At 39.2% G+C, this 101,767-nt stretch overlaps 1 protein-coding gene and 2 long non-coding RNA genes across 3 annotated transcripts; 1 reads left to right on the forward strand and 2 right to left on the reverse strand.

The window, feature by feature from the left end:
- Nucleotides 1–23,214: 23,214 nt before the first annotated feature.
- Nucleotides 23,215–33,535, forward strand: LOC137189870 (uncharacterized). The gene is made up of 3 exons (XR_010929754.1): nt 23,215–23,365; nt 31,794–31,833; nt 31,970–33,535. It is a non-coding gene; the product is annotated as an uncharacterized lncRNA (long non-coding RNA).
- Nucleotides 23,864–61,496, reverse strand: ankrd50 (ankyrin repeat domain 50). Its single transcript, XM_067599978.1, has 4 exons — nt 61,182–61,496; nt 58,606–59,736; nt 45,286–45,518; nt 23,864–29,481 (listed from the first exon to the last, which is right to left on the reverse strand). The coding sequence occupies exons 2-4, from the start codon at nt 59,109–59,111 to the stop codon at nt 25,940–25,942; spliced, it is 4,281 nt and encodes a 1,426-aa protein (XP_067456079.1). The 5' UTR covers nt 59,112–59,736; nt 61,182–61,496; the 3' UTR covers nt 23,864–25,939.
- A 35,224-nt stretch (nt 61,497–96,720) lies between these two features.
- LOC137188803 (uncharacterized) lies at nt 96,721–100,018 on the reverse strand. The gene is made up of 2 exons (XR_010929527.1): nt 99,572–100,018; nt 96,721–98,221 (listed from the first exon to the last, which is right to left on the reverse strand). It is a non-coding gene; the product is annotated as an uncharacterized lncRNA (long non-coding RNA).
- Between the last annotated feature and the right edge of the window lie 1,749 nt (nt 100,019–101,767).

A 101,767-nucleotide genomic window follows, 5' to 3' on the forward strand; every position in this document is an offset into this window, starting at 1 on the left:
ATGATGGCTGGTTGGCTATCGAAAACTTTTGTCCAAAACAACACCATGGAAAATCTACACCCTTTTTTCAGATCCAGGAAAACAAAACTATTGCAGTCAAATGAGACTCCCCTTTTAGACATAACTAAGAGCAGAACCAGCATAGGTCTAGTCATCAGTCTGTCCTCTCTACCCTCAAAGGATGACATTTCAAGTTAAAGAATTAATGAATTCATGCATCAAATTTTCTTATCGAGAACAGAGAGAGGATTTAGGGGGGCTTTAAACAGTCTCCTCGCAGGTTGAGAAGAGACTTTGATCTGTTTGATCAGGACACACTCTGAGCTTAGCATTTTAAGGCTAGAGATTTTTTTTTTGTAGGTGCACCAAATTAAAATGTGCTACAAGATAAAGAGCAGAGCAGTGCTGCAAGTGCATGCCTCAAGTCTCTTCAAATAACATCAGCACTACTCTTTTCTACAATAATGACATACCCAGTGGGTCCCATTGTCTGGCTCTGCTGTATTTGAATTAATTCTTCAAAATCTGACAAGCATCTGGCCATTAGCTTTGATAATTGAAATGCATCTCACTCTGTTTCATCAATCTCTATTTATAAAGTGACAGTTTCATGAATGGTGCAGATTATTGTTGTTGCCTCGAGTACAAGAAATTTCTCAAAACAACTTAAACTGCATTGGAAACAAATCAAAATTTGTTTTAGAGATGCATTGTTATATCACTGAGCACAACTAAAAATGGTTCATTTACATGAAATATTTTCTGCTTTGTCTGTCCTTTACTTCAGTAAATGGAGCCACATCTTGTCTTTGGAACAGTGGGTGGCTGGGTGGAAACAGACTACAAAGCATTACCAACCGGCTCCTGGCCAACAGCCTCCAGCACCCACTTCTCTCTCCCAACCCCCCGCCATAATTGCAGGGCCCTCGCACCCTTTAACCAAAATGGCTTCCATCCACAGTGATACTGTTCTATTACATATGAGGGTTCAGTTGTATATTTGTGGAAGTAATCTGGAGCAAGAGAAAGAAAAAGGGGAAAAAAGAACAGGGCAACAGTCATCTCCCCGACTGAGATGGATTGGAATACATGAGGAATCTGAAATCTAAAAGATGAATGGATGGATGGAAAAAAGAGGGAAAAATGGAGTCTGAACAGTTATTAGACAAAACAAAAAACAAAAAAAACCCACTATTCTAAGCAAAAATTAATCCAGAACATTTAACTAGAAGCATGCACTCTGGTAGAGTGCAGATCTCTGCTGGGGGGGCTGGGAGCATATATAGTCTCAGTTTGCTTTAAGATGCATAGAATAGTATAATGGTATAGTAACTAAGCATCCTGGGTTCACCGAACTGTATAAAATAATAAGGTAACAATAAACGGGATGATAAGTCCAACTTCTCAGTTTAAACATTGTTATTTATTTAGAACATTTTATTAATTATGTAGAAAAGCTTTAGTGGGTCATTAAAAATGCGGTATGGAATTAATCTGTAGATGTTCCGGTTCAAGATGAGACCAAACTTTTCTATGGATGTCGTTTCTGAGCCACGGCAAAGGCCAAAATGTGGCCTGCAACAGACTTGTTTTTAGCCTAGCCCATTGCCGGAAATGCCTTTTGCTGCAGTTGTTGATCACTTGAGACCCTGCAGCCTGTTAAGAGGAGTGAGGAGTCAGCAGTCAACGGCGGTATAAAACACATTATAAAATAGATTTTTCAAGAATTGTGTATCACTGCAACCATGAGAGGTCCTTCAGCATACAGTCATTAATGAGCACAAAAAACCTAAAAAATATTAGGCTGATGGATCCAGGAGTATGCGAGATTAGCTGCAGGCAGATACACATACACACACACACACACAACCAAACACATGATCTCCTTCCAAGCTTACGCCTGGCAGAGATAATAACATCCAATCTCAACATTGCCTTGTGCCTATATCATCCTAACATATACACACCCACTGCAGACAGAGCACGTGCTGGCAGACAATGACAAATAGGACTCAGTAGCTTCCCACAGCTCGGGGTGAGGCTGGCCAGCACCCCCCCCTGCTGTGACACCCCACCTCCCTGTCCGGAGAAAACTGTAGCGGGGCGCTAACAAGTCAAGCCTCCCTTTCATCTGAGGCTTGAGTGGGGGCTGAGTGCTTGTGGGTTGATTGGGGGAGATGGGCGTGTGCATGGGAGGAGGGTGAGCTAGGCACGCATCCGCTGGTAGTCATGAAATATGTATAGACACCATGCCTCAGCCGGGCCATAATTGATCAGAAGACACCATTAACCACGGCACTGGCTGCACCTGGGAACCCCACCCCCACCCTGATTCCCACCCCCACCCTCGTCTTTAACAAGCTATGACGATCAGACAGACAGACAGAGGGAGAAGAGAGGGAGATGAATGAACGAGACACGCCCAGAAGCTCAGCCACAGCCAAAGTAATCATTTTCCTGTAATGTTAGCATTCTGTCATTAGCATATTGTGGGGATGCTTTCATGTAGTCAAGCTGGACTTACAGCAAATATTTGCAAGGAAGTAGATATTAAGTGTGCTACTGTATCATGTACATGACAACACGATCAATGTTACAAAAATGAAACTGTCAGTCTACCTCTGCAGCCACATTTTTTTTCTGGATGGATTGCCGTTTAAGCACCTTTTCAGCTAACCTGTGATAAGTAACTTCATTCATACTCTGTGAGGAAATGACACTGGAAGAGAGCTATGCGGAACAGTTTCATTTCATTGACGTCTCAGGAATTAGCTGACATTTTTCTCTCCAGAGTGACTTACTGTATAAACACTGAGATGGTGGCGCTTCAGTGTTTTTGCTCACAGCCACTTCATTAGGCCATGTCGATACTGATGGACATGTTGGCTGTTAGAGGCATATATAAAAAAGAAAATTGAGACCTTAACTGTGATTAATAGATAAAAACAGGGAGTCTTTGAAGCAGCATAAAAATATGATATGAAGCTATAAACACCAATAAAATCATTCAAAATGTGCCTCTTGTAGTGACTGATCCATACGTTTGCGATAATGTCACACATTATTGACATTTCAATGTTAAGGTATAGATGTGTGGTCAGCTAAATGATGGAGATAATGTGCCTCCACAAAACAGAGGAGTCCTGCGCCTCTCAGGAAAGACTCAGCAAAATAGAAATCAATGATCAGTGGAGCGCACAGATCAGTTCTTCCTCTCAGAGTCAGTCTGCATGCTCATCAGATACAAGATGCAATACCAGTTATTGTCCTGAGGGAAATTCAATTTGCAAGGGCAGTAGAGGAAATGGTGCCCATCAAACAAAACAGGGGACTACTGCGGGCAGCAGACAACACGCTGCCCTATTAACATTGTTCAAAGTTGAATTATTACTGTCAGCATTCTACTATAGTGACGTAGTGTTTATAATAGGGCAAAATACAGTATCCTTATCTCTAATCGTGTACTCTAATGCAACTGTACTAACTACACATTTTGTAAAACTGTTGTTGCTCCTTATTTCAAAAATACAGATCATACCACACGCAGGTGCTTTAGTTTATACTACATTCACGGTTGTGTTCGCACATGTTGACTCTTCCCACGTACAGTTTGCGTGGTCATAAATTTTGGGCTGTGCAGAGGCAGATGATGAAATTTAGATTGCGCTGACCCTTGTGGACCCTCACAGCCACACAGATCCAAAAACTATAATTTAAGCTTTACTGATATAGATAGCTGATAACTTCAATAATTGTCTATTAAGTGTTTAGAGGCCTTGTGTTCACCTGTATGAAGACCTCCCAATATGATTTAATGAATAAATTACATAGATAAATTACAAAAAACAATGCAGGTCCATCCCATTTGACCAAATAAATTACACAAGAAATTTTTTTGATTAAATTGTTTGACCACTCCAGAGAAAGGTGGACTTTCCAGCTTCTCATGTTTTGATTCTATCACACCTTTAATATCAGTTGGAAAACACAGTTGTGTGTGTAGTCTTTGAATACTGACAGGTTATTTTAAGTATTGACCTTACAAATAGCAATGAACAAATGAGCTAAAATTCCAATCCCATTGAAAATGTCCTTGAGGAGTGGGTTTGGTAAATCATCAGTAGAGTCAGCTTGAAATAAATCCCAAACCTTCCTTTCATGAAGACTGGTTGATGGTCTGTAGTGGACATTGGGCACAAAGGATAAATTATACTCCTTGTGCCTGTCCAGTGCAGATCATCTGTCTACAGCCTGTCAAATCAGCTGCTACCTTGAATGTGTGTGTCTGTGCAGACACAGTGGGGGTGGTAACTAAGGAAACCTGTGCAACACATTTGGACAGCCGCTGAAAGGATATTGATTGGCTTAGAAATGATTAAACCCCAAGGAGTCAAAAGAGGCTTTTGCTGTGCTCCAAGACTCAATTTGAAAGCTCTATTCATTATTAATGATAAATGCAAATAACAAATATCAGTGTGTTATAATTACTAAAAATTTGATGTACTGTAGAAAAGAATGGTACACAGCCCATTCTTTCTATTCTTTCTATATTTAACCTTGATGGTTGAATGGCAAGTGGCCCTTCAACACAATACAATAGACTTTCAGTTTATCAGTCCTTGACCACTATGCAGTGAACAGCATACAACTCAGACATCTCAAAAGAAGCTAGTTAGCTTATCAGGTACAATCACTGACTTGTTAATTTTCTTTCTTCTTTTGTTTCTTCAAAGCAGCTAGCTGTACGCTAACAGTAACAAGGCTAACTTGTTCAAGTTAGCTAATGTGACTCTTCTCGAGGTAGGCTTATATGGTAGTGCCAGGTTTTGCCTTTGTAGTCTAACTTAAAGCAACTATAATCTATATTTTTTGTAATAAAAATGTACTAAATGACAAAGTAGTGATGAACCAACAGAGAATTATCAGCGACTCTGCAGTTCCCCTCAGCTTCATGGAGCTTTATAGCGAGTTTCAGCTCATTGTTCAGCTGTCCAGCTGCAACTATACTGTTTTGCACTCTCAGCGCTCTCATAGCATTGTTTTTGGCTACAGCAGGCAGCTGTTTTCAGCAAAAAAGCTCTGAAAACCTACTGTACACTACCTGCTCAGAACCAAACAGCAAAGAGACAGCTGTAGACTAGCTGGTGAACATAGTGGAGCATTTAGCAGCTTAAGACCCAGATATTTCCCTCAGGAGTTGGTAGAGAGTAAAAACAGAGCTGAAAGAGAGCAAATATTTGAGTTACATTCATCAGGTGGACAGAAACATGAGTCCAAATCAATGATAATGTTACTGTTGGATATGAAAAAGGCAACTGTCCGCTAACAAGTTCAACATTTCAACATAAATGGTTATTGTATGTTTCTGCTGTCAAAAAATGAGTTAATGCAGGTTTAATAAAACAAATCTACTTTATTTGTATGTTTACTTGCTTAATGCTGTTACTGGATGGACCTTTATCTTTCATCAGGACTTTTTTCCCTCAAATATCTGTCTTTGTGTAATCCACTTCTTTTAGTGAATGACCACTGCAAACAATTTGATCATTTGTTCACATTTATTAATACTTTTTACTTTGCAGTTCTTATTCACATGAAAGAATAGTGTGAAGTTATTATAGCAGTATAAAGTTCTGTATTGGTTTAAGGAATACAGCAGCAGGCCAGCAGCTTAGTTTCTAGTTACAGAGAAAGTGATTGTGTCAGCGCTCTTTTTTTTACTTTGGCTCCTTGGTAAACACATGCCAATTGGTACCAGAGTGCAAAATAAACAGTAAAAGTTGGCCATGGACATTTTTTTCAAATTGCATTTCGTGTGTGTGTGTGTGTGTGTTTGGTTCCAGACACAAAAACACACAAAAAAGAGCTGCTGCTTCTTCGCATCGAAAGTAGCCAGCTGAGGTGGTCTGGGCACCTGCTTAGGATGCCTCCTGGATGCCTCCCTCTTCAGGTGTTCCAGGCACGTCCAACTGGTAGGATCCCAGGGCAGACCCAGAACACACTGAAGGGACTATATATCCCTTCTGGCCTGGGAATGCCTTGGGATCCCCCAGGAGGAGCTGGAGGGCATTGCTGGGGTGAAGGATGTCTGAGATTCCTGGTTTTCCTGGCGAAAAATGGATGGATAGATGGAATTTTTTCCTGTATTTTAGATTTTTTTTTAGGTGTGGAGATGGGTATGCATATGAATGTCAGGGTGTAGGGTCTTGTTATGTTTTAATGCTTGTTTTTGGTCAAAAGTTGATCATGGACAATCTAAAAGAGCCTGTGTTTAATAGTTTTGTTTTGATTTCGGACTGAAATATATGATAATCAACACATTGTGGTGAAGTGGCCTGTTGTAATTAGTCATTTGTCTTTAGTGGGTACAAATTAGCCTACTACTTAATGCATATCAGTCATTAATTTGAGGGCCCACATTATTACTTTCTGAGCACAAGGGCTTGTGCGCATGAGTTATCAAAACTTTTCGCCCTTATACCTTCTTGGCACCATAATGCTCTCAGATGATAGTGCCAGCTGTGGTTGTTAGAAAAATTTGTGACTTCGCTGCACAGACCTTTACAGAAATATATCTTCGACCCATTCAATTTCCTACCTGATGAATCAATTACGGCATCAATCAATGTATTAGTCTCAGTTCTAACTCAAGTTCCACACTGACACATCTGTTCGGTGACTTTGTAGCAGCAGGGTGTGTGGTCAGTAAAAGTGATCGTCTGATTCTCTGAGCGATGCTTTCAGATGTTGCTGCACACTTCATAGTGCCGTCTGATTGCAAACTGATTACAGGCTTCAGATTGCTCTCTTTTTGTTTATTAGTATTCTGGAGATTAAAGGCCATCACCAAGTGCATCCGTTCCTTTCATTTCACTCCCTCAGCCATGAAATAAAACCCATTAAAAGTTTGATGCCTGCATACAAACTGTGACTGTTTGATGACAAATGTTGTGAAGTCGTTTAGGATCACTTCACTTCAAGAAAGTTTCAGTTTTACATATGTGTATTTGTATTATCACTATAGTAATTCACCAAAACCTTTATTTAAACCATTATTATTATTATTATTAAAGATATTGTTTAAGATATGGTATATTTGGTATGCGCAGCTATGAAGCAAGCTAAACACACTTCCAATAAAGGTTTCAGACTGGAGCTGACCTTTGTGTTATGAATGTGAAACTGTAAAAACAAGTTTGAATAAACCATAGTAGATTCAATAGTATAATCGGATAGAGACGAAATACAAATAGTTATAGACCAAATGTACTTTAACAATGAATTACTGGGAGACTAACAAATACTTGAAGAAGAAGATGAAGAAGTATAGGTTAACTGTCAAGTGAATTAATTACATTGCCCTTCTGTAATAGTACATAGCAGAAATGAACACCAACTGCCTGATTGTAACACAAAAAAATTGTTATAAACTGTGTAGAGTACAGGAAAGAAATAACTGAAAAGGTCAACAGTGGCTTAGCAGTGTAAAGTTACCTTGAGTGCATTAGCCTTAAAAAGCTAATGGCCTGCTTGGATATACATCTAAGGTGATCCCAACATAAAAAGAAGAGAAAATGTCTCAGTGAGTGTGGATCTTAGTTTTGAGTCCTATCCAGGTTTCAGTCTTATTCAGGATATGGTGTTTACATGGAACATGAGAAACCTGGTTATTCATATCCATGTTTACATGATTCTAACAGTATCCAAATTTTTGATCACTGTGTCCAGTTGTGTCTTGATCCCTTAACATCTAAGCCACTCATTTCTCTACCAATAGAGAATGCTCATAAACCTGGATAAGGTGTTTAGATGGCACAATATCCTGGCTTCTATTGAAGTACTCCAGGTAGAATATGCAGGTTTCTCAAAACCTAACCCTAACCCTAACACATAATAAAGATACTCCAAATACCTAACCGTAACCAGGATATGTGTCAAAAATACGTATCAAAACCTCATACACATGATATGTACATACTGCAGCTACAGTAGATGGAGTACCAACTGTTAATGCTCCAATAACGGCATTTTGAAAGTGGATGAAAGATGTGTGTCTGTATTTGCTTAGTCACAGGCTATGTCTATATTATATACACACAAAACACTCCTTCTGATGATGGGTACTGTATTGTAATGTACTGTACTGTAACAATGTCAGTTCAACATCTATGCAATTGTGTCAGTAGGGATTTCTACTAGCAACAGAACTTGAAAATTAAATTAACTGCTGGTGGCTGAATGTGATACATAAAGTGACGGAATAGATTTTATTTTTGTGTTATTAAGTGACAGAGCTGTCTGTTGGGGCAAGCCAAGTCAAGTAAGAAAAAGTTGTTTAAATTTTAAACTTAATAACTTAAAAGTTAAAGTTACAGTGGTTACAAATCAGACAGATGCTGTTCAAAACGCAAGAAGTAGCCTAGACCAAATACTCTGCAACAGTGAACTATGAGTATGTAGCTGGATACTTAGAAGTGTAGGCTAACACAGTTACACAATAGCAACAGTATGAAGTAACCAATAATTATACATTAGCCTTAAACAGCTGGTAAATGGCTCGCTTGGTTGCCACGAATATGATCCCAAAAAGGCTTAACAGCTCCCCCATTATATACACAAAAAACAACAATATGGTGGATGTAACAATGTCATTTAACACTGACATGGTTCCAAATTGTAACAGTCATAGAACTGTGTTAGTAGGGGTTGCTGATATAAACAGAACTTGAAACTGAAACTGAACTGCTTTTGACAGAATGTGGTCTAGTTTTTGTCTTTATACTATGTATGGGTAAAACTCCTTATTTATCTTGTACTGGCCCTTTATGCAGCCCCTCAGTTCAGCCTGTGTCTGAAACAGGCCGTTTTAGCTCCTGTTTCTTTAAGACACCACTCTGTTGTGATTGGCCAGCTTCCGGAAGCAGGGTCTTGGCAGAGAGAGGATACAGAGACGTAAACAACGTCCGCCTGGAAGTAGAACTAACTTTGTAAACGAAACATTGAGAGCAGGCTGAAGCTCTGGCTTTTGTCTTGCAGGGGAGCATTTTTACATGTGTTCACCTCAAGTTTTGGGCCTTTGACCGTGTTTAACATGGGAATCCAACACCATAACAATAAATAAATAACAGGAAATCACAAAAAGCATGATATATCCCCTTTGAGTCAAGTCATAATTAAGTTACAAGTCTTGATAAGCAAACTGCTGTTATTATACAACACAGCATTTGAATATTTATTAATAGTCCCTTCAGTGCATAGACCTAATAATTCAATATTCAATGTATGTGTCTATGCAAGGCCTACCTGGAGGTGTCTTTTTAAATATGTATTCAGGGATTTTACCAGGTCCAAACTTGAGACTTTTGAAACAGCAGTCAAATAACTACAAAATGCATAAATGGAGGTAAACTATATTCAGCAGTATCAGTAATAAAACTTCTCAGTACAGCATTGTCGTTGGACAGTTATGCATACAGACGGGGGTTGATGTGTGCTGTGATGACCTCCTATAGCCGTACAAGGCCAGCCGAATGTCGTTGTCGTCTCAAAGGAAGTGCCAAAACCCACTCATCTTGTTGTTATGTGTGACCTACATTCACCCACTGCTGCCAAACTACTTCATGCCGGGAAACACAGCGGTAAAGGTGCAATGAATCAAACAAGGACACACTGTGTGACAGACATGAAGCTTCTACACAGGTCATTGAGTAGAATAAATGAGGTGAGTAAGTGATCCAGGTCCAGTGGGTTTTCTTTGGACAATGCAGTGACTATTAACAGATACTAAAAGCCTGGAAAGGCTACGAATGAATCTCTACCCATGAGTTACTACACATGAGCTCAGTGATTTATATATTTAAAAAAAAAACAATGAAGTGGATGCTTTTTATTTTGTTTCAGCAGAAAAAACAGACAACACAAATGATGTATGAATATGAATAAACAGAACAGAAATATGTACAGTAGATAATATTCATTTAGTTCATATTTTCCATTAAAATGTGCAAAGAGTAGAATTGCAATTGAAATTTAGGGCTTTTATCATCTCTTTTCTTTGTCCACTTTTGACATTTCATTGACCCATGTCTCATTAAAAATTCTCTGTCTTTCACCATTCATTCGCCCTCCATGCAGGCTAAGCAGTAAATTGCTGCAGGGGCGTTGATGTGCAAGAAGAGCCGGCCGTCTTAATGGTGGACATGAGTGGGTGGTCTGCTCTCTGAGGGCCTTCTGCAGCCCCTTACCTTGCTATTATGACTCATTCAGTTCAGCTCAGTCACCCTGTTCTCTGCTGTTTTTTTGCATGGCATTGAAACATGTTGAAGAATTGCCTTAATGGGCTTTTAGCCTCTTTTCAATGCCTTTTATCATGAACTAAAAAGTCGTTATTAACTATCAGCCTGTGAGATGACCGTTGAGATGTTCTTGTAGCTTTTTGGTGCAATTACTCCAGACTTTTGAGGATAAAGGATGTGTTTTTGATTATGGTCAATGGCCCTTAATCTGTGCACAGGGGTCCTATGCAATGAAGCAGCCAAGGAGTAACATTTTCTTCTGGTCTTGCCATGTTTTAGTAATTTCCTCCTATTTCCAACCTGTTCCTTGACTTCTGTTGTTGCCAGTCCTGCTCACATGCTGTTAGGATGTTCGGCTTTCAGCCCACGAACCTAGGAAGGTTTAAATATAATTTTAAAAAAATCTAACTTGCAAACAGTTAATATTTTAAAACATTTAAACCTGCATACAGTGTCTGCACCTGCAGTTTTCAGCATAAGCGAGCATGCTTCTCTGTTGCCTTTTCTAGTTCCATAATACTTGCTCTCTGTCATATTTGTTTCACTGTCCTATTTTTTGTGAGGTCACGCTGTCCTTCAACTTTGTAAAGAACTATTGTGTTTCTATGTCACATGCTGCTGGTCTGTGTGTGCACCAAGTAAACCAAGACAGACAGATATTACATTTGGCAAATAAACTCTTTCTGGTTTTGAATTAGATTATGAACAAACAAATACCCCCCTATTTTACAACACATAACATGACACTGTGCAGATCTTCTAAACATTGTTTACGTACACAAGTGCAATGATGAAAATAGCAACAGCTCAGTTAGTATAACATGCAATTATACAGTGATTTTGTTGGATATGCTGATTATTTACTGCACTCACTGCATGTTTGAAGGCTACAACAAACACAGGACTTAACCAGGCTTTACAGAGCACCAGTCGATGAATCGTCCTTAGTTGAGGAACAAGAGTTTGCGAGTTTAAAAACTGCTGTTGTGGCAAACAAATTACAGTTGATTTGCACTGTAAAGCATGGCCATCTCATCCATTTATTTCACTGAGCATGTAAACAGTTTTTTACAATAAGTGTTATAATAATACACTATTACAGTGACATGTACCCGTAAGGAGAAGTCATTTCTCTTTGACCAAAGAAAATCCATTAAGAAGACTGTGTTTCCCAGAGATATAGATTTTAATATTTCATAACTGAGGTAAATCACTCCTACATTGGAGACTCTTTTGGAGAGAGTGTGCATTCATCTCCCTCAGTTACATAATATCCTGTATGCCAAACCTCAGTTTAATGAAATGAACATCGACCACAACTTCAGCTTGTAGAGTTTATTGAAGAATGAATCCTCAAGCTATTTGATAAAACCATGCAGTGTATTAATTATGGGTTTGTTTTTCTCCAAAGTGGAGCGCAGAGATATTTTTAGCAACTGGGTAAAAATCAACTAAATATACTCTTCTTGACTAGGGAAACGAGACACAATATGCACAATTAAATGTGTTAGGGAACTAAAAATGTTTTCAGGCTTTTCATTTGGAGCATCCTTCAATTTTGGGACAATGTTCTCCTGATACTGATGCTTGACATCCATTCCATGAGACACCTGGATGTCTCCTCCTCCAAACCTCTCTGACTGCACATCATTGGCGTAAACAGATAGGAAATGAAGGGCAGGATCTTGCCTGTAGTTTCATTTATATGTTAATCTATCTGTGGACCTTGGTTGGAATTTGAGTGATTCCAGCATTTGGTAATGCATTCAGCTGGATATATTCTGATGACAGTGGAAAGCCTATACATCCTTGTAGTGTAGAAGCAATCTATCATTTGCAAGGTTTGGCAGCATGTCGGTCCTTCCAGACTCCATAACTGTTCCATTTATTTAGAAGACTACCTGTAACATATCTGTTGAATATAGAACAGCCATGTATCTGAGGTTAACTTTCGTCATAAATCCAGAAGACAAAATAGGAATTTCCCCGCATATGATTTACTATACTTTCTTTCCATTCAATTGCATACTGTAAACTCTAAATGGCAAATATGGGGAGGAAAGGAAGAAGAGATTTTTCACCAGCCACTAATTCAAACGCAAGCCTGTTGAAAGCCACTGAAGGAGTAGCATGATGGATGGAAGCTGTTGCCTGACAGAGGAGGGGAAAAAAAAAAAGCTTTGGACTGCTTTGAAAATGTAGCTTATTTTAAAAATGGTTCAGTGCTAAACAAGAAGTGGGGCTTGAATGTTGTATATCTATTTATTCATCTATGAAATACAATATAACAATGTAGCATCGAACACTAAAATGTCAATGCATGTCATTATGACATGCCATGTGACATCATGGTGTGTGTGAGCCATTTCAGAGTTACATTTTGCATGTATCTATCTATTAAAAACAGTTTGCTCACACTAACAATGCTAATGTTTAGCAGGTATAACGTCTACTATATTAAATATCTATGTTTAGCATGTTAGTATACTAACATTTACTAATTAGCACTAAACATAAAGTATAGCTGAGGTTGATGACGATGTCATTACTTTTTCAATTATTCAGTAACAAACCAAAGTACTGGACAAAAAGAAATTCTGATCTGATGGTGGCGCTAGAGGAAAAGTTTAGGGATCACCAAGGTTACTGCAATTTATCCAGAGGGGGACATGGATCTCTGAACCGAATTTCATGGCAATCCATACAACATTTGTTGAGACATTTAACTCAAAACCATAACTGTCAACCTCATGGTGGCACTAGAGGAAAAATTTTGTCATTAGTTCAGTTTCATTTTCTGGGGATCATGTTGCATTGCATTAGCACAACAAAAATGCATCTAGTGGATGTTGTGATAGCTATTTCAAAGGATAAGTGAAAACTTGGACCTGCTGGTGGCACTAGATTAAAAATTAGGGGATCATCAAAGTCATTAGGATTTATCATCTGGGGACCTTAAATGTCTGTACCAAATTTTGTTGAAATCCATCCAGTAGTTGTTGAGATATTTCAATCGGGACTAAAGTGCTGGAAATAAATAGAGAAAAACAGACATAAAAAGACAAAAGTTCCATTTGTCTTCTACTGTTGATGCAGTCCTCTGCATCAATCTTCTGGACCAGTTTCAAACAAATAACTTGGAATGTTTTGACCTGTAATTTGCATCTCATCACTGTGTTGAAATGTGTCACCTTTTGTCAAAATCTCACATATATACCTGAAATATCTTGTGTGATGAATAAACACAATTAAAAAAAAACACCGTCATATTTTCAAGGGCAGTTGAATTTTTAAAAAGTTGAGTGTATGAAATCTTTATAGCTTTTTTACCACAACAGGGAGGACAGATCTGCTGCTCTGCAGATAGTCCATCCTGCTCCCTCACTGGCTCCTCTTGGTCATTCATCGACAGACTCTCCCCTGGCTGGCTGCCATGTTTCCTAATGAGGTCAGACTCCTGCTTGCTCTGCTGCTCTGATCAGCAATATGTGTGTCATTGTGTGTGTGTGTGTGTGTGTGTGTGTGTGTGGAGGGGAGAGACAGGAATAAAGCAAGCAAGACAAAGAGAGACTCACAGAAAGACAGAGTGAGTGTGTGTGACTTATGAGGAAGAGAAACTAGGGGATAAAGAAAGTGTGTGGCATACTGTGTGTGTGTGTGTGTGTGTGTGTGTGTGTGTGTGTGTGTGTGTGTGTGTGTGTGTGTGTTTGTGTGTAGGGGGTGTTCTCTCTGTGCTGTAGGTATTGACCTGGAATAGGGTTCGTGCTAATGAGGAGGGAGCGAGGGTGACAGAGAGATGTGAGAAAAAGTTCAGGGTTGCCAGGTCAGGCCTAATTCACATTTAGGGGAGTCCTGATTTGAAAAGTCATGCACTGGTTGTGCTGAATAGGAGCTACTTTCAGGGTTTGGTGTCACACACAATAGCTTGGCCAGTGATTTGAATGGTGGTAAGTGAATGTCTACAGCATGAATAGACACCCCAGCCAGCAACCATGACTAACTAATACTGTAGCAACTGTGTAGCAGTGTGGAGTTTCAGCTATTCTAATGTGATTCAGAGGTATGAGCAAGTGTAAAGGTTTATCGTAGTGCTGTAATTATGTTTAGACACCTGAAAAGAAAATTATTGGATGGATGAAAAATGGTGACAAAACATAGCTATACCACATGTGGCCTGTGAGTGGCACAAGAGAAAAGGCAAAAAAGGAAAACTTGCTAACATAAATGCCACTTTAGGACTTCTCTGGCTCAGTTTGTCAGGCTTTGCTCTACAACCTTTTTCAGTCTACGCTTGTAAGCCACAGCTGCTATTCTGGGCTTTGAACTGAATGTTAGTACGGAGAATGTAAAAACGTGAGCATGTAAACATGCCTGTAAACAAGCAGGCTATTACTTTTAGCATGTAACATTTTTTAGCATTTTAGCACTTAAACATGTACCAAGCTATTAATGTATAAAGGTGTTACAGTATGTCAACGTGTCGGCTAATAATTGCCTATTTACACATTCAGCAGACACGGAGCAGCATTAGCATTAATTTGCTGGCCTCTCAAAACTTATCATGAATATTTAAGTCCAATATTCATTTTCCCTTCAGCTCTGTTTTGGTCTCCATCAACTCCAGAGAGAATTTTGCTCTTTAATAGCTAAATGCTTCACTATGTTCACCAGCTAGTTGCTAACTTTTTCTGTCTGTTGTTTGGTGGTGGGCAGGTAGCTTACAGTAAGTTTATTAGAGCTTTTTTGCTGAGTCAAAACAGTAAAGTAGCACCTAGTCATTTGATCCACTGTTAATATAAAATTATTATTAGAGAAGTTTTAATAATACCATTTTAAAATGGTCACAGTTGGAATGCTAACATGCTAACATTTAGCGTGTAACATTTAGCGTGTTAGCATGCAGTTAGCTGTTGATGTATCCTGTCATGAAGTGTTGGACAAGTTGACATTTTGCGTCGATAAAATGTTAGGGGATAACCAAAGTCTTAGCATTCATCCGTTGAGGACCATTAATATATCTATAAATAACCATATCTCATGGGAATTAATCCAATAGTTGTGCAGATATTCCACTTTAGACTAAAGTGTTTGACCAGTAATGGACAGGCCAGTTTTACTATCCCTAGAGACATGATAATGTGGATAATGCAACTGGAGTTAAATCATTTATGTGCAATTTTCCTTTTATCCTATTGCATCTTTGTTGTTTTAAATGAACAAAACTGATATATTTGTCCCAAAGTTATATCTCAATTTTCCATTTTGTTTTGCTGTATGCAACATGAAAACTGAGATTCGGTGAAGTCTTGAGACTGCTGATTAACATCTGCTGCAAAAGTCAAATCAGGTCAAATCTGTTAAGCACTCTTTTCAAAACTAATTTAAATACTGGCAGAAAGCAAGACAGAGCAAACAGATCACAAAATTGAATCCAAGAGGGCAAAGTCTGTGCCAGCTTTTGTGTGTGTGTGTGTGTTCATGTTCAAAGCAGCATCCATTTGTGACATGTGACATCCTAGTCTTAGCCTGCTTTGTCGTTTCAACATTTCTACCCCTGCTCTGTGCGCCAGTGAAACCCGGAGAACGTTTTTTATTTCGTCTTCACTGTTCTCCATCTGTCCCCGGGCCCCGTTACACCCAAGACTTTGATTCAGTCGACAAACGGTGTGTGTGCAACAGCAGCAGTGGCAGCAGCAGCCGAGCAGGGTTTTGTCCTCAGATGAACTCTGCAGCAGCCGTGGTGAGGGCTGTTCGCTGCTGACGGAGGGAAGAAACAAGCGGGAGGGAGAGCACAGGGCAGGGGAGGGCAAAAAACAGACAAAGAGGGAAAGAAAGACAGAGAAGAGGGACATGACAAATAAGAGGAGGAAAAAAGAAAGACGGAAAAATGAAAGGAAGAGGAGAAAAAATTTCACAACAGAATAAACAGCATACGAGTGAGTGACATGGAGAGCCACAGTGAGCCACAAGGAAGCAGAGCAACAGGAAAGCAGCATGAAAGACAAAGAGAAAGACAGGAAAAAGAGTGAAAAGTCGACTAAAGGGGTCAAAGAGAGAATGACAAAGCCAAGAAAACAGACGGTGACAGGAAAAGCAAGAGAGGGGGGAGAGGCAAATGGGCATAACATGGGTGGACCGGGGAGGGGGGAAGGACAGAGACCAGGAAAGAGAGATATATACAAATCAATTGATAGAGGGTAAGAGGATAAACAAGATGGAGAGTGAAAAACAAAGACAAAGATATTGAGCGGGAGAAATAGAGCGGCATGAGGAAACACAAAGAGGAGGCTGAAAGCGAGTAAGAAAGACATGAAAAGAAGAAAACGAAACAGAGCCAGAAGGAGAGAGACAGAGCCAGGTAGTGAGAGGCTGTGAGAGAGAGTGAACCTTTGCCAACACTCTGAAATTTCCTCAACTCCTGGCGATAATAGCTCTGCATAATAAGCCGATTTAGCAGCTCAGTACCAATAAAACACCCAGGTGGTGCTCACTTTTCTCTGCTTGATGGGCAAATGCTGTGTTTCAAGCGAATCTGCTTCTCATTGTTTTGTTTGTGCTGTACTCATAATGTTCACCTACAGTAAAACTAGGAAGAAAGGGGGCTATGGGAGAGTTCACAGTGTGTCTGTGATAAGTCCTGCTTAGATGAAAAATTAACAGTGTGTTGCTGTTTTTATTGATCGGTCTGAAGCCTTTGATAGGGCACAGTGTTGTTGAAGTACTTCACAGAAACTGGCTTTGATAACACTGACTCTGGCTGGTTGAGAAATTGGTTGTAAAACAGATTTTGTGGCTGATGTTGTGCTCTTAAGTTTCTTAATATCAACAGAGGAGTTCCTCAAGGTTTAATCTGAGGCCCTGTTCTTTTAAAAGAGTAATCAATATAGCATTGAACTCCTATAATATTGCCAAACTCACAATGCACAGTTTTTTTTTTTAAAAAAGGAAAAAAATCAGTAAGAAAGATGTTTTTCTTCCACACCTTCTTTGTCTTTCTTGTCAAAACATGGTGCCTACATTACCCACGATGCAGCTCAACCGCCAAAACCTTAGTCGGAGATTTGGGTGTAGGGCTAACGATTATTTTCATCATCGATAAATCTGTTGATTGTTTTCTCGATTAACTGATTAGTTGTTTGGTCTATCAAATGTCAGAAAATGGTGAAAAATGTCGATCGTTGTTTCCCAAAGCCCGAGATGACGTCCTCAAATGTCTTGTTTAGTCCCGATCAAAAGAAAACTACAACCAAAAGATTCAGTTTACTGTCATAGAAGACTAAAGAAACCAGAAAGTATTCGTAATTCTTAAAAAAATGATTCAGTAGTTGGCAGCTAATCGATTAATCGACCAGTTTTTCATTTTCAAATTTGTAGTTTTCAGCCCTGACCGCCTTAAGTGATGTCACTTGAGGCAGTTTATGAATTTGCGCGGCTCCATCTGGAGCCACAGGGCTTCATACAATGCCTTTCACATGTGCAGTAGTGCTTCCCAAGACTTGTAAATAGACTTTGATGTTTAAAATCAGTGGAGTTCCCCTTTTTTACAATGGCTGTTATTGATTAAACTTGCACGCACAAGTGAATGAACACACACTTAAAACACTGCATTGTGGTTTTTAATTAAAGGTTTTGCTGAAAGATCTCTTAATCTAAAACTTATTTTATGTTAAAAAAAACAAGTTTTTCACTGTACTACAGTGCTTTTTGTTTCATTACTGGTGACAGCTGTGGTACTCATCACTGTACACAAACAAAAGTATAAAATATATGCTATGTCATTGGTGCAAGTAACACTGCTAGTGTCTCATTTATAGAATAAAAGACTAGCAGAAAAAACTATAACCACTGTACATATTTTACCAGACTTACCAGTTCCAAAATTCTTTGACTCACCACTCGCATCGCAGTCGTCTTTTGGACATTTCTAGGATTAAGACAAACCTTGGAAAATCAGCTGTTAGTGACATTGTACTTTAGCAGTGGAATAACAATCAGAATACTATTGAACTTGGCACACTTGGTTACTCACAATTTGCCTCAGTCATTGAAACATTTCCACAAGCTGAATGTCTAATGTTTTAATTTTCAGTTCTCTGCCTCACTTGTTAACTTTACATCATCAACTTTTAATTTTGTATATTGTGAACAATATTTGTAATTGCATCTTGTTTTACCTATTATTATTGTTATTATTATTATTATGTAATCCTTTAAACAGGACACTCCTGAAAAAGAGAGCTTGCTTTCTGTTAGTTTCCCCTGTATATAAATAAAGCTTTCAATTCCCAGCTGCTTCTCACAGATTCCACATAACATCGCTGTCAGGTGGAAACCTTGTAACTCCAGTGGCGGTGAATTGGAGGATTATATGCTCCATGGGTTGGGAAAATTCTCTGACCGCTTGGGTTTACGAAACCTTTACAAAAACACTGAGCGGTGTGAAAACTGGATTGTCTTCATGTTGTAAACAAAGCCGTTTTTCTTGGTTCCCCAAAAGCGGACATTTTGGAGATACAAGGTTTGCATCTGAAAGGGACTGTGATGGAAAGAAAGCAAGCAGCTATGAAATACTGAGCTCTGGTTTACAGGCAGCTGCTTTTGTCTCACACCAGAATATCTCAGTCTGTGGAGCTACAGGCCTTTCATTGTGTAGAGCTCTAGTCCATTTATTGTCCTTGGCTTCAGCCATAATGATTAACGATGCATAGTGTGACGGTGCACTAAAGCCAACTAACCCATGCTCAAAAGACCGGTGTGTTCAGTGTTTTGTCTCCCCACAGACAGACATTTTGACTTTACATTTTACTGTCAGGTGGGTTACTTACCTTGCACAGTGTTTAGTGAAAGTGGAACACCTGTGTGCATGTTGGACCACTGTGTTGATCTTCAAAAGAAAAAAAAAAATTGGTTTTCCACAGAGAGTTGATGAAAGCTTTTCATCCATGTTCCTTGATGAGAGACTGTAGGGATTATGTAAACAGGCCACAAAGAGCAATACAGTATGTATAATCTCACATTCTCCAGCTTTGTTGGCCATGAGTTGCTGCATTGTTGTTGAGCGGAGACAGTTTTCAAAGCTGTCTGTTTTTAAAGCACAGGCTCCAAATTTTACATTCAACTTTTGAGTTGATGCTGCGCTGCAACAGATTGGAGGGTCCCATTAAAGTCTTTGAAATGCTTCCTTTTGTAAAAATTTGCATTCATAAAAGTGCATTCAGTCCTTTTGATAGATCTGAGAGCTGTTTATGAAAACACATGAGCAAAAGCAGATCTGTTAAGCCCTGTTTTAAATGCTCAGTTCCTGAAAGGCTCATGAATACCCCCCGTCCCCACCTGCTGTACGACACTGACACAAATCTAGACTAGAATGGCCTTGTTCAACTCAAACGCTCCATGTTTGAACTGTTGCCAGTAAAGAGTATAAAATTCAGTGAGCTGGCTGTCACAACAGCATCTGAAACCAACTTTGTGATTACTGCTTGTTGGCATTGTGGGAATCCAAAAGTTTATAGGAGCAATAACGAAGATTTATACGGCCCCATAGCACAAAGTGATCATAATGTATCTGCAGGAGGATGATGGGGTTTTTTGATCAATACCAATGACTCACTGAGTACTTCAGGAGGTTTAGAGATTTCTGGCTTTCAAACACACTTTGGAGGTTGTTGGGACTAAATCAAAAGTTACAAATGTAACTGTGGTTCTATGAATTATGGCTGATGTTGAGATCAATCAGTGGTTGTTTGTAGGAAAGAGGGGTGGAAAACAGGCCCACATAGTCTCTCATGGATGCGAATCGAGCCTCCAAGCATTACAAAGCTACCAGCAATTAGTTGTTACAGGATATGTTTGGACTTTTTTCAGGTCTATCTTAAGACAGTACACATGCCATATACAGTACGTTGAGAGACTTATTTCTTCTTTCCATACTGGCTGAGGTGATATTTGGAGAGCAACTACCTCCCTCCCTTCATTTCCTGTCAGTCCCTATACTGTCAGCTGGCGGATAAAGGTACAAATACCGGGAAAAAAGTGTTAAAAAAAGAAGAAAGACATGGGGTTTAAAATTTATAGCCCTCATCAGATGCAAACATGCATTCAGGAGTCTGAGTTACCAAAATTACGGTATTTTTAGTAGAAAGTCCCCCCCTTTCATTAGAGCCACAGTGGATACATTGTGGTAGTGACATGCCGGTTCATTGCCGGGACAGAATGCACACAATAAACCAGCATGCAACTGCCATTACAAAGCTACCCATTCAATTTGGCTAACTCAGACAAAGTGGAGGCTACAACGAGTTGAGGTTGAAGCTACTGTGGAAGTACCTTAATGTGCAGTCCCACTGACAGCCGCTAGATGCTGGCTCCATAACATCCCTCTCCAACTCCAACTGACTCCCATTCAAATAGTGTCAACTTCTCTCCAGAAATACAAAATCAATAAGGCTCAAAATAAAAGATTAATGACCAGCATTTTGCTGTTAATTACTCCTCACTGTTGCAAAAGCTTTATTTTCTGTCCACTACAGGTCAGAGAAAACATGTCAGAGAGCTGCTGATGTTTTAATCCCTGGGCCCTTAAAAGAGGTTAGCAACAATGTGAAATATTTTGAAAAATTTGTATTGGTAATCTCAAGATACACTGCTGATGTGCTTTTGGGGAAACACCCTCTCTGAAAGGGATGTGATGTAACAATTGCTGAGCGGCAGCCAAGTAAGTAAGGCAAACAAGTCAGACTGTAGCAGCACAGTGAATTAAGGAGGGTGTGTTTTATTCCTTTTTTTGTGAGAGAACCACTATGGTACTTCTTCCTTTAAATTTGATATAATCTCACTTTAAGTGCAGTTGCTAGGTACAGATTGTGTCATTTTATTAATTAGAACGAGTATATCATTAATGAAGGAACTAAAATATGGACAAAACTGTAATTGACCCTGACTTGTTAATCATGTGAAAACAACATAACACTTAGTAAATGTAGCAGTGAATATATTTAATTCCCCTCTCTCAAGGTCATTGGACCTCCAACAACAGCAAGAATTTCCATTTAAAATACTTAAATTGCAGCAATTTCCTCTTCTTGATTGCCATGTAATTGATGTGAGTTTGGAAAAAATGTACCTTTTTCAGTTCACTGTTTGAACACTGTTGCTATACCGGCAACTCCAGTCAATCTAATTTGAAACCTGGTATGATGAAGGGCTCTGCATGGCTGCACTTCTGTCATTATAAAAATGGTTGGACAGATTTAAATACCCCTTTGTAAAATTTCTCCATGACTCTGCCACTTGGCTGCCTCCACACCAAATCACCGCTGGCATTGATCCACAGAAGTTGACTATTTATGCTTGTACAGATGCCAGTTTCCCAGAACAGCAATTAACATTTGGAGAATAAAAATGGTCTGACAAGATGTACTCTTAAACTGTCACACTCATGCACTTTTACTGTGGGAGTTGAAGAATGGGTCCATTAAGCAAATGTATATATTGTGTCTGTATATGTATATATTTTAATATCTTATATACAGTTGAAAGTTCTATCACAAAAACAGATGTGTTAAAAAACCCTGCCAGATGTGTTCGGCTTAGTTAATTGATTACAACATTACAGGAAATTGAGTCTGTGGTGGTGTTTCCACTCTGAAATTACAGTGTATAATCAGGAATGTGATCAAAAAAACAAAAATGAACATAAAAACTACCCCCGTTGAATCAAAATTTATTGAGGACATATGCTCTTTTGCAGCAATGCTTTATGCTCATTCAGACTATGATCACAGAACTGTGCCTACATTTGGTAATGCATTTATATTTGTTTATTTTGTCCCATTGATCTGAAATTTTCAATGGCTGAAAACCACTTTTTGAAAACCCTCTCTAAAGTGGATTACCTAGAAAATCAAGGTCTGACACTGTAGTTTGTATTATACACACACGCTTTTTAGAAAAGGTTGATATATAACTGTCTTGTGACAACATCTGTACTGTAATAAGCTATACTGAAGCACATGTGATCACAGAGGGAGTTGGAAGCGAGGCACCAGGCACACATCCCTGCCAAACAGCAAAGAAATCTTTTCAGTGTTTGCATTCTTGTGAAGTTCCTTCTTCCCAAGACGAGCTGGGAAAATGTTCCACACAAGGTCACAAGAATCAACAGCATTTTTTGATTTGATAATTACCTTGAGTCTGCTTCGAGCCATGTGTATGCAGGTTTTCAGTAAAACAAAATTGCTCAGTAGTTCCTGCCAGTTTACATTAAAAAGTGCTAATCAAAGAAATCATCTGCTAAAGTGTTTTTCTGGAATGAAAACTTGCACGCACATTGTTCTGGATGCCACATAGATGAAGGCCATCGGGTTTAAAGTTGCTTCTGGAACGAGTTGGCCACAACTGTCGCCATGTTGTGTATATTGCATGGGATCGTGTTAGCACTGTATCCAAAACAAGGGCATGGGTGGAGAAGAACCAGATGTGGTTATTGGCAGATGGTTCGCGAGGAGATCCTCCAAGCTTGGACAGTGAATACTACATGACATCAGTAACAGATGGTTTACTCATTAACACCCACCCTCTCAAAACATACAGAAAAGGCTGAAAGTCAAAAAGCCTACATACTGACTTAGCTGCTCTATGGCACAGTTTTTATTAAGTGTTGGGTGACAGCAATTAAAGTTAATTAGTCAGTTTAACAACTTCATCCAATTCTCGCTGTTTGGGCCGAAAGCAAGATGTACATTTCTAAAATACTGTGTATTTATTTTGAATTTAAATGGCTTGAGAGGATGATTCATAATGACAAACCAAGGAATCCAGTTACAGTATCTGAAGTATCTAATTTTCACAATATGTGTATTAAAAATTGAAAATAATCCTCACTTCATTGCCATCTCTGTTTGATCTCTCTTGCAGCTCGCATTTGACTGACATGAACTGAGTGAACTGGAGGGAAGGGGGGCAGTGATAGCACTTGGCACACTTGTCTGTTCCACTTCAGTTTGATCCATGTGTTGTGATGCCTGCAGTGTCCTGGTTTGGCCCTCCACCATCAAGTGACCAACAGTGAAGTAGGTATTAACAGCATAGCCTGTGGTTTTTTGCAGTCAGGGGGAAAAACACTTGAGTGAAAAAAAAGGCCTCTGGATTCAAAGAAAACACGAGGTAACTGAGACAGGAATGCACAGATGTGAGCATAAATAATCACTGTCAATGCAGATTTGTCAATATCTGGTAGCTGCCATCCCCCTCTCCATCACTAATCTTGCTTTTTGCTGGCTATTTCATTATTCATCCTCAAAAAATGCAAACTTTGTCAGAGTTAATGGAGCATCAGTGCTTACACAAGCTTTTCTGTAGCCTCCTAGATATATCAATCAGTCGGCCTTTGTTTTGATTTAGGAATATTTTCGCACTTCAGCTAAAAGTAGAAGTGAAGAATAATGTTCAGCATGACTTCAGATACCAGACATATTCATTTAAACGTCTTCATACCGCCATAATATGTTATTATTAATATCCGGTCATATTTATGAGTAAATAAAGTTGCAAAAGATTTCTTTTCCAGCAGTAAAGCAAATATGTTTATTAAGCACTTTAATATACATCAGAAAATTCCACTTCATATAATACAGGAATTCTTTTTAAATGAAAGTTGAATGTACATTGTAAGCTATTTACAATCCAATCACTGACAGTCAAATCAAAGATGACAGACAAAACACAGTCAAGACAAACAAGATAACTGCTTAATAAGACTATACATTATGTTTTCCAACACTGTTTGTAGACCAGATCCTGCCTTGAATCCTTCTATTGACCCTTCATGGCATACTTTTGAGCTAATGTTGTACTGAAGAGCTGAGAGCTTTCACTAGGGCTTATAAGTGTTTGTGCATGCGATAGGTTTCTACTCCCCCCGATCCCGGTTCTTGGCAAAAAATAGCTCACTGTTAACATTATGAAAAGCCTGCAAAAATATGACACAGCCTGTAAACGCTAACGCAGCTCCACACAGTTCATGAGAAACAGATGTTTCAGTTCCCTCAGAGTCACAGTCAAGCACCTCCTCCACTCCATCTCCCGCGGGTATAAGTCCTGTTGAACTGATATTCAGCTCATCACAGGGAGGAGGTGGGACAGGGTATGTTGTTTCAACTTTGGCTTTACAACTCTGCATTTCAAACAATATCACTGACAGCTACGAGTTGTCTTAATGGCTGAACCCTTTTTGAGCTGTTTTGTGTCATGCCCCTGAAAAATCCAGCAGGAATTACTGAAAATTAACCACATGACAATAAGGAGACAAAGCTTGGATTTTGTTTCTTGCATTGCAGTAGGTTATACATGTAACTCTGCAGACAAATGCATTTTTTTTAAATCACTGCTTTTACTTGAAATCGCTGCGCTTAGCACCAAACTTTTGCTGACGGTACACAATGGGTTATTTAAATATTTTTATGCACACACACAAAAACATAACACACGAACAACTGAAAAAATCCCATAGGGACAAAATGAACTCTTTTTTTTTTTTTTTTTTTTTTTTACATTTTCAGTGAACCTCCCTCTTTCTTAGATATTTGTAATAATACACAATGCACAAAGCCAACAAAATCGGGAGTCAAAAATAACTGCAGGCAACTTCTGAACACAGCACCATGGTAGAGCGTAATGCAACACAAAATACAGCAAAAGTGGCTTTTTTCCAAAAATAAATATGCTTGTATATACTTGTGAAGTAAATTGCCATAGCTATTAACATATTACACACAACATAGGTTTAGCACACTGGTCAAGGTTAACACAGATTATTTGGGGTCTCTAGGAAGGCAGACTATCAATGAGTTTAAATTCATACCATGGCATCAGTTAATTACTGTTATGTCCTCTGGTTTGTGACAATGTACTCAGTGGTACATTGCTGTCAGTGTGAAAAAGTAGACAGAACAAACATAATACAAAATAATAAAAAAGCATTGGTATGTTTCTCTCAAACAATTACTTTGATAAAACATGGATGGGATACAAAGTAAATAGAACAAATGCATGTCTGTCATTTTACTCTTTTAAAAGTGCATACACTGTTTATTAAATAGCATTACATTAAATTAAAATGATAGTTTGCATGAATACATGAAGAAGGCTGTAACAGATGTAGGCACATCGAAGTATCAGTTCACATAAGCCTTAGGCAGCAATCAACAATCTTCCCTAGGTATTATTTTGAGGTCTCCCACTGATGAAAAAATAATTAGTATTTTTTTATGCAGATGAAAACTGTTGCTTTGGCACATTCCCTCCAATGTCTGCATGATGAATGGCATTCAAGACATCTGAAACAGTATAGGAACGATTTGGGCTAATGTTTTGTTTGGGAAGAAAAAGTCTGCTTATCCAGATTGAGGCATTCTTCATGCAAGCCTGATTAAATCCAACTAATGACGGTTCTGTTGAGTGCAATCCAGTAACAACTAAAAGTCCATTATTAGCCTCTATATTAGCCACTGTCAATGAACAGAAAAACCAAAGTATTGCCTGTGTGTTGTCACCCTGACCTCAATTTCAACTTTGAGACAAATGCTTAATGTATTTCAACAACAGCACATACTGGAGGATTATTCTGAAAACCTATCTCTTACCAGCTATAACGGAGTCTCCTTTTTGTAGTTAAACCCAGGGTCTGATCCTTCAATCTGCAGTTTCAGGGCTTGTTTAAGGCTTAGCTCAGTTTCCCCTATGGGATAGTTCTCTAGAACATCCTGGTGGCCTCTGTTCTGCACAGTCCGAGGAACTGATACCCTACCCAGAAAAACCTGATTACCCTGTAGATGATAGTTGGGGTTGGTCATGATGCCATTTCTCTTTTTCTCAGAACAGCTCTGCTGCTGGATAAAGAATTGATCTTGGCCTTGCCCCCTTTCCTGCTGAAGTGAACCACCAATCATTATCTTACAGTGGGGATCCTTCACTGAGATGTTCGGCACTGATTTGTTGAGGGCAATCCTCTTGTCAAACTGGGTCATCTCGTACTCCAGAACCTGACCTTGGGTTGATCCACTGTTCTTGATTTTTTTCTTGTCTCCCTGTGCTCCTTTGCTGTTTGTTGTCCCATTTCCAGGCTTACTTCCCTTTGTTGACTTGAGACCAGGTTTTAACTGAGACCAGTCAAAGTCACTGGATGGAGACGGAGGCTGATGACCAACAGACTTAGTCGTGGAGGAAGGTGACACGATAGACTGTCTGCTCCGGCTGCGAGGCAGTGAGTGCTGTTGGATTTGTTCTGTGAATGTCAGTCCATGAAAGCTATCGATAGGCACAGTCTGTGCTGTGGCTGTGGATGATGTGGTTCTCAAGGAAGAGTTCTTTGAACTCTTGAGGGAATTATTTGAAAGGGAGGATTTCTGTCTATCTACTGTGGAATCAGGAGATTCTGATGGCGAACTAAAAGCATGGATGGGTCCGTTGGGTAGACCACGTCCAGACGACTGCATATCTCCTGCCCCAGTGCTGCCAGAACTACTTGATTTGATGGTGAGGGACTGCATTTTACCAGTCACAGCCAATGGTGTTTTCTCTTCCATGGTGTGTACTGGGGAGGGATTGCAGCCATTTAGAGTTGTGGCTCCATACTTTTCCAGAAGTTTTATGATCATTGAATGGCCACCTTTTGCTGCTACTCTAATTGCTGTGCGTCCAAACTGGTCAGCGTGGTTGGGGTCAGCACCGTTTTCAAGAAGTATTTGCACAACATCGATGTGGCCCTCCTGGGCAGCTATGCCTAGTGCTGTTGCTCCCTGGTTGCATGTATGATCCACATGTGTGCCATTCTCTATCAAAAACTGCACGACTTTTGTGTGGCCTTGCCATGCAGCAGACTGGAGGGCAGATCGCTTCTCATTGTCACAGGCGTTCACATCGCCATGATAGTTAATCAGCAGCCTCACCATTTCAACATGCCCTTGCCAGCAGGACACGTGGAGGGCCGTCCTGCCCTCAGTGTCACAAGCTTCCACATTTGCTCCATTTTCAAGGAAATACTCTGTCATGGCCAGCTGATTTTCAAGTGCCAATATGTAGAGTGTTGGGCGTCCGTCTGCGTCTTTGTAGTCTATATCAGCACCGTGGCTCAGCAGCAGTTCAACAATGTCCCTGTGGCCTTCTAGTGCAGCCACCCTGAGAGCGTTCCTTCCATCATAACCCCTCTGGTCAATGCATGACTTGTTTTCCAGAAGAATTTGCACACAGTCGTAATGTCCCTCTTGTGCAGCTAATATCAGCGGTATTCTACCATCATTATCTACCTCTGTACAACGAGCACCTTGCTCAATAAGGGCATCGCAAACTTGGCGGTGGCCCTCAAATGAAGCCATGTGTAGAGGGGTCCAGCCTGCATCATCCCTGTGATTCTCGTCCAGACCTCTGTCCAGCAGAGTTCTGACCACCTCCACATTACCCTGAGCAGATGCAATGCTCAGCACAGTCCTTCCCTCGCTGTCGATGCTATCAACAGCAGCCCCCCAGAAAAGTAATGTGTTGACAACAGAAGCATGGCCCATTGATGCAGCAGCAAGAAGAGGGGTGCGACCATTGTTGTCTGTGTGATCCACATCAGCTCCACCTTCCAAAAGCAGATCTACTACATCCACATGTCCTTCATAGCCAGCCACAAGGAGAGGGGTCATGCAGTCTTTGTCACAGTGGTCAACCTCTGCTCCCCTGTCAATCAGAAGGCTCACAACAGAAGCATGGCCTTTACTTGCAGGAACACAGAGAGCAGCAACTGAGAGGGCAGTCCTACCATCAACATCTTCATGATTAACTTCAGCCCCGTGGTCCAAGAGATGCTCAACAATCTCTCTGTGTCCCATGTATGCTGCTGCAATGAGAGCTGTTCTTCCTTCATTGTCTGCCTTGTTGACCTCGGCCCCGTGCTGAAGAAGGTTCAACACTATATCTTCATGACCTCCCCAAGCAGCAGCTCTCAAAGCAGTTCTACCGTCAGCATCAGCACAGTCCACTTTGGCACCAGCATAAAGCAGAGCAGATACAACCTCTGAATGTCCGCCCCATGCTGCGGAGCGGAGGGCAGTCCATCCATCATGATCTGTGTGGTTTATGTTGGCCTCACAGCCAATTAGACAGTTGACCACTTTGGTATGGCCCTGCCTTGCAGCAAGAGTAAGTGCCGTTTGTCCGTGGTTGTCTTCTAGCTCCATGTTTGCTCCTCTAGATATGAGCAAATTGACCACATCAAGGTTTCCACTGTATGCGGCGTTGGCTAGCAGAGTTCTCCCACTGGAGTCACACTGATTCACAGATGCCCCATTGTCGAGTAATGTCCGTATTGAGTCCTCTCTTTCTAGGGCCTGTTGTACAATACATGAGGCATGGTCATCTTCATTGTTTACATGAGCTCCAGCTTTGACCAGAAGTTGCAGAACCTCCTGTTCTCTTGGTATTGAGGTGGTCAAAGAGTCTTTAGCAGGAGTTCCATTCCAGACCATCCAAAGAGCCAGATTAAATGGCTCAATCTGCAGATTGGAATTGACAAGGTGCAGTGCAAATTCCTGCACTTCGAGTGGTTTGAGCTGCTTTGCCCGACATGTGTAACTCATCGCCAACATTCTATGTCCCTCCGCTGCATTGCACAAGTACTTCTGTGTGCAATGCTTCACATCCAGTAGCCACTCTGCAAAACTGTAGTGAAAAAGGATTTTAGTACTCCCAAGGCCATCAACCAACAGCTTGGAGAGAATGTCCATCTTCTTCTGAAACTCTTCCATAGTCAGTGTCATGTTTTTGGTCCAGACTGCATGGTACAGTTCCTTGACCGTGAGTGGCCTGCAAGTTGCCAGGATTACATTAAGGATGGGCTGGACTTTGGCAAACTGTTTTCTGACAAATAGTCTCTGGCAGAGCCATAAGTAGAGGCCATTGAGAGTGCCAGGGATGTCACGGATCTCGCGGAGCATGATAAAGTTCTCAACCACACCGTCCAGCACACGCTCCAGGTAGAGGAAGCAGCCACTGCTTTTGATGTGGAGTTGGTTGAGCATCTCAGCTGTCTCCTTGGTCAGGTGCTGCCTCAGGGCCTCCTCCTGGTCTAGCCTGTGAAGGATGTACTGTTGAACATCCTTGACGATGTAGGCTTTGCGCAGATCATCGAGGCTGATTTTGCGGAATCCTGAAAGAAAACAAATGGACATAAATTGAGTCTGATATCAGATGCACAACATGTAGCACAGATCTAAATATTAAAAAAAGGCATTTCAAAAACGACCTGGTCAGTATATACGAAAAGATGTGAAGTATAAACTTGAAAATGGATAACCATGGTTGTGAAAAACCTAGTTGGTAAAGAGTAATGTTCTTTTTCCCACCGTGCCCCCCAAGGTATTATCTTAAGTTTGACCTTGAGACCATACCCGGCATTTATCCACTGATCTTGTACCTTTGGATAATTAGGTTAAGCCAACCTTTAATTTCCTTAGGCACAGGATAATTAACAGTAAAACCATGTTGTTAAAATAAAACCTTTCAGTGGAATTGAGAGCATAACCCTTCTGGCTGCAGACAAATCAGCAGGAGTTTGCTATGAGTTCAGCCTCTAAAGGACCAAGGAAAACAAAATCAAGGCAATTAGTGCACTACATTGTGTCTGATGCAGAAGCAATTTCAACTGTAATAATTTGTGTGCCTTTGTGAAAATACATTCTTGAATACATTCTTTTAATATATTGCACATAAAATGTATGCACTGTTGCTTATCCATATCCCCCCTAAAATACATGACACATGACAACCGAAAGTATGAAAACTCACAAAAAGATACAAGAAGAAGAAAAGCAGTACTCCCCCGAGAGAAATAAATGGTAACAATGTCTAAAAAACCCTGATACCTTGAAAAAAAAACAGCATTTCTTTTAACTTAAAACCCACTTGTGTTATCAGTCAACCTATCCATTTACTGTAAAGGTTATAAAGCTTCACCAGCAGAGACAAAGCTGTGGTAGGGGCAGAAGATGTACAAGAATCAACGACGAGAATAGCAAGGGAGACAAAATTTCCATGCCTGTAGCATATCAATGGCCTGTAAAACATCTCTCAAGTGTCCCACTTATTGTCATGCTACATGCTCCCAGCAAGGACCTTTAGAAATCCCTCTGGAAAAAAAGAAATTATCACAGAAGGTCTTAATGAACGATCTTTAGTGGGAATTCCTCTCCGAGACCTGGAAAATGGCTCCATTATGGCCTCTGCTAATGGGCATAAAGTGAACTTTCCTCCATGTTAAAACAATCTGTTCATGGTCTGTGTAGCCTGCAAAGAGAGCATTTTTTGCATACTTTTATTTAGAGTTCCCATGGTTCTAGGGGTTACTGGGACGCGAAAAAAAAGAAAAAGTCAGAGGTCTTCTCAGTGTTATTGACATACTGTATTTCTCATTGACTAACACGCCTCCAACCATGGGATAAACAGTTACATTTTGCTCCTTTAAAAAAGTGCAGTTATATACTGTATGCCAGACTGAACATGAAGTCAATAACATTAACTTTTTTAAAGTAAGGTTTTCATGTTTCTCCTTACTGACTGAGCATTTATGTAACATAAAAAAATATAAAAAATTGAGCACAAGTACTGTTTCTGTAACCGTTAACTATGCTTACTTTGATTATATAAGACAACTTTTCCCTGTGCACAATATGAATCAGACTCTGTCACCGAGCCTGAGGCAGTACTCTGTTCATCTGACTGCTATTGTGTGGGCAGAAAAGGCTGTGAAATCTTACTCCACACAAGGCTGTTGGTAACCACACCTGGAAGAAGAAGCCGATAACCTGATGAGTTTAACATGAGTTCCCAAGCGGGTACTGACAGTTTGGATAACAGATCCTGGTAAACAGAAGGAGCGATGGGTTTTCTTTATCATCTGCTTCTGAGTTTGTCTAAGATAAGCACACCTCTACTAACGGCACCTCGCAATATGTTAGTTTGCTCTTGAGACCTTTATCATAATTCTCTTAAATCACACAAATTACCCACCATAAAGTATGACAAGCACTGCTGACCTCAGGAGAGCAGCGAGTCGGTTTTGATGTTTATTAACTTTGTTGTGATATGGATCATGAGGAGATTTTAAACTAGAAAACAATCTGACATATAATGTAAAACCAATAATCTCCAACAATAAGAGATTTAAAAAAAAATCCATGCTTCACTAATTCTGAATATTCATATCTATTCTGAATATTCATATCTATAGATGTAATTTAATGTATGACAAAGGGGCAGCTGTGCAAACTGTTTAAATTAATAAAGCTATTAAGTATCACTCTCCATCATTATAACGTATAATTGCCCTATCATTACAACAACTCAGTGACCCTAACCCACTTTCAGTCTGTCATTGTTTCACTGCTCTGTGTGCATTTTTCCACCCTCCCTTCACCCTATTTTCTCCGGCTCCATGGCTTCTTGTTCCAACTCCCACTACAGTCCTGGAGGAGTCAATCACATCACAGGAGCCAGATTCAAAGTAAGATGCAGCTTAGTAACTATAACTCAAGCACTGCTACCTTTTAGTACTAAAAACCATTTAAGATTTTGTGTATATTTCAAACCTTAACTCCCCCCCACCACCAAAAAAACTGACTGATTTCTCATTTTGACAGGATCCCAGGAAGAACTATAATGGGCTGTTATGGGGATTGTTCCTTTCAGGTTTATATCAAAAGACACAGAAACACTTGAAGGTATACATGATCCTAATGTGCATTCCTGTTCTCTGTGTACTCACTCCTCCTCTGGCTCAAACTTCAAGCATTTACAGATCAAATTTCAGCCTATCACGCTATCATGAAAGGCCTTCTCACTCTTCCTCCTCTCGCTTTCTCTTGCCTTTTTTTTTTTTTTTAACTATCTCGGCTGTTAATGTTCTTTTGTTTAGCTTGAACGTCTGACTAGATGGTGTACAGGTTTCCCTCCCCTTTTCTGTGTATTTTTTTTAACTCTGCTTCTCAGGTTAATAAAGCACAATCACAAGTGCCTACGTGAGCATAATGTCATCACAGTATCAAATTTAATTTACAGTTTTATGCATGCATGATGTGGTCCCCTGTCTATGTGTGACTTTCTGATGCTCTGATGTCACTGACTGTTCCTCCTACTCCTTCTGGACCCAATCCTTCTTTGGACAGTCTGGGTTTGCTCCAGCTGGGACAGGAAACCCACTAGCTGAGAAGGGGGAAGAGGCCATTAAAGGGGAAAAACAAGGACTAAAAAAGACTTCAGTGAACCAAAATGAAAAAAAAAAAAAAAAAAAAAATCACCCAGCCAATGACTTCAGCAGTGTGACATCTAATATTTTGTCTCAATGTTGATTTTGATTTGTTCTATTCGCTAAGGGACCAAAAAAAAGAGATTGCGCATTATATCCCAATTCTGGAGATGTTACTCTATCATGAATATTTTCTCTGGGGAACAAAAGAAAAAAATGCTTCTGTGCTGTAGTTTATGATAAACAGTTTCTCCTACATTCCATGGTTCCTGACACACCAATTATGAAGATACAGTGACTTGGAAAAGCCGGAGGAGGGAGGAGGAGACAGGAATTTGACTGCAGCCACCATGAAATAAAGCACTTGCCTGAATAATTTTCTTAAATCAATTTCGATTTCTATGGGCCAGCGAAAGAGAATAGAACAAGCAAATCTAGTCAGAACAGAAAGAACAAAAAAAAAACAAAAAAAACTTTTCTTTCAGTTACTGCACATGGTAGAAGATGACCTACAATTTCCACTTTAGTCATCAGCAGACATCACTTCATAAGGCTTGGATGTCAATCGTGAAGTCATGGCATTCATACTGCCCTACTCCTGCAGATAAAGCACTAAAACAACCACAGGGGGAAAGACATCCAACCTGTATTTGATGACTGTGGTGTAAGAGGAACTACTATTAAGTACTATACAAGAATGCAAGAACTCTCTTTGGCTACAAATGTCCAAATGCCTTCCAAGAACAATTTTCTGTCTTTCCAAAAAACCCCAACAGTCATGAAGGCCTTGCTTTTTGCATCATTATGAGTGGACTACACAAACCGTGGCTGAATATTGTGTGCGTCCAGGCTATTTATGTGTGTGAGAGTGTGAGAGGACGGTTTAGGACCTGAACAATAGCGACTGCTAAACAAGCAACAAATGACACATTCATCAGGGTGAGGGATGCAGCTCCCGAGTACAGGCCTCTGAGCCAGCTGCTGCTCGTTATGGAACTGGATACCAGCCACTAGAGACAGAGCCCTACATACAAAAGAGGGACTGTTTGCCTTCTAGATTAATTTTTCAGATGACAAACGAGGCAGCGTGAGTGTGTGTGCATGTGTGTAGAGAAACTACGAGGTCATCAACCGGGATTTCAGGATGGCAGTGTCTCGGATTCAACACGTTCTTCGCGAGACACCATCTTAGGTCACTGGATCCATAAAGAAAACAGAAACCCAAGACTTGCTGCCCTCTCCTCTCGCTCTCCAGTAAACCCGCGCTCTACAAACGTCTGTTCGACAGCTGCAGCGTTCCCGGCTCCAAAAAACATGAGAGCGCCAACCTCCTAAACACAAGTATGTGGATGAGAGTCAGCTCCAACGGTCTGCAAACAACAGTCCTTTGAAAAGTGTGCTGCTATTCAACCTCTGAAAAATACTGTCAAGTTCCTTGTTTGATTATATACACTCTCATTTCTACTCTAACTGAAGAATGGAGATAACACTTTCTATTTCATCTTGGATTAATGTGATTTATTCACAAGTGAGAAGAAGAAAAAAAAAACAGACTTTGACTCTATTAGAGAACTAATTCAACTGTGCTAAGAGAACCGTTGCAAGAGAAAATCATTTTAGATTAGCAACTACATTTTACGTGTACTGTATATTTCCTGCCATACTAAACGACCACCAGGCGAGACACTGAAATTATTATACCTTAACAATTAATTTATGCTACGCTAGAGGCAAAGCACATGAAAACAGTCCTGCCCGAACACGCCTCTTGCTGAATTTCAAACAGGATGTGAAAGGGTTTCCAGTCAAACCTGTTGTGGTGCAACTGAACAGGGCGAATGAGGTAGGGTGGGGGGGGGGTGGGGCAAATAGGAATACACTCAACACAACTACAGCACTGGCTCAGCTTGAAAAAAAGGTGCATTTTGATATAGCTATCAAACAACCTGCAGAAAAAAATGAAAGATACATCTATCATATGATAAATGAACTATGCAAGAGAAGAGCATTGCAGCAATGAAAATAAACCAAGTTAGTTCTTGTGCAAAAAAATCCCAAGAGTTAACCTTCCCTCTGTAATAGCTCTTATTCTGACAATAAAAAGGAAAAAAAGTGATGGTACGTATGATTTTGAATGACAGAAGCTCATTAACATGGTGACAAGAGGCTGAGTCATAAGACGGTGCACCTGGTCACAAGTGTATGCCTTCACTCAGTGGCTCCTATAATGGAGATCTACTCTAAGCGAGTTGTCACTATATATCATGGAGCTTCTTGCAGCTGCAACTGGAAATTTCATCCAAGTGAAAAAAATTCAAAAAAGTGAACTGAAATAACAAGAGTGTTAAGATTTTCCACCCGTACTAGGAATATACAGATCAAACAGGACCAACACAAATAGTATGAACTTCATTCAAACTGTCATTGTAATCCGGGGGGGGGGGGGGGGAGTAGGGTTTGAACAGCCAATAATCCCTCTTTCCATGCAATTATTTGCACTTTAATTCACAATTTAAAAGGGGTTATCTCATGTGCAAGATACATTTCATGATTCCTAGTAGCAAACCAACTGTCATTTAAAACATTTCTTTCTGGAGATGTACCGGTGGCGATAAGCTCTTGTAGTGTTCCTGCCCCACACAGTATCCAATTTCCTCAATTTCTGACCATGTTTTTGTTCATCATTATGCTAGCTGACCTCCGAGTGACCTCATTTAGCCACGCCGCCACATGTTTCCATTCACCTGCTCAAGAAACTACTCAGTCTAGCATGTCAGTCATGTTTTATTAGCCATCAATTCAAACAAGCCATTATCTGCCATCAACATGCAGCGAACGGGAAAGGTCTGGAACTGTTTTGGCCTCACAGGGAAACGTCCACACAACAGGTTCGGTGCGAGCAAAGCTGTGGCAGCCAGCTCGCTGTGGAATCAGGTACTTGGAAAGTCATCTTTGGCATGCAGGTCGATATAAAAAAAAAAACCCCGTCTTTACTTTGGAGCCCTCTCCCCCTGCAGCCAAAGCAGGCATAAACGTTCCAGGAATTCCACTGCATTTATTCTAACTAAAGTCAAATTAAGACTTGATTAAAATACCCTTCAATTAAAGCAAAAACTGACAAGTCTTGTTCTGTACCACAGCCTTGCAAAAATAAAAAAAAAAATCTCAATCTATAAAAAATTTGGCAGGGGCATGCCACATACCAAAGGGCATCACCTCAGGAGGAAAGAGGCCAGCCAGTTCGTCCGCCATGTTCAGAATCATGTTACTGCAGTGCAGCACCCAAGGTGTTATAGATACAGACACAGTAGACCTGTAATTTGCCCGGCTGTCAGACTGCATGGTGGTAAATTACAGTATTCAGCGAGGATTATGGTCTTCAGCTCATCCAAAGTGAGGCTCAACATGCAGCCTCGCAGACGACATCTCGTACACGAATATGGACATAAATCAGCTTGTCTCTGTAAGCCAATTTCAGGACGGGGGGGGGGGGGGGGGGTAAGCTAATTAAATATGTCGTCCTTGCTCTTGTTACCCGAGCATCGAGGCAGAGACAATCAATAACGAAAAACTCTAAGAATAGAGGACAGAGAGGGCTTTTATTATGTTTTGGTAGCGAGGCATTTGTTGAATGTGCTTTTTGGTTTGATCATGTGCAATTTAGTCTTTTTTCCTCCTTGTTGAAGGGTGCAGCATAGGCAAAAATGAAGAAACTGGTTCTGGTTTCCCCATTCTTTAAACAATAAAATAAAGACTTTAATTTTCTGCTTCAAAGGTACCATAGATCTCCTCGTCTCTCTTTAATACCGAAAACTGTTTTGGCATCTAATCCCTCATAAAATGTTCCATTTATTTCATTGTTAAGTTTCAAATTCATGTGTTGCAATCATACATCCAATCGTCTAAATGATGCCGCAATATGTCATTTACTGGGGGAGTGAGTAAGCAGAGCCTTCTTTGTCTCTCTTCAAGGAGCATTCCGTGCCCCAGAAGAAATAAACCGTCCTCGCTGCTTTTACGACTGTGTTTGTGTTGTCAGTGGGCCAGAAGATCTCGCGGTTCTGCCAGTGAGGTCTCACATTTGCCCAAAAAGAAAGCATACAAAAAAAAAAAAAAAAAAAAACATAACATATACAAGGAGATGTTAAGAGTTTTGTTGACCTTTTTGCGGAGGAAACGACCGTGCGCTGTGTCGGATTCACCCGCAGGGGCCTCGGGACAAAGGGCTGCTCTGAGAGGTGGAGGAGGCCGCGCGCTTTATACAGGGCTGCTTCTTTTCATTTGTGATCATTGGTGGTAAATCAGTTCTGTCTCTCTCGGCGGGGTCGGGTAAAAAAAAAAAAAAGAAAGCTCCATTCACGGTGGGCACGGTGGAAGAGGTGGAAGATGTGGTTCAGATCTTTTTCCTAGGGTGGGCTACTCACTCTCCAAAAGAGCAGGAAACAAAAACACAGACCCACCCCAGAGTCACATAATTTCCTGAAAGTGTAGCTTTTATTATACAATAGCTGAGGAATTTGTAATGACTTATCTATAAACCATGGAGTATGCAAGCAGACCAACTGATTACTTTTGAGTGAAAAAAAAAAAACTGCAAACATGAGAAAATGTGTCATCTTAGGAAGGAAATGAGTAAACCCCCGCCATGAAAATGCCTCACGGGATAAGTGTCTTCTTAAAGTGGCCACATGCTCCTGTAACATTCCTCAGACTATGCCAGGAATATAACCATCTTAATTACAGCTGTGATTCATAAATAAGAGGGGCTTTTATGTGTGGTTTTCTGTGTATGTGTGGCCATTTTCCAAGTTTTTGTCTGGTATCCCCCCCCTCTCCACCGAGTGCCCCCTGTGACCAAGTGGAAGAACTAAAGATAAAAATTGTGAAAAGAATGCAAAATAATTATGTATTTTATAATAGTGGAAAGTGGAAATCAATCTAATTGAACTTGCTCTAACACTGCAGAGTGCAGGAATGTGGTTGTTTAAGGGAGCTATTATCTTTCACGGCTCCAGCGGCACACTGACACTATATTATTATAACTACTGGCACTGCAGTTGACAAATCCATGCCTTCTCCATCCTTCCTCATCCCTCGCTCATGTTGGCTTTTCTCTCGAAATCCTAAGTACAGCTTGCACGCGGTTTTGTTTTGTGTTTCCTTTAAACTGGGCTGTATCATTGTCATCTACCTCCTCCTATGTTTGCGGATTAGTCACGAGATGCTTCCACAGAAGGAGGGAGAGAGATTTGAGAAGCGGGTTCTCTGCTCGCTCTGATTATCTCAGATCTTAACGAATGCCTTTTAACTACCAGATTTGATAAGAGATAAAGATTCGGATCAAATCTTTTTTTTTTTTTTTTTTTATCTCCTCTTTCTTTATAGATTGTTATTCAGCTAACTAGAGAATGAGATCTAGCTGATAAAACTTGACTTTTTAAAAAAAACATTTTATGGTTTTTATTTATAACAACAGTAGAGAGATTATAGGAACTGAAGGGTATTGACATGCAACAAAGATCCTCTGCAAGATGCAAACCGGGGAAGTTGCAGGTCATGATCCGCGCTTTAACTCCTTGACCACCAAAGCACCCCAAAACATGAGATTTTGTTCCTTGAATGTTAATATTTCAGGTTGAGCTCTTAAATATAAAGTTATTAAATATATTTTTACTTAATTTTAAAAGAAGAATTGTTACTGAATTCAGATTCAGTAAAATGCTATCAATCCCAAACCTTACCTCTGTATTTAAGATATTTCTTTATATTTCTTGCACTTCTCTCACAGTCATGTGACCCTACTTGACTTATTGGTTACAAGTCATAACAGCAACCTAGAAAGACAAGTTTTTTTCTACTGCTGTTCAAAGTTCCTCTCAATAAAAACACCAGTTCAAGAGCTAAAACATTAAGGTGAAATGTGAAGGTAAATGTGTTTTGTACTTAGCAAAGCTCAAGAATTAGACAGGTATACTTCAGCTAATAGTAAATATCAGTATATTAACATCAGTGTTGAGCTCAGTCAGCGTGTGGACTCACCAGGAAGCCTTGTGGTTCAATCTCTGCAGCAACTATTGTGTTACTAATGTGTTTATGGTGCTCCAAAAAAGATCCACCCTCCCTTGTTTTCAGACATACTGTCATGTACTCCCAGCAGTACTCTCTGCCACCTCTAGGAGAACGCCGACACATACTTAATACTCGGGGAAACTGTGACTTTGACAAGCATGCACCATAAACAAAATTGGGCAGATGGTAGCCATTACAGTTCAGTGATGCTTCCACACGATAAAAAGATCACACACTAGGCTGAATCAACTGCTATGAGGGGCTGATGATGAAAATGAGTATTTTTTGATGAGACCAATTTAATAAAGTTAAAATTCTGAAAAACAATAAAATGAACAAAAGGAGAGTCTTCAAAACCACAAACGATAAATAAAAATGTTCGCTTTGCATTATATTATTTTGGGCTGATTTGGAATTCAAGACATTTTTCTGAGTCATCACAAGTTACGTCCAATTTTCAGAAATTATCACCTGTATCAGTCATGTAATAAGTAGTGAGAATGATGAGAGACTGGAGGTACAGGCTGATGAAAAAAAAATACATGTCTGAGAGGCTGTTTCTATTTAAACGCCCAACCCCCCCCTCCCACCCCCCTTTCTCCCACCTCCATCCCGCCCTCTCTTTCCCCTTTCCCTTGCTCTCCCTTCTGCCGGAGGCCTTGTTAAATTGGCACACATTCTACCCGGCTCCCAACCAAAATCGCTGCTGAAGTGTTTCCACTCCGCTACCCCTATCATGGCCTTACAGTAGCACAGCACACACAGAGGGGGTGAGCACAGGAAAAGCAGCATTTTCTCCATAGGTCTGCTGTCACTAAGGACGTCCAGAAGCAAGGCCGCTTTCACTACGACCCCACGCTTATTTACATCTCCAGACTTTTAAAATCTAGATAGTGCAGGAAGGCTTGATCAAAACTCAGTGGTCATATAGAGTGAGTCAGCCAGAGGGGATACTCTGCAAATTTTCTTGTACTCCTCCTCACAAACAGAACGGTCTTTGTTTGTGAGGCATTAGCCGAGCGGATGCGAATGAGGCATTCTGCTGCAGAAGTCAGAATGCCTCCTTCTTCCTGCTCGGTCTCAGAGGTGTTGAAAACTTCCCAAAGCACATTCCAGTGTGAGACAGACACAAGGAATAACAGTTGAGTAAGGAAAGAGTAATACAGAGTTTTTGCTCCTGGGGAAGAGTCATCATCTTTTAGGAAAAAAAACCAACAACAAACATTCCTACTGATGCAGATAGTATGCGTCAGACTCAAGTGAATAAAGCACAAATCAAAGACAACAGAAACTCTTCAGTTTGTTTTCTTTTCTCTTTTTCTTCAAAGGGGATCCTAAATACTTAAAAATAATCTTGAAAGCATCACAGCAGACTTCAGGTCCAGCAACTTCTCTGCAAAAACGGCCTCGTAGTTAAAGGTCATTCCTCAAACTTTATCGACACTATATTCACAGAACCACAAAGTTCCCATCACCGCAGACCAGAGTATACTGGGAAACCCACACAACCTCCACCCCAGACAAAGTAGGCCGCTCATATAAAATAGAAGTTGGCTTTGCACAGAGCATGAAAGTGGAGTCTTTTGGCAGGTCACTGCCATCTCTGACTTGTAAACAATATGGAGGGTATTTTTAGGGGACACTTGGCCTCAATATGATACTCTGGAGTCCTTTGGTCTATTTTAGGTCCGCTGCTGCATGAATAAGGAGTATTCGCATTGCTGTATTCATGATATGTTGTACGAGCTAACAGAGGACAACGTGTGTTTGTTTTAGGGGTCGACCGATTATCGGATCCGATATTTAGCATCTGCACGATTATTGGAATTGTTACTTTTTTATCCAGTTGCCAATAAAATAAGTTAATTTTAAAATGCGCTACTTTGGCTCTGATGAAGCCTCTTCTCTCTGTCTGTAGTCACCATTCTGTGCTCTCAAGCAATGTCCCGCCCACAGCATTATCTGATTGGTTACACGTCATGAGTAGGCTAATAGCAAATCAACACTGAAGGCTACTGTGCCACAGACAGACACAGAGGAACACATCTGCAGACTGGAGCTGTATGTCGCAGGTAAGGGAGCAGATATTATCTAAGTTCCTATAAACATCACAATCAATGATGCACTTTGTTGCAGTGATAAACAGTTAACTATAAGAAGATAATAACGTAACATTACTTGCCCGTATGACTTGATGTTTTTACATGTTACAGGTAGTCAGTGGTCATAATAACGTAAGATAATGTTGAGTCTCGTAGAGCTAACCTCAATGTCAACAAGTTCATTTGTTGATCTATAATTTAGCTAGCTGACTAGCAAAAAAAATGGGCTAAAACGTTATTTCTTGCACATGGCTTACCAGGACAGGTCATACTTTCAACCCACGACTACTAGTAACGTCACTGAAGTGTGTCCTGAAGCTGCATCTGACTGTTTCTTGTAGACAGGTGCAAGATATGTTGTTAAAGACTTAATAATAACTTCATTTATATAGAACCTTCAAAAACAGAGTTTACAAAGTGCTTTGATAGACGAAGCAAACGCAGTACAATACGAGAACAAAGACACACGACACAGAGAGCAATAACAAGTCCAACATTAAGAAGACGACGGTAGAAGACAATGAAAAAAAGACTTAATGGGACTGCATCTCAGGCCTGTTAATCCAAACATAGATGTTGTACAGTTGTCAGAGTTGAACAGTCAATTCTTTTTTTTTTTTTTTGCTCATCACCCTTCGTCTGTTCGGAGCGAGCGTGTCTTCAGTGAAGTCTCTGCGATTTATGAGAGGAACAGAAGCCGTCTAATTGGAGAGCACGCTGAGCAAATCTGCTTTCTGCACCACAATCTGCTGCTGCTGCTGAATCGGGACTACTTATTAAGACTCGAATTTCAGTTACAAATTTAACTTTTACCAGTTTTATTTAGTTTTACTTTATAAAAACTTCAGAGAGCTGTTTTATTCATTCATTCATTTATTCATTTATTTATTATTGATTTATTTGTTGTGAAATTTCAGTTCACTTGATAAGATGCTGCTGGGAGCTTACTGCACTTTTTTGTTTTAATGTTGAAAGTTCTCGTTTGTGTTATTCTAAATTGTGACACCAAGATTTTAATTTTACTGCAAATGCATATGGATCCAAAATATTGATTATCTGTGTCCTTGATTACTAATAATTGGTATCAGCCCTGAAAAAAATCGGTCGACCTCTAGTTTGTGTGCATGTTTATATTCGCCTGTGAGCAGAAAGCAGCCAGTCTTGCAGAAGAATTTCGAGTGTTGAACTAAAAGCGGAAGGCTGAATCTGGACAAAACAAAGACGCTGCTAAAAGCATCAGCGAAGGAGAAAGGCCAAAGCTTATTGTAGGTTTCTAGGAGCATCTCAATGCTCAAACTAAATAGGACTCAACTATACAAAGCACTAAATCTAGAACAGGATGTTCACATCAACACAAGCAACTCTACAAAAAAAAAAAAAAAAAAAAAAGAAAGAAAGTCATATATGCCCTTCACTCCTTTCAAACAGGGGCATCATATCTGATGTGTGAGTCTGGCTGTGTTCCTCTGTTCAAAAGGAGACTCGTTTTTTAAAAAAACCATTCGCTGGGCAACTGGAATATGAGCTTGATAAAAGCTTGGCCATCATCAAGGAAGTCGTGAGCGCCAGTCGAGCGTGCGAACAAGCGAGCGTGCATGCTTGCTTCAAGAAGAAAGAAAGAAAGACAGAAAGACAGAAAGAAAGAAAGAAAATAACTGCTGTAGATCAGATTGTTCCAACATGAATTTCCTTTCAAACCATATCAAAAACAAAAAGAACAGACAGCTCATCAGCCAGCAACATGAGAGGAGAAAAGGCAAATAGGCAAATCACACAACTCCCTGAGACACTCTGAAGTAAGTTACAGATAAAAACTTCCCATTAGCATTTACATCTGTGGCTTACACGGCTATATATATATTCCCCCCGGTGACACTGTCAACTTTATGTGCAACAAAAATAAAAAAAAATCTGACGATTCAAATCATCCGTTCAGCCCAGTCACAGCAGACAGCCCACACACACACCGCAGAATAAACCAGAAAATACAATTTAATGCAAATGGCTTCTGAAAAGGGTATCAAATATAAAACTTATTCTAACGTCTGTGTTGTCTCTGGGCTCAAAGTTTTTTGGAAAATGCTGTGAGGATGCTATATTATGCTACACTCCTGTAGCAATCCAGAATCTAATCTACTTCAGGCACCTACATGAAAGCTTTGATGTTAGAAGGAAAGCGTGGGAGGGCATGTCTTTGTGATTATGAAGTGGGCAGCTTGCATCACACTTGGTTTGTTGAATTAGATGCATGACACCCACTTAAAAAAGTCAAAGTGAGTTCTGGTGTCCTAAAACCCAACCCCCCCTCCCCCGTCACTGTCAACACTAATCAGATCTAGACTCATCTAAACTACACTTACAGCACTCTGACACCTACATTTGAAGATTTCACTTAATCCTCCACACTGCACCCGATCATTTACAACCTACTTTCAAACTGTATTGTTGAGTTAAGGTGTAAACACATGACAATCGTTCTAATGGGACACAGGTGCCCAAATTATACCCGATCAATACACAAATACATTTTAAAGGAGGATTTGGTTCTTAAAGCTCTGCTAGTGGCCCCCTACTTCCATCTTTACACCCAACTGGACCAACTGACCTCCCTTCCTCACAACTGCAATCGCTCTATTTTCAGTTCTTATAAATAGTAGAAGTATTTTCAGTACTTAAGTATCTTACTATTTAGCACAGAGGAACAGACAATGGAAACAGTATAAAAATACCTGCTATAATTAGATTAAACCAAACCATGTTCTGAAGTAATTTTTACTAATGGTGAACAATAACAGGTCGGCAGTTACACTTGACAAAACAATTCAGTGTAATCTAACTATTCCAATAATGACTATTTGGTTGAAAGACATTGTTTAAAATGAAAACATAATAATTGACAGCATCAAATAACATAATGGTTAGATCCAGGATGTAAGAATTATTATTAATAGGTTCGTTTAGAGCAAAAATGCAGAATATTTGCCGTTTCCAGCTACTCAAATGTGATATGATAATTTGATAGTATTTGATATGATAGTAATTTTTCATACAATGACTGATTAACTGATAAAGTAAAGAAAATAATTGTCAGACTAATCCATGATGAAGATAATGGTTACTTGAATCGCTAAATCTTTTTTTGTTTTATAATACTGTAAATGGAAAATAAAGTATTCAGACTGACATGTAAATGATCAGTTTTCTTTTCATTTAGATTTACTGAAAGCCAGCTGGTGTAAAACATGCCTACGCACCTCGCCGTCAAGCTTCTACTACACCTGCAAAACATTATGGCAAACTACTGAACATATGCCAGAGTGTGAGTTTACCACCCACTTAAAGCCAAACGCTGGTCAAGCTGGTTGCTGGCGCTAGACAAACGTGTTAGTCTCGCCGGTAATATTTTGAGACAGTAACATCTGAAACCCTCATATGTGTGTTTACTTTTATCTTCATCTTAAAAAAAGGTCCCTATTGTCCACTGTGCTCTCTCTCTCCATAACTGAGACGGATCAAAGCAAAACAGTATCATTCCTGCATGACACAGAACACAACAGCTTCTAAAAAGGTTCAACAAAGTTTGTATCATTCCTACGTGGTGACACAGCACGAGCAACTCCACAGAGAGAAAAATATGAAGACCAAGCCGAGAGTTAAACCCTGCTTCTGACTCTATGCTGAAATGCCACAGCCCCTGAGATGAAAACTGTGCAAAATTATAGTATTGTCCCGAATTAATATTAATAATACAATAAATTCGGGGCATTGTACCACACCTTTATGGGCACTGCACTATCATTTATGAGGTGGAAGGAGAAAACTACGTCATTCAGCCTTGAACCTGACATCATGCATTAACAGAACGGGGAGAAGCACAGGAACGACTGCTTGGACTGCTGCGATATTACGTAATGGTTTAAGAGGAAAGCCGAGGGCATGAGAAGCTCCCACATTCAGCGGCTTTGGAAAGGTAGAGGTACACACACACACACACACACACACACACAGAGAGAGCAGTGCGAGCCTGCGGAGGAGACTTCCTCCCACACAATCAGGTTCTTGATTAATGTTATGCCAGCTCATCACCACAGAGTAGGCTGCTGGAGATAATAGCAGCTGGTATGGCGCGGTGTCATAGGACATAAAGGAAGCGCTGCAACTCTAACAGAGGTCTGCAGTGTTGACCCTAATCTCTTTGGGCATGTCGTGATGTTAGAAAGCCTTTTACATCTGTAGTGTTCAAACTGCGTTGGCAGAAAAGGAACCACGCTGCGGGCTTTGTTTGTAACCATATTTTCAGGTGAAATGTATCATATTAAGGCAGGAAAATAACCGCCGCTGAGCGGAACAAACATGGAGCTCGACTGACAAGTGCGTGTGTTATCTCTTACATCATACCGTCTCTTCACATCAGCTCAGGTTAGTTGTGATTAAGGTATCACATTTGAAAGTATTTTGATAATTAACCTCTTCACTTAGAAGAACGAGACCTTGATCGACTGACAGCGTGACTCTCTCGAGAGCGACGAGGGATATTTACCTGTGAAAAGTTTGGTGATGGCCTTGTTTTGTCTGCGTGCCGAGCAGATGAGCAGCAGCCAGGGAGGCAGGAACTCGTGATGGCTGGCCAGGAGCTCTGCGATGGTCCTGGGGGAGCCGGGGGACGACCGCTGCTCCCCCTCGCCCAGCTGACAGCCTTCGTCGATGGAGTCCACCAGCAGGAAGAGAGCCTGCTGGGGAGGCTTCACGCTCAGGAGAGGTAAGAGGACGCATCTGAGGAGAAATAAGAATGATGGTGTTGTTAGGTTTTTTTATTCTGTGTCTGATAAGTTTTCAGTTTTTGATCATTCGTTTCTGAAAGCTCCATATAATCTCATTGAGGTAATTCCCGTGGGCAGTACAAGAGGATTTTTGTGAGTTTTGCAGTAAAACTTCTAAATAAAACTGTCAAATAAACTAACAAGCTTACATTTTTATGTTTGCTGTATGGACTTATTTCATTATACTGGCACCTTTGGCTCTTTATATGCTAAATTTGGTAAATACAACCAAAAAAGATTATTTTCTCCCTCATCCTCAACAACTCTGATATTGAAATGTTAATAAGTGGAATAAAATAATGATCCAGTTTCTATTGTTATCCTTCTCCGCATGGCGCAGGTTTAACTCCGGGATAAATCCGTCCCTAGCGGTTCGTTTGATATGATGCAACAGCGCCGCTATGACGACACACAGCGACGGTGAACGAGAGGAGCGATTTTCTCGAGGCGTACGGATCTCACTTCATCAGTCTCAATTGGGAGAAAGAGTAGGCGTTTAAATATGTCTCCATCCGACCCAAAACTGCATCCATTAACTTGCCCACTACAGATCTGAGCTCATGAAAACATCCAGAGCAGATACAGTCATTTATAATTGAGTGGGCCTTTTTGTTTGACAGAAAACTTTGCCCGTGAGCTAAATATTCAGCCTTGAGATGATATCAAAAGACGTAGAGAAAGAGGAGTTTAACAACTATCATGACAAATAAACAATTTTTTTTCCAAGTCCTCCAAAACCTCCCTGCAACATTAATATTGATGTCTGAATATGAACGCCCATTAAAACCAGCCCTGTGGCGTCCTGTGATAAAGCAAACATGATGCACAGCGTTCTGTGGCGAGCATCACGTCGATACTCAGCCGAGTGCACAAGTCTAACAGTTTAAATGCTACATTAACCTTTTTATCAACGCGAAAAAACTGCCAGCCAGACATGTAATCTACATGCTCCAGTGCTAATGTGTAACAGTACACATAAAACTTCACTGAGGCTGTGTGGAGTTGTGTTTGTGCTGGCGGGAAACCTCCGTTCCGCTGTGACTGCCGCCGACAGTTTAAAGTCAGCCATAAGACGTCCGTTTGGGGAAAATGTCATTTCCCAACTTGACTCATAAAATTACTTCCAGCTCGACTGGCAGCGATAAAGGATCTGAGGGTTTCATATTAGTGACATTTTAATCTGGGTCTAGGTTAATTAAACGTTTAAAAGGGGGGTTGAACAAATCAATTAATGAACCTGATTCAAGAGTAGAGACGGCTTCGGGGCCATCTGAGGTTTTTCATGGGTAGATGTCGCACATATAAAATTGGTCACCTTCCAGATGACGGGACGGTCTCTTTAACTACCGCTCTTCCTTTAATGGAACCGACATTGCTTGTAAGCTTTGTCATAAAACACTAAAATACTGTTTTAATGAGACTTCCTTTGAATGCTCAACAGCCTGTCACTAACCCTGTGGCTCAGAAGCCATTCCCTTCCATTATTAGTTTACATTTTACCCAAAGTTCATTATCTCCAAGCACATGGGAGCAGAAATGGCTGAGGTGAAGGTGCGTGTGTGCTTTCAGTCCAAAGTACTGGGACACACAGAAGAGGCCATGGACATACAGAGAGCATATGGACACAAATTCCCTGTTTGACAACATTTTCCCAAAATTATGTCATATAACATCATGCAGCCCTGATGACATTGCACACAATACACAGTATGTCAAAGTAAAAAAAAGATGTGAAAGTCTTGAAGGACAACTAAACTGGATTGAAAAGGTTTGGACTGATGATTCACAGAGTTGCCTGCGTGTTATAAGGGTGATTTCCAAGTGTACAACTAACCTTTATTTAAAGCACTTGAAATTTTCTTAAATGGCAACCAATCTAGAGTAAAATTAGGGCTACAATTTAAGATCACTTTCCAAAATTAGACTAAACTGTGAACTGTTTTTTTCTTATAACTTAATAACTGTTTAATGTATTGTAACAGTTTCCAAAACCTCAAGGCAAAATCTTCAAATGTCTTGTTTTTGTCCAACAAAAAAAGTAAAAATATTCACTTTGCAATTATTTAAAACAAATAAATGTAGCAAAAGCTGCAATCTTGCTTATCATCAAGTAATCAAGTAATCAAGTAGTGGTTTCAGGACTAAATGAAAGCCTCCAGTGTAACTTCTCCTCTGGTAGACGATTAAACATGTTCTTGCAAAGCTTCTACAAACTTTCTCCAAGCAGCTGGATCTCTCAACTGGAGAGTTTAAAAAAAGAAGATAGTGAAGGCTCTCCAAACCTCACGCTCCGCTGTGATGTTGCTCAACCTTTCAGAAACACAGTCCATCACTCCTTCTGATGGTCACAGACCACAGAGAACCTGCAGTGCCATCTGGGAGCCTTTTGCAAAAAAAGGAATGTCCACATCCACAGGGGTGACTGTGTGTGAATGGTTGTGTCTGAGGCCATGTTGCCTACTGAGACAATCAAATCCACGGTGACAGCAAGTGGGCAAAACAAAGAGCTATTCTTCTCTCACAATTCAGCTACTTTCAAGCTGTCAAAGAGTCAAAAGACAAGGGTTGCAGACAAAGAAAACTCCACAGGATGCAGGAGATGGGGAGAAAATAAGCGCAAGAAAAAGCTGGTTTAGTTTTCCAGAGGAACCTGCGGCATACCTGAGCCAGAGAATTAAAAAAAAGTAATTCAGCCACACACACTGTGGTCTTGGACATTTATACTGGTTATTTGCTTTTCTCTCAAGGCCTCAACATATGCCCAAGTTGATGCCAATTGCTATTTAAGACAAGAAAAAAAAAAAGAAAGAGAGGAGGGGGGGAGGATGTGAAATGCATCTAATGCACTCACCATCTGTCATGTTGCGATCTCTGCTGCGGCAGCCGTCGCTCCCACCACAATGTGCAAAGTGAAGCTTTCAGTGTGACGTTTAGTGAAGATGTCTGGGCCCGACAGGGCAGCACCGGGCACCGAGCCAGCGTCTTACAAATTTACACAGTTCATTTTATAGAGCGGGCGCGGAGCCTGAAATCCATGCCACATACCCAAACAACACCACACACACACTCGCATAAACACTGACCGAGATACGGCGGAAGCTATAAACACACGAAAGGTTGAAATATGCGATTCATGTTCGGCCTTGACACTGCTCTATTAATGGAAGGAGGACCAGTTGGTGAGTTCTCTCAGCTTCAAACGGATCACTGCGCGGGGTGATAATGACAAAGCTTTCCACCACGGTCAGAGGAAAACCAGAGAGGCCTTTTCATTAGAAGAAACCCCCCCCCCATCACTTCATTTAGCATCGAGTCAATTGTTAAGAAGCCTGCTCAGCGTCTTTGCGTAGTCAGGAGAGCTCGGAGCTGAACGACAACAGCTGACTCATGCACCGGCTCATCCAGAGTGAGAGAGAGACGACTATCTTGCAGACTCTTCCCTATGCAATTCATACATTATGTATGACTTCATTGCAAACGTCTCGTTCAGAGTTATCACCCCGATGAGGACAATAAGAGATGCTAAAAGCAAACGATCTAAACATCCAGGCTCAGACACTTTAACTGTATTCTTCCTGTTAAAATCGGCCATATGCTCTCGTTTCCTCCTCAATCTGTTATCATCTCACTGCAGCTTTTATCTGACTGGACATAAACTCCAAATCTAAGGCTTCATTACAGCTTTTGTAAGCGCTGAATAAAGCATTTTTTTTTAAAAGCTTTTTTATAAATCAAGGGTTTGATGCAGAGTGGTTACACAGGAGCTGATCTGCAGTTATATAAGCTGCGGACAGACATATTTACATTAATTTGTGCTGAGAGCCTTTCATTAGATAGATAACCCTTCTGAGAACATCAACCTCGCAGCAGTAAATCAGTCAAAAATACAGAAATGGTTATTATGATCATTTGTTCAAAATGACTGAGTGGAGAATTGAGTTTTAAAAAAAAATCCTCGTTAAGTTTGAATCACTGCATCGTGTCTAGACAGAAATTAACATAAAACCATGTCTGACATGAAGCTGGTTTGCCCACATTTCATATATCAGTGAGTTTTTTTGCTACACAGGTAGGGTTGAGAGCCGATTCCAGTCTGGATCCGGTTCAAACTCGGTGTCTGATCAAGATCTTAAAGTATCTTTTATCTCCTTCTTTTTGATTAGCAAAGAGCAAAGTATAAATCATTACGGGAGCCTTTTAGCTTAACAGCAAATGTGAAATCCGCCTGAAAAAAACTTGAGTTTAAGTTTGTTATAACTTTAGTTAATCAAAACTATGAAAAGCTAACAGATTCTTTAAGGATTCACATTTGATATGTTGATTCCATACTAAACCCCAACCATATGCACATACTGCACTTCTCTCTATTAGGGCTGGTTATTGAACGTATCATATCTATTGTGTCCATAGCAATGAGTATCGATAACAAGTACCGTGTCAAGTACCAAAAAGTTGGCATAAAAACACTTTTAAGGTTCTTAAGACTTGTTTCCTAACACTATTTCCTGATTTAAATTATATTTTTTTGCCAAGTTTTGACTTTTTGCATGTTTATTAAGTCTTTGTATGGATATCTGTGTACAGGAAACACACATTTGAGAAGTGTGGTTTATTTTGTTACATGAACAAAAACTGTTTTTTTGTACAGAAACACATATTTGTTAGTAAGACATCAAAAAATAAATCATTGTGGTATTTGTCTCCACCACATACCTCACCTCAATCAGTGATCAAAGCACTTGTTTTCCACAAGCTGTCAAAGATAGATTACCTCATATAATGACATAACACAGCGAAAAACTCCAATCACATTTAAACGCTCCTGTAAGTGTTTAAAAAGTGCTTGTTTCTACTTTTTTTTTTTTTTAAACATGATGGATAAAGAGATAATTTGATCTCGGCTTAATGGATTTGCACAATCAATTCTGTGCTGGATCTCAAGCAGACAAATGCCTCCAGCTGTCTGAGAAACAATGTCCTGCAGTCTGCTTGGTCAGGGGGGGAACTGAGGAGCGCGTGAGAGACACATTTCGGGTGACTTACACACAAAAACTACTTTTTCAAAACAGTTCCTCATGATTGGCCCTTACTAATGTCCTTAAAATGACAAATTTAAGTTAATATCTGATGATCTTTGAGACAAAGTCTTATGATGTTTTTTGATTGTGGACACTCTGGTCATGGGACTGGTCACATACAGTGATCTCATTGTTTCTGTAGAGACTGAAAGTGAGGGCTGCATCTGGAGTGTTGTCCATCTGAAATCTAAATCTCGTCCCCACCCTTCAGCTACATCACACCAGATTGGTTGTCGAGTTGCCAAATTCTTGTTGAAAATATTCAAATCTGGCTCAGTCGTACTTGTTTACCCCTATTACTCAACCCATTAATGATTTGCAAAAGTGTAAACATACCGCACACTTCTTTTCTGTGCAGCACACATACCTCAGATAACTATTCCAAATCCCCCGAGCTCTTCCCAACCCAGACGAGGTGTGCATTCCTGGCCGGCTATCCAATACTGTCAAAGGAATCTGAAATTTCATCCTTTTCAACCCCCTCCCTCTACTCCCTCTTCTCCCCGCTGCCACTGCTGCCACAGTTTGCCTCCAAAACACACTGTTCTCCTCTTGCTATCCTCACACTGCTGTCTATCTAAAGCGTGCACGAGCCTCGACACACACACACACGCGCGCAGTTTCGCAAGCATTTCAACACGGACAGGTAAACCTGCGAGGTGTCCGTTGCCCACCGGGGGGAAGGATTACGTATACAGCTTCAGCCCAATTCAACAGATTTCTGTTAACAAAAGACGGCAGTTTGAGCTGTCTGGCACAGGATAGATGAGCGATTAAGTCAATCGTCACAAATTGTAATTGACAACAACCTTAATAATTGATTAAAGGCTCTGAAAACAGCTTCTTACTATGAAAGCTGATGTCTTCCAAACCCCCCCCCTCCAAAAAAAATCTGCAAACGTTAGAATGGTTTTGATTATTTTACAGAAGACATCTCTGGATTTCTGTTTATGTGCTTGCTTTTCTAACTGCTTTGCTTTGAGCAGGCTTCAGTTGGAAAAAGGTGATGTCACATGTTTACACCCACCAATCAGAGTTACGCAGTACTAAATCAAAGAGTGATGACAGCTGTGGGGTGTTGTTGCTTATGTTACCACGCAACTATCAACTAAATGTGATGAAAATACACACATTAGCTGACTTATTTTTACCTTAAAACTCTTACTAAATAATAAATTATCATTGTTTATTTAGTAATGAATATTCAATGTTATCTAGAAACAGTTACAATTTAAAACCAAGTGTTCAGGGACTTTAACCAGATTGGTAATTTATCAAGCAAAAATGGCAAACTCTCATTGGTCCAAGCTTCTCAAAAGTAAGGATTTCCTGCTTCCATCTCTTCTATATCACTGTAAACTGAATACTTTCCATGTGGGACTATGTGTCACATCAACCACATGAACAACTTAAAAACTTAACTACGGGTTCTAGAAACATATGATGACCGTTTTTTTATTTTTAGATATTTTATAGACTATATTATTATTCTGACTGTTACAACAGCAAGTTATAGCCATAGACTCTCTGACTCCTGAATGAGTCGAAATGCAAATCTTCTTTTTTTAAACCGGCCGTTATTCAAGGTTGGGTACCTCCATATATGAGCTTTATTTATTGAGTGGGATAACAATAACATAAATGAGTTATGTACACCCACACAAGCACGTAGGCTCATCCACACACACACACACACACACACAAATAAACCCTTGCATAAACACACACACACACCGCTCGCCGGTGGTATGGAGACAGAGACTGGCCTCAGATTGCTGAGTCATCGTTGCAGCCGCACCAGTGCTGCTGCTGTTTCTCCTCATCTGCTCAACTGGAGTTGATGCGTCACACTGGGAGCCTTTTTTTTTTTTTTTTTTTTTGTTTCTAAAACGTGGCCCTAATCTGCAGCGAGTTTTCCACAGCCGTGCACCACATGAAAGGCACAGACCGCTTTCATTTAGCGTCCCTTAACCTCAATAAGTAGGGCAGCCCGATGTGCAACAGTCAAAAAATCAACACAAAAGAAAAAAAATAACCCAAAGCTCCCTTTCCAGCCTAAAAAAAATGTTGGTTGGTTTTAGTTGAGATTGAAATGGGCTCAAACTTTGAATTCTGTTCAAAATCAGACAAAAAGAGGCAACGAAAACATGCGAAATGACAGTTTTCCATTAATTTCACGTTATTAAAGGGTTTCTCTCTTTTTTAAGTAACTGTTAGATCACATGATGTCCAATCATTCTTATAAACGTCTTCAGATTTATTTACATCTCTGGCTTTGAAACTCACAATTTCCTACATCACCGGGAGCCAATAACGGCAATTCACTGTCAAAAATGTTCTAAAAAAAGTAAGCAGTGAGCCAGTAATGCCATATTGTTTTGTAAAATGACAACTTAAAAAAGCCAAGCAATAATCATGTTCTCTGGAGGCTACCGGACTAGATCTAATCATGCTTCTGTTTTGATTAATGTCACTACTTATCTAAATTACCAACAGTGATTTGGAACAAAGTAACGGGCAAAGTTTTACAAAGAAACGCTTGATGTGGCTGCCAGAAAAAAATAAAATAAATAAATAAATAAAATAACGTTTCTTTCTTGTAGAAAAATATCCAAATCTGCAGCATCAATTTCTTACACCGTGAGGGATTAAAACACTGCCAAGGAACTTCAGATCTTGTTCACAAATTTAAGCCGCAGCCATTCATCATTTCTTAAGTCCGTGCCCTTTGCACAGAAACGAGAAATTTGTCCAGCTGCAATTGAAGCTCGGTGGAGAACAGCCCGACAACAGAGCCACGTAAAGTAACACCTAGACTAAAAGGCAGTTTTTGTCCCATCAGCGAAAAAAAAAAAAAAAAACTGTTGCCTTTAGTTTGACCCACATGACTGGGTTAATTCCACCTATTTGAAGCTGGCTCTTTTGTCCTGAAAGGAGAAAGTGAGGCATGTTAGGAGGGCAGGAGGCTGTCTGCTTGTTGAAAACACATGGACTCATTAAAAACTAGAGAACTCCAGTCAAAACATGGCAGTGGCCTTTGATAGAGCCAAGACAGAGACTAATGCAGATGTGATAAAGAAAGAGGAATGTGCTTTGGCTTTGTCTACAAATAAAATCCTTGATGATACACTACAACCAAAGACTCAAACCCTTCAGATAGCACTGATGGCAATGAATTTGACCCATCCGAGCAAGTCTGTGCACTTCAAGTATCAAGTCTGTTGTGTGAACAAGACGTCGGCTTTTCCTGGTAGACTTCAAGTAGAAGACGAGCAAACGGAAAGGTGAAACTGCCTTTTGTCTGAACAACTGTGGCTCATGACCTTTGCTGCCCTGCTAATTCATTTTAGTAATGCATGACATGAAACATTTTATTAGGACCAGGCTGTATGGCTGGAATTGATATTGCACTATTAATATTAATTCATATTTTCCAATAATGTTATCATAATATGGCAGATGTATGCAACATCCCACATGAACTCATCTAACTGATGTTCAAAGTAATTAAATATGTTCCACTATTATGTATTACATGACCCCAAACTCTGTGTGTGTAATACTTCAGTGCCAATATTGTTTCTGATTGCAGCTTGGGGAACAGAAATTCACATAATATGAATATATATAATATAATATGAACATTTCATCTCTATATAATACATTCTATTATCTGTATTTGGAAAATGTAACAACCAACATTATACTAGCTTGATTAACTTGTCCATTTTACTCACTTCAGAGTGAATAGGAACAGTTCCTCTACTATTACTACTACTAGAACAGTGATAGAGAGAACATTTACTCAATATATTTAAGTACAATTTTCAGGCATTTGTACTGTAGGAGAGTCAAAGAGACTATCACTGCAGAAACAGGAGTCATGTCCTATGTGATATTTACAGGAATTTTTGAGTTTAATAGCAAGAGGAGTTTACATTCTACACATGTGGTTGTTTAAGGTTCATTTGGATGTTTTTAGATAAAATAACAGAACAGTTTGAGTGTGTTCAATGTAGGGATGTCAGTTTCTGTTAATTTTGCTTTCGATAGACACCCTTTCCGGTTAATTTTTAAGAAAAGTTGTGATATAGCTTTCATTTGTGAGAGCTGTCCAGCAGTAGGTTGTCAGAGCTAGCTTGTCTACCTTAGCTAGCTTGACTTTTAGCTCATCCTTCTTCACTTCAAAGTGTTTTTCCATGTGTTTAGTCACAGTGGCTCTCAAAAGCATAACATACTCGGGCTCAAGGTACCACACTCTACCACACTGATTGGCAGCATATCAGTCTCAATCGTCCAGCACACCAACTGTGTGATGGCCTCGGACTGGCACGCGTCACACTTTGTCCCCCGGCTAGCAGAGATGTGATCTTTGGCTACGACAGTGAACCATCCTCACACATGGCAGCCGGGTGTTTGTTCTTAATGTAGTACAGCATAGTGCTAGTACCATATTGGCCCAAATATATGGTGACCCTGATTATAAGATGATCTTTTCCAACAACTGTTTTTGGAAAAATAACGTTACTTTTAGAATATAATTTACATCATAGTATAGTAACATACTCACATACTCTCCTACCAGGCTCCTGGAAGCAGTCAAAAACCATTTTCTCCAGCTGTTAGCATTTATACGACCGCCTGTTTGTCTTTTTGAGCTACTCATCATCCGTGACAGTGGTATTTGGCAGCTTGACATATTCCGTTTCTACAGTAGAGACATCGGAAGACGCTTTGGACTCATTTTCTCTCGTCGAGAATTTATTTCCTCCAGAAAAAACATGTTACACTAGCCTTCAGAAAGTCCTGCAGGTTAAATTGAACTAATAAAACACTTTCAGGGCTGACTGACTCTAATACACTCACTATAGACAGACTATAAGACACTTGCTAGCCTAGCAACATTAAGGCTACAAACAACCCATGATGCAACACTCTGTGTAGGAGTTGGTTTGACACCAGTACTTTATCCAAAAAGAATATCTGATGTTGTGAACACAATTGTCTAGCTGTTAGCGGAATGTATATGCAAGATAATCTATAGACCGATATGCGTGGCAGGTCAAAAATATTCTCCAGTTAACCGATTAATCACTGACATCCCTAGTCGATGGCTAGTCAACAATTTCTTAGGTGGGTGCAGTTCTGCTGAGGGAATAGGGTTGCTACTTTATACTTTTTCACTACCTTTGAGAGGTAAACATTGTACTTATTTTCTCCACTACATTTATCTGACATTTATCTATAGTTACTAGTTATGTTGCAGATTCTTATTTATACACAAAACATATGATCAGCTTGTTAAAACTGATGCATTGTTACAGATTAAACTACGCAAACATTTAACAATAAATTATGTAGTTCAGACAAAGCTCCACTTCAACCTGCTACTACATTACAATATTGACACCAGTAAATAATATCTAATAAAGAACATATTTAAAGCAGCCATTCTTTTTAATGGGCACTTTTACTTTGATACTTTCATATATTCTGCTAATAAGACGCCTGTAATTCTACTGAAATAACTACTCACCTCAGTTATGTCATATGTTTTGACTGTTCTTATTTACATATTTGTATATAGTGACAACACAGCTGAGGTGATAAAAATATATATATTAAAATGGGAGAAAAGTGTAAGTGGAGGGAATTTATTGATACAGAATTAAAAAATCATGATTAAAATGTCAAAAGTCTGGTTGCAGATGCAGCGATGGGAAAAGCAATGATCAAGTTGTACAGAGTGGACGTAAACCCGTGTCTGAACCAGTTTCAGTGTATTAACACGCGACTGGTGATTACTATCAACAAACAGACTTGTTTGTCTTTGACTAGGCTAAAGAATTTGGCAGGGCCTCTTGCATTCACCCACTAGCTAACGTTTAAAATCACAGCTGGAAGGGGGTTGGTGGGGGTTAAAAGCTCCCCCCAAAAAAATCTGTGTTAAACAAGACCCTTAACTAAATGAAACCCATATAACTTTTACAGAGTAAAGTACAGCCCTGAATCTGTTCAATCAAAACAAGCGCACCCCTCTGTGAATTTTTTATTCCTGATGTAAATTAGGGGCCATAATGCTGGAATAATAATAAAGTTTTACACCCCTTTTATTTCTTGCCCTGTTTTTATTTTTATTTTTTTGAACGTCACTGCCAGATACAGCTGACAATCTTGGCTTCCTGAAACCAGATAGCATCTACAACACCAGGGGAGCTGTTAAGATTATTTGTGTACAACAGTGCCTGGGACGCTTTTACACCTGAGATGGCGATAAGGCATTCACCGAAGTGCGTATTTGGCTCAAAAACAAAACAGGCTGTGATGATAAGCCTTGTGTCTTTGTTGCTCGCAGATTTAGAGCCCATGGGGTTTTAAGTGCTCAGAATATTTGCCTCATGAGGCGAAGTTGAGCTAATGTGACTGTCTGCGAAAAGGCCCTCGACATCCACTGTGACACAGAGCAGAGCTGAAGTGAGAAGTCCGTCCCTGCTGGGTTCAGTCTTTGTTTATGTCCCTATGATAACCTGCCTTTTATCTGAGAGGGTCAAACTGAAGTCAGAGTCATCGGTAGAAGCGGCGTGATTAGGAGCAGATGACAAGAGAAGCAATCGCTTCCTTGGGAACAAGTGTGTTAAAAAAAAAAAAAAAAAAGCGTGGGTTGAGCTGTTGACTCTAGTGAACGTTTAAAAAATGATTTACCTTGCTGAACGTTTGACCTACTTTTCCCCTCCCTCTCCCCGTGTGTGATGTTGAGGTGGTGCAATAAGCGTCACCAGATGGCCAGACAAGAAACGTGAGTGTATGTTCAGCGCTGCATTCCAGCCTGTGTTGTACAGACTGCCTGACCTATACTGTGTAGACAAGTCGTGCAAGTAACCCACATGCACACACGCTCATGCGCAGCTCCTTTTAAAGCCTCTGCCTACAATAACAGTCCATCTTGATCGCGTTACATGCCCGGGCAGGGCGCTGTAAGTCCACAAGCCGACTGTACTTCAGTTTCACATGTGCACTTTATCGTTCTGCGGCGCAGTCACTAAGGTCAGCCGGTAAAGTCGCTCAGTGAGTGAGTTGCAGTTCAAACCTCCTTCCTCATTGAGTCTCTGGCCACCTGAGCTCAGCTGCGACTTAAAAATATCTGACCTTTCTTGAATCAGAAGCCAAGCAGGGACAGTCCCACCCAGCATGCCACACCGGGGGGGAAAACCAACAAAACCATGACATCAAATAAGTTGAGAGGCTGCTGAGGCGGAGCTATGCGATGAGTGTGAGCAGCAGTAAAAAAAAAAAAAAAAAAAGGGGGGGAGGGGTGCATCAGGGTCAGGAGGTGGAGTGGGGAGGTAGGGGGAGGGGTTGGCTTTGCGTTTTACATTTCTAGGCAAACCAGATTCCTAGATTTCCAACATTACCTGGAAACACCAGAGAGGAGTATGAGGGTCAAAACTGCATGTTTTTAAGGAAGATGTTACAAAGACAGACATGCATCATGTCGGGTAAAGAATGTGCACTTCTCCCCAACACAAAACAGCAGGTGATTACATGTAGAGCTGCAACAAGCTATTATTTTCATTTATGATTTATGTCTTTTTTCAATTATTTGTTTAGTCTTAAAGATAAAAATACCAAAAGGTGACATTTTCAAACAGCTCTTTTTGTGCAAACAACAGCCTGAAACTCAAAAATATTAAATGTATAATGATATAAAAACAGGGAAAAGCAGCAAATCCTCACATTTGAGAAGCAAGAACAAGCAAATGTTTGGTATTTTTGCTTGAAACAATGGATTATCAAAATTATTGTCTTCTTATCTTCTGTCGATCAACTAATCATTTCAGCATTACATTCACGGATTCATTCCTCCTCTGTCTGGTCTGAGTACCAATCAGTGAAATCACCTGGTTATAGTTGTTTTAAAAGAACAAGGTAAAGAGGAATATGATTGTGTGTGTGTGTCCTTACCTCTTGAAAGCCTCTGTAGGGTTCCTCTCACACTCTCCAGGCTGCAAAGTGCTCTGCACAGCTGGGTCGCGGACCTTCTCCTCGTATCCCGGCACCAGCCCGCTGCGGCAGATCTGAGCCACCAGACCTCGGATGAACCCGCCGACACACAGCGTGTCTGAGTCGTCTGCCCGGCAGAAGTGGAAAGCCAGGCTCTGCTGGTGCAGACCCCGGTGGGATCCCTGGGTCGACGTGGGCCATAACAGCTCTGTGCAAAGTGCAGTTTTCCCGCTCCCTGGGCCTCCTACCAGCAACACCCCCCAGGAGCTACCTGTTTTTGCAGAACCTGCTGTAAGGCTGCCGGGGTTAGACGCACCCCCACCGGGCGTCAGCGGAGGCTGCTTACTGGGAGTGCTGGTCACTCCACTGAGGCTGTTGGTTTTCTCCTGGAGGCAATGCTGGATCTTATGGAAGACCCACTCCCGGCAGTAAAAGCGTTTCCCCTGCAGCAAACTGGTTTGAGCCATTTTGATCTTGTGCTGCTGTTCCACCTATTCCTCCTCTTCATAGGGGTCCCTTCATTCTGCCCCTCACATTTTCATCTCCAACAAAGGCTGGCTGTAAATTCGAACATCCATTACGTCGGCTGCAAAAGTGCCTCTCAGAAAGCAGGTTGCACTTTAGCCGTCCTTGGTGGTAGCGCTGGGAAGAAGCCAAAATGAATGCAACTTGAGTGAAAGTAGAGAGGAGCCGCTGCAGATGGCAGGAAAAAGGAGCTGAGCTATGGTGCGTTACTGAATATCTAGGTCAAAAATAAAAAAAGAAAATCAAAATTGAGGCTCAAACCATAGATTTTCCACCAACTTTTTCCACAGCTTTCCCACTGGTTGTACTGAGTGCTCCTTGTTATTATGAGTGTGTTGCTTTAGCATGGCGCTGGGCATGGCAGGGCACCCAGCTCTTGAGTGCATCCACTAGCAAACTCAAGCCACCGCTTGATACAATTAGCCATGGGAGTTGCTGATATATTTCCGCTGATGCATTTCAGATGCTACCGGGGGTAACCAAAGCGTGTTTCCATTACATTAACATGGACGAGACTGCCAGTGCAGAGTCAATTTCTCCAATAACATTCTAAGTCTGGCTTTTCCCCTGGAAAACAGAGACAGACATGAAGGCTAAATTAGGACAGAAATCAAATACATCTTGCTGTATGCTAATTAGCCTCCTAAATTACTAAAGCACAGTGATTGGTGAGAGATATAATTTACTGTTTTGGAGCAGTGTAAATACAAAAAAATGGGTACGCAACTATCCAGGCAGGTTTTTCAAAACACATGCACATGTAAACTGCAACAGTTTGACGCTACCTTTTCATGATGCATGATACTATTTTAGATTTTGTTCAACCTACAACGAAGGGTTAACTCTGTTCCTCCAGTTACAAAAGGTGGGTAAGTTGGTTGCTTTTATCCTCCACTACCCACATCACTGCCTGCCCTGCAACTAAATTCTTGGCAGGGGATCGTCCAGTTTCTCTAGTCGATCCACTGATCCCCCCTTCCTTCCTATGTGGCTTTAAATCCCAAACAGTCCACATCCGTCCTGAATAGTAGGGGGGGAAAAGTCCAAATGAGAGGACCCCCCTTTCCTGCACTTACAGGGGCTGGTTACATGGGTGGAAGTGCAAGTTTAACCCCACCTAAAAAAAAAAATCGGCTTTAGACCTTTAGACAAAAATCTAGCAGACTTCCATCCAGAGTATAGCCTCTATGATAGTCAGTGATTAGGAAATGGTGTTGAGTGCCATGATGATGGATCTTTAAAAGGGGAAAGGTATTAAATCTAAGCTTTTCTTGATTAGATGTCTGTTGCTTTTTGATTAACTGCAGTTTTACCACCTTTTTATTTAGCTCCTCATCACTGCTTACAACTCTGCTTCTCAATACTGGAGCAAATGCAGCCTCTCCAGCCAAGAAAACACACACACACACACACACACACACACACACACACACACACACACACACACACACACACACAGTCTTTCTGGTTACTTTGTAACGCTGCCAAATAACAAGGTTTCACACAGGCTGCGATACATTTTCACCTTTCTGTCTTCCTAAGGCGCTCCCTGCCTTCTCCCTTTGCCTCCAACACTATGCTTTTCGAAATAGATGTTAAATATATTAAGGGTCAGCTGTGTTTTGAGGCGGGGGGCGACAAATATTCTATCAGAGCAAACGACACGAATTGACTCCAGTGACTGAAAAGCAGCACAAGTCTTTTGTATGGCCAGACAAACCTCACCCATTTCAGATTGGATACAATTTACACCTATGGGGGCTTTTTTTTAAAAAAAAAAAAAAAAAAAAGCCAGACTAGCTAACAATTGCATGCATTTTTAGCTACAAAAGACCACATATAAACGTTGAATGTAGCCTGTCCTGTTACTGCAGTCAACCAAAACTATTCCTTAAACTTCAATTAAGCCAATTGTGGAGCGTTTCACTATTTTTGCTACAGTTTCAAATGTCTCTCCCTCTCTCTCTCTCTCGCTCTCTCTCTCTCTCAGCCCCAAACGGTTTTCCTCTCACCTCTTGCCGATTCCTCTTGGTGTTTTTTTGGGGGGTTGCTGTGTCTGTAGTCAACACCCTTTCTGTCCACGTTAAAAACAAACGCTTCGCACGAACCATTCGACCGTTTGGACCGGTGCAATTCAAAGCTCAAATTTGTGCATTTGAGCAACGTTGGTGTCTTTCTTTGAGTCGGTCTTTTTCAGTCGGTGTCGGCTCCTCCTGCTGCCCGACACAGCTCCACAGTGAGCCCAGCCGACTGACTCTCCGCCTCCCAACACTCCACATCTCTCTCCACTGCATGCAGAGCACACACCAGTGAGCGGCGCAAGGTCTTGTGGGAGTTGGTGTTTTACCCTGTTGTCGCCATTATTTAAATATGAGGACAATACACGTTTAATAATTTTACATTATATATTATCTTCTCATTAAGTCGGCTTTTTATTCAGTAATTAACATAATAAAACCATGTTTCTTATATTTATTATTATATTTCTTATTATAATTTGAAAGTTTAATAAAATTAAAATAGCCCAATAAAAGTAGTGAAAATCTCTAACTGCTATAATAACGATTATTTTCATAATCTGTAAAATGTCAGAAAATGGTGAAAAATGTGGATCATAAGACGACATCCTCAAATGTCTTGTTTTGTCCCGACCAACAGTCAACAACTCAAACATATTCAGTTTAAAGAAATCTGAAAATATTCACATTTGAGAAGCTGGAATCAGAAAAATTCAGATTTTTTTTCTTAAAGGATGACTCCAAACGATTAATCGATTATCAAAATAGTTAATTTTAGTTAATTTAATAGTTGGCAACTAATTGATTAATCAACTAATCATTGCAGCTCTAAAAATCTAATTATTTGTGTTAGCTGAAGCACAGTTTAAGGTTTTGTGTCCATAAAACACAGCAGGTTTTGTAGTGAAGCTACTGTACATGTTGAATTATTGTTTCTTATATCTGAATTGATTGTTCATTGATACAGGTTATAGAACCTGATTATACCTATAGAACCTATAGGAATCTAGAAATACAGCAGATTGTCCTGCAAAAGTCATGTTGAACATCTTGCTCAAGAACAAAAAAAAAATAAAATTGGATTCTTATACTGGAACAGAGCTTGTTTATCCTTTCAAAACAGAAAAAAAAATCATACAATCTACAATACCGTCTGCATTAGATTATGGAGATACCCTGTATAAACCTCGGGACACTATCTACCACAGTGCCATTCGATTCATTACAGCAGACAGCTATCGCACTCATCCCTATTATATGTGTTATATTTTTATATAGAAAGGTCAGATAGTCATCACTGACATCCGGAAGGGACCAGAATACATATCTCTTCATTTACGGCCTTGATACCTGAGTTGCTGAGATATTTAACACCCTTAGTTGAGCTCAGAGCTGATAACCATGACAACAGATCACAGGGCAGGTTGGCTTTAAAAGTTCCTCAAACAAACTCTGAACTGGTTTCCGGTATGACGCACCTTAGTACTGGAATGAACTGCAACTGGAATTTAGAAACACTCATGTTAATATTTGTGATTGTTTCAATTAGTGTGTCTATGAGTGTTTGATGATTGTTTAATGTGAAAGAACTCTGCACAAAGCAACACCTGTCCAAGGTATCCTGGGTTCTTTCCCAGCTTGTATTATTTATTCATTCATTCATTCATTCATTCAAAAAACAGGCTCTCTAACTGGTTGTTCAAGCTGCCTGCATTTGTGCAATCATGTAGAATATAGGTGGTGTATTCTATGACATCTAAACACATCTACAGGTGTATTTTTCTTACTCATTTCAAAATGACAAATAAATATTATTAGTCAGTTCAGCCTATAAACAATCTTAAAATGAACTCCATACATGGAAAAGAAGCAGTGTCATACTCTCTATAATACTAGAAACAGCCAGGATTTCACAAATACTTGAATTAAATCCAAATCCCCATAGCTGCCACCAAAACAACTTTTCTGATTGTTATGTTTTTTAATTGAATTAACTGTTCAATTATATTTTCTTTAATTTTGATCTTCCTAAATGTTGATTCAAAGCCTATGCCAAACTACATGATATAGTTCTTGGACAAGTAATACAAAACTATTTACAATAGTTTGAAATTTCTAAGATCTTTAATCTAAAAAATACCAATATGTGATCCTGTGTACATGTAACCTGTTCTCAGGTCTCAAAAAAAAAAGATCTTGATCTCAATGAGGTTTCCTGAATAAATAAAGCTTAACTGACTTTACTAATTCAGTTCAGTTTGGCTTTATCTTGGAATTATGCTCAAACAAAAGAATGAGTCAAACATTGTAAATGTACTCCCTGTCCATATATACAGCATGCTACCATTTGCTGTTCTATAGAATTAGGTAATATGACATTCAAAAGCAAAATTATCAGGTGTGACTTATAGGAATTATATATTCCTGTCACACAACAACAAAATAAATGCAACTAAACTTACGCCTCTGTTCCTTCTCCCTCCGCAGATGTTATCTCAACACCTGAATGAAATCCTGCATAAAAAGAAATGATTTAAACACATATCACACCGCTACCTGCCTGAATGTCTGAACAGAACTTCCTAAATCCCAAGACAAGACACAAAATCCTGTACGATTAGTGAGACGATATGCGTTTGTATCACGGTGGCTTGATGCTCACACCTCAAATCTGTGGTTTGTTTTTCACACGCTCACAGGAATATTTTAAGATCTACCACACACACACACACGTCTGTTGTAATTGCCAGCATTAAACTAGTAGATGCAGATCTCGCTCTACATGATTCTTCATCTGTGAGAGTGTAGAAACCTCCTCGGGTTGAATGATGGCGATGTTGCTTTAATGGTACAGTGGAACATGTCTTTTAGAGTTGGCATGAGATACAAGAGATTTGATCTTAGAGAAATAAATTTCTCTCTGGTTTCATTAAATTTAAGGCTTTCCATTTAAGCAGATTGTGTGTATTTGTAAAAATCTGCCAAAGTTCCTTGATGAATGGATTCTGACGGCATTGATTTTGGACAGGAGGAGATTGATAGTGCACCACTGGAAAACTGAGCAAGAACCTGCTTGTAATCAGTAGTATTTTCTACTCATCGAAACACGGATTATGAAAAATCAAGAAAAGTTAACTCGAGTGCAACTGGATTTGCTTTTCTGTAGGATCGTTTACACCTTGAGAGTCGCTGAGGTCACATGTGGGTCATTAGTCCACCTGGCTGTCACGTGAGAGTCACACGAGTCTGAATAGATGTTAAAAATGAGAAGTTATCAGTTATGGTACATCACAACTGTGACCATTTGTTTATGAAATGGGAGAATTATCTGCAGTATATTGAAGACGCATTTTTATAGCAATATCCCCTAATACAATTAAATTATCTATATATAGTTGGGTACATATGTAAATATCCCAGTATTACTGTCTCGCTTTTGTTGTACAGCAATGTAAAAATACTCCATTACAAGTAAAAGTCCTACAGGAAAAATCCTACATAAGTAAAAGTACAAAAGTATTAGCAGCAAAATGTACTTGAAGTATTAAAGTAAATCATTTCGTTCCCCTGACTGATATTATGACATCATTAAGTTATTAATACCAAAGCATCAGTGTGGAAGCAGCATGTTACTGTTGTAGCTGTTTGATCTGAGGGGTTGTGAGATGATTAATGGGGGAAGAAAGAAGAAAAAACAAAGTTCAGATACACAAATCTGTTTTCAGTTTTTGGACTTTTTCTCGGATCATTTGAACATTTATTGAAATCAAACCATGTGTGAAGTTTAGAGGGAAAAATTTGGTGGTGACTATTTGGTGGAGCTGTTAACAACTCATCATCATCATCATCATCATCATAGACATCTGAAATATGACCCCAACTACAAACTGCTTTTTGTAAGACATCAAAAGTCAAAAAGGTTGGAAAACAACTAAAGCTATCAAATAAATGTAGTGAAGTACAATATTTCCATCTGAAGTGGACTGGAAGTATAAAGTAGAATAAGTAAGTACAAGTACCTCAAAATTGTACTTAGCTATAGTACTTGAGTAAATGTACTTAGTTACTTTCCACCACTGGTCATATGGCAAATAATGAAAATAAAAACATTCCCAGGTTGATCCTTTCATGATTAAACTCTTAACTGTGATGTGTTTGAAACATTACAGCAGACGTGCCAGATGTTGTCGTTGTTAATTAGAACAGGAGGCAGGTGTGCATTTTGGAATTAGGTTGTAAATTCTCACACAAGTCTCACAGCTTGGATATGAAGGCTTATCTGTGTTTATATTTTTGGCAATCTGTCCAGAGATTGGTGTCCATTTAAAAAAAAACAAAAAAAAAAACCCTGAAATAAATAAACCCCACAGTGCACAGCTTTGCTTCCGTCTTTGACTTGCGTTGCTGCTTGAGGCTAGAAAAAGAACAATGTTGTGTTTATTTTCTGTGTTATATTGCAGCAATTCCACCAACCAATCACTGCTCATCCTGTCAAAAAATGGCCTGTAATGGGTTTATTTCCTCTTCTTTTAATTCACATGGAATCTAGTAAAGTAGTAGCAAAAGTGTGCGGTTTTTTTTATTATTATTTTTTTTTTGTAAAGTGATTTCTCAAAGTTTCCTTTCTTCCTTCCAGCAGGGATGCACAAGGGGGCTTGCAGGTTGATGTGTTTTGATCTAACTGGAGGCTGCTGATCTTACAACTTATTTATCACTTCCTGGAGAATTTCTTCAGGGACTATTTCTTTCAGGTGTAGCTGCAGAAGCTTGTAATAACTGACAGTATTACTGATGCTGTCTGTGCTCACATGAAGATAATTCAGTCTTGTGTTGAAAGTCTGTTTCCCCTTCGAATTGTGTTTCCCGTACAGCACTACCCTCCATGTTTTGGGGTTAAGGCTTAATTTAGGTTAACGTTAGATTATGGTTAGGCTTCAAAGAGATGACTGGTCGATTCATCATCAGCAATCACTTGAAGTTGAGTATGATGGTCCTCCTGGGGGGTCCTTATTGTGGGTCTTCAAATGGCTGAAGAGGCCAATTGTGGAACCACAAACTTTCCTACAGCGTGGGCATCGATGTGAGGTGGTGGAAGTGGAACGTGGGGGGGCCTTTTTGGTGTGGACTCTCTCCTTTCTTTACTGGCAGCCTGTCCGAGATCGTCTTCATGGAAAACAAGCAATGCCAAAATTTTGGAGACTAAACGATTGAGAGAAAGCACATCTGTCCATGCAAACTCCTAAAATCACTATTTAAGATTTTGAGAGGAAGGTAAAACCTCAACTACCTCATCACTTAGTGGGTTAAACTGTCTAACTGAGAGGTGTGATTGCATTGTTTGATGAAGCAGATCACTGCAGACTTGACTCGGTGAGAAACATGACTGTGACTTAAACAACAAACAAAGCCAGCACGTCATATATTCTGAACCAGGCAAAGCGGGCAACTAGGGGCCCCAAAACTGGGTGTTAGTTGCAAATTTATTTAAGAATTAAACCAGAAAATATCAACAAAAAAGGGTCCTGCATTATTACCTGGTCTTTTTGCCCTGTCTTGTAGAGGGGCCTTGTTTGAAAATCTAGTTTTAAAGGATATGGCTGGCGATTTTCTATTTTTTTTTTACTATCAACAAATCTTATGTGCAGAGCCAAGCTAACAATAAAGTTTCTACTTATAAGTATTGTGTGTGTATCCAAAGCCTGTTATATCATTTTCCTCTGTGCCATAAACCGCTGTTGTTGTCCAAAAACTATTAAAAACCCGTCAATGAGCCACACCCCTTGCACCGGGTGACATGCTCCTTCAGCATGGTAGTTTTTTTAGAAACAGCTCCAAAGACAAACAACAACAACCACGTTTTCAGTCTCAGGGGAGAAGAGAATACACTGGGAACAGATTCAGTAACACACATGCTACGACACAGTAGTGACACGTCTGTAGTAGCATGGCCGCAGCAGAGCACATTCATTATAATCAACTGAAGCTGCTACGTTGACCACAGAAGCCACGCACACCCACGCGGGCGTCGCATGGCTCATCTCTATTTTTGTGCAGCTGGTCTATTTTTTTTTCTCTATGTGCAGCCCTCCAGCAGGTAAAAACTACATAGAACTGTGTAAAAATTATTAAAATAAAAAGCTCATTGTACCAGAGGTAGTTAAAACAACCTAGTTAATTAATTCAGTACCAGTTAATACAGCCTATGCTGCCAAACCCTGTATAATCAACTGCATTATCACTTGGCAAAACTCAATATGCATGCAGTGACAGAGATGGAGTCTGTGTAGCAGGTAGAAAACGAAGGTGCGTCTGTGCCAGGTGTATTTTAGCTGTAAGGCAGACGCCACTGCACATGCGCAGTAACACAATTCCATTTACAGAGCCTTGCTAGCTTGTTGTGCTACATATCACAACCTCTTGACTTAGCACAACAAGCTAGCAAAGCTTTGGATACACACACACACACACACACACACACACACACACACACACACACACAATATTTGTAAGTAGATTAACTCATCATTGGTTTGGCTCTGCAGATGAGATTTGTTGACAATAAAAAAATATCCCTTCATTATTTTGTTCTCACATGATGCATTTTCCAAAGGAAAGGGGCCAACTTTTGCCACAGGGCTCATATCAGTAAAACATAGTGGTGGACATTGTGACTAAAACAGCTGATTTTAAAATTGCTCAACCTGCAGCATCACTTTCATGCTCTAACATGACTTAAGAATACAACATTTCCCTATTTTTCATGTGTGAAAGAGCCTAAAACACATTTTAGAAGGTATAACTAACTGTAAGCCAAACACTACGCAGCTGAAATCCCAACAGTAACATTATAGGAGACTAATCCAAAGTCTGATAAGGTGCCTGTAAACACACTCATTACCGAGTTGCGCAAACATATTAGAAGCCCCTATTGGAATATTATAGGAAAAATACAGTAATCTTTTTGTTAGGTTTATCGAAAAGCACAATAAGCACTCCATTGAGATAATTACCGTGTTGGGAAAAAACACTATTACAACAGTAGGAAGCTTGCTGATTGGGGAAAACAAAACACTCTCTGTATACTTAGCAGCTGTCTACTGTCAGTTCTGTAATAAATCAAGCTTGATTCCCTGCAGAGCTTTTATAACAGCAAATATTACATCAAGGACTCACGTTATCGAGCTTTGTGTGAACTTCCTTCACTGAGAACATCTAGAGATTGGCGTTCATTCAGTTTCTGTACTGCCGGATGCGTAACCTGTTGTGTTAATGTTGACGTGCTGAGCGGGGAGCATGGACGTGGCCCCCAGTGGATGCAGGGAGGAGATAAACAAATCCATATATTGAACTACCCTCCAGAGTAATCACAGCAACACTGATCGACCTTACATGATACTTCATCTGCTAATGCTCGCTCCTCGCCAAGTAAGTAAGACTCAATCCAGGAAATTACAGGGCTGTAAATAATGATTATTTTCATCTAGCAATTACTTTTTGATTAATTGATGAGGCGTATATAGTATAAAATACCCTATTTGCAGAGTCCAGATTGCTTATTTTTTTCTGACCGACAGTCCAAAACCCAAAGATATTTAATTTACCTTGATATGAAATAAAAATACTTTTTTTTTGCTTGAAAAACAAATTAATGATTAATCACTTGGAGAAACTGTTCTCAATTAGTTTATGGTTGCACTGGCTGTAAGGCCAAAAATTAATGTTACTAAAGTTTTATGTATACATCCTCATGACAGGATGAGGGAATACACTTATTTGATTTCTTGCCATGAGTTACATGAGAACATAAAAATGTCTCTTATATCTGTCCATTAAGCCAGCAGGCAATTAGCTTAGCTTAGCAAGGACTGGAAAATGCTAGCCTGGCAAGCTACCCCATTCAGACTGACACAGTGATGCACGGCTTCAATGACCTGACATTGGTACCAGGAGCAGGAAATAAATTCAACGATACCAACGTTTTAATGTAATTCCACGAACTCGCCAAAAAAAGTGAAGGAGAGAGAAAGAGTGTGCATATGGTCAGACAGAGGAGGTGAAGCTGAAACTTAAATTTTATCTGCTAATTATTCAATGCAATTCGGTATAATTCTCAGGTTTGTGGGTGAAGTGTATGAACTACACAGCAGCTAACAGTGAGATGCAGGGTGACAGCTGCCTCATGAATGCGTCCAACGTGGGCCTAATTGAATATAGGACTGCGTCATACGCGTTTCTGCTGTCTGAACATTGTATAAACCTCACTAATTTACACTTCATAACTAATTTGAAATGTAAAGACTTAAACTGTCAATGTACCAGGAGTTATGTGCTAAGACTCTTTCTTGGCTGGTGCTGTAACTTCCTGGGGTCTTAATAAAGTAATAATAATAAATAAATATTGCTATAGTATTAATTAATTTGCATTAGCCTTCATAATTTTGCACACTACCTTTTAGGGGACAGCTCACAACAAACACTGACTTACTGACATGAGCACATTTAGTCTGGTTGTTGACTTTTGATGTGTATATTTGTTGTATGTTTTTGATTTTTCACCCAGTTTTACAACTTTTCTGTATGTTTGTTCTGCAGATCTTCTGTAAATAAGAACACTTTCTATTATAGTATCAGCCTACAGTAGTAAAGGCACATTCTTATTCCACATTGTACACAGACATTGTACACATTATGTTGCCAGTTCTTAGAGTGCTCAGCAAAAACACAAGTACTCTCCAATCTGCCTTCCATTCCAGTATCAGCAGGAGCCAAGTTACAAGCTCACACCTCCCCACAGGAAAACTGCAAAGCTGCATGTTGCTGTTTATTCCATTTTTTTTTCACACCGGGCTCCACGTGTATATTCACTCCCAGCCATGCTCACCAATCTGCCCAATTCACATAATTACAGCAATTTTTTTTTTTTTTTTTTGTCTTCGTGCCGACTAAATACCGACTGATCCAAGTTATACTCCTTAGGAGACTGGATCAGCATGAGTCGCCGTGATTATTCCCTCTTTTGTGAATATTCAGAAATATTCTTCACCTTGTTATTAAGAGCATGATGACGCACATTTGGTGATTGAGGTTTGGCTCAGGAACACTAGGTTTGCTTTAGAGAATTGAGTTGGACTGGTCCATGTCTTCTATGCTTTGTGTCTGTTTTTCTCCCTGAGTTGGCTGCTGCGCCAAGAGTCTTATAACAAGTAAGCTATGGATGGCAGTTGTAGTTGTTTTGTATGTTTGGCTGAAACTGAGGTTCAAACTGAGGGTTTTTTGGTTTCATTATTAAGATATTTATCATAGAGGATGCTGAAGTGTAAACCTATATGTCTGTGTTTGGTTGCCCTGTTATTAAGTGTTAGGCATGACTCTTTGTAGTGTGTACTTAGATTTGGGAAACATTTCTGTACTTATTGCTCGAGCAGTATTCATGCACGTACCATGGAAATCACGTTGCCTTGGATCTCTCGAAGCTCATAACATCAGAGGCGTGACTGTGACTGTGACTGCGGCTCGCTAGGCTAATGTTTCTTTATAGATGAGGGTTCATATGAAGTGTTGCACATTGTTTAGAGGAACAGTGCTCACTAAGTAGAGACGACAGAAGCACAGAGAGAGAGAAAGAAAGCTGAGAGAGCTAAAGGAAGAGCTTCATTGTAAGGTTTCAAAGTAAGTTGGTAACAGATGAATAATTATTACTGGAATGTCCAGCATCAAGTTATTGGTGTTTGTATTTTTCTGTTATTGAAGTAAGCATGTATTATAAAGTGTAAAATTTGATTAGTTTTAGCCTATGTATAGCATATTTTTTTAAATCTGATGTGTTTTTTTAGAATAACTATGTAAAAGGATAAGATGCCTGGTGGCTGAGGGGTTAAGGCGCCAACCATGAACCATCTCTCTCTCTCTCTCTCTCCCCTCATTTCCTGTTCTAAAAGTTCTGAAATGTTAAATGACATCTAACAAAAACCGTCACACAAGAACTTTACCGGGATAAAATACAATCTAAAATTGTGATTTGATTCAGAAAGTCTCAGAGTCAGATGTTATATATTCGTGCCTCATTTCTGAGCATGTGACGGGATATTTTGAGCACAGAAAACAATTTTTTTTGCAAACTTGTCAATTATATTTTGTCGCGAGATGATCATGAAGCATAAATTGATTTTGAGCACAAAAAAAAAAAAAATGAAGCTGGTTGAAAGACTCACTGTGCTCTTATGAGGATAATAAAAGAGTAAAAATAAAACATTGCAGACATGCAAATAAATGTAATTAGGACAAAATAGATTATTGTTTGCTCAAATTGAATGTTTTTTTTAGATAATAATTTCTCTACAAAATATGATTCATGTGCTCGCTAACATCTTTTTCTACACTCAAAATGTCCCAGTGCCCACACAAAAATGAGGCACAAATATACTGAAACCAGTCTGATTTCAGTACTAAACAGTTTACAAACTCTGTGTTAGAAAAGGAAAATACCATATTCGTATCCAAACATTTGATCAAAGCTCCCAAAATTTATTAACCTGAACAAACAATGCCTCCAGCCTCAGATCTTATTGGCTAACATGACAAATGGTGAAGTGTATATGAGAGAAAATTTTACATCACAGCAATATCATGGGCTACCAATCAAGGAAAAACAATTAAACACTTTAAATAACACACCCTAAATTGTCAAATGAATAGTTGCAAAAACAGTCAGCAAATAAATCACAATAAATGATACGCATGAAATATTTAAATACATGGTTAAATGTTTAAAAAGGGGTTTACAACATAATAAATACTACTACATAATAGTACAAGACTCAAAAGACTAGAAAATAATGTTATAGGGAGGAAAAACTAACTAATGCAGTTATATGATAACAAAATAAATCCCTAACCAGTAAGTAACGAGTGTTATTGTGAGTGTGTGTGTGCATATCTATGAGAGATGAGCGCGTATGTCCTGATGTGGAATTTCATGCGATGTAGTGTGCCGACACTAGAACGAGGTGAGGAGACAATACAAAGGGGGGGGGGGAGGGGAGGGGTTCCTTTTTAAAAATTCAGCCACCGCCCCTCAAAACGTCCCCCGCACATCCCTGCAGAGCAAGTAGCACGTCATATTATAGGAATTACTTCTACACAATGACAAGCAAAAATCAATATTTCACCACCCAGACTGATAATGTGGTAATAATGAACAATGAGGATGCTGACTGTGATAACTCATGCAACAGCACTTCACTCAGCCTGTGAATAGAAGCTGAGTAAAACATAATTGGCAATCATGGAACCCGAAGCTACAGGCCTGTAAGCATTAATTTGCAATCACAGGAACGGGGGTAACGCTAACACTCTTTTCTTTGAGTGTGTGCGTGCCCCAATTGTGCATATACAGTGTATGTGAGGATGTCCTGCATGTGTGTGTGTGTGCTCATGAGTCACAAAGTGCAGAAACAATCCAGTCGCATGATCAGTTTCTGTTACTGTGGATGACCATAAGCTGTGTGAAAACAGATGAAACCTGGCATGTACCTTGGTAGCATTCGAAGCTGATTAGTGAGTCCATTTATTTCTAGAAGAATATTTCATTGAAGTGATTTGCGGTGGCACGCACACCATTCATAAAGCAGCATTCAGCTCTGCTTAAATGCAATGCTTTGAACATGACCTTGCAAACACACTGCGAAAATCTCCCTTATCAAACATTTAAAGGAGTGACGAAAAAAAGCTGCCGGCGCAGTATATTTAAACTCAAGATCGACTTTTACTTTCTTGATTTTAGTGCAGCACATTAGTCTTAGTCTTTCTTGTTTCAAGACACTGACACTCAGGCTAAAATGAGAAACAAGTTGATATTCTTGACAAAGATCGCTCTCAGATTATTTGATTTGTATGCAGAAATGAGTGATTTGGTTCTAAACATATGTTAAGATGTTAACAATATTGTTCAACATTCTGTTAATTTACATGCACAAATGACTTAATTTGAGAAATCATCCCACAACAGCTGCTGGGCACTGTGGAGTTCTGCTGAAGAAGATGAAGACAGAAAAGTTGTTAATAAACTGAAAGTGACAAGCAGGGTGCAAGATTGTTTTTCTCAGTATTAAAAATTGGTTAAAACATTCTGCCAATAACTGACTTTTTTCACTCGTTTCAAGAAAATAGTGTTTTTAGAATTCAATTCTAGACAGAAATGCCTTTATAAAATTAATATTTTTACAGTGTGCAACAACAATGACAGGACGAATATATGGATTTGGCACATAATTTGTTGTTTTCAGTATTCATGACTAATAATATAAACATAACTTCTTTTGAATGATTTGAGATTATTTCAGTTAAGTCGCTATAAAGCTCTGACATGTTTTCATTAGATGAATTCTTCCCATAAAATGACATCTCTACCATGAAAAACATACTTTTTCATTTGCTTTTTCCTCGCGTTTGTCAGTTTCCAAAATATTTTTCCTCTCTATGACGGCTGTGGAACCCAAAGACCTTTGGAGTAAATAAAGAATTTCTTTTTTCCCCCCGTCAGATTGGACAAGTCTTCTCCGCTCAGTATCCTCGGGCCCGATGCAAACAGTTGACAGGCAAACTGCATGATTCAGATGAGTGACCCCTCGGAAAATGAGGCACACTTGGCAGTTTCAAGGCTACTGAGCTGCACGGCATTTGAAAGCAGAAAATGATGCTGTGTTTCACAGCGCAGCTTTCCTCAGATCAGAGAGATATGGTGATCGATGTCAGGCATTTAGAAGCATATTTAAGTTTTAACTTTAGGGGGGAAACGTGATATCTGCTAAGAAGAAGAGAACAAAATGAAAATGTCCTGTTAAAGGACAATTTGAGGCCATTCAAATTAGATTATGATACTTTATGACTAATTGACAAATTGCACTGCAGAAACATCCATCTTCACATTCATCAATCTCATTTTTCTTTAAAGATGTTTGACAGATTGTTCCACTCCAACTAAAATGATTGATAGAATTGTTTGATGTGCATTATTTTTAATTCCACATGTCAATACTTGATTCAATGACATGAAATGTGGCAACAAAAAGAGCCTAAACCCGAGTATTTGGTAGGATACATTTGGATTGTTTTGTTATAGCTGATCTTACAATGAATGTATTAGAGCAGCTTCAGGGAATGACATGCTCCTGTTGTGACTGAACATGTGGTGTCTTCATGAGGGTAATGAGGTTAATTGATTTGATGGGAGTCAAAGGTCAAACCGAAACAAGTCTGACATAATTGCGGGGGAGAGGAGGAGGGTGGCTGGGCATTTAAAGTATCCAACTTTGACTCAGGAGAGAGCAGTTTGTATTCCTTCTCCTATAAGAACACAAACACAATATTTACTTATCGTCACCTTATAAAGTAGCTTTTGTAGTTTATCCTTTTTGAGTGCATAAAGCATTTACAGTTTCTCTCAGTTGCTTTGGTGCAATCAACTCTAAAATATGTGCCTATATACAGCCTATCCAGCACACACAAAGCAACATTAGCGTTCATTTGGAGTCATATTCTCCTGCCACCTGATGAATCCAATAGTCACTCTACTTTAATCTCTGTATTTGGTCCCCACCAACTCCAAAGAAAAATATCTGGCTCTATAGCTGCTAAATGCTACATGATGTCTACCAGCTAGTTGCTATTAACTTTCTCTGTCTGTCTTTTGGTGCTGGCAGGTAGCACGAAGTGGGTTTATCTGAACTTTTTGCTGAAAACAGCTGCCTGTTGCTGCTGAACATGATGCTCATGAGAGTGGTGGTCGTAAAGCCAAAACAAAGAGCTGAAAGACACTAAAACGCTCTGTAGAGCTGAGGGTGACTGCAGAGTTGGGTGACGATTCATTCATTGTGACCCCTTTCATATTACACTTAGTCATTTGATACATTGTTGATATACAAATATTGATGAGTGCAGCTTTAACCAAACAGTAAGTAATCTGTGTAAGTTTGTATGTGTGTAATTTTTTTAACACTCATATAAATTATTTTGGAAGGCACTCAAACATGATCTATTTTGTTTGTTTATGTATTAAAAATCTTATTCTTGTATTCAATGGAATCAACCCATTGTTATAGCTACATGTTTTTGTTTGTTTTTTTTTAAAAAAAAAAGATTTTAAGACAGAACAATTTTTCTTTTGTTCATTCTGTGAAAACAGAATCTGAATCTGACAGGCAATGTGTTAAAAAAAAGCTTCGGGGAATGACATTCTGATATTTTGAAAATGAATCACTTCTTCAAGCTGTTGTGATTGAACATCTGGCATCTGATGAGGCAAATTGATTTGATGGGAGTCAAAGGTCAAGCTGAAGCCCATTTGAGACAATCCACTCTCTGTAAAGATTAAAGAAATAAGACAAAAACACATCCAAAAAGACATTATCACAGAAAGAAACCAACCTGTCTTGCTCCCTTGAACTTTTTATTTATTTTCTAAATTTTAATCCTCTGCACACAGCAAGCTATAAAATCATTAAGCCAGATTGCTTTTATTGACTTTATTTTGTCTATATGGGTCATGAACTCGTGTCTGTCTACTCTACAAACTGGTGTTTGCTCCTTCGCTACGGGCTCGTCCAGCCCAGCAGACTGGAACTAACAACAACTCTCTGAAATATTTATGTCCCTGGAGAGAATGTGTGTGTGGGTGTGTGTGGAAAAGTGGCACAACATAACATCCAACCTAATGTGTGCGCTGCATTAAAGCAAAGGTTCCTCCCTGTGTGCCTCCAGGCTGTTTTCTCTCTCTGTCACTGTCAACGATACCTTGACTTCCCTTAACTATTAAGTTTGTCATGTGCACAGATTTGGATTCCTTGCAGATTTTGTCATGGATATGCAAAAGAATTGGATTTTTTTTCCTTAATATGTTGCTCATTGTTTTATTGTTGAATTTTCTTTTAGACTTTGTGAGTTGGAGATAATGAAGTTAATTTAATTCTGAAAATCTCAACATTTGGCAACATCACAAGTCAGATGAGGCAAGAAACACAAGCAGTCAGACAATCCAACAGGTTGTAAACAAGCCAACAGTTTAACCAGATTATCTAAACCACTTTATTAGGATGCAAAACTGAAAGTGTGCTCCCCTACAATGTCAGTAATAATCCCCTATTGCACAGGAAAACTGAGTGTGTACAATTATGGTAAACAATCAGGTCAAAGTTGAACCAGGAAGTTGGTCTGTAAACTGTGATGGATGTTTTGGACCTATTTTTGTGATGTTTCTGTATTACTGGATCTCAACAATGAACTTGATGAGTACAATATTATTGTTACAGAAAGGAATGATGGATAAAAAATATGAAAATGACACCCAGATTGTATTGATTAATCATACTTTTTTAAAAAAAAGACTGCTTCATTTAGCACCACATTCCTATAACAATGTCGGACTTACAATTGACTTTTTTTTTTTTTTTTTTTTTAAAGGGATAAAAATCGATACAGCAGAACAGCAGGTATTGTCTTTTTTTATTCCACACATTCTACTTCTTTGTCAAAACCTGGCACCTAGATTACCCACAATGCAACTTGATTCAGTCAGAGATTTGGGTGTTATGCTAGTAGCGCTAATGTAGCCACAAGCTGCTAGCATCAAACAGAGGTGGAGCAGGTTACAGAGGTCAGGTAACCTCACTTTAGATTTTTTCAATTTTCAAACTTCAGCCCCAGCTGATGCTGACTCAAGTGACATCAGAGACTTCACACAGCCCCCTCTGGGGCCACAAAAGGCTTCATACAACTTTATACAACTTTTTTTCACATATGCAGTAATGGATTACTGTACAGTTTTGTAAATTCTTCATGTCCCCCCAATAACTTAGGTGATCCCATGAGATTTTCATCTAGCGCCATTATCAGGTCAACATTTATCAAGTATGGTTCATAACAAAATGCTTTTAATCAAAATTACAGACATTCACATCAGCCTCAGCTGGTCTTTATGGTTACTGCTGATCGGCAAATACTAGAATGTGAACACACTAAACTAACATAAACATTAAACCTATCATATTAGCATTTAGCTTAAAGCACGATTGCACCTAAGTCCTACTTGTGCAGCTGTAGATATAGTCTTTTCTAACATTTCAGTTTATCTATAATGTCACCAGAGGATGAAAGCTACTGTAACAAATACTAAACCAGTACTACAGGATAATAACTGAATGACCTGATAAACGAATCAACAAATGAATGAATGAGTAAATTGAAAAAAAAAAACTCTTTGTCAACACAGGTGAAGCACCTCACTGAGAGGTATTACTACAGTTCTCATTCTAAAATTCAAAACAACCTCCTCATTGTAAATTCATAACTCCTCTGAATAATTTATTCTAAAACAACAGAACACTGCCTCTCACAGCTACATGTCATCTCCAGAAATCCAGGACATGGATACCGAATCGTGAACACTGTAAATCAGTTCAGACAGTTTGTGCATCTTTAATGACAGATCTGCTGAAGGAGATGATAGAGGTGAGAGAGGCGTGTGATGTTTGTTTCTCTACCTCTGCATAGGACTGAGTTTAAAAATATCATCCTGTTATGTTCCTGTTACATAACCACCACAGAACAAGATACAGGCATCATTCCTCTTCTCCTTTTTTTTCTGAATCCTGAGGTTCAGCGTTAGAAGCGAGTTTTATTCCAAATGCATTTTACTTGTTTACCCAAAGATTTGACCCTCTCAGTGTTCAGTAAAATGGAGATTGTAGTTCCTTTGTATCCAGGGTAATGAAACTACACAGATATAGCATATAGCACCATATTGCTTTGCTTCAAATTGTGCATGCAGGGTTTAATTTAGGTTTTGGAAGCAGGGAGTGAGTGCATGTTTTGTAGATGTTATACAATAATTGTGTGATTGCTGAAAGCAATTAACTACTTCTAACTACTTCTGCATACAATCATTTACAGAATCCATTCATATATCAATACGTTCAGGTCTTTAAGGAAATTTATGCTATTACTTTTTTTATTTTTATAACTTTTAAACTTTTTTAAGATATTAAGCTTAACATTTTTTTACAAGGTAAGTAAATGGGAGCAAATGACACACATACAGACTTATATATGTATACTGGCCCTCATACCGTACATACAAACATACATACTTACTAGGGGTGTGCCCTAATACAAATATGTTATTTGGCAAAGCACAAATAGTGTTTGTTTGTTTGTTTGTTTTTTTACAAATATTTGTTTCATACAAAAATTTTAAAAATGAAAAAAACACGTCGAATACTAGCGCACAGGTCAGTTACATCACTATCTCAGTCTCTCTCCTCTGCTCTTGTCGTCTATGATCTGGGAGACTCCAGTTCGAGACCTGGTGTGGGAACCTCCTTCGTAAGGTAGTTTATTAATGAAAACTTGTTGTAACACTTTAATTTTCTAAAATTAAAAGTGTAATATAAACAAAAACAGGATTTTTAAGCCTCTTTCCACTTTTATTCGAATACAAATACAAATACAAATAATTTTGCTGTCTCAACAAATACTGATGCAAATACAAATATTGGGCTCTCTGTACATCCCTAATACTTACATACATACATACTGTCACAGCCCAGGTCCTAGGCTGCGACAAAAATGGGAGACTAGATGAATTCACAACTGTGGATAAGCATATTTATTTACAAATAATAGAAGAAAATGGAAGAAACATGGAAGTCAGTAATCAGTGGTGTAAGCATGTATGGGTGTGTGTGTGTGTGTGTGCGTGTGTAGCAAACAAAAGCAAAGCAGCCATGCCATGGTGGGAGAGGAAGAGGAGGAGCTCTGTGGAAAAGTGATGCTTTGTATAAGATACCACACCAGGCCCATGTGTGACTCATGCAGCAGATGATGACCCTCCACCCTGCCCCGGATCCTGCAAAACAAAGAAAACCAACAAAACAAACCAAAGAACACAGGACCACCTAGTGGAACGGAGGTTCTCCCATATAAAGCTACACAGCTATTTCAAAAAACAAAAGAATCCACAAGGCAGCTACATAGCTTAAAAATATAACTTAACTGCTTGTAACTGTGTACATGCTGTACTAACCGTTTCTTGAAGAGTCTCCCCCAGCCACCCAACCAATCTCCACCCTGCAGCCCAGCAACTCTGGCGCCTGGAGAAGCATTTAAGAGTGACAAAGAGAGACAGAAGGACAGAGAGGTTACATAATAAACAGTACAGCACAACTTAAGGGCAAGGTACTCTTGATAAGGCATCTGCCACAATATTTTCAGAGCCTTTGATGTGGCATATATCCAAACAATAAGACTGCAAAAACAAAATGCATCGCATCAGCAGTTTGGACAATGCTAAAATGTATTGGGTTGTGATCTGTATAGACCACCAGAGGAACGGAACCAGAGTTAACATAGATTTCAAAATGTTGTAATGCCCAAATGAGTGCAAGCCTCTCCTTCTCGATAACAGAATAACTTAACTGAAAAGGGTGACATTTTTTTAAGTAGTAACTCTTGGGATGTTCAACACCACTGTCACTGCACTGAAACAAAACAGCATCTGCTCCTACATCACTTGAATCCACATGCAGCTTGAAGGGTTAATCCATGTATGGAGCTGCAAGAACAGGGTGCGAACAAAGAACGGATTTAACATTTTCAAACACGTGTTGACAAGAAACTGACCAGATGAACTTTGCCTTGCCTTTTAGCAAATCCGTCAAAGGAGCTACCACCATCTAAAAGTTTTTACAAAAACTGTGGTAATAACCCACAAGATCCAGACATTGCTAGAGTTCCTTCTTAGTTGCTAGCACTGGATACTGCTCAATTGCAGCTACTTTTGCCTGTACCGGACGCACGGTCCCCTGCCCAACTACCTTACCAAGGTATGTGATGGTGGCCTTAGCAAACTCACACTTTGCTAAATTAACTGTCAGGCGTGCATCACTCAGACAATCAAACAACTTTCTGATACGAACCAAATGCTCTTCCCACATATCGCTGTAAATCACCACGTCATCCAGGTACACAGCACATCCCTCCAGCCCAAACAAAACCATATTCATCAGGCCCTGGAACATCGCTGGTGCATTACATAACCCAAAACTCATAACTGTGTAGGAGAAAAGACCAGAAGGAGTAATAAAAGCTGAAATTTCTCTGGCTCTTTTAGACAGAGGGGTACTTGCCAATAACCCTTCAGTAAATCAAATTTACTGATGTACTGAGCTGAGCCAACCTAATCAACACAGTCCTCAATGCGCGACAGTGGATAAGCGGCTGGCTTAGTGACCCCATTTACCTTACGATAGTCTGTGCAAAACATTGGGCTCTTATCAGACTTATCAACAAGGCGATACCCAGCTAAAAGACAAGGGTTCTGCAATACCGTTCTCAAACCTATATTTTATCTGTGTCCATCACCTTTTGTTTTTCCTTCGACACCCAGTAAAAACGCTGGTGGATTGGCTGCGCCTCGCCTACATTGATGTCATGCTCTACCAAGTGCGTGCGGCCTGGTGTATCATTAAACAAACACAGGTAACTGTTCATAAGAGCAGACAGCTCAGCACACCTCTCCTCGGACAGATGCCCAAACAGAGACTCCAGATTTTGCAGTGTTTCAGAGTTTTTTATCTGGACACGCAACAAGTTCTTATCAGGTGGTATAACCCTATACCCTAAACCCTATAATCCCCACTGGAGGCCACCTGTGACACACGAGCATAGCAGGGTTTCAAAAGGTTTACATGACAAAGTTGAGTGGATTTTCTACACCCTGGCATTGACAACAAGTAGTTTTGATCTCAAACCTGGCGTTATACTGTAAATGGTCCAGTGAACTTGGCCTGAAAGGAACAATTAACAATTGGCAACAAAGCAAGAACTAAACTGACGCTGCTCAGTTTTACGGTCCTAAAGACGTTTCATTTTCTCCTTTGAAGAAGTCAACCTTTCTTTAGCCATTTCCCCAGAACCTCTTGAATCTGAGCATGGTATGCGGAGGCCTGGTTATGCTTAACCCATAGTTGTTTTAGAACTTCAGCAACAAGTGAGACGAAAAATTTGAGCCCTGGTCACTCTGAATTACTCTTGGAATCCCAAAGATGGAAATGAACTGTGTAAGCGCTTTTACCACTGACTTAGCAGTAATGGAATGCAATAGATGTGCCGCCGGATACCTTGTGCTCTGACACATTACTGTAAGCAAGTAATTGCTACCAGACTTGGAACAAGGTAAGGGACCCACACAGTCAATTATCAGGTGCTCAAATGGCTGCTCCATGGCGAACTCAACATGCGTCTGCTTCTTATGTCCCGTGGGCCCAACAGGTCTCAGCGCACGCCCTTCTCATGTCCCGCATGAGACACAAAAAGTCCAAAAAACACAGAGTCTATTACAGAAAGTCTATGGGAAGAATGTTTGCAAGGTGGTATCTCAAAAACTAAAGGTGCTAAAAAGTGCTATCCATACAACAAAGACAAGTGTCACATGTGGAAATGCTTAACATATTAAAACATGGGACCAATAGTGCCACCATGTGGTCAGTTATTACGTGTTTTACATAACTCATGAACCATGAGGTGAATCAGAACAATATTTGCACAGTGTGTTCAGTAGACAAGCTGATTCAACTAATATAAGCCATGCCCATTTGCGCCTGGAAATATTTTCCACCATTTAGGATTTTTTGCTTCTTTTGGCACATATTTCATCTAATCTTCACCAAACTTGGTAAATACCATATTTAGATGATCCTGGACAAAACTTATGAGTTCATTTCTGGGTATCACTTACTGTTGTCTGTAATTGATTGCCAAACCTTTGAAGGTGTAGATGATGCCCAGAACGGGTCAGAACTCTTCGATGCTAAATTGGATTGCAACCAAATTTGGGAAAGTTGTACATAAAGGCATACTGTACATCTGTGTAAACACAGTAAAGTAACATTATAAATGATATTTCAGCAATTCTGTTGTCTTTAATAAAATGAAACTTGGTACACAAGTTCTGAATGAGAATCTATACGACATACTGAATCATGGCACCAATAGCCCCACCCTGTGGTCATGATTAAAACACCACAATACTACTTATTAACTGCCATATCTCTTAAATGTAATTACTATGGTAACCAAATTCTGCAATGTTGTACAGATGGGGATGCTGAACAAATGTGTTGTATTTGCAGCAATGTTTTGCAAGTTATTTCAGCATTCACACGCAAACAATTAAAATGATGGTTAAAATGGGGAACAAAAACATTTTACCTTTAACAGACATTAATGAGGAAATCAATCTGAGGTAAACTGGAAAACTAAGAATAATGTCATATTAGTCCTTAAGGAGCTGAATTAAATGCTTCAAATTGGAAGATGCCACAGCCCACCAATGACCTATGGGAGTCTGTGAAAGGGTTGCAAAGGGCTTACTGAGAAAAAATTAAATTATTAACTAAATGTCCTCTACACGCTGTCTCTCATTAAAATAGTTTCCCTGTAACCCCCTGCTGCCCATAAATTTCACACGCATTTTCTACAGGAAATGCATTTCTAGTTTATTGATAGAGGTTTTTTAAAAGCCTGGGTATCAAACTCAACCTAAAATGTCAGCTCTGCACACTCATCAGCTAAGCAACTTGTCTTTTTCTCTCCTTGTCCTTATACCTAGCATACTGCCCTGCATGTTTAGACTTTGTGGATGAGACAGGAAGCAGTTACTCCACAAAACTCTTGAAACTGTTTGTCCTTAAGGTCAACCTTTCTTTAAGGCTTAGAAACAGACATTTTGGTGGCATCAGGTACGCTCTGGTAAATCAGAGGGTTGATTACAACACATACAAGAACCTCTAAAGATCACTGATTAACACATTATAATTCATTTCTTTAATACAAAATAAACGTTGTGGTTCTATAGAGAAAAATGTGACATAAATGGCACTGTGTGAAATTAAACATTTCTTTTCGTTGTCTGTTTCTAGTGTCTGTTGGCCTCCAATCAGCATTGCCTCCTGCAGTGTTTAAGGAGGAACTCTGCTGTGGGCTTTTATGATACTTGTTTAAAGGACACACACTCGCAGCTGAAGCTGCAGTTTGCAGAGGCCATAAAGTCAATTAGAGCAAGGTTTCACCCAGGCTTTCTTGTTAATTGCACTTCCTCTTTGGACTAAGAGAAGTTGACTCATGTACAAAGCATTATCATGGATTATCATGAGTCAAACAATATTTTCACATCATTCATTTTAACCATCTTGCAACTGCACAGGATGATATTTTTCATTAGTTCAGCAAATCATTTGATTGTAGATTCAGTCTTCAAGAGTTTTTTCTAGCACCAGTGCAGTTTCCCCTGTTTGAAGAATTTTCTAAAACTGAGTGTCAGGATCTTAAAACAAGAGACAAAGACAAATGCACTAATATTACAGTAAGAAAGTGACAGAAAACTCTCTTGAAATTGATTGAATTTCATTGGAACGGTCGTTTTAAAATTGTGATGTTTTAAGGAAAATAGACAAAGGACTTATTAAGACCTTTTTTTTCCAGATAACACAACTTTGACATGTAAAGGGTGAATTAAAGCCCCAAGAGAATTTAGAAAAATCAACATTTGGGTTTATTTGATAGATACAGCAAAACACAAATAAGTAAGTAAAGCTTTGAAGCAATGTTCTTCTAACATTTTTTCATAAATTAATGTCTGGTTTGCTACTCTGTATCATCATTTGATACAACAGAAAAGTGATTTAAATGGTAATGAGTGTGGTGAGTCTGGTAGGTCTTTCGAACAAACAACCCTCCAGTGCAAATATACAGTAATCATATGTTTTTTGATTGGATATGGAGATGAAGAAATGACCAAAATGAAATTGAAAACTTTTCTATTTGCAGATGATACAAAAGTCTGTGTCTGTTGTTGCCCTGGTCAAGGCTGTTGATAACACGAGGTCTTGGGGGTGGGGTGGTGTGGGGGATTTGCTCTGCAGTGACCTTGCAACAAATGGCTCAATTATCCGAGGTACCAGCAGTCTGCATGCATTCTTTAGTTAACCCCTTGCTGTCACACGCAGTCACACACACACTCAGTCAAGTGTGCATGGCCAAAGAGTTCAGAGGTCATCACACTCTGAGCAGAGGCTCTTAACTTTTTTTCTCTCTCTTCCACTCGGACTAATTTGGTGACTTAATGACCAGTGCCTTGCAGAAGGAGATGACTTGCAGGAGGTTATAAGAGGGGCAGCTGAAGTCATATGCAGTAAGATTTCTCATAAATGCCAAGTGAAGTGTATAGATGCCATAAAATGCATCATAAAGACTCTTTGCAATTATGAAATAGATGAATTAAACAAGGACCTCTTTATACTGTAGAGGCCAGTTGGTTCTGTGACTGCCAGGGATAGTGGAAACCATCGTCTCACTGTGTGAAAATCTGTTTCATTAGCCTGAAAGTCTTTAAGTGAAACCTCTGCCATGTTTTAAAGTCACAAACACTGTAAGAGTGTGTGAGGTGGAATGCGAAATGAAAATCAATCACAAATGCTTGTGCTGTTCAGAATCACTTCCAGTCTCTCCTCTCAGCTCTTATTTATTCTCAGCACTTCTCTTCTACATGAGATCCTTCTGTTTCACTGCAATATGTAGATGCATTTTAGCTGAGATAACTTTTAACTGTTAACTGCATCACTTATTCTAATGTTGGTAATAATGTCAGTAAGGCATTTAGACTGTTACTACTGCTGTACTCATTGTATGTCACATAAAGGGATCAGCTAAATGCTTAAATGCAAGTTTAAAATAATTAAAATGATGGTTAAAAGGGGGAACAAAAACATTTTACCTTTAACAGACATTAATGAGGAAATCAATCTGAGGTCAACTGGAAAACTAAGAATAATGTCATATTAGTCCTCAAGGAGCTGAACTAAATGCTTCAAATTGGAAGATGCCACAACCCACCAATGACCTATGGGAGTCTGTGAAAGGGTTGCAAAGGGCTTACTGAGAAAAAATTAAATTATTAACTATATGTCCTCTACACGCTGTCTCTCGTTAAAATAGTTTCCCTGCAACCCCCTGCTGCCCATAAATTTAACACCTGCTTTTAAAGAATCTTTAAGCTGTATCATGAAATAAGCTTTCTGTTTCTGTTTAAGCAGCAGTAAATGTTGTACCTCTGCTGCATTACAGTGGTTTAATAATTAAAAAAAAAATCAGTATGGAAATGCTATGGAATGGACCTTTAAAAAAGGGTGTAGGTGATTACTTCTACTCCGTGTTCAAAATTCCTACAATTTAAAGACTGACTTCAGTCTCTCCACACTATGGTCAAAGAATTGTAGTTTGCTAGCTGGACAGACATGTTGTTTGTCTGTAATTGTGGCCAAAATTATAGTCTGATACTTAATATGTTATTTTATTCTCAAATAAAACATCAGCGGTTGAAGCTTTAAACTTAAAATTTGAGACTCAGAAGCAACATGCAGAGCAGTGGACTTGAGACTTGGACTCCAGTTGTACTTGAATCACTTCAGGTGAAGATTTGAAAACTGACTGGACTTTGAAACTTGAAAGCAAGCCTCAAGTTTACTTAAAGGACGGGTTCACACTTTTTCAAGTGGCTTGCTGGCATCATTCCTCCTGTTCATACTGACCATTAGAAGATCCCTTCATTATGCACTTACAATGTAAGTGATGGAGGACAAAATCTACAGTCCTCCTTCTGTGCAAAGATGGATTTAAAAGTTTATCTGAAGCTAATATGAAGTTTCAGTGTCCAAATGAGTCAAATCAAGTAGATATCTTTCAACGTTACAGTCTTTTTAGTGCCAAAGTCCCTCTTTTTGTTACTATACTTCCACTACAACTCAACAGGGAAACACTGTCTGAGGAAACACAAAGAGGGAATTTGATGCTAAAAAGACTGTAAATGGTGCAGATATCCACTTGATATGACTAACTCAGACTGCTGAAGCCTCAAATAAGCTTCAGATAAACTTTTAAATGCAATTTTGCACAAAATGACTGTGTGGACACACTGTGGATTTTGGTGTCTATCACTTACATTGAAAAACATATTTGAAGGGTATCTTTTAACAGCCAGTATGAACAGGAGGAATGATTATAAACCTCTTTCAGTATGTGATGCCGTGAAAGGAATAGAGAGAAGTTCTTCGCTCTGTATAGCCATCTCTGGAGGAGGAGTTTCCACACTGTCATTTCCACAAGATTCATTTTGTCACTTTCTGTCAAGAAATATCTGACCATAGGAGAAACCAAAATTACTTTTGGAAACTCTGGCTTCTTCAGTTTAAGGGGTGTCAATCTTTTCTTGTATAAAGTCCCAGGTGTCATTTAAATTGGTGTATATTTTTTGCTTTGTGTAGCTTTAAGTCCCCAGATCCATCTACGAGATTAACTTAATTCCTGTAAAGTAGTGTGCAGCATGGCCTCTCCAGTTCCAGTAATAATGAAGCATTAGGAACTGCTTCACAAAATGTAACCACAATAGCAAGACAACAGGGACTTAATGCCTTGAGAAATATACAAATGATGTGCAACATTCGCAAGCTGTTCTCGTCTCCTCTTTCCATCTCCCTCTTTATTCTTCCCCTCTCTCCCCCTGAGCGTGCTTCAGCGCTCCTCCAATGCATTTCAGAGAAGATTGCTCTGTCAACCTCTTTAAAGGTGGCGATTCACAGCGTGCCACTTCCTTCCCCTTCACAGCCAATATGCAATTATCACCTAAAGTGGGCTCTATGCCTTACTAGGTGATGGAAATTGTGTGTTTTGCAGGAATGCTATCCATTCAGGATGTATTGACATGAACTTTTTTTTCCCTGTGCTATTATGGGTCTGTTATGGAAATGTGTTGTTGTCCTAACCAGGTCTAAAGGAATCTGTAGAGTTGAAAAAGCACACAAATTGACATTGTTGGTGACTTTGGAGGAAAAAAAGCTCTTTTTTTAACAAGATCATAGTCTGTCTTCTTCCACTGTTGTTACTACATCGGGACGGGGGAAATAACAAATGGAAAAGATGCAAACTACACACAAAGGACACTGTTATGGTACAACAGCGCGCACACACAGCTTTTAGGTTTTTTATTTAAAGTTTTTACCCAAATATGACCCCAAAGTTTCTTAAAATGTTGCAAGCGTCATTTCTGTCAAGAAAAGAGAAAACAGTAGTTGTATTTATTTGCTACACTGCAGGCCTTAAGTAGAGCTGCAGTGATTATTCGATTAATTAATTAGACAATTGATAGATAATGAATCAGCTAACTATTCTGATGATTTAAAAATTGTTTTTGTCATTTTTCAAGCAAAGATGCCAAACATTTACTGGTTTCAGTTTCTCAAATGTGATGATTTTTTATTTATTTATTTGTCTTCTGTGATGGTAAACTGAATGTCTTTGGATACTGGAAAAAAACAAGACATTTGAAGACATTAACTTGGGCTGTGGGAACTGATAAAGGGCATTTTTCCAACATTTTATGACATTTTATTGACAAAACAACTAATTAATTAATCCCAAAAATATTTGGTATATTAATTGATAATGAAAATAATCGTTAGTTGCAGTTTCTAGCCATAAGTGTTTTTTTTTGGTTGTTTTTTTTTTTTATACATTCATCACATTTTGGTTCCACTGTTTAATGAGACACCCTTTATAAACAGGTTATAAGTTGTGACTAGTGGCCTTACTAATGTTAATTAAGTATTTACTAATGCTTTATACTGTATATCTATTATAGGTCATATATAAGAACAACTTCTGGTTGCCAGGATGCTATCTTCTGGAAAAAGAAGAATCTGCACCCAAATCCTTTTTATTAACAAGTAATAAAATGTATTAATGATTACTAACAATTAAAACTGCATTATTACCAGACAGGATAAAGGGTTTTTTCACCAACTGCACCCGTCCATAGAATTAGTGGTAATTTGTGAGTTTGTCGCTGTGAGCAACACGTAGTAATTTGATTCATTGTTATGTAATAGATTTTCTTAAATCTTACTAGTGTTTCAACATATCAACATCAACATCAACTGCAGATTTCATCATGCAGTTTGATGCAACATACTTGCTCTCAGACTGAAAGAGAGAGAAGAGCAGATCTCTGAGACAGATATACAGTATTTCACTACTTGTTGGCATTGCCTATGAGTGCAGGTCATTCAGTATTGTTTGAAATAACTATACTGTGGGGCACCATTGTGGTCCAACATACTACAGTCATTTACATTTTACCAATCAGGGTCTTGCACAATGTCTCTCCTTTGTATACAGTTTAAACAACAATACCATATCCAGAGATACAGGGAGTCTGCAGGCTTTTCTATCACTTGTTTATTTTCTGTCAGACAGTGGCACCAGCCACCATCACTGGCATGCTGGCTAGTGAATACACAGTGGCATTGAGACACTTCTTATATAAAGATTGCTTCTCATTAAATTGTGAAAAGCTGCTTCTTGTTAGAGGAGAGAAAAGCTTCCCTCAAGCTGAATTGAAGAGAGCTCGCAGAGTGCCCAGATGGCCGAGTCTGTGTGAATGTTGTGCAGTGGAAGTGCTGATGAAATGCCAAGTGAGTTGTGAATTTGAGTGATGGATGTTTTTTATTATGAGTTCAGCCAGAATAACGACTAAATATCTTAAAAGAAGTAGGGAAAGGTTAGTGTCAGTTTCAAACAATTTCAAGTTTGTGTAGGGTCCCTTTGACATCTGATTATTACAGAGCCCAATTTATTAGATCATTTTAAAGATGGCGTTTAAAAAATTGAGCACACTTAATGAGACACATGAAAACTCTTTCCTGTAGTTTTACACACAATTTTAGTAAGTTATTCCCTTGTTCAACCTATATATGCCAATATGAGCTAAATTTAGCAAATAATGCAAAATTAAAGGTACGCTGTAGAGTTTTTGACCACTAGAGGTGCTGTGGAGCAATGTTTTGATGGGTGGGCCTTCATTTTGTTTGAACAACAAAGAAGTGACAACAACAACAAGAAACTAACTAAATTACTAAAACTGAAATGAAGATTTGTCTTGTGAAATTACAGGCAAGTAGCTAAAGTTTGAGTATTAAAGTAATTAACCTTGTGTCCATAAAAGTTCTTCTTTTTTTAAAATAATAAAATTATTTAGTTTTCCTAATAAGGTTAATTTATTTCCATGTTTCTTTGACTTTCTTACCATGAACCATCTGGAAATATTCCATCACCTGCAACATGCCTGCATGTCAGTTTTTTTGGTGTGGCATTAATAAGAATTTAGGCCGACCAACTGTGCAAAAGTGACAACAGCTGTTTCCACCAGTTTCTCACAAGTCAATGCATGAACAGCTAATGGCAGTAATGCTGCATAAAAGGTAGAAAAGTGCCAATAGAAGGGCAGAAGAAGAAGAAGACTGCTACAGTAACTGATGGAAAACAATGCAGGGTTTCAAAATTTTCAAAACATCAACAGATTTTCATATTTGTTAGGTCTTAACAGCAACTTAAAATCTTGCTTTTGTTGTCCTCTGGTGGTTTGAATTCTCATGTCGCTGCAGTGATGTAAAGGTGTACTCCAGGGTGTGGTCAGTACGCTGTGACATCACTGTTGGGTGTGGTTAAAGGTGCGATGGTGCACACTTTCTGAAGGTGAAACATACTTGTAACTTTCAACCAGAGGAGAAAGTGAAACACTGCTTTTCAGCCTCTTATTATTTCACTCTTTATAGATATTTATAATGTGTTATTGTGATGAAAATAATGTTGTTTGTTAAAGATAAAACCCTACCTTAAATCCTGAAAATAACAAAAATGAGCAACCTTTAAAAACCTGAATGCTGTTTATCTCTTTCAGGTTTGAAAGTGATTTAATTCATTCACCATTATGGGTTTCATCCATTTATTCAATTTAATTAGCCTGATATTTTGTTGAGCAACACATTTAGTTGATTTTGATAGAGGATAATGGATTAATTAGTTGATTAAATTTAAAGGTAAAAGCCTCAGGGGATGAGCCATCATGAAATTAACGACTGACAGGACTGCAATGCAAGGTATTGTTATGAAGGAGATTGAGAGCTAATTGCCTTTGCCAACATCCTAACCGCAGAGATGTTGTCCCAGTCAATCATATAATGAATGTTATGCTGGTTCTTTAAATCTGTTTTTTTCCTATGCACACAGAAAAAATGTGAACTTTAAAAGTGAACCATTTGCATGATGTGAGCTTTTCAAAATTATAATATATATTTACCAAATAGTAAAGTTAGTCCTAATTCTATATAATTAGATATATAGATATAATAATTTCAGGGCTGCGCTGAGTTCATTTGGACCTGCTATGATGGAAAATGTTGGAAAACTGATAGAAAAGATGGAAGTCAGACTCAACGATCTGGCTCAGGAGTCAAAATCCACCATGTAACTCCCACCATCTGGTGATGTAATCTGGAGGCCTGTGGGTGATATGTATGACATGTATGTGTCCGTGTGTGTGAGTGTGAATGTGAGTTCAGTGTATGTTGAGTATGTCAAGGGTGAGTTTTCGTGTTTGTGCAGGAAGCGAAACCGGGGCATATGGCCTGTGAACCTTATATCAGAATATAGAGAGCAGGATTGGCGGGGGGGGCGGGAGGGGGATCTGTGAGGAGGGATGGTGAAGCTGTTAAACTGAGACCTGCATGCTAATTGTGATCTATTTGGCTTTTATGGTATAGGTGGTATAGGTATAGGTATGGTATAGGTAAGTATTTGCAATTCCACTTGTAATTGCTTCTCTTATGTGTTTGAGAATTTATATATATACAGTTTAAGTATGTCTGTCCATTCTTAATCTGTATATGTTTATTCTTGTACACAGGTCTCCCTTTAAAAAGAAACCATGATCTCAATTAGATTACCTGTTTAAAAAATATTAAATAAAAAACACTATAAAATCATCTGCAACCAAAATCAAAACAACTTTATTGTCCACCTGTGTTGCACAGAATTAGAAATTCATCTTCATCTTGCATGACAATTAACATCATATATCACAAAAACAATAAGTAAAAACATTTAGATACACTATATATGTGTCTTTCTTGTTCTATTCTGTACACACAACATCTATTGTGTGTCAGTTCGTCCTGGGTAAGCGGTCCCTCCTGTTGCTCGTCCTGATGTTTCTTCTTCTTTTTCCCTGTTGAAGGAGTTTTTTTTAAGGAGTTTTTCCTTATTCAAAGGTCTAATGACAGAGGATGTTTTATTGCTGTACAGACTGTAAAGCCCCCTGAGGCTAATTTCTGATTTGTGATATTGAGCTATACAATAAAAAAAGACTTGACTTGACTATTAGATTCAACTTTGGGAAAATACAGGGAATAAAAAATTTAAAATATCATAAGAAATCGAAAGAAATATATTAAACCTGAACAGTTTTACTGTTATTTTTCCAGTAAAACTACAGGCTGTAATAAATAGTCTACAATAAAACTGAATGTGAATATGTATAAAACACCAAGTTTCACACAAAATGTGGTTTAAGCTTGAGCTTCACAAAACACTTCCCAAACAAAAATGAATCATCTGCATTTTAGAAATGAACAACACACTGAGGGGGTCACCGTCGACTCCCGATCCCTCCCATGCACTCACGTCAACGCCTCGAAGGATCATGTAACGTGGGAGTCAGTAATCAGTGTTGAAATGTCATCATTATCCACAAAAATTGAAAGGCTATAATGGAAATTGTAAAAAAAAAAAACCCACAAATGATAAACTAGTATTGTTATTCAGCCAAAGTGATTTCATTACCTATTTACTAGACATGGATCTCTGCTTTAACTGGCCAGATGACTCATCTCTATTGCAAAAGTGTGATTTAACTGTTTGCGTCACTTTGAGACTGTTTTAACTCAAGAGGACGAGCTGTAATGACTTTGATGTTGATGTTGCAGCTCCTACTGGTTGCTGAAAAAGGTCAATGAAAAATGGTGTCAAAACGATCAGTTGACTAATCACTCATTCGAAAATTAGCCTACAACTTTCATGACTGATTTAGCATGTAAGTCCTTCATGAAGCAAAAATGCTGAACTTAACGTCTCAGATGTGAAGATTTCCTGTATTTTGTTTATATTTTAAATTGTAAACCGAATATTTTTGGCAGTTTTTGGACGAGCAAGACAAACAATTTAAATTGTGTTGAGCATTTTTTACCATTTTCTGATTTTTGGATCAATATTCATTGAAAAAAAATAAGTGACATTATTAGTTGATGATGCAAATAACCTTTAATTCCATTCATCTCTTATCAAAGTCATGGATTACTGAACACCTCTTTCAGAAGAGCTCATGTACTGTAATAGTTCTGTGATGATCTCTTCTTTGCTTTGTTGCTGTTCAGGTGATGAAATAAAATGCAAAAGCAGCTCCGAAGACAAACCTGTCATTCACATGAAAAGTCAGGAAATCTGAGAATGCTCCTGCCCACAGAATAGTTTTTGCTGAAACAAAAACAACATTAAAAGCTGACACTAGCCTTCTAATATTGAGGATCTTGCATAATGTATTGGTGTACAGATGATTCTACTTGTACATTGAAGTTGGAATAATAGAAAACACAAAAATACCTCAAAAAATGCTCCCAAATTTAGACAGTTTGGGACAGAATCCCCCCTCCAAAATTTCCTATACAACAACAAAAATGAGAAAAAATGAATGTGAGGATGAATACATGGTTTTATTATTCATCAACATTATGAGAACAGAGTGAGAGATCATCTGACTGTAGGAGTCCTCCATCACAAGTCCTGAATACTGATACAATACAAATGAAGCCAAAGTCTTGCCAACACGTCTCAGCGGCATGTGAAGTATGTGCGATGGTTCATAATTCCTCCATTGTCTGACTGCAGCTCAGAAAGGGAAAAGACGTCAGCATTACAGTATGAGTGATCACCCGGTCACAGTCTGTAACTCTCCAAGCTGTTAACGAAGAAAAGGCAAAAGGAATGATTCAAACTATACACATAGCAACATAACGTCAGAGTTGTACTATGGTATTAACTCTTATTGGCTTAGAAAACGCTCATATTAAAGCTGAAAAAGTCACTGCATCCACCGACCCGGTGACGGATATAAATAGGAGGATGAATAACTGGTGGCACATAACTCATCTGGGAAATTCATTTGACATTTGCAGTGACAACTAGTCACCCAAGAATAAGACACACAAGGAATCAATGTATAAACCCACAGTACCATCTGCTGAGTTTAAAACACATTTGAACTTTTTTGAGGAAATATTTCTCTACTATTTTCAAATTGGGAGATTGTTATTGTTTCTGCACTGACAGTGTCCATTCATGCTTTCTTGAATTAAAGGACGTGTTCACAATTTTTCAAGTCAGTCCTAAAACAATAGCCTTGTTCATACTGACCAGTAAGAGATCCCTTCATAATGCACTGTCAGTATAAGTGATGGATGTCCACAGCCCTCCTTCTGTGCAAAAATGTATGTAAAAGTTTACGTGAAGCTAATATGAGGCTTTAGATGTCCAAATGAGTCAAATAAAGTCAAAATCTTTTAAAGTTACAGTCTATTTTGTGCCAAATTCCCACTTTGTTACGATCCTTCCACGGCAGCTGAACAGGAAAATGTTGAGAGACAAAGGGAATTCTTTACTGGAGACTGTATCTGTGGAAGATATCCACTTTATTTGATGAGTGACACCTCATATTATCTTCATATAAACCTTTAAATACATTTTTTCTTACATGGACTGAGGATTTTGTCCCCCATCACTTACATTGCAAGTGCATTTGAAGGTGACCTTTTAATGATCATCACAGTTATTTTAAGAAAAAAAATGTGAACCAGTCCTTTAATTTTTGATGTTCTATCCCTATTCAGGATTTCACTATTTCTGGTTGAGTATCAGTATTTGATGCACTTCCTGCTTCACTCCTAGAAGGGAAGGACAGCCCAAACAGGAAGTCAAGATGTCTGTCACACAAGGAAGACATTAATCATACAGCCAACTACTTCCTCTACAACATTTGAACCTTTTTTTGTAAAGACATTTTTAAAAACACCACAAAACTACTGTTAAGTATTCAAGCAGTGGTCTGTTGCTTTATACAGTCAACTCCTTCCAAGGTTGGTATTGTTTGGCCTGAAGAACCTGTATTTTTTTTGGATATATTTTACTGTCTAACCAAGGAGATTTCACTTGTTAATGAGGAAATTGGCCTAAAACATTACTTAAAACAATTAATCACAAATAATGATTTAATCGCAGAGGCAGAAGGTGTTTTAAACCTCAGACTAAGATATTAATATCCAGGTTGCTGTGATGTAAAATGCACTACAGGCTTTAAACGGTCACTGCAGTGGGTAGAAAATGATAAATCAACTGTGATGTAAAGTAATAAAGTGTATGCAATAAGGCGATGTGTAGCATTTTGGGTAGATCTGACAAAACAGCAATTAAATAAATGAATTTATGTAATTTCTTCTCCTCTATAGACATACAAATAAACAATAATGTCACTACTGTTGTTCACATGACCCCCGTATTTCACTTGACAATCTGAGTGTTGGTCTGCTTTCTGTGGGTTGCCGTTAATCAGTCTGTCCTCCACTATATGAAGGAGGGAGGTTCGTCTGAGAATGTGAAGCATTCTGGTGGGAGAGCAGATTGATTGGCAGATAAAAAACGTTGAGAAATGTTACACAGACAGTTCAGAGGCCTTTTATGTGAAATATGGTGAAAAGAAACACATAGAAAACTGTCTCTTTTAGTCAGCTCCACCTATGTGAAACACACACACATGCACAGACCCACAGCGGTCTCTGCTGTCACAACAAACAGAGCGGTGAGTGACCCGTGGAGTCGGGAGGCGTCTCTGAAATCAGCTGTCTTTGTGTAAAAACAGTCTCCTGCTGTTTGTACAATCAGGTCAGTCCCAAACGGGGTGGCCTGGGTGGGGGAAACACGTGCGGAGAACATCTCCACCCTCTGTGGAGTCTTTATAACTTTTGTAAACAGCGTTAAAATCTGAGCAATGTGCTGCACTTCAGAGTTGTGATATGTGGGTAGCTTTCTTTTTTTTTCCATAATGCAGATGGCCATCGCTGCCCTTAGCAGGGAGAGGAGCTGGCATGAGACAAAAATCGATATTTTTAAAACATTTATTTAACCAGGCACTTAAGAAAGAACAGGTTCTTGTTTACAGAAATGGCCTGTCAAGGTAGCTGCAGGGAGACGGAGAGCTCTTAGAGAACACACAGACGCACACAGACTTCGGCTGCTGGATACTGAGCTGCTCCACTGAAGCAGTTAGTGTGTAATTGTTTGCTCAAGGGCAACTGGGCAGAGGAATGTCACTCACTACCTTCCTCACATCTGATTATCTTGAGGGAATTCACACCAGTAAATTTACTACTTTACGTCATGGGTCACAAAGGTGCTTCTCTGACTTTTTTAACCCAAATGGTTAAAACAATATGACAACAACAACATGGCTACATTTATCCAGTATTGATATATATTGCACTATATGGCAACTTATTGTAAAATCACATATAACAACAACAATAATAATAATGATGATAATGATAATAACAATCATTTTCACACCTTTTGTACAAAATTTAAAAAGAAAAAACAGAAAAAACAGTTCAAATATAAAATTATGATTAAAGGGCAGGTTTATTTTTTATAGCACATATACATACGGACAATTCAAGGTGTTTACATAATGCATTAAAACATTAAAATGCACATTTAAGAGAATATCATGACTGTATGATAATATGAAATAATAATCCCATACAAATACAAATAACTGTAACAACTGTAATAAGCATAATTACCACAACCAACAACAGTTGTCATTACCATAATAACCATCATCATCTTAAAAAAATTCAAAAAATCGGTCAAAAAACGTCGTCATTTTGAATAATAGCGGCGGAGCAGTAACAACACTATCTCGGTAAAAACGAGAGTAAAAAGATGAATTTCTAACAGACGCTTAAAAGCCTCAATTATGTTGCTCTACTGAGATTCAGCAGCAGAGAATATTCAAATTGATGTTCAGTGCAAAATGCTGTCTTCTACAGAGCCCCAGAAGTCCAGAAAAATGATTTATTTTTTATCTAATGCTTCAAAAAATTAGCCTCCGGCAACTATGTGGCCACTGCTTGTAGAAATGTAGCCAAATCATTAGCACAAACACACCAAAAGGTTTTGTGTATATATTTTGATGCCTTTAAGACATTACATGGTTTATATCTGTGTAGTCCTCTATCAGCTGTGTTGTCTGAGGAAGTCTAAAAGCAAAAGTGTTAATAGCTTTTCGTAAGGCAGGATGAAAAGCCTGCTGTCATAGAGACTGAGGATACATGATTAATTATACTAACAGGAGTAATGGTGCACGGTCTTGGACTGTCCTTCCTGTAAGACATTACAGAGACAGTTGTGGAAATAATGACAGGAGAGAGTTTGAGAGAGCCATACACCTGGCCGTTCCCTGCAGGAAGGGGACGTGACTGTCAGACTGTTGTTTTTGGAGAGTTACAAAAATTGTCAGACACGGCTCCCCTAAAGTCAGACAGCTGTGGGGTGAAGTGTTTCAGATGCTGTGTGACAATCCCACAGGCACTTCATCTGAAGAATACTAACACCTTGAGATTACTGTCTGTAAAAAATTCCCAGCTGATAATGCCGGCCGAAGACAAAAGCGAAAATTTAATTGTATGACATTCTGAGTCTGAAGGGGTCGAGACTCCTGCAACACTTGTAGCATAAAGAACAATTTTATTATGAGACTAATGTGTTTTGATTAGTGGCCTTCATCAGGGTCAGTATTCAACAGACTACATTTAAATGAGACAGGTGAGAAACAAAAAATCATTTACAAAGGTTACGGAGATATAAAAGATTTGTCAGCCCATTGGGTATTCATATGTAGATGGGCTGGATATATGGTCATGTGGTTTGAGACCAGTCACATTCCCAGACTGGCAAAAAGGCTCAATAATGGAGACAAGTGACACCAGAATAGGTCCATAAACAGGAGAAATGCATATATTCAAGTTCGTGTAGAGGAGGTCCTTACCCAAAAGGTGTGGTCAGTGTGGCATATTTAAAAACAATTAGTAAAATTATATATATTGAGACAAAATACAATAAACAGGAAGTGCAATGAGGTACATTATAGAAACACATAAATGATGGATTTGGAAATGTTAAAGAACTAATGAATCAACCTCTTTGGCTCGGTTTAATCACTTCCCTGCATGTAAAGAATAGATGACATGCTGAGCTGAAAGTGTTCAAGCTACATGGTAGAGAGGCAAATTAAAATTTATAGTAAATCATCTTAATCCTAAAGCCAATCTTATATTTTATTAATTTATCACCATATCTTGTCTTTTTTGAAGTGCTGCTCTGTTTTAATAGTGTATCTTTGCTTCATTTCATGATACTGGACTCTTGCTTGCACAAAATAAACAACTTGTTCCAACAAAACAGAATTATGTAAAACAAGAAACTGTTGAATACATAGATGCATAGAAAAACAAATATACACAGAAAGAAATCCGTTTCTCTAGCAGACAGTGTCGACCGGGTGACAGCATTAATGCAGTAAACAGGAGCATCATGGTTGGTAAAGAGCCTTCCCTCCCGGGCCCTCGCCCTCCTGTAGACAGCAAGTCAACTGTGTCATTGGCCTACTAATGGGTGGGGATCACGCATGGCTGTATAACAAGAGCAGGACAAGCTGTCAGTGGTCCTCTGACAGGTGCAGCCTTCCCAGAATGCCTTGCAGCCGTGCCGCAGAGGCGCCGTCGAAGCCCCTAAATCTCCGGCTGCTCTCTGCTGACGAGCCAAACGCGTCCATCTCCCACAGACACAAGTAATGAGGTTTTCAGCCGGGGCCTTACGCAGCAAACTGGGAGAATACTCGGCTGCTGCTCCTTCGCTCTCGCTTCCCTCCTTTCACCTCCAATCAGACTACCTCGGGCTTTCTCAACAGAGAAGAGGCTGCATGCGAGACGCTAGAAAAAGCAAACGAGAGACAGAAAGCCGGTGAGGATGAGTGACGATGATGCACAAAACTCCCACAGCAAATAATGATTCGTTACAGTAACTGCCAAAACATCTCATCGAGCAAACAAGCGTGGGAGAGGATTCAGTCAGGCCCGAGGAGCAAACACAACATCACTGCAACAGCTATTTATTTACATAATTTAGTTACATAAGGAATATAAAGCCTAATGCAACTCTACAAGGCCAGCGCTAATCAGACATTTCAGAGTAAGAGCACTTAGAACAATCAGTCTTGAGTTTTTAAGTATTGAGTTTTTTTTTACAGTTTTACTCAACCAGTCAGGATCAGAGTCTGAGTCATTGTATTGCCAAATAAATAAATATACTAGATTTATCCTTGGTTTGGTGTACATTTTATTACTGTTTATTCACTTATAAATAAATAACAGGGATGTGGACCCTTATATACACTGATAGAGGACAGTGTGAGACAGTGGTTTCACATTTGGGGGTCAGAACCTCCCAAAGAGGTCACATGATAAATCTAAGGGGTCATGAGATAATTAACAGGGTAGGAAACAAAATTATGTTGTTTTTTTTCCCCTGGTGAATAACCGGATATGTGCAACAAAAGAATCTCAACTTAAGATCCACTAACTATTTCGGAGCTTTCAACCACATCCCACAGTCTTGATCAGTGAATGGAAATCAGTCAGTGATGACGTACAACGCTCGCAAGGTCAAGAATGAACATGCCATGTTTAAAAATGAACAAACAATCAGGAACAACTTGAGAGTTTAAGAGTTGAGGGTGCACAGTATATGTTGTACAGATTGTAAAACCCTGTTAGAAATATATGTGATTTGTGATTTTCGGTTATATAAATTAATAAATAAAATCCACATACTTTTATCATGTTGCATTACATGATTTTCATCAACCAACTTAAAAAAAAACAGCTGTTTCACTGGACAGTATTCAATAGGCCAAGCTTGTGCCTCCCATACGATCACCTTCTATTAAGTTTTTCTTAGAAGAACATTTAAATCATACTTTCACAACCTGAAAGATCACTCACCACTGTTGCATAATCAAGTAATCACCTCCTGTAGGCATGAAAGGTGGTTGTTAGGAATTTTAATTTGCTTTAATTGTGTCTTGAATAGACAGATCAACAGTGGTTTCTGTGGATGTTTTTTTGTGTTTTGCTATTTGAATCCATTGTAAACACTGAATCTAAGCTGACACCAGCTGCCGTCCTTCAAGTATGAGCGCACTGCAAACATTTCGCAGTCATCTCGTGAAATTTTAAAAACATAAACTTGGCACTATAAAAATATTTCAGTTATTTTCTAACCTAGCTGTTTGACAAGATCCCTTGATGCAGTGTTGCGACCTGGCCGAGGGGAAACCCGGACACAACATGAAAAAATTAGACTCCCCTCTTCCCTGCTCCCCAGAACCACCAGCAACAAAGGATTTGCAGCCCTTTAAAGGTTTTATTTCAAATCTTTCAAGCTACTGGGTGGGCTAACTGCAAAATAATAAACAAAAGGGAACTTAAGCTAAGCAACCTAAGATCACCTACTTAAACAAAAGGAACAAATCACTAACCTAACCCGTAGCGTAACAGAAACAGGAGAAAACAGAATTAAACAAAAATGCAACTAACCCCTACCAAACCTAGGCCGGTATATCACCTCAGCAAATCTAGATTCAACATTTCACACTGAAACATGTTGGCTGGAAGTGGAGAGAGCAGAGCCCGCAGGACCCGGAGGAAGCTAGCCTTAAGACTGCGAGCTCCGAGGCTGGAACCAATCATCTCCCTGGAACAACCTACACACTCACACGGTCACAATCATTCAATCAGCCGAGCTCACCTGCAGCCCATCACACACAGGCACCACAGCAGGATCACCAGAGATAGGGGGAGAGAGATCCATAATACATGCACGGAATTAAAGCACATCCAATAAATACATAAATACGTGACAAAGATGACACCTGGAAATGAAAGTTGCATGCTTACTTGTCTGGCTGCCATCTTTGTTTGGCTTTTGGTTTGTTGTGAGAAATAGGAACATCAGTTTTTGTAGGGATACGGCACAAACACATATGTTTTATTGAATATCGTGCAAACATTACCACACAGTGCTCAAATTTCTTCACAACAGAGTTTCAGATTCAATTTGTCTAAAGTGTTGTATATATCTTGTGATCATGTTTGTACTGGGAAATTTCCACTCGGCCTACACGCAGAATCCAACATGAGTTTTAGGAGTTTGCTTAGTTGCAGTTACACAGGAAAAGTTTATTGAGATGGCCAATATGGATCCTGGATCGCTGTTTATATTCCGACATACTGTTGTAAACACTGGATAGTGAAAACAAGCAATATGTGCGTCCTGCCCCCTTTGCTTTTTAAGGCCATTCAACATAAGTAGGGCAACAGGAAGAGACAGCATTTTTCAAAAGGATGTTTGGAACACACACACTTACAGGCCAGGAGTAATGTTTCTGGTTCTGTCGCTGAAAAATGTGAAATGATGCATCTCTCTGTGTGTATTCTCTTGGCCAGGACTGTATGCCAGATTCACAGCGAGTGCCGCCATGAAGTGGGAACAAATTTATCTTGGCACTCACTTCCAGGCTACAGCAGAACAAGTCCTTACTGCATCTTCTAGCTGTCGAGTAATCTCTGTACTATGACAAAAAAAGAGGTGATTTTTATCTAGTGTGGAGTTACACAATCTGCTTTGTGTTTTGTTTGTGTGTTAGTACGAACATGTGAAAGCAGAGAAGAAAGAAAAAATAACACTTGGTTGAGGTAGTCGTCCTTCCGAACTTGTGAACAAACTTGTTTTTGCTATTAAAAAATGTAGATTGTGTGTAGTTTGATATTCCAAATCTGAGAGTTGACACATGGAATGTCCAGTGAAAACTTTATAAAAATGTTAACTTTTTAGGAAGAGAAAACATCTTGTTTACCTACACACTGTTAAAAGTTTATCCGGTAAGTTTTGAAAGGTCGTCTGGAGTCCAAGGCTTGTAGAAGTTTGTGAAACTGTGCCTTGAAAATCTGCAAGTTTCTCAGAACAACATTAGTATGGTGCATGCTATTCAGGATTATGAATGTGCTTATCTAGGTGCTACAAGCTCAAAAAATATAATATTATATTATTATCATCAAAGGGTTTGTGAATGCCTGGATGTTTTGAGCTAAACAACTGTCATTTTAATAATTTATTTATTTACATGCACATAATCTGGCAACCAAAAGCTATTAAATATACTCATTCACATTTTAATTGATAAAGTTTCAGTTATTTTGCATTTCTTTAGGTTCTTCACCAAGTACAACTCACAATTCTGCAATGTTTTGAACTGTATGTTTACTCTCACTTACCAATTAGCATTCCTCAGTCACTATTTTCAGCAAGCTAGCTCCGTTTAGCTGGTGTCAAAATGAGCACTAATAAAAATACAATGTAAATACATTTCCAAAACTCCTCATGTTAAGATCTGACAAGATTTCAAATTGAATGTTATC

This window comes from Thunnus thynnus, chromosome 9 (genome assembly GCF_963924715.1).
Source record: "Thunnus thynnus chromosome 9, fThuThy2.1, whole genome shotgun sequence".
Classification (NCBI taxonomy): domain Eukaryota; kingdom Metazoa; phylum Chordata; class Actinopteri; order Scombriformes; family Scombridae; genus Thunnus; species Thunnus thynnus.

Excerpts from the sequence above, each read along its gene's own strand:
- ankrd50 (XM_067599978.1), bottom strand. The coding sequence starts at position 59,111 with ATGGCTCAAACCAGTTTGCTGCAGGGGAAACGCTTTTACTGCCGGGAG. Across the intron at positions 45,519-58,605 it reads CCTACAGAGGCTTTCAAGAG|ATGCGTCCTCTTACCTCTCC; the intron begins GTAAGGACACAC and ends ATTTCTCCTCAG. Across the intron at positions 29,482-45,285 it reads CATCACCAAACTTTTCACAG|GATTCCGCAAAATCAGCCTC; the intron begins GTAAATATCCCT and ends GTTTTCTTTCAG.